At 42.8% G+C, this 121,896-nt stretch overlaps 1 protein-coding gene across 7 annotated transcripts; it reads right to left on the bottom strand.

Moving 5' to 3' along the window:
- Positions 1–5,324: 5,324 nt before the first annotated feature.
- On the bottom strand, positions 5,325–57,624 carry SCUBE3 (signal peptide, CUB domain and EGF like domain containing 3). Of its 7 annotated transcripts, none has more exons than XM_007483729.3 (23): positions 57,492–57,624; positions 34,821–34,943; positions 34,435–34,560; positions 30,298–30,432; positions 28,557–28,682; positions 28,220–28,336; positions 25,485–25,532; positions 22,795–22,911; positions 20,179–20,301; positions 19,624–19,740; positions 17,718–17,843; positions 17,256–17,372; positions 16,998–17,093; positions 16,562–16,678; positions 15,130–15,288; positions 14,575–14,787; positions 14,004–14,165; positions 13,632–13,799; positions 12,497–12,658; positions 11,763–11,960; positions 11,151–11,303; positions 10,932–11,011; positions 5,325–9,640 (listed from the first exon to the last, which is right to left on the bottom strand). In XM_007483729.3, the coding sequence occupies exons 1-23, from the start codon at positions 57,574–57,576 to the stop codon at positions 9,491–9,493; spliced, it is 3,018 nt and encodes a 1,005-aa protein (XP_007483791.1). In that variant the 5' UTR covers positions 57,577–57,624; the 3' UTR covers positions 5,325–9,490. The 7 variants fall into 7 exon arrangements, with proteins under 7 accessions (XP_007483791.1, XP_007483793.1, XP_007483795.1 ...); XM_007483731.3 differs by having other exon boundaries at positions 28,557–28,679; XM_007483733.3 differs by lacking the exon at positions 14,004–14,165.
- Positions 57,625–121,896: the final 64,272 nt, after the last annotated feature.

Here is a 121,896-nt window from a genome sequence, read left to right as displayed (position 1 = left end):
ATAGTAGAATATAGAAAAATTAGAATTTATAGAATTAGAAAAATAGAATAATAGAATTATCTTTATTTTACAGTGTAGGAAGTGGAGGCAGATAGAAGTTAAGTGACTTGTCCAGGGTCACAGAGCTAGCAATTGTCTAAGGCTGCATTTGAACTCAGTTTTTCCTGACTTCAGGCACAGTACTCTCTCTAAAGAGTCACTTAGCTGCAAATACAAAGAATCTGGGAATGGGAAGAATACTATCTATTGATTAGGAAAGATCAGGAAAACTTGATGTTTGAGGTGGCACTTGAACAAAGCCTTGAAGGGAGTTATAGGTCCCAAGAAGAAGTTAGGAGAGAGAGAGCTTTCTTGTACAAAGGCACAAGTATGGGAGATGGGATATTGTGCACAGGGGCATGTATACAAATAGGTTATCTTGATTGGAATGCAGATTGTGTACAAGAGATTAATATTAAAATGAGTCTAGAAAAATAGTCTAAAATATTAAAATAGAATAAAATATTAAAATAGTCTAGAAAGAGAAGAATCAGATTAGAAGTACTTAAAATGACAAATATAGAACCTTGTATTTTAACTTAGAACCAATGGAAATAACTGAAGCTTTTTGAAGGGAGTGACATGAGCAAATATATGCTTTAGGAAGATCAATTTGGCAGCTTTCTGAAGGATGAATTGGAGAAATAAGAGAGATAAATTATATCTATTAGATTAATTAGAAATTAGATCAATTAGAATCAAACCAGAATCAAAACCTGGATCAAAACAGAATCAATTATAAAGTAATAGGGAGGTTATTTAGGAAGCTCAGTAGATTGAGAGCCAGGCCTAGAGAAGGGAAGTATTAGGTTCAAATATTCCCACAGACACATACTAGCTGTGTGATCCCAACTGCCTGTTTTTTGTCTTGGAACCAATACATTGTATTGATTCCTAAATTAGGATTATATTAGCGGAGAGAAGTGAATGGGTACAAGAGATTCAAGGATAGAATCAGCAGGACTTTGTGTCCAGTTGAATGTGGGAATGGCAGTGATGAAGAATAAAAAATTGAGGATGATTATGAGATTGTGAACCTGAGTGACTGACAGAATGATGGTGCCCTCAATAGAATTAGGAAGTTAGGAAGAGGGATGGGTTTTGGAGGAAAGTTAATGAGTTTTATTTTAGACATGTTGAATTTCAGATGGTATGTAAAGATGGGAATAAGATCACAGGACTATAGATATAGAGTTGGAAGGGATATCAGAGGTCATCTAGTTCAATCTATTTTTTAAAATAATCTTTGATTCTTCTTCCTGAGCCATATTTTCCAAAATACCTTTTCTTTTCCTCTTCTTTTCCCACCTTTGTCTTTTAATCATATATATATACACACACACACACACACACACACACACATATATATATATAATATCAACATATTTATTTAGTTGGACAGTCTTATCAAGTTCTTTTCAAAATTGTTGTGTCTCTTCATCATCTAGAACAGATGTCTCATAAGCTGAATTATTTTAATGATAGTCTTTTAAAAATGGTAGTCTTTAGGGGGCAGGTAGTTGAGAGCTAGGCCCATATATAGGAGGACCTGGGTTCAAGTTTGACTCATACACCTCTTACCTGTGTAACCCTGGGCAAATTACTTAACCCCCATTGCCTAACTCTTACTGCCTTGGCACCATACACAGTATTGATTCTAAGACAGAAGATAAGGGTTTTTTTCAGTATGATAGTTTTTAAAAAAATAAGCCTTTTATTTTACAAAACTTTATATCACATCCATTTCCTTTTTTCCATCAATTATTTAACTTTAAAAGGCTATATGCTAAGACTAGAGTTGAAGGGCAGTTGGTGCATGACTTTCTGTTCACCGATTATTTTGCACTCAATGCAGCCTGAGTCAGAGATGCCACCAAGCTACTTGTGCTAATTTTGACCTGACCATTATCATGGGGAAAAAAACCAACCCAGAGATTGTCCAGCCTGCCAGCACAGTACCACCCATATGTGGAACCATTGGTTATAGCAAATGGAGATATTTTGAATACTGTGGATAAGTTTACTTACCTTATCAGTATACTTTCCAGGGATATCTACAGAGATAATGAGGTTGGCTCATGTATTGCCAGAGGTAACTCAGAGTTTGGGAAACCTCTGAAGGAAAGTGTGGGCGAGAAGAGGTATTAAATTGCCTACCAAACTGAAGGTCTATAGATAGAGCTGAAACCTAGACAGGATACAAGCGCCATGCCAGGAAATTGAATCACTTCCATTTAAATTATCTTAGGAAGTTTCTTTATAAGAATACAAAGCTTTCCACAGTTAACAAATTGGTCAAAGGATATGAATAAGCAATTCTCAGATGAGGAAATGAAAACTAGTCATATGTTCCATATTACTATTAATTAAAGAAATGCACATTAAAACAACTCTGACCCACCACCTTATACCTATAATACTAGATAATATGATTAAGAAAGAGATTGATAAATACTGGAGAGGGTGTGAAATAAATGGGACACTAATTACTCTATTGATGGAACTGTAAACACATATAACCATCTGGAGAGCAATTTGGAACCTTGCCCACAGAGCCATAAAACTCTGTTTACCCTTTGACCCAGCAATACCACTACTAGATCTGTGTCCCAAAGAGATTAATGATAGGGGAAAAGGACCTACTTGTACAAACATTTATAGCAGTTCTTTTAAAAAATATTTTTATTATCATGTAAAACATAATTCCAGTTTGGTTATTATTGTAAGAGTACATTCAGACATAATCAAAATCCCCAAATAAAACCATGAATGTACTGATTTGAAAGATAATATGCTTGATCTGCATCCATCTGACCCGAACAGTTCTTTCTTTGGAGGTGGATAGCATTCCCCATCATAAATCTTTCAGGATTGTCCCAGATCACTGCATTGCTGAGAGTAGCCATGCTTTCACATATTTCATCATACAGTAATGTTGTTACTGTGTACAATGTTTTCCTGGTTCTGTTTATTTTGCTGTGTATCAGTTCCTACAGATCTTTCCAGTATAGCAGTTCTTTTTTAATGGTAGTAAAGAACTGGAAATAAAGAGATGCCCATCCATTGGGAAATGGCTGAACAACTTGTGGTATATGATGATAATGGAATACTATTATGCCATAAGAAATGAAAAGACTCACAAAAAACCCTGGAAGGACTTATATGAAGTGATGCAAAGTGAAGTAAATAGAACCAGGAGGATATTGTACACAGTAGCAGCAACAATGTATGATGATCAACAGTGAAAGATTTACTTATTACCAGAAATGCAAGTATCCAGGACAATTCTAAGGGACTCATGATTAAAAAAGGCTACCCACTACCATAGAAAGAATTGGAGTCTGAATGCAAATTGAAGCACACCATTCTTCACTTTATTTCCTCCATGAATCAATAAGAGCCAAAACTCCTTTTCTGTCTTAGAATAGATACTAAGTATTTGTTCCAAGGCAGAAGAGTGGTAAGGGCTAGGAAATTGGAGTTGTCCAGGGTCACATAGCAAGGAAGTATCTGAGGTCAGATTTGAACCTGGTACTTTCTGTCTTTAGGCCTGGCTCTCTATCCACTGAGTCATTTAACTGTCCCTCTTCCATGAATTTTTCATGAAAAATAGTGTTAGTGGTATGTGTCTTCTTTTACAACATCATGAACATGGAAATGTGCATTGTATGATAACACATCTATCTATATAACAATATTTCGCCTGCTGCCTTGGGGAGGGGGGAAATTTGGGAGGAAGGTAGAGACCATGAACTATAAAATGTTAGATAACAATTATTAAAAATGGTATTGATATGTAATCCAAAAAAAAATTAAAAATAATACAAAATGAATTATTTGTCTTAGGAAATTTCTAAAGATCACCTGGCAAGACTACATAATGGACACTGAAGTCCTTTCTTGAGCTGAAAGGCCAAGCATTCAGACTGCTTCAGAGAATGCAATTCTGATGGGCTGACTATGATGTTTGAATGCCAAACATATGTTTGCCTAAAAGTCCATTTAGGTCAGAAGAAATGATACAAGGACACTCTCAAGGTCTCTCTGAAGACTCTTAATATTGATTGTGAGACATGGGAGACACTGGGACAGAACCGTCTTGCATAGCATTCCACTTCAAAGAAGGCACTGTGCTCTCTGCACAAAGCAGAATTGCAATAGTTTAAAAGAAACTCATGTGCAAATTTAGAGATGTGCCCACCCCTAATGTTCATGCAGGCCATCCACCTGTAGTAGAGCCTTCAGAGATCTTATTGTTCTGATCAGCCACAGTTGTACACATGGTACATTGAGTGGTGGTGTCATTTTGGTCCTCTTCAAGTACAAACCACTCAATACTCCAAGTAGGATCTGTTCGGGGCACAGTATAACAGGACCATTGCCTTTCTAATCCTATATGCACTATGCCTCTTTTAAGGACAGCCAAGAAAGCTGATGTTTTCATCAAGCCAAGAAAGATGATTTCATACTGTTGACTCATATTGAGCTTGCAGTCCATTCTGACCCTGGGATCTTAGGAAAACAATTTTTTTTTACTGTACTTCATTGATACAGCACATTCATTTTTTAACATCTTTTCCCCTCCCCTACATAGAAAGCCTTCCCTGTGGCAGGGATGACAGGAGGAAGCATGTGCCAGGCAAATCAGGTTGTCACCACTGCTTTGGTCACTGTTAGACACTGATGGAGAGAGCTCAGGATGATGAACTCAAGAGCCTTGGGAATGGCATTGCTTCCAACCCAGAGTCCTCAGCCATCATCCTGGGGAGCCACACTTTTAGAGATTCAGCCTAGTAACTGCTCCTGCTGGTGCTATGGCCACAGCTACTCAAGACTCGGGAAAATGCTTATCATCAAAGTCTTTGTCACTGTTGAATGACATGTGAAAATGATGGAAACATGAGAAAATGATGGAATTTTATCAGAGGATATGACATTAAAGAAGAGGAAGTACTATAAGTTTTGCCTAAATACTCTAATGACCATGGGAACTTTCCATCTGACTCACAGCTGAAATTTTCTCTATGAGTTGTCTTCCCCATTAGAATGGGAGCTCCTTGAGGTTGGGTACTATATTACCTTTTTTGTTTGTTTCCCCCATGCTTAGTCTTGTGCTTCTGCGCCAAAATTATAAGATAGACAAAAGGAAGAACTCTATTCTTTGCAATCTTTCAGACACCTTTCTATATGATTGACTGTGTGCCTGCCTGGATGCAAGAAGAATCCTTTGAAGATCTAGGATCTAGTATGGAGACATTCAAGAGTGGATACTAGCTAGACCAGTGGAAGTTTCATTTAGTAATTTAATAATAACAATAATAATAATAATTAAAAAAGACAATACAAAATCCAAATGTTTCTTTTTACAAGTTCAGATACAATTTTTCCCCAAGTGCAAAATACTTTATGAACCACATTGGTTATTTAATGTTGATTGTGTAAGAGATGCTTTGAGTGGCAGTGGCAGAAGGCAGATAAATAGCATTTCAAGATTTCTTTTGCATTTAGAAATAAAAACAAAAACCCAGAATGTCCCACATGGTCATATTTTTGTTTGGGGATATTCAAACCAACCCTCACAGAAGGATGAAGTTTTTAGTTTGTTCAAACCTCATACAAACTGTGCCATTTGGCTGGGCTTAGGATTCCATTTGATAGCACAACCAGAGGTTTCCTGACCTCCAATTAGGCATTTCCTTAAATAAGTCCTAATAAAAGTCGTAAGACTTTTTATTTTATCTTTTCATCAGGTCAAATCACAGCAACTTCTTTAATCCATTTCCATTCTTTCCCTACTATGCTGAGGAAGATACCAGGTAAACTGGTTTGGTTTTACTCTCTGAAGTCAATTAAATTTTCATATTCCCTTTCCTTAGTTGAGGATGGTCTCAAATGGCAGGCAAAAGAATCTTAAATGCCTGAAAACTTTTCAGGGACATTCAAGGAAACAATATCCTACCATATCCCAAACTTGCCTAACATGTTATTATGGGAAGCACCTTCTTCGGAAATCAAACCTCCATTTTGAACCAAAGCCTCTCTCAACTGTACACCAAATCTGCCCAAACTGACTGACATTGACCAAATCCTGGGGAAGAGATTGGGGAGAGAAGCACCGCTACCTGGGTCAGTCACAGCTCAACATCTATGCCCTTTCTGTTTCAGAATGAGGTGAAATGGAGGCCTGCCCATCAAGACCCATTGCAAGGTGCCCAAGAGTCTAGAACAAATTTCATCATCAAGGTATCAGTTGGAGTTTCACCTAATTTTGGAAATCTTGTCCAATCTAGGACGTAAGCCTTACCTGGCAATGAACAGAGAGGGAGCCAGAAAAGGGAAGAGAGATGGCATTTAATGACTCTTTTGCCTTTCTGGCATGTCCCATATGCCCATCAATAACAGTGATTTCTCATTATCAGAGTAATGCTGAGGTGGATGAAGGTGAATAAAGCCCCAGTATTCTGGTCATGGGAGAGCTTCTTCTTGTTAAATAGTCCCTTAAATCCTTGTGAAGAGTCCCTATTTTGTCTCCTTATGGCCTACACCAGGAAAACATCTAATCATCTGTGTGATCTGGGGATGGTCAATCAACACTCCCTAGATCATTGGTCCTTCATTCCCTTAACAACTCTCTAAGTGTTTAGCTATCAAAAGTGCTACCTGAGGTGGTTTCTCCTTGCAGATATGAGAAACAAGAGACACAGGTGGGTTCTTAGCCATCTAGCCAGGTATTTTTTTGGGGGAGGGAAGGTTGCTGCTCCAAACTGGATCCTTGTGGAGCTGAGCTGGGCAAACAAGTTAACATTAACCTCCAAAACCCTTTCTTTGTTCTTAATATCAGAAGGACTCAGCAAAATGTGGAAGTCACTTTCAGGTCCCAAGAACCATAAAACTGGGAAGATTTGGAGGTGGGCAGAGAGAATCTGCTCCATGTGAATTTTAAAGAAATCTAGCTAAAACCTGAGGAATGCCTTGTAAATTGTTTTCTAAGATGGGAAACTGCAAGAAGAAGAAAAGCGGGGAAGCTTCCCAGCCTCCTGCTGGGCAGCTAGTTAGGGTGGTCATTTAGATGAAAAAGTTTGCAAAGTACTTCCTCAGAAATATTAACATCCTGGCCAGTTAATTTTTCTTCTGCTTGTAAGTGACTCTCCTTTCATCTTGAAGTTTCAGAGCATCTCACTTACCCTGGGAAACAGTTAGGCACCTAATCCTTAAGAGCCACAAAATGATGGCTAGTGCATGAGAAAAAATGGATACTGGCCACAGAGCCAATTTAGGGAAGGAGGAAGGCAAATAGGCAAACACCACTTTCTCCAGTATTCCGCCTTTACTCCTTATTCTCCAGAAGTGACCCAAAAAAGCTGGATGATATCCTGGGGATCCACTGTGACAACCTTGTGGGACTTGAAGGAGAAAAGAGGCGGATATAAACAACATCTAACAATGGCAGCTGGGTTTTGGGAACATTGTGTATAGAGGATCTGAGATGCCTATTTTGGCTCCCTGCCTCCCTCTTCCCTTTGAAAAGCAGCACTTGAGGATAAAGCCCTTGAAAAAAGTTCAGAGGGAGATTCAGGGGATGGGGGAGGGATAAGGATAGGTAGACTGGTTGAAGTTTGACACACCTCTGGTGAGGTCCACAGCCTTATGCCTTGCAAGGGGTTCCTTTCACGGTCTCTCTAGGGTTATAGCCCTCTTGGCCATGGAGTCCTAAACCATGATTTTTTTTTTAACTATGCTTCCTGGTCCTCCTCCACTGAAGCCTAGGGCTGTAATATAACAAAGGGAAGGCAGAACAGCAAGATGGTCATTCCCAAAGTCCAGGGAAGAAATGTAAGCCACTCCTACTTTCAATGGACAACCAATGGCCACATCTGTCAGGTCTGTGAAATCACAAGATCCTCTACTCTGCTCCAAGGAGAAGCAGGAAGAAAATAGCACAGCATGGACTAAACAATTGCCAGGCCACTCTACTTTCTGCTCCATCAGGTCTCCAGAATTCCTACCCTGTCTTTGAGCTCTAGCCCTGGTCCAGCCTGGCTCATTCCCCTTGGAGGTCCTATAAATGGCTCCTGGGGACTATATTCCAGATCTGAAAATTTCAGTACACATGGTTCATGTGAATCAAAACCTCTCTTCTTCCATTCCAAACATACACTCTTCTTTCTCGGGCAGCTATAAATAGGGTTGTTTCTAAAAGAAAACAAAACAAAAAAAAACTCCCTCTAAACAACATAAAGAAGACTCAAAATGATTGCACTTATTTAGATGTGGACAAGGTGGGCAAAAGGCTCTCCAAGTGCACACACATTCCTCTCATTGCCCAGGGCCTGGGGCTGGGGGCAAGCAGCTCCAGTTTACAGGGCTGAGCCCTCTTTGGTGGAGCCCACTGAGACACCTGGGGCTGCCAGGCATGGCCCAGGGATGGTTTCCCATCAGTAACCATGGTTCTCTAAGGATGTGACTTAGGAAGTGGTGCAGGACTCCCCCAGGGAGCACTGGAATGGGGATTAGGGAGGATGGCTGAGCCAGGGGCTAGAGGTTGGGGCAAAAAGTTAGTGTCTGCGGTTAGTATTCAGTCATTCTGTAGTGTAGTCCTTTAGATTTTTTTTTCCTTTTTTTGGCAATGCTTAAAAACCCGGTTTCTCTTCTGCAGAGCTTTATGTTTTCTCCTGGAAGCCATGGTGATGTGATCTGCATGGCAATTGCCCATTCCTCATCTGCTCCTCATCAGTTAGTTCAGAGGTCACCATCTCAGTGCTAAGTATCATTGTGAGTGAGCCCTTGAGTGGTAGAGCATGTGGGGTAAGGAAGAGGAACACTTGGGCAGTCTAGACAAGATAGTTGATCCACACGTGGTAGTGGAGGGTAGGCTTGAGAGTCGTGCCCAAACTATGCCCCACAGAGGATCAGTGCTAGGGAAATGCCTGCAGGCCAAAGACTTCTTTGGTAAGACCCTGGGCTGCCTGAGTTGCCATGGGTTGGGGGATATGTATCCGAGAGGAGGGGAGGATTCTGGCTCTAGACACTCAGGGCACAGCCCTGAGAAGGCAGATACACCTTCCCTGCCTTGCCTCCAGGGCACATTTGCCCTCAGCCCAATCACCTTCATGGACCCCCTCACCCCTTTCAAACTGATCCTGACCACAGAGCATGGGCTAGGGAGAAGGTCAGTTTGTGGGGTTGCTACTCTATCCCTTAAGGGAAACAGAGCTAGCATGGAATGGCTTTTCCAATACTCAGGGAGCATGTAGGAAATGGAAAAATGGGTAAAAGAGAGAGAGAAAGGCAGGGAGGTAGAGGGACAGAATGGGAGAGTAAGTAGTCTGCATAGTGAATATTTGTTTTCCCCAAAAAGAGAGAGTTCCTTGGCGGTAGATGGGGGCTGTTGGGCTATGAGGGTTAGGCAACCAGGGAGCTTTGAAGCTGGGGTCTGTGGGGCTGGGGAGGGCTATTTGTAAGGTCGAAGGAAGCTGGAAACTTTGGAGCGTAGCAGCTTGATGAAAGATCGGGGTAACATCTCCTTGTGCTTCTCTGTGTACTTGAAGTAGTTCTGTGGGTGGGCTAGCACCTCAAAGAAGGCTTTGATGAGCTTCTTATCCTGTAGGAGACAAGAGGGAGCACTGAATGTTAGTCTTAAAGCTAGGAGAGGGAAAGGGTGGACAAAATGAAGGAGATAGGCAATTGAAAATCAAGACTAATACTGTGCACATAGTAGATGCTCAACAAATATTTGTTGAGTTACTTAATGACTTGCCTCCCCCTCAGGCTTCTCTTTTAACCATTCTAAGCCCCTGGTCTAGTCCTCTGGACATTGGAGAGTTCCTCTCTTAGGTCTTTCACAATTTAAAGATGGCACCCAGGGAATCCTCTTCCTCATTTCTCACCCACCTACTTTCCTGGATATCATTATCTACAGAAACTCATCATTCTATAAGATGAAAACAACTCCAACTTCTACCTCCTCAGACCATTTTCAACCTTAGCTCCATCACTTTATCATCCCCCTACTAAGGACTTTCATATACTTCTCTTTGTATCTGCAGGCCTCAGCACAGTTCCCAGCACATATCAAGCACTTAACAAATGTTTATTGAGTCTGTCCCTTTTATAGCACTGGAACCCTATTTCTAAGCTTCTATCTTCTGAATTAGAGTATCCATTTTCTTCATCCTTACAGGACATTCAAGACTCATAGAATGGTAGAACTTGATAGGTCTTAGAAATCATCTAATCTAGGAGCATCTGGGTAGCTCAGTGGATTGAGAGTCAGGCCGAGAGATGGGAGGTCCTAGGTTCAAGTCTGGCCTCAGACACTTCCAAGCTGTGTGACCCTGGGCAAGTCATGTGACCCCACTGCCTAGCCCTTACCACTCTTCTGCCTTGGAACCAATTCACAATACTGGCTCCAAGACGGAAGGTAAGGTTAAAAAAAAAAAAGAACTCATTTAATCTAGTGCCTTATCTAGATAGGAAATTGAGGGTTAGATAGAAAATGACATATTCAGAGTTTTAGGGCTAGCTAGTGACAGAGTTGAGACTAACAACCTTGATGACTTCTTTTTCAGTGTTTCCTGGTCTTATGACCCTATAATCCCATGCTGGTGAAGGTTTTCAAGTTCGAATGCCTAAACTGCAACTTCAAACTGCCTGTGAGCCCTCCCTAATTATCCCAGAGAGCAAAGGGAGGAAGTGCTTACTTTGGGCAGCTGTCCAGAGGTGCAGGACATGCAAAACATGTCCTTCGGCATTGGGAAGAGGGGGAACAGAGCAGTCCCCCAGTGCTGGCTTGGTACACATGCCAGTACTTCACCAACAATCCTTTCAATCCCTCTTTATTACCCTTCTTTTCCTTAGCCTTCCCCCCAAGTGTTTCCCCTTTTTTCTTTCACCTTCAGAATCTCTTGGTGGTTTTCTGAGGCGTAGAGCCGACCATCTCGCACAATGTCTTCTACCAATTGTTCATAGTCCTCTGCAAAGCCAACAGATAGGTTTGGGCTCAGAGTTAGGGAACTTCCCTGATCCCTAGTTCACTCCCTGGACCTTCCTTCTTGAATCTCACTGAACTAAAGAGAACATGAGCCCCCCCACCCTACCCCTGACCTCCTAACCATCATAGGTGACATAGGGTATCTGGAAGCCTCTGGCACTGTTAGCCTCACTAGTCTTGAAGTTGATCCAGAGCTTTCGAGAGCGAGCAGTGAAGGCAATGGGACGCTCATAGGTCTGGCAGGTCTCATAGGTGGTGATTGAGGATGGAGAGGCTGAGGACATAAAGTGTAAGGAGGTAACAAGGTGAGGAGGGGAGGTGAGCAGAGTTTGCCCTAAGAGGAGGGTTTAGAGAATTGGAAACAAGGCATCAGACTGACGAAACTTTGGGAAATTGCAGTTGTCATCTCCCTCTCCCCTCCATTGCCCAACACACACACACAAACATATTACCCCATTATGGTGCTGCAATATCTCTACAGCATACTGGTACCCAGAGGATATTAAAATATCATCATTTAAAATGATAAAAAAGCAAAATTTCTATGATGAAGAAGTAGGGAAGCAGCCCCTCCTCTTAGTACCTCCTTCCCTCAGTCTCTTCTCCCTGCCCCCCAGGTTCTCTCTCTTCTTTTCTTGGTCTCTCATCTCTTCCCTCTGTTTGTCTTAGTGCCTTTATTCCTAGCCCTCCCCAGCTCCCTTACCCCCCCCCACGTGACTCTGCTACTACCCACAGTTCTTGCGCATGACGAGGACGTCCCCGCATTCATCCTCAGAGGGCAAGAAAATTTCAGGCACTACAATGAGGATTTTTCGCTTGGGTGGTGGATTGATGTTCCAGGTGCACTCCACTCCTGCTGGGTAGTTGCCAGGGTAGTTGGGAGATTCAATATATCCAGTGAACTCACCTATCTCCCCACCACACTGTCGATCTGTAGCCAAGTTCAGGTAGACAGGGCAAGAATAAAAAGAGAAATAAGTGTGAGGGGTGCTAGAGGGAGGGTGAGAGAACTCAAGGATCTAAAAGGATTTCCTGGAGGAATCTGAAAAGGGCCTCCTGGGGGCAGAGGCTATGGTCAAATACATAGTTTGTGGGTTACCATGGTGCCAGTGCAGTTACCTTCTTAGGGTGACTTGGATGGTCATAGGATGACCCTGGGCCACTCTCCAAGTTTTTTATCTTCTTGCCTTTCTTTTTCCTAACCTCCTTGCCTCCCTAACACCTATCCTCCAAGGAGGAGATTTTTCTGTGACAGTATATATGAAAGTATTAAGGAGGCAGAAAGAAGGATTTCATGTCCATCATCCTTCTTGTCTTGAATCTTCTTATTCCAGTCCCTTTGGCTTTTCCTTGTGTGTTTCATCCCTAGTCCTACTCATCTTTGCCAACCCTCTGTTCCTAATAACTTCTCTTTCCCTCTACCATCATTCTCTGGCCCCTTCCCTATTGCTTGATCCTTACACTTACTTTTACACTGGGTCACACTGGTGGAGCCATCAAAGTCAGTGCTAGTATTTCCTGGGCAACGAGTACAGAAGTTTTGTCGAAATTCGGGTTGGTAGGAACCCAGGGCACAGCGTATACAACGGTGGATGCTGGTGTTATAGTAGTGACCAGGGGAACACTGAACTGTGGGAGAAGAGATAAGCAGGGAGAGTCAAACAGGACTGGGGAAGGAGCATGGACGCTAAACTATGTCAGTAGTCAAGTACACAGTGACCTACACACACTAAGCTAAGAATTAGACTTTCATGGAATGGTCTCAAGGCATGGCTTATAGGACCATCCACTCTCAGGGAGTGGGAATCCATTGGACACTAGCAGTGTCTAGAGCTCTGCCCTGCCTCCCCCAAATCCTAAGTTTATAGGTTTCATTTGTCTCATACCTCTTAAACAATAAAGATTTGTTTCCTTGAGCTGAACTGAATTGGAATGGAATGCAGACCAGAATTCCTTGTCAGGCTCCAGCCCTGCTAAAGGACCTTAGCAATTCCAGCTTGTAGTTCTGTTTCTCTATCTAGGGATGTCAGCCTTTGATAGGCCATGTACTACCAAAGTGGTGGCTTTTTTTCCTTTTGAAGATTGAACATTTGCTGATCTTTCACTAACTCAGGGAGGAATGGTGGTGTTTTAATAATTATCGCAGACAGTTCTTAGAGGTGTATGTGAATGGTGCTAATTCTGATGATGAGGATGCAGGACTACATCTAATAATGGTCTTTGAAGTGAGTGGGTGGTGATGGCCAATATCAAGGCAGTACTGGGGCCATATTTACTGGCCTGAGTGCCATCAAACACTTAGCTTGGGCCCCTGCTCCCCTCCCAAGGTCACCATGAAGTGAAGGATTATGCTTTGAAATCAGAGATGGAAATTCAACTAGTGTTGGGGCGAGGGTAAATATGCCCAGTAAAGCTGAGAGGCAACCTGATGGAGGCAGAGGACCTCTGTTCAGATGCTGATTTTGCTATATATTATCTGTGTGACCTTGGGCAGATTATTTAATCTCTCTGGGCCTTCATCTGTAAAATGAGGGAGTTGCTCTGATCTCTAAGGTCCTTTCCAACTCTAAATCTATGATTGTGCAGTTTGTAGTCCACACACCTTTGGTGTCGCAGTCTTGGAAGGAGATAGCACCTTCATGCTTGGTGGTGAGGCCCCCGCCACATGGAAAGCACAGTGTCCGTCCTGACTCAGGTTGGTAGGTGCCCCGTGGGCATTGCTGGCATGGTTTGAACCCATCTCCTGAATATTGGCCTGGTGGGCACTGACCTGCAATAAGCCAAGGGCCAGACTCTGATGGGGGTGGTCCTAAGGCCCTGCCCATAGGGTCACCCAGTCCCATGGGGCAGGGGTGTGTGGGGCACCAACTAGGGCAGCAGCCTATAGCTTTGTCCTATCCCCTGGGGAACTTCATGCCCATGGGCTTCCCTTCTCCCACCCCTCCCCAGGCTAGATTGCTCGTTCCCCTGGCACCTGCACATGTGGTGATGTTGGTGGCTCCGAGGGGCCCATGGGCATCACTCCCAGGGCACAGGTCGCAGGAGAGCTGCCCTTCCCTCTCCTGGAAGGTGCCTGGTGGGCATGGCACACACTGCTCCGTCTGGCCGTGGTAATACGTTCCCTGCGGGCAGCTGACTGAGGGAGAGTCGGCCGTGCTAGCCACCCCCCCCCAGTCCTAGGACTGCCCTCCCACTCCCCTAGAATTGGGACCCTCTCCCCATGGGGGAAAAGTAAAATCTTATTTGGAAGGTGTGTGATATAGGTTGGAAACCATGTTTAGGAGGGATGGAGTAGTAAGAGAATATAAACCCAGTCTGGTATATATAATCTTAGTACTTTGAGATCTAGGGGCATGAATGGGACACAAGGATGTAGAATAACCATAGCTTGAAAGTGTAGAGAGCCACAAATTGGAGCACATCAAATGGTTAGGTATGGGGTGCCTATTAAATGAGGGGGTTAACCTCAAGAATCCATGTCTATTTCCTATCCCAAACCAGCCCCTGCTTTGTACCCCCACTCCTCTCCCATCACGCTCCCTTACCACACTTGACCCCAGTACGATGCTGCCCAGGCACACAGGTCTCTGCCTGTTCCACCCGCTCCCCAGCTGGGCTGGGCTTGTGTGCCAGCTCATAGTCTAGGCCTGCAAGGCGCAGTAAGAAGCGATCCTGATTGATAGATTTCCTCAGCATCTTCAGTGACCCCTTCAGTCGCCGTTCCATCCTTTGTCGGAGGCAAGGCAGCCCACAGCCTGCTGTGGAAGGGAGCAGCTGTGAGCAGGAGGGCTTGTGTGTCTTTTAGGGGAACAGTAATGAATGGGGAGGGTGTCAAGAAGAATGGCCATGTGCTGAAGAACTAATGGAGAGCAGCCAGCAGCTAGGATAGGACAAGAGTAAGGCTAGCAGCTAGCCTTGTACTCGAAGTGCTTAGTGGATAGGGAGTAGCTCTCATGATCCCTACTCTTCTCTTTCCATCCCCTTATTCCTCATTCCCAATCTCCTTGTATGCCTAGCTCTTCTCAGTTGATGATAGGGAGTATTCCCATCTCATCTCCAACCTTTCATGCTCCCTTACTCCTTAGCTTCCACAGTTCTACCTGTGGTTTCTTCAGCTTTGACTTCAGCCTCCAGCTCCAGAGTGAGTCGAGTGACTTCCTTTCCAGGAGGGGTCCGGGCACGGCGTCCTTTTCCCTTACGGGATGAATCACACTTGAGGTGGATAAAGGTGACATGGCAGTCGGAGCAGGGAGTCCCTCCTGGAGAAGAGAACAATTCAGTCTCATCCCAGATCCCTAATCCCAGAATCCACCTCATCTAAGGAAAAGAAATCAGCTCAGACATGTCCTATTCCTCAATCTCATACCTATAGGATAACTGCCTGTACCTCTGAATCTACTTCTTAGATTCAAGACTGCTGGTTTTGGAAGAATTGGAAGAGTCCCTTCCAGTTCTAAATCATAAGATTCTGTGAAAAAAAGAACCCCTCTCCTGACCCTTGCCCCCTTTGTGAACAGGAATCTCTGCTAGTAAAACTCTTCTTTTATCTGAGCTGACCCAGACTCTGGAGTATGAAGGACCCACAGATTGGAGAATTTATGAGGCATCATGTTATCTGGAGTTAGGAACAGAACTCGGAAGAGCACAAGGACTGAGTGGGCAGGGGGCAGGGCAGGGTGGCTCAGTGTTCACAGGACAAAAGAACAGTAAGGCTGGAAGGAACCTTCTTAGCCTGAGTTCTGTGAACTTTATTTTTAAAATAGTTTGATACCTGTATTTCAATGTAATTGTCTCTGTAATCCTATACATACACACACACACATATATATATATATATTTTTTTTTTAAACTCTTACTTTCTGTCTTAGAATCAATACTGTGAACTGGTTGCAAGGAAGAAGAGAACTAAGAGCTGGGCAAGGTGGGGTTAAATGGCTTGCCCAGGGACACATAGGTAGGAAGTATCTGAGGTCAGGTTTGAACCCAGGACCTTCTGTCTCTAGGCCTGGATCTCAGTCTACTGAGTCTACTAGCTGTCCTCAATCTTATGTATTTTATTTTATGCATTAAAAAATATTTTTAGAAGTGGCTCATATTCCTTACCAAAATGGTAAAAGGATCTAGGACACACACACACAAAAACCCCCCTAAGACTGCCCTAATCCAACTTTCTCATTTTATTTTATTTAAGAAATTTTTAAAATTTATTTTATTTTCACCCCGATTACATGTAAAAACAGTTTTTAACATTAAAATTTTTTTTTTGAATCCCCCTGCCCCTTCATTCTTGGTTGAGACAGTAAACAATCTGATGTAGATTTTGCATGTGTAACCATGTAAAACATTTTCCTCATTTTAGAGATAAGGAAACAGACCCAGAGGTAAAGTGAATTGCCCAGGATCATAGCATAGCTAGTGGCAGGCAGAGCAAGGAATAGGACTTGGGTTTCCTGACTCCCAGTTCATTGCTCTTTCCATTTCATCTCCTGCCTCTCATTCCATGCCTTCATGGTGAGAATCCAAATTCCTGACCTGATGCTGGTAGTCTGCCTGCCTCCTCCAGCTTGCCCTTGTTTCGAAGGTGCAGACGACACTTGGCATCTTTAATCTTGAAGGAAGCTCGTTGTTTGACAGATAGCACAGCTGTTTCTAAACAGAATAGCAGTGGTTCAGATGAATCTGAGTGCTCGTTTGGGACTTGGTGGGGAGGGAAATGAGTAGCTGATGAAGGTGATGAGAGTAAACTAGGGATTTGGAGGACATGGCAAGATAAGGGTTGAGAGTAGGAAGGGAGTCTGCAGAGTCTGAGGAAGAGTTTTAGGATAGGTTAAAAAAAAAGATAGAATAATGATTAATGTGCAGTATTAAAAGTCTCAAGGGAAATTAGTTAGGGAACTTGAAAACAGGTGGAAAGGAAACAGCTTTCCAAAGAGCACTGTTAGTTCTGGGAACTCAGATAGGGGCTCACCAAGGCAGTGGTGGGTACTGGTGTTGTTACCACTCCTGGATTGAGAGGAACGGGGACTGGGAGTGCCACAGGTCACCATGAAGCCATTCTCTGATTCTAGGGGGAGTAGCATGTTACAGATCTGCCCCATTCCCCACCCCAAAGCTCATGGTGCTGCAAGAACCCCAGGGAGGACAGAGATAATGCCTGGACCTCCCTGGAATCTTTCCAGATCTCTTTCCTTACCACCCACAGTCTTCTCATCACCAACTCATTTACCTGGCAGAAATCGAGCCCGGGAGGGACAGGTCAGAGCACAAGTGTCCTTCTTGCCTGATCTGCTACAGCTGAGCATGGCCCTCGGGGCACTAAGGCTTCCATGGCACTTCACCAGCTCTGGGAGGAGACAGAGCATTAATGTATTTAATGTATCTACTTGTCGTAGTGGAAGGAGGAGTGGTAAGGTAGAATAGGCATTTCCTTTCTCTTCTGGCTCTTCCAGACTTTTCCTACTCTAGGTAGGTCTTATTCAGCAATTGAAGGCAATAGAGTCAACTATATTTATAGATTGTCTTAGGAGCTTTTTGCCCAAACCTTCTTTTCCCACCTTCAACTGATCAGAATTATTGCCTTATCCTTTAAAGTCACTGGCTTAGAATGGGGAGCACACCACTTGCCACCCCTCCTCAAAACTCACTGAAGGGGCAGTGCCTACCATGGCCGGCAGAGGGCATCACACACCTGTGCAGTCTTTGCCATTCCAGTGCAGGCGGCCCTGGCCTGAGGGGCAGGTGCACTGATAGCTCCCAGGGGTGTTGATGCAGCCAAAACGGCAGCCTCCCCGGTTGATGCTACATTCGTCCACATCTGGAGATAAAAGAAGCTTGTCAGTAGGCTAGAGTGGGGAGGTAGGTGATTCTGGGGCCTGGGGGAACTCTGGTGAGGTTCCTATAGTTCCTAAGATGACCAACAGCCCCAAAAGAGACTGTAAAGGAACAACTCTTAACAGAAGGGGCTCTTAGCCAAACCCTGCCCTAGTCACACCTGAGGTTTTCTTTATTGGCTTTCTCATAGGTTCTAAGTTGTGAAGTTGGCAGTAGAGATGAGCTGCCACTGAAAAGCTCCAATAAGCACAGCTCTATTTAAAAAGCGAATTTAAGGGATTTAGCTTATTTTAATTTAATTTAAGGGATTTAAAGGATTAATCTAGGTGGCACAGTAGATAGAGCATCCCACTCGAAGTCAAGAGGACTGGGGTTCAAATCTGGCCTCAGACACTTCCTAGCTGTGTGACCCTGGGCAAGTCATTTAACCGTGGTTGCCTAGCCCTTGCTACTCTTCTTAGAATTGATACTAAGACAGAAGGTAAGGGTTGTTTGTTTTTTTTTTTAAGTGAAATTAGAAAACATGAGTTCAGATTGGACTATGATGAGTCCTGGTCCATTTCCTGCTTAGGGTCATTTCTTTCCATAGCCACTGTCTGGTACCTATCCAAACTCTGCCATCAAGGCTCCTTCCCAGTTCTAACTCTTCCCCAGGGCATGAAAGGGATAGACCTGCCCTATTCTCAGCCAAACCAACTCCTTTATCCTGCCTGCTCTAAGATAGAACTGTTGGATTGAGCTTTAGAATCAAGGGGAAAGATTAGGAGGAAGCTCTAGAGGTCTAATAGGCAGGCTGCTATGACCTAGCTCCTTATAATGGAAACAGGAATCTTGGACCCATGGCTACAACTCATTGGTTCTTGGGAGACTTTTTCTTTTGGCATGTCATCCCCACTTTGTAGCCCTACAGGAAGGATAAGGGTTTAAGTACTGGTATGCTGAGGCATGTTCAACGGGGTCCAGACATCAGATTTCATGACTGTCCTCTCAGGTCCAACCTAGTTAAGAGCAGGGAGACTTTTCATCAGAGTTGGCCACCAGCATCTCTGAAAGTCTACTTAGTTTACTTAGATGTGGAAGGATTGCAACCTGTACCAGTAGAGGGAGCACCCATATCATAAATGCCTGGCGTATTAAAGTAGCCTGGGTCCTTGGCTGTCTCTGCATATATTTGTGGGGAGGACAATGTATTCTGGGCATGCCCAGAATAAAGATTATTTGGAAGGATGCTGAGCACCAACTCTGAGGGACTTATGGATAGCGACACCAACATGACGAGTTAGAGCCATGTTTGGATTTACATCCATGTGTTTCCAAGTATTAGCTCAATAGGGGATATTTTTGAGACACTGGCCATTCTGACTTAAAGCACTATATGCTATTTAACTTGGAGGCTTTTCCTTCTGAACCCTTAACAGTCTCCCCATCCATGCCGTTCATCAGGAGCAGACAGGTTATGATGGTGAGTTGTCATATGGAAATTCCTATAAAGGTGTGTTCATATTGGGGACCCAGGAGTCCTACCTCTCAGAACCTGTCCTACATTTTTTTCCTTTTCATCATCATACATTCAGGTACCAGGACACCTGTACATTCAGTTACTTCTTTCAAAATAGAAGGACAGATCAAGATTGGTTCATTTGTTGAGGTAAAGGCTCACACTGGGTTAGGGTAAGATAAGGGACCTGGGTGGGCTATGGAATGCACGAGGAGCTGGAAGATGTAGGTCAGGTTGGGTTAATGGTGAAAAGTCTCTGGCTCACCCCCACAGTGGGTGAGCCCGTAGAGCAGGTAGCCTCGGTGACAGAAACACTGGAAGCTTCCTGGGGTGTTGACACAGATGTGGTCACATGTCCGGTCGAAGGAGCACTCGTCAATATCTGGAGGTGAGAGTGGGGATAGTAGAACAGCAGTCCTGAGGATTGAAGCCCCTTAACCTGTGCTGTTGTGTCTTATCTCAATGCCCACCTCTACCACCTGCCAGGGCAGGACTGAGGGGTTGTAGAATGCTATAACCCAGGCCCCTCACCCTCCAGTCCACATCCTGAATAGACCCTCTGCCTAGACTGAGGAGGAAGATAACTGGCACCAGAAGGTGAGGACTAAGGAATTCAGGGAGTTCAGATCTTAAGGGACTAGGGAAGAATGAAGGGGATTTCATGTCACTGCTCGGTCACAGATGCCCACCTCTCTCTTCTACCATTTCCTTAAATGAGAACACCCTGCTTCTTTGTCCCCGACCCTCCCAAAGTCCTTAATTCCCACAGTGGCTTTCCTAACCCTGCTCCCTTGACTTGGTTGCCCAAGCCCATACTTACCCTGGCAGCTTCTCTCATTGATGAGCAGCTTGTAGCCTTTCTTGCAGCTGCACTCAAAGCTGCCAACTGTGTTTCTGCATATGTGGTCGCAGCCCCCATTGTTCAGGCGGCACTCATCTATGTCTGAGTTGGAAGGATTTTAAGGACAAAAAGAGAAAAGCAAAGAGATGAATGAGGAAAGATCCAGAAGATGGAGGGACAGGAAAAAACAAAACACCACTGAAACTAGGGAGTCAGAGGGCCTGGGACAAGCTTTGGGTTATTTAGGTTCTAATTCTGCTCTTTCATTCCTCTTTCTTCCCTCCTCCCTCTTTTTCTAAGGGACTCTGTCCCTTGAAAGTCCCTTGAAAGACTCCTCCTCCTTCTTCCTGGGTTTGAGTTCCCAGATAAAGAGTTGGGGATAGGGGAGAAGATGACCACCAAGCTCTTGGGAAGTGAACTAAGGGAGAGAAGGACCCCAGGAGGAAACAAGGGTCTGATCCAGGATGGGAGCAGAAGCCTAGTTGGAGAAGGGAACTAGGAACCATCTAGCCTCATCTTTCATTCTCCTTCCCTACCCATGAAGGCAGTTGAGAGGTGAAAGAGGGAGTTTTGTCCTTTATCCTGTGGCAGTAACAGTGTTGGGTTGGGAACCCTGAGGAGAATGAGGAGATGGGCCTGGGGAATTAAGGTAGGAATTGGGAGGTAGGTGGCATGGTGGCATGGGAAAAGCTCAAAGGGAGGGGGAACAGGGAAAAGGGCCAGGTTGGGAGGGAGAGATAGAGGGAAGCCACTGATAGGGAGCTGAGGGGGTGATCGGAGGCCAAGCAGGGGGCCTGGGCTGGGGAGGGTTCTGGAGAGAATCAGGCCTGAGGCAGCTTTCAGCACCAGCTTGGAGAAGGGGGAATAGGGGTTTCTTCCTTCCCCAGGCCAAGTTCTCTGAGTTGGTGACAGACAGGACCCAGGCTACTCACCTCTCAGTTGGGATCGTAGAAGGGAGTGTAGAGGCCAGACTTCTACTCTGCTCTTAACATACCTGTCAAAAGTACTTCTGAGCCGGAAGCTCCCTAACTCTAGCTGTGTGACCTGTGTGCCCCATCCCTCCCCCTTCCTCCATGGCAGCTGTTCCACAGCGAGACACAATGAACAAGCTTCTTGAAGGTCCCACTCCCCTTACTCGTAAAAGGGAGGATGAAGGAGAGAAGGAAGAGGACATATGCTAATGGGTCAGGGTTTTCAATTTGACTTTCTCCCCCATGCAGCTGATTATTTGAAGGGGGAAGGGGAAGGGGAAGGAGAGACAGCCATGGAACAGAAAGTGGAGGAAATACTTCCCAATTTTCCAAGGAGAGGAGGGCTGCAAAGATACCCCCATCCCAAACGGGCAGAGAGCATGCCTATGACATCAGGTATCAGGGCACAGTGAGGGCTTCAAATGTTATCAACCTTCCTCCCCTTGACCCCCATCCTTCCTTTCCAGTCTAGGAGTGAGCCAATTATTATTGGCAAAATTCCTTAATGAGGGGTGTGTGTGTGTGTGTGTGTGTGTGTGTGTGTGTGTGTGTGAAGGAGAAGAGAACTTGGTGAAGAATGGAAGGAGAGAGAAAAGAAGGGATGGGATTAGGAAGTGAGTAGAATGGAGGCTAGAACCAAAGAACTAGAGATACACTGTATTACTGAACTCCTTGGACTGAGTTGAGAAATGTGGATGGAAGAACTGGCAAAATAAAAACATGTGGAGTTAAGGGAAAAAAAAAGACAACTGGAAGTTGGAAGACCTGGGTTCTGCTTTGCCACTAATGAGCTGTGTGATCTTTGGCATGTGAATTCAGCTCTTTAGGACTTAGTCTTTAAAAAAAATTATAAATATGTATCTATATATAATTTAAATAACAGATTTCATTTAAATAAACCTAAATTATATATACATATATGTGTGTGCTTGGGGAGAAAACATATATATGTATATATTTTTTGGGGAAAAAAATATATATCTTTTTCTTTTAAACCCTTACATTCCGTCTTAGAATCAATACTTTGTATTGGTTCTAAGGTAAAAGATCGTTAAGGGCTAGGCAATAGGGCTTAAGTGTTCACTTAAGGGTCACCCAGTTAGGAAGTGTCTGAACCTGGGACTTCTCATCTCTGGGCCAAGCTCTCAATCCACTGAGCCACCCAGCTGCCCTACCTTTCAGCAAAAATGTGCCCTCAATCCCTGCATCCTAATCTCCCTGCCCCCATTGAGAACCACATCTTGATTTCTTCATTTGAAAAATGGGAAGGTTTGAGAAAATGATCTTAAGTTCTCTTCTGGCTCCCAAGTACAATAATTCTACAATGGGGTGATATAAAGCTTGGGGTAGAGTGAGCTAAGAGTTCCTGACAGGTATGTTAAGAGAGTCCATCCTTTCTTCTACTCTCCCTGCCCTCGAATGAGAGGCCAGTCTCCTGGGTCCCATCCATCGCCAGTTGTAGGACAGAGAGATATTTTCTCCTGCTTGAAGTTAGAGGGTCCTCTATGGGCAGAGGCAGGAGAGGCTTGGTCCTAGCTGCCAGGGGTGCTGGGCACCATTACTGAGAGGAAGGGACCTCCGGGTCTCTTCTCCTGCCTGCGTCCTCAGACCGTGGCTTCCTTACCTTTGCAGGTCTTTCTGTCTGGCTGTAACATGAAGCCTACAGGGCAGCTGCAGTGGACACCGGTAGCCGCATCGTGGCACTTGCTGTCACAGCCACCATTGTTGACCGCGCATGTCTCTGTTTTGGGGGGGAAGTAGGGGAGGAAGGAAAAGAATGTTACCAACCAGGAGGGGCCCCCAACCTCAAGGTCAATGGAGGCAAGCAAGGCCCGGAATGGGAGGCCTCGGCCCCCTCGGCGCCCTCACTCAGTCTTAGACAGAATCTGGAAGTCCAGGCTCCCATCCCCCTCATCTTTCCCCCTGCAAGTGCAGCCAAGCAGTCAGCTTCCCTGCCCCCAACTTGATTGAAACAAGGTGGACAGCAGCGAGGCAGGTACAAGCCAGAGCTGTCAAGCAGGAATGTGCTGAAGGGGGGTGGGGTGGGTAGGGGGAGTTTAAAGGGGGGAAAAGTCAAGTAGGGGTGGAGGGAGCTAGAATGGGTCTGTCTGTCAGGAGCAGAGATGAGTAGATAGGGCTCCCCTTTCTTCTCGACCTCCATCCCCTTCTTATAAGCCGGGTAGGGGTGGGGTAGGGTGGGAGAGACTTTACCCAAGGACATGGGGGAGGGGCAGGCCTAGGCACTGACTCTTAAAGGCCTGGACCCAGTAGCCTCAAGTCCTCAGGCTGGCAAAGAACTCCCAGAGGTCATTGGGTCCATCCCTCTCCTTGAAGTCTCCTAGGCTGAAAAGTACCTATTCATCTTTGGAGGAGACACCACGACTTCTCCTGGTTCAACTCTAGCCTAAAGCCTGCCCAGTTTAGGCCTATTTCCCTTTGTGTTGCCCAGGATGGAATCAGGCCAGATGCTCTTGAGCTCATAAAGGCATTTTCTATCCTCATTTCATCAGCAAAAACATCTGTAGGGTTTGGGGGAAGATGGATATGGGAGAGAAGTGGTGCAGAGGGGAGGGAATGTCTTGGGAATATGGGATAAAAGAGATGGAGAGTCAACAGAGCAAAGAGGCGATCATTTGAGACCTAATAAAAACCATTATGTTCAAGCTATGTTCCTTCTGTTGTCTCTGCCCTGACTCTACAGATTTTCCAGTCTCAGAAAGAATCTGTATCTGGGGAAAGGGTTTAGAGGGGCCTGAACAAGAGGAAGGAGACTTAAAACAGAAGAGATTCAGATTAGATGGAAGGAAAACTGCCCATTTACAACCCTGCAAGGCACTGGAAAGAGGGGGCCAAATGAGGCTATGGGCTTTCCTTAGGGTAAGCTTGAGACTCTCTTTTAAAGTAAAAAAATCTTTAGGTTTCTGCTTTTTGGGAGTCCCAAATAAAAAATCCTGGGATCCCCAAAGAAGCAGCAGAAACTTAGAAGCCAGCATATGGATGAGATGAGCTTTAGAACCTTCTGTCAGCTTGAGTAGGCTTTGACCCACAAGTTGAGGCTCTATTACTATAGGGAGTGGGACCAGGATTTAGAATACCCTGGGAATAACTCACTTCTGCCTCCCAACATGTCCCATCCTCTTCTTATACATGGAGCTAGGACTTTAACAAAGGGATGGCATTTTATTCAAATGGGTCACAGTGCTTTATCCAGCTCACCTCCCCTCTCATTCTCCCTCCTGACTTCTAGAGTTTTGTTTTGCTTCAACTTGACTTTCCTAAAAGGGGATGTAGGATCTTAAGTGGGTTCAGAACTGCTTAGGGGTATCCTAGACTCAGACTCTCCCAGGTTTCTCCAGACCAATGTGGAGATTTTGAGAACTTTGGGATGGAACCCTGAAGTCACCTCCTATGCCCAACTTTGATGTAGGAGCTACTAAGGTTCTGAAAGTGGGGCGAGGACTAGTAGAGCCTCAGGTGAGAGGAATAGGAACATTATCTCAGCCACCTTCTTGAGATCCTAAGGAGGAAGAGAAGCACTAGGGGCAGAAGGTAGATAACACTGCTGACGAAGAAAAAGGACCTCTCTAAAGGGGTCCTAGCAAGTAGAGCACTAGCTGCTGTAATTAGAGCAAGGTAGCCATTTCTAGGAGAGGAGGGCAGGACAATTTAAGTCTCCAGTCCTCTGCTCTCCAGTTTACCAACCCTTGACTTCTTGAAAAAGCACTAGGGAAGAAAAAAAGGACGGTAAAGGAAAAAACAAAAAGAAAAAACCCTGGTTGGGGGGGGTTCTAGAGTTTGGAGGGAATCAGGGGTCTGAGAAGCAAGCACCTTTGGGAGAGGATGCCTTTGACTCTATCAGCATCCCCATCCATGACTACATGGAGAAATATGCAGGGTGGAGCTGCTTGGACCTTTAGCTGTATAGAAAAGGATCAGAAAAGGCAGTTATGTCTGAAGCACAGTCAAGAACTCAAAGGAAAAATGGGTGAGGAAGACCTAGGGGCAGAGGGAGGAAGAAAAAACAGAAGCAGGGAAATGGAGCGCAGAGGAAATGGGAAGAATAAAGACAAGCAAGATGGACAAAGACTCTTTGGCCAGCTCTTGGGGACCCAGGATTCCTGCCACCCTCCTTTCCCCTCAGTAGGGCTCATGGTCAGGCTGCCAGAGTGAGCCTGGTTGGCAGGCTGGGGCCCAGCCAAGCCTAAGTGGGGGCAGGCCTGGTGGGGCATGCAGTTAGTGGGAGCCCCCAGCGGGTTAGCCCCTCCCTAAGCAAGCGAGCGAGCATGGGAGCATGGAGAGAGCAGATATATTTACCATTAGAAACGGCCTGGGGGGGGATGTGCTGCTCTAGCCGCCTTTCCCCTGTTTGACATTGTAAAAAAGCTGTTTAGATGCTGGGCAGGAGACACCTGGCCCTGTGGGCCCTAGCTCCTGCCCTGTGGACCGGAGCCAGCAGAGCCCCAGGTAACAAAGCCACTTTATTTCCAGAGCCCTCTTCCTTTCTGACATCTTATTTTCCTCACTACACCACACAGGGGCCAGGTTTACCTATCTTCTCTTAGAGATGGGAAACGCAGGGTCCAGAGAGTTAGGCATTTACCTAAGGTCACACAGCATACTGATGGTAAAGATAAGGACTAATCTCCAACTTTCTAACCCCTAGTTGAATGCATTTTACTTGTCTCTGAGACTAATTGTCTCGGTCTTTCTAAATAGACTAAGAGCTCTGTCTCCCCAAACATTCTTCAGAAGGCTCCTTCCACTAATAAACTTGGAATGGGGAGAATGTGAGAGCAAGAGAAAGACAGAAAATTAACTCTCTAGGGGAAGGAGAGAGGTGGTGGAAAAGGGACCCGCTGCAATTCAGGGAACAACCACATTCTCTGATGATCATGAGATAGGAGAAAAGAAAAGGATATGGAAGGGGCAGCTAGGGGGCTCAGTGGATAGAGCTAGGCCTGGAGATAGGAGGTCCTGGGTTCAAATTTGGCCTCAGATACTGCCTGGTTGTGTGACCCTGGGCAAGTCACTTAACCTCAATTACCTAGCCCTTATTGCTCTTCTGCCTTGGAATCGTGTTTCTAAGACAAAAGGTAAGGGTTAAAAAAAAGATATAGGAGCTAGAAAGGAACCCAAGCTAAACAGGCATCAATGTGGAGCATCTTTGGAAAAAGTAACAAAATAAACATTTTTTTAAAAAGCATGACCCTGGGATAGCCTAATAAAGAGAAATCAGGCATTTTTTTCTACCAGTTTTAAGCCTAGTCCAGACTATGACCAAGAATCTGTTTTGAGCTCCTTGACTTTGGAGGACTATGGGGAACAGGTGGGATGGGGGAAGAGAGCCCCAGGGAGAGTTGGGAGGTAGGAGAAAGAAAAAAGGAAAGAATCTGGAACAATCTAATCTGAAAAAGTGAAGACCCTACAAATGCCCCTCAAAAAAGCCTTCATTAATGAAGATGAATACATGGAGAGAAAATGTAGTGGGAGGGGTTTAAACTTAAAATAAGGAAGACCCATGAGGGATAGTGGTCCCTTGAGCAGGTGACTAAGGGAAGTTGTACACAAACACATGACAAACTTGGATATCTTTGAGTGCAAAAAGACCCTATGTTCTTGTGGTCTGGGGAAGGGGGAGCACAGCCAAGAGTGTCACGGCTGGATCTTTGGGGTGAGGGACTATTGTCATTGAATGTTACATGAGGTGTGCATTATTAGGACGCGTGGGGGACCAATCAAAGACATTCCACCTTCTCCATTCTAGCTGTGTGATCTTGGGCAAAAACACTTAAGCCCCTGGAGCTTTTATTTCCTTATTATCTATATGAGTAATAATGGTTGCAGGGAAAATGCTTTGTAAACTTAAAGGCACTATAGAAATGGGAGCTGTTATTAAGATTCCTGCCATTTTATTGCCTGTAGTGGCTGTTCTGAAATACCCATCAAAGAAAACGAGCTCTGTGGGAGAAATGGAGAAGTGCAAAAAGGGGGTTGGGGTTGACTGTAGTTCAGGGAACAACCACACACTCTTGTGTTTCTTTTGGCCAAGCATAATAAGAGCTCCTGCATCGCTCAGGATTCGGACCCTGGCCAGACTCAGTCCAGCAGAGCCCTGTCAAACTGAACCAAAGGGCTCTTCAGGTTAGGGCCCTTTTTGGTCCCTCACCTCTCTGAAATAACTGCCCTTTGCCACCTCCTTCCTTACCTCCCTGGGGAATTGATTTTTCTTCTTGTCTCTAAGAAGCATTAAATGCTTGGTGAACGGAATTGCATGGGACTTAATTTGACCCTGTGACTTGAGAGACAGTGTGTAGGGCTGAAAAACTAAGGAAATGGGTTCAAGATATAGATAAGCAAAGGAAATAGAAGCCTGGGATTGGGGTGGGTGAGGGCCTAGAGCTGCTGAGGGAGAGAAGGGACATAAGGGCATAAGGGGAAAGCTGAGAGGGAATACCATTCATGTTAGGAAGGAAAAGAGGAGAGAAAGTGGCCGTGGTGGGGAGGTGCTCGAAAGAGAGCAAAAGGAGACAACAAAGAGATATGGAGGAGAAGGGAAAGGTCCCTAGAGCCAGGGGAATCCCAACCTCTTCCAGGCCCTGCTTCCTATAGCTGAGAAAGGTGCCTGACTGCCTCAACCCACTTCTTCCACCATTTAGGTGTGCAAAGAGGATTATGCCAAGTCTTATTCAATTCCGTCAGTCACTGTCAGGGATTGGCTAAACTAAAGAGTCTTCTTTGGTCTGAGCTCTCATTCAGGGGCAAACAGCTTCATTTTGCCAATTTCCCCTCCATCCTTACCCCTTCCAGCCAAGATAGTGTGCTGTCCCCTTCCCTCTCTTCTTTCATCTCAAAGCAGTTGAAGTTTCTAATGTCTGTTATGCCAGGGCTAGCAGGAGACCCTCCCTGCACCCCCCCACAACAGCATCTGTCCCCAGGATTGCCCATTTGGTGTAAGTGTAATTATTTGGGCTCCTCCCTACCCCTACTTCACCTTTGCCCAGTGCCCATTTGCCAGTTTCCATGGCTCTTTCTCCCAGAGCTTTACCCACCAATGCATGTCTTTCCATCAGTGTGTAGCACAAACTTGACATGGCATCCACACTTGGGTCCTTGTTCCGTATCATCACATGTATGCTGACAGCCACCATTGCCGTAGTTACATGTCACTATAAGTTAGGGGAGAGGTGAACAATGAAGTGCTAAGTGATTAAGTTCTCCCTAGTTACTACCCCTAAATTAAGAACACTGAGCCAGCTTGTTCAGTGTCCCCTGGTCCTTTCCTTCCCCATAGTTCTTTCCCCCACCACTCTCTTTCCAACACTCCCTGCCCTCTAAGCCTCTCTCTCCATTACTTAGATTTTTCCTTTCTCCAGCACCCCAACTTACACTTGCAGTCTCGCTGGTTCTTGGTAAGTTCAAAACCTGGGCGGCATTCACAGGCAATACCACCCTTGGGTGTTTCACGGCATATATGGGCACAGCCATGGTTCTTGTTCATGCAGTTCATTCCTTCTAAAGAGGAAGAAGAATATATCAGCCGTGCAGCCTCTGGAGTCAGGGAACTGCTTGGAACATGGGGCTTGGGGAAGCAGGAAGACCTAAACTAAGGTCCTAAACCTCCCTCCAACCTTATCTTAGAGGGAAGTAGCTAACCCTGCATCTGAGAAGCCTTTCTTTGTTCTTAGCACACTTCCAAGGATACCAAAGTACCACTCTGTGCCAGGTACCAGTTGGCACAATGAACCTAGATTAGGCATCCATTCATTCAAATTATATAGTGTTGCCTCTTCCCAGAGAGTCTCAGTCTGCTGAGCCTTCCATTCTAGAAAATGCCTTCTAAGCACTCACTTATGGGTTTATGCACAGAAGGATACTATAGGAAAGCGTCCTTGTCTTCAAGGAATAGTCTAGTTGGGGAGATGACATATATATGACAAGTGAGCTAACCCCATAAGGACAAGTGTATAAGGAAGCAAACGGATGGGACAGAGTAAATGCCATCAGATAGGAGGTCACTAGAAGCTATACTACACAACTCCTTCTCTTGTCCTTCGTTACTTACATGGAAGGTAGCCACCCTGCAGACGGGAGTTAAGGAATCTGAGGAGGGTTTTAGCTCCTTCTGCCACTACCCCTTCAGGGGTAGCATCCCCTCTCCTCTGCTCTGCATCTGATTCCACAGTCACCATCCCAACCCATGCATGGAAGGTCTTTAGGTGTTTTTGGCACAAAGGACTGAATGTTGGACCCTCTGGCCGAGGCAGCAGCCATAGCAAGCCCAGGTGTTTAGAGTTTTACCCTACTTAGATGCATACGGCACAAATCCCATTTACCTCATACCTATCCCAACCCTATATTTATTCTCAAACCTATACTTGAATAGCATCTCGTACTCACCCTACCCTCACATCGACTCCAGTCCTACAATTAAAACACACTGAACCTATGCTCATCCTAACCCTACACAGCTAAGCAGCTAGGTGCCTCAGTGGACTGAGCTCTGGGCCTGGAGTCAGGAAGACCTGGGTTAAAATACAGCCTCAGACACTCACTAGATGTTTGACCCTGGGCAAGTCATTTTACCTCTGTTTGTCTCCATTTCTACATCTGTAAAATGGGGATATAATAGCAACTATCTCCCAGAATTTTTGTAAGATCTAATGCAATAGTCATTTTAAAGCCCTCAGTGCAGTGCCTGGCATATGATGTGCCCTATATAAATGTTAGCTATTATTATGATTATGATTACATCAACCTTTACCTCTACTCCATACCAATCTCTAGCCCTATGCTGACTTCGAGTCTTGAGATTACACTGAACATTCACTTATCCTCAGAGTGGGACTATTCTCATTCTCTGTCTCTCTTTCTCTGTCTCTCTGTCTTTGCATCTGTCTGTCTGTCTGTCTGTCTCTCTCCCTCTCCTTCTAGATGCAACAAGGTTCTACCTCCTCTTGTGGAACTAAGTCTTCATGGGATCCTTGGGCACAGTGAAGCAATTATAGGAGATTCCACTGAGTCATGTGGATGAGGTAGCAAAGGATAAGAAGGGTCTGGAGGTAACAGAAATAAGGGCTTACTGAAGGTCAGGAAAGGAAGTAATCATTCTCCAAATTGGGGTACTGACCTTCCGGCCGCTGGATACATGTGTGCTGGTTGTCGCTGAGGAAGAAGCCATCTCGACAGAGGCACTCATAACTGCCCATCATGTTGACACAGCTCTGCTGACAGCCTCCATTGCCCTCGGCACATTCATCCAGGTCTGCAGATCAAAAAAAGGTTAAGGGGGGGCGCAGTTGGGTAGCACAATGGATACAGTACCAGGCCTTGAGTTGGGAGGTCCTGGGTTCAAATATGACCTCAGACACTCCCTAGCTGTGTAATCCTGGGCAAGTCACTTGACCCCAATTGCTTAATCCTTACCACTCTTCTGCCTTAGAATCAAGAGGGTTAGGGCTTAAAAAATCCCCAAAATTTAAGGAAGCTTTAGGGACCATCCAGCACATGGGGAAGTGAAGCGGGGGACAGTAAGTAACCCAGACAGTAGCCCCTGAGGGTGGAAGGGTATGACAGTTTAGCAAACCCTCCCACCTCCTCTCCATCCCTCTCCTGCAACCTTGGGAGTTCTGGGAAGAAAGAATCATAGGAGAAGGGGCTGTAAGGGGCTTTGGTGGTCACTTAGTCCAGCCTTCTCATTTTACAGAGGAGGAAAATGAGGCCCAATGGAGAGTAACACAGACATGACAACAAGCAGCAAAATTTGACTCTAAATCCAGTGCCTTTCCCAATACACGATGATGATGTGTTGTCTTTAGTAACTGGAGCAAGTCTTCTCCCCCTCCCCCCACCCCAATTCAGCACACACCATTGCCTCCTGGGCTTAGCATGGAAATATAAACCAGAAGAAGGGCAAAGCTCAGGGTCAGGGAAATGGAGAGAGGGAGATGCTATGACCAGACCTGGAAGAATAAGCTGAAAAAGGAGTTAATGAAAGAGGGATCTCAGGAGATGGAGAAAGGCTTACGATGCTTATAAGAAGAAGTGAAAAAAAGGACCAAAAAATTAATTTAGTGAGGGTCCTATGGCTGTGAAATCAGAGCTGAGGGAGGGGGAAGGCAGACCAAGTTCCAGGCTCTTTGTGGGGCAGTGTCCATTTCTCTGGACAGGCCAAAGGCCCCAATATTCTCTCCTCCTCTCCTCCCTTTCCCACCATGCTCTCCCTCCCTCCACCCCCAGCCTGGGCTTACTGCCACACTCCCCAGACTCTCCTATTTTGGTTTAACAAAACAAAGTGTAGCAGTCTGGGAGGGAGGGATGGAAGATGATAGTGGAACAGCCAGGCCACACCCTGGACTCTGAAGGACTGAGAGAGGGCAGAAGGGTTCTCACCCCAAACTTATACCCCTCACACTTCTAAGTCAAGCTTACTTACTTACTTTCAAACCTCAGCCCCTTTAGCTCATCTCCTGAACGCTGCTCAGCAGAGCCGTTCCAAACAACACTGTGGGTCCCTCTTTGTTCAGTCTGACCCAAGAGGTAAAGGATGGGCCTTTTGAGAGCCTTGGATGCATCCCCTTCCCCTCTGCTGACCCTTACTATCCCAGAGCATCTCTACTACATATAGTAGGTATTAGCAGAGGAGGCTGACCTCAACCCTAACCATTCTCAGCCTTGAGATTCACTTACTAGAAAAAAAATTCAGGAGACTCTTCCTCTCTTCCTGTCCTCATCTCTGTCCACCTCAGTCCTGTTCAGGTTTTCATATTCAGCCCTTTCCCACCCTTTTTCTTTTTCCTTCCTTTTTTCTCTGTCTTTGACTCTGCTCCAGATTTAGTTCTGACTACCTCCATTCTCTCCTATTGTTCAGGGCTCGGCCTTATTTCTTCATAGGACAATTAGGCCCCCAGGGAGGTGAGATGTGGCAAAAGAACTCTGGAGCCCCAGATGGCCAGCCCTCCAGGCAGCTATTCTGTCTGACTCGTGTTGCTTTTAGAGTTTCTCACCCACTGTTGCCCATATCTGAATGCCAGAAGCTCTGTAGCATAAGGATGGGAGTTATAGTAATGAAAGAGTAGTCCAGGGTGTGAACCCTGGTCAGCCTCTGATCTAGGACTGTGTGGCTGAGGTGAAGGCATGGAGTCATGAAGTTGAAGGCATGAAGGCATGAAGATGAAGGCATGAAGGCACAGGATAAATACAGAGAGGAGTGTGGAACTAGGGCCAAGAATCAAGGCAGAAAAGTGGTAAGATCTGGGCAATAGAGGTTATGTGACTCACCCAGGGTCACACAGCTAAGAAGTGTCTGAGGCCGTATTTAAACCCTGGACCTCCCATCTCTAGGCCTGGCTCTCAATCCACTGAGCCATCTAGTTGTCCTCAAAGCCTATGAGTCTCGGCTTATACACTTAATTCCAGAGTGAGAAGATTCTCCTTAGCTAATGATCTCAAGGAAGTAGTCAATTTGAGAAAGTTAGTGATCAAGTGATCACTTAGCTCTAGCATCCTTATCTGTAAAATGGAGATAATAATAGCACCTACCTTAAATGGTTATTTTGAGGATCACCTGTGATGGCATATGTAAATTCCTATGTAAGCCTTAAGGCCCTATATCAGTGATGGTGAACCTATGACACAGGTGCCAAAGATGTCATGTAGAGCACTCTTTGTGGGCATTCAGCTGCTTTCCCCCTCTCCCCCCAAAAGTTTGTTACTAGAAAGGCAGAGGGACTCCAGTGGAGCTGCTCTCCCTCTCCCACCTGAGGACTTTTTTTTTAACATGCCCTGCCCTGCTGCCTTAGCAGCCCAATAAGAATTCATGGGGGGGTGGGGTAAGGTGAGTGGCTCACAGGTGGCAGAGCTGGAGGGGAGGGGAGCGCTCAGGCTTCCCCTCTCTATACTCGCTGAGAACATTCCTCACTTCACCCACCCCTTTGCCTAGCAGCCCAGTGGGAGAACTTTCTCCCTCTCCTGTGTGGGGTAAAGGGGGAGGCAAGGCACTCCGTCTAGGGAGTGGGGGTGGGGTCTGGCACTTCCATCTCTAAAAGGTTCGCCATCACAGCCCTATATAAATGGTAGCATTATTGGGTTCCATCACAAATCCTTTCCTTCTGGTTTTTACCCCTAAGAAGAATCTGAGCAAAGACTACTTTCTTCTTCTGCCTTTTCATTCCCATAGTAATTTCCCTATCAAATATCCTAGATCTGCTCAGACCAAAACCTGAAGTTCAGGGTCTTTAAGAACTTTTTTTCTTTTCTTTTAAAAATATTTTTCCATGTTTACATATTTTGTTTTCTCTCCCTCCCCTATTCCCTCCCTGCTCCCAGATGCAATAAGCACTTCCACTGGGTTATACAAATTTATCACATATCTATTTCCATATTATTCATTTTTGCAATAAAGCAGTCTTTTAAAACCAAAATCCCAAATCATATATCCATATAAACAAATGATAAGTCATTTGTTTTTCTTATGTGTTTCTACTCCCACAGTTTTTCCTCTCGATGTGGATAGTGTTCTTCTCACAAGTCCGTTGGGATTGTCTTGTATTAGCAAAGCCCATTACATTGTGTTGTTCCACAGTGTTTTACTTTCTGTGTATAATGTTCTCTTGGTTCTATTCATTTCACTCTGTATCAGTTCCTGGAGGTTCTTCCAGTTCATACAGAAATCCTCCACTTTAAGGACTTCTAATTTCTGAACACTAAGCACTAGAGTTCTATGAATAGCCCATAGCTAAGGGCTGCTAGTCCTCTTACTCTCTTCTCCATCTGACCTCCTTTTCTCAGAGAGAGATAAACAGAGCAGAATGGGGCAGCATCAGAAATGAGGAGACAAGAGAACCTCTGTGTATATGTATATTTTGTGTAGACTTCCTTGAAGTTGGAGGAAATGGAAGAATCTCTGTGTGTGTGTATGAATTATTTTGTGTGAACTTCTCTTGAAGGTGGTTCTTCCCTTGCTGAATGAAAATGGCACATATCCCACTTCTAGATCTATCTCAAAGCACCTAAATTCAAGATATTTTTAATCAATGGCCCTAGAATTTTTTCCATCCATGTGCAGGATGAATTTCTCTTTTGGGGATGTCCCTAGTTAAAGAATAACTCTTTCCTGCTTGTTTCAGAAGTCAAGCACTACCAGCTTTTAGGTATAGATATTAGCCATGGCAGGTAGCCCTGCAGAAAGAAATTTTATTGTCCCACCTCTCTACCTGAGAAATGTTTGTCATCTCCCTCCCTCCTTCTATTCAGTCCCCTTGCTCACCCAAACAATTATGTCCATCGTGTGCCAGGTGGAAGCCATCATAGCAGGTGCATCGGTAGTTACCAGGGATGTTAACACACTCATGTACACAACCAGCATTGTCATCCCTCTCACACTCATCCACATCTATGAGAGAATGAAAGGCTAAGACAATGATCAGTCCTCCCCTCTTCACCCACCAAGTCCACCAACAACCATCCAAATCTTCCTGGGTTCCCTCTCTCCCCACCCAAGGGTTGGAATCCAAGGATAGAAGTTCTCATAGTAGGAGACGGTAGGTCTCAGCCCCCTCATTCTCTTTCCCCTCTAAGTTGAGGGCTGGTCATGACTTGCCAGGTCTCTTTGGCTGACTGTCTCCTCTAGGCTCCTCTTCTCCCCAGCCTCACCTTTGCAGTGCTTGCCATCTCCACTGTAGCCAGACTTGCAGATGCACTTATAGGAACGAGGTGTGTTCTGGCAAATGGCATCAATGTGGCAGTTGTCAGTGCCCTCCACACATTCATCCACATCTATTAGGGGAGAAGGGATAAAGGTCAAGTGGGATCTCTGCCAGCATCCTCCCAAAGGAGTATCCTCAGTGCAGACTCTTCTGGGGTGGGCACCTCTCATGTTCAGAGCATAGGCAGTGGATGTTTCAGAGACTGTACACTCATTTATAAGTCCTTAGACCCCACCTAAGGCCAGATTTGATAGAAATCCAAAGAAGAGAGTGATTTTAGGGGCTCAGGAAGTTCTCCTGTCCTAAAAGTACCTCTTTCACCTAGTCAAAGAAGCCTAGAATTTCACAGTTAGAAATTTTTTCCTTTGAATTAAGTCTTTATCTGTGGTTAAAAAGTGAATATTCCTAGTATAGAAAACATTGAGCTATCTACATTTTAGTATGGATGAATTTACCATATCCTTTCCTGAGAGAAAGTTTTAATAGGGAGAATGAGGGAGAAAGCAAGAAGTTTGAAAATGGAATGAAAGCCATTAATAAGGTAAAGGAACACTATTAGGTTGATAGGAGCTTGTACCAGTGATTTGAAAACTGACAGTTCTCCTCAATTCCAGGTCCTCACAGTTGCCTTAAGGTAGCTAGATAGTGCAGTGGATACAATTCTGGGCCTAGAGTTAGAAAGATTCATCTTCCTGAGTTCAAATCTAGCCTCAGACACTTACTAGCTGTGTGACCCTGTTTGCCTCAGTTTCCTCATCTGGAGAAGGAAATGGCAAACCACTCCAGTATTTTTGTTAAGAAAATCCCCCAAGAGTAGAAACACAGAAGAAAAACTGCTTGATTACATGGGGTGATGAGGGGGGATGTGGTTGGGGATGTAGACGCTAAATGAACATCCTAGTGTAAACATCAACAACATGGAAATAGGTTCTGATCAAGGACACATGTGATACCCAGTGGAATTGCTCATCGGCTACGGGAAGGGGTGGGGGGAAAGGAGGGAGGGAAATAATGCGATTCTTGTAACCAAGGAATAATGTTCTAAGTTGACTAAATAAAATTTTCAAAAGAAAATCCCCCAAATTGGAATCATGCAGAGTTGAATACAACTGAAATGACTGGACAACAGAAGAATTGGTATGTAGATCCCTAGCACAGTCCAAAGAAGGTAAAACTCCCTAATGGAGGGGACAGTCCAAACTCTTCAGAGGTTTGTAAAGCTCTCAGCTAGGAGACCAGAGTGTGGGTTTAAAAAAAAGACTTCTAAAAAAGAACAGCACCTATTAGGCTATGTCTGAAATCTCCAATCATTCCCTTCTTCATTACTTTAAGAGCCTACTTAGGAGAGGAGAGAAACTTTTGGGAGTACCAAGTGGGAGCTGGAGTCTGGCAGGAAAAGGACATGGAGATGGCGTGGGGAAGGGCTGTCAAATATCCTGCCCCAAACCAGCTTTTCGTGTTTCTTCCCTTTTACTTCTACTTATCCCAACTCTCTTTAGTCCCTTACCTGGTTTATTGAATGACTGGGAGCTGAGATTTGCTCCTCTATCTACTTCTTTCCCCCACTTCTCTCTCAGCATTAGTCATGGTAGTCAGGCTTCGGTTTTAATGAACATTTATTAAGCTTGCTGCTTCAACCCAGGGAGTCCTTACCCCAGCTCAGGATGGGAAAATGATGAGAATGGGAAAGAAGGCCAAGAGGGACTGAGTACCATGCACAGTGCTTTGCATACATAGTGGACATTCATTAAATCGAATTGATTTCTCCAAAGAGCAGAAGCAGAGTGGAAAATTAGGATCAATGGTCAGGACTATCATAGAGATGGTAGAGAAAAGAGCAGTGGCTTTGGAGTCAGAAATTTGGAGTTTAACCCTGGTTCTGGGTAGCCAAGTGACTAAGTGGGCCTGGAGTCAGGAAGGCTTATCTTCTTGAGTTCAAATCCAGCCTCAGACACTTCCTAGCTGTGTGACTCTGGATAAATCCCTTCATCCCATTTGCCTCAGTTTCCACATTTATTAAATTAGCTAGAGAAGGAAATGACAAATGACTCCAGTCAAAATGGGGTCACAAAGAGTCAGACATGACTGGAATGACTGAAAAATGAGTATCTACTAGCTTTGTGATTCTGGGCAAATGACTTCACTTACTTGGAAGCTGAATGTTTTCTTCATCTGTTAGGTGGGGATAAAACTAACATTTCCTCATAGGACTGCTGTGAGGATCAATAGATAAAATATACTTATTTACCTTTGGAAACCTTATAGCACTACATAAATGTCAGTTCTTATTACTCTGTGAGTTAATAGTCTCCTCTTTCTCCTTCCTTGCATCTCAAATCTGTAGCTTCTTATTGCTCATGAAGTCAAAGCCAGCTCCCTCAATCTAGCCTTCAGTTATCCCTTGGCTCCTAACCTCAAAATTTCATGGACCCCTTTTCTAATGAATTCTCTCCTTAGATTCTGCTTTCATGGGATCAAAGATTTAAAACTGATTAAAGATGGGATTCATCAGGTTCAACTCCTTTATTTTTCTGATGAGTAAACTGGAACTCAGGATAAGTGACTTGCATAGGGAGACAGAGCTATTGTTTGAGTCAGGATTTGAGCTGAGCTTTCCTTGATTCCAAGCCTGTTTCCCTAAAATACTTGCTCTTTTGGCTAGATTTGTCATTCCCTCTGCCTTCATCTCCCCCTCTGCCCTTGGCACACCAATTGTCTGTTTATTTTTTATCCCCTACCTTCCACCCTAGAACCAATATTGGTTCTAAGGCAGAAGAGTGGTAAGGGCTAGGCAATGGGGGTCAAGTGACTTGCCCAGGGTCACCCAGCTAGGAAGTGTCTGAGGTCAGATTTGAACCCAGGACCTCCCATCTCTGGGCCTGGCTCTCAATTGACTGAGCCGCCTAGTTGCCCCCTACTTGTCTGTTTTGAGTCTTTATATTATTCCCCATCCTGAAATGTTTCTCTGCTAGTGTCCCAATTTCTGTTCTTCATAGTTTGGCTCAAAACAATGGCTATTTAGAAGCAGCTAGTGGCACAGGGGATAGTTGGGTCTGGAACTAGGAAAGATTTGAGGTCAAATCTGGTCTCAGACATTTACTTAGCCGTGTAACCCCGGGCAAACCACTAAAAAAAAAAAATCTCTGTTTGCCTCAGTTTCCACAACTGTAATAAGGGTATAATAATAGCACTTACTTTGCAGAATTGTTGTGAGGAACAAATGAGAAGCCATTTGTAAAAAGTGTTCAGCTCAGTGCCTGGAACATAGTAGGTGCTTCCAAAACTAATTTCTTTTAAGAAGTCTTTTCAGATTAACTCCAAAAACCTTGGGGCTTAATTATCCATTTCCTCCATGCTACCTCAACGTTCCTCAACATAGATTCAGTTGGCACACTCTCATTTGTACTTAATGAAATTTTGTTTTGTAAATGTTTGTAAATCTCATGATGCCTTAGTTTTGCCAAATTTACGATGCTGGTTGCCCTCCCCTCCCCATATCATCCCTCATAGGTCCTAAGCAAAACTAGAAATAAAGTGAAGTTCATCTTTGATTCCCCCTTTTTCTTTAACTCAGACCTTCTGCCCAGCAAATAGAATTAGGTGACTTGCCGAGGATCACATGGCTTTGGAAGTGTCTGAGGTCACATTTGAACCCAGGACCAACTCTGGGCTTGGCTCTCAATCAACTGAGCCACTTCAATGTCTCTCATCTTTGGCTCTTGAAGAAGAAGCTTCTCCTAGTGCTCCAACATCCCAGACCCCCACAGCCTGCCCCAAGCCCTTATGCTTCTTCCTTAAAATTCTTGCCATCCCCACCTCTAATAAATGTCTCCCTTGGACCTCTCCCTTAGATATGTACTTTGTTTTTTTACTTTTCGAATGCATTTATCATGTAATATTATGAATTACAATTAAATGTCCTTGTGTCTTATCTCCTTATTAGACTGAGGGTTCCATGGGAGCAAGAGCCATGTCTCACTTAAATTCTGTATCTCTCACAGCACCAGAACTACTCTTTGAATGCAGAAAGAACTCAAATATTTATTGAGTTGAATTTGACTTATGGTGGGTGGGTTGTGGCAATTTCATACTTTTTTAGAATTTAGAATTCAAGATGCCTTGTTGTAGTACCACCCCTGAGAGAGATACGTCCCACCTAGCACACAGTAAGTGCCTCTTTGTTTGTTTAATCCCATAGTAGGAATTTCAAATGAGGTAAGAGAAGGCACCTTTTAATGTCCCTCAGATCACATCATTAAGCAGCTGCCCTAAGTCAGCCTCTGTTGCTAGCCTTCCTGATATGGGGCTCTGCACACTTGGGCACTAAAAACACCCTGAGTAACAGTCTGGTCTCCCTCCTTTATTTAGAGGCAGCCTCAACTATACCCCAGCAGATCTCATTTCCATCTAAGTTTGGGGGAAAACAAACAGCAACAATGACAGAAGAGGAGGCCTTTTTCTGAAAAAAATACTATAGTCTTCAAATTCTTAAAGGAAATTTAGAAATCAGCTCATCTAATCATCACATTACTTTACGAACAGATAAACTGAGGTTCAGAGATGAAATGACTTGCCCAAGTTCACACAATTAGCATCCCCTGGTTCAACCATCTCTTTTTTCTTCTACACCTTCTTCCCACCTTGCTCTTCTCTAGCTTGATCTGGATGTTAAGAATGTCCAATGTACTCAACATCACTCAGAACCCTTCAGTAGTTCTGTGTTGTTGTTCTGTTATTTTTCAATCATGTCCAACTCTTTGTGACTCAATTTGGGGTTTTCCTGGCAAAGATCTTGAAGTGGTTTGCCATTTCCCCCTCCAGTTCACTTAATAGATGAGGAACTGAAGTAAACAGGGTGAAGTGACTTGTCCAGGGTCACACAGCTAATAAAGTATCTGAAGCCAGACTTGAACTCTTGAAGATAAGTCTTCCTGATTTCCAAACCAGTTTTCTATCCACAGCCCTATCTAATTCCCTAGCGATTAATAAATAAAATCCAGATTTTTTTTTTGCCTTGGATTTAAAACCTTTCATGATCTGGGTTCAATGTCCCATCATACCCTATGTACCAAACCAAACTATACGATTTACACAATCTCTGAACAGATGTGTCACTTTCTTTTCTTGATGCTTTTGTTCACACTATTTCCTATGTCTAGAATGCCCTTATTCCCTCTTTCTCCATTCCTCCCAGTTGAAATACCAGGATCATAGATTCACAAAAGAGCCTTTAGAGATCAAGTACAAACTCCCCATTTTACAATTGAAGAAACTGAGGTTTGAGAATTGAAATGACTTGCTCAGGGGTCACAAAGGCAGCAAAAAAGAAAGAACCAATATTCCAACGCAGGCTTTCTGGCTCCAAATTCTATACCATACTGCCTACCTACCCTTTGAGGCACAGCCCAAGTGTACCTCCCTCCACTGAACTGTCCCTTATCCCCTTAGTCAGAGGTATGCTTTGTGGCTCTCAAACATTTTCACACTCTATTTTGGATTGTATTTATTTGTATACATTGCCATATGTCTCTACCCCTTCCTCCCACACCATCCGCATCAGACCATATATTCATGGGATTAATCTTTGTATTCCCGGCTGTTCCCATCACCAGTGCCTGCTCAGTGTCTCTTGAAAGGAATTGTATTACTCCTGTACCTGCTTGCTGCAGAGAATTCTACTTATAGTTGCGAAACCACTGAGCTCAGAGCTTACAGGTAAACGATGGTATTACCACTCTCTTGTCCAGACGCTCTCTGTTTGGATAGTCAGAGCCAAATTTCCCTCTCTGGGAATCTCCTCTAACCTCCCCTTCTGCACCCCACCATCCCAAGTGCTAGAACATTCTGGATAATTCCATCCCTGCCAAGCTGAAATTGGGCCAGAAAGAATAGGCGAGAGAAGAGGGAGGGAAGATCCAGTCAAGCTCATTGGTTTTGGTGGGGTGAGGTAGGGGTTTATGGGGGAAAATGGGGAAGGATTGGCACCCAGATCTGTCCCCAAAGGGCCCTAGGGGCCACCAAGCAAGCTGAAAGTGACAACTTCAAAGGTTCTGTGGTTTTTCCAGTCTGATTTCCATCACTCAGCTCAGGCTCCATAATGTAAATAAATCATTTGCCTAAATAAGGGAAAGAGCTCCTGGGGTGGCATTTTGTGGGTTCCTTCTTGACATTTAGTCAACCATGCTCTCCAGGAAGAATTCCTGCCTTGTATTATAAGTTGAAGCTGAAAGTCATCCAGGTCTGGGGATCTCCTAAACACTCCACCAAGTGGGTGTTCCTATCCTTCCATCAATCAGTCAGTCAGCAACCATTTATTAAATGACTATTCTATGCCTTGGCACTGGGGTAAGTACTGGTGAAACAACTTCTAATATCAAAGACTTTATATTCTATAAGGGGAAATACATATATACATATATACAAAATATGTACAAAGAAATAAAAAAAACATTTTAAGGGGGAGGTCCTTGTAGCTGGGAAGATCAAGAAAGATACTGGGGGCAGCTAGGTATTTTAGTGGATTGAGGTCCAGACCTAGAGATGGGAGGTTCTGGGTTCAAATCTGGCCTCAGACACTTCCTAACAGTGTGACCCTGGACAAGTCACTTAACTCCCATTGCCTAACCCTTATTGCTCTTCTGCCTTGGAACCAATACACAGTATTGATTCCAGGATGGAAGGTGAACGTTTAAAAAACCAACCAAATAAACAAACAAAGGTCTATTATACAGGAGATGGTGCTTTAACTGAGCTTTGAGGAAGTTAGAATGTCTGAGAAGTAGAGATGAGGCTGCATAAGGGGGTGCAGTCAAGGCATGAGGACAGGACAGCTTGTGTTGAGGAGCAGCAGGAAGACCATTGGCTGAAATTTAGAAAGACAGAAATGTAGAATAAGTTTGAAAACTTAGGCTGGATCCATGTTGAGTGTTTTCTTCTGTTTGATTTTAGAAAAGAACTTCTTAACCTAGGATCCATGAGCTTGCTTGCCTTCCTTGCTTGCTTCTTCCCTCTCTTTCTTCCTGTATTTCAGTATAAATGGTTTCTTTTGTAGTCCATTGTATTACATTTTATGCCTTTAAAAACATTTTGAGATGGGTCATAAGCTTCATCATACATCCTATGGAATCCATGAGACAAGAGAGATTAAACCTCATTCTCACCTCCCTTCCAAAGGTAACAGAATGTCCTGATATCTCCTCCTCATTTATCCTGGCTAGTCATTCTAAGGTATTGGGCAGTCTAAGAGGAAGGACCCCAAGAAGTCTGTCAGCCCAGATTTCCTTATTATTTTGAGTATCTGTGAGTTTGGGGCTTTTACTATTGATGCCAACACAAGACACATTTAAACCCCAGCCTTCTGGTATTGGTAGACCTAATGCTAGAACAGAAGTCCACTGAATGGAGCTGTTTCTTCTCCCATCATTCTAGGGCTTTCCTAGAATGGCTTCACCATTTCTACTTGCCATATTTGGGGTCCCAGGGAAGAACTGAAACATTACTGTACATGGATCCCTGGGCCCAAGCACAGCTAGGCCAAGGGCGTAAGGAGATGGACTATGAAGTCAAGGATCTAGTGGGAACTGCTTGGCCTCTGGTCCCTGGCCACAGGGTTAGGAGAAATTCCCTTCCTACTGGTAGTTTCCCAGTTCCTCCTTCCAGATTAGGAAGCAAGGGACTCTTTAAATGTCTTGTCAGTTCCTCTCAGCCTTTCCAAGTCTGATCCATCTTTCAAGGTTCAACTTAAAAACTAACCGTTACTGTCAATCATTGTCACCAAGCAGTAGGTATTTACTATGTGCCAGGGGCTCGCGACCTGAAGACAAAAATGAACAACCCTTGATTTTGAGGAGTTTCTGTTCCACCAGCAAGACAACATGTACACATAGAAGTATATACAAAATATATACAAAGTATATGCAAATACATACATAGTATATACATGAAACATGAATAAGTGAAATATATACACTGTGTATATATATGTATATATATACACACACAAACAGATTTTCTTGTTCATTTGTTTCAGTTGTGTCTGCCACTTTGTGACCCCATTTGGGGTTTTCTTGGCAAAGATACTGGAGCAGTTTGCCAGTTCCTTTTCCACCTCATTTTATAGATGAGTAAACTGAGGCCAACAAGGTCAAGTAACTTGCCCAGGATTACACAGCCAGTAAGTGTCTGAGGTCAGATTTGAACTCAGAAGATAAGTCTTCTTGACTTCAGGCTTGGCACTCTATCTATGGCACCACTTAGCTGTGCTTGTGTCCCTTAGTACTCAAGTACTAGTGAGTCAGCCCTCTATCAGCATTTGTTAAAGGAAGGAAAGGCGTTAAGTGAGGGGAGCTCAGGGAGAATGGATGGACTCCAGCAATCATGTGCCTCCTTTAGCTGGCTGGGCTTTGATTTTATTCTTGCAGCCGATAGCTTCTTACTGATGCGTTATTGCTGACTTTAGTTATTTATCTGATTTTTTTCAGTTATGTTTTGGAGAATTGTAATGATGCCCAAAGAGCATTCCTGGATCTGGCTCTAATGGATAGAACACTGGGTAGCTAGTCTACCAGCTGGGTCTAGTGAGATCTTTCCTTCTGCACTCGTTACTGTCCAGGCTGGTAGACTCCAGCTTCAGGATGAGGATCTGGGGGCAATGAAAGATACACTGCCAAAAAATATCTCTGCCATCAGAGGCCACAGTGCCTGAACTCCCCCCATGCGACCGGTCATTTGAGTGGAGGTGCTGTCATCACCAGGAGTTCCCTTCAAGTGCAGATGCCTCTGAGAGGGTCAGCACATTTTTAAGCTTTTCTCATTTACTATCTCTATAGTGTGAATCAGTTTATCAGTCAATCAGTTATTAAGAATCTACCATGCTTTGCAATTTTTCACTTAAGTTCACTGGGGTTTTTGTTTTATATTATTCTCTTACAAAAATGAATGGTATGGAAATATGTTTTACATGATAATGTAAGTATAATTCAGATATCAAATTGCTTGCCAGCTCCAGAAGGGGGGAGGGAGGAAGACAATTTGGAACATATAACTTTGGAAAACATGTGGAAATTTGTTATTATGTGTAATTGGTAAAAATAAAAATATTTACTAAAAAAAGACTATCATACTTTAGGCACTATGCTAGGAACTAGAAGTAAAAATTCAAATGGAGATAATTTTTGAGGCATCTAGGTGGCTCAGAGGATTGAAAGCCAGGCCTAGAGATGGGGCAGGGGAGCCTGGGCTCAAACTGGGCCTCAGACACTTCTTACCTGTGTAACCCTGGACAAGTCACTTAACCCCCATTGCTTAGCTTTTACTACTTTTCGCTTTGAAACCAATAACTAGTATTGATTCTAAAGTAGAAGGTAAGGGTTTAAAAAAAAGAAAGAGAAAGAGAGCTAATTTCTGAACTCAAGGACTTCACTTCCTATTGGAGAGAATAAAATTTATTTGTAAATATGTAAACAAAGGATCTATATAAAATATAGAAAGTGATAAGAGGATGGAGGGCAATAACTTGGGGAACCAGGAAAGAAGTGACATTTGTGTTTTTTCATCACGTAGCTTTCCAAGGACATTGAGGTGCAGGGCAGGTAAGTTTTATTGACGTCAGGCAGAAGGTCCTACCTGGCAAAGACTAGCCTGAGTGAAGCCTTGGTGGGTTACCCAGGGCATCATGAGGGCACTGCATGCCTGAAGCTGGCATGGGGTGCTCAATGCAAAAGAGAAGAAGACTGAGGAAAGGAGCGAGGACCAAAATCCTTCATCCATTTCACAATTTTGCCTGCTTAACAAAGGTGCATTCTATATTAGAGGATTCATGTGGGTCCATGGCTAAAGAAAGGAATCTAAGCTGCAGGTAAGGCAGACACCCCTAGGTGGAGCCCACCCCCACATCTTCCTAGGCTGGGCCAGCCACTAGCATTAGGAAAGTTGGGGGACTCGGATATTATTGAGGGAATGATTGAGAGGGTCGGACAAAGCTTATCACCTTTTCCTATTCAGATATAAGAATCGTATACTCCAGGCAAACCATGTCAACTCATTTCAGTCTGTCACCTTCAGTTTAGTTATTAAGTAGCCGGCTGCCTATGAATCGGGCATGTCCTCTGTTACGCTCTGGCTGTTTCCCTATCCCTGGCATACGCTTTTCCCTCTCCTTCCACCATTCCACAGCCTCCTCATCCTTTAATAACAATGCATATTGACGTTGGCAAGGTCAAGTTTGCAAAGCCCTTTCTTTACAACAGTTGTGTGAAGTAGAAAATGCAATGTGATCCTCAGTTGTAAACTGAGGCTGCAAGACCTCACTGGGGTCACTTCAATGCCATGGCCAGCATTCAGATCCTTTCTTCTGCCTCTCCCACATACCATGCTGCCTCTCCAGGCTTGACTCAAATCTGACCTGCTCCATCAAGCCTTCCTCAAACACCCCAGAACTCCTACAGTCCTTACTTGGCTTCCATTTAATTAATGATGGTCATGTTGCCACCTCTCATATTGTTGCCTTAAAATGTGAACTTCATGCATGTTTGTGTTGTCTGCTTGACCAACTCTTCAAAGGCAGCCAGATGCTCATGCTTCTTTGTAATCTTTTAGGTATTTGGTCCAAGGTACGAGGCTGTTAGTGCCCTCTCCCCCTCTTCAAACATTTTTGTAAAACCCTTATCACCTTCTGTCAGTGGCAGTTATATAACAGAAGAACAGTAAAGGCTAGGCAATAGAGGTAAAGTGACTTGCTCAGGGTCATATAACTGGGAAGTGTCTGAGGTTAGATTTGAACTCAGCTCCCAGCTGCAGGCCTGATTATTAATCCTCTGTGCTACCTAGCTGTCCTTTCAAATATATATATATATTTTATATATTTTAATTATATATGTATTTTATATATATATATATTTTATATATATATATATTTTTTTTTTATATATATATATTTTAATCCTTACCTTTTCTCTTAGAATCAATACTGCGTATCAGTTCCAAGGCAGAAGAGCAGTAAGGGCTAGGCAGTGGTGGTTAAGTGACTTGCCACAGCTAGAAAGTCTCTAAGCTCAGATTTGAACCCTTGTCTCTAGGCCTGGCCCTCTCTATCCACTGAGCCACCTAGCTGTACCTGTCCTCCCCACCCCTCCCCTAAACATTCTTAAAGCATTTTGGCTAGTCCCTCTCTCTTTTTTCCCCTTAATGGCTGCCAACAGTAGAATATAAGTTTCTTGAGAGCAGATAACTTTTCTCTGTTTTGGTCTTTTCACAGTGCTTTTCACATACTAAACACTTTTTAAAGGATTGTTGAATGGACTAGAAGGTGCTCCATAAATACTACTAAATGAAGAAGATACAAGATGCCTGTGGCACTCAGCTGCTCAAAAACTAGCTCTTTGCCATACTTTTTTCAAACTGAGAACAATAATTCATTTGACACCACCATGGCCTCTAAGGACCTGTCAAGCAATTAATTGCCCTGTGACTCCAACCACTAGTCTTTCATATATTTAAAACCCTTACCTTCTGTCTTAGAATTGATACTAAATATTGGTTCCAAGGCAGAAGAGTGGTAAGGGCTGGGCAATGGGGGTTAAGTGACTTGCCCAGGGTCACACAGCTAAGAAGTGTCTGAGGCTACATTTGAACCCAGGATTTTCTGTCTCCAGGCCTACCTCTCTATCCACTTAGCCACCTAGCTTCCCCACTATTCTTTCTGACTTCCCTCTTCTAAACATTCTTCTCTGCCCACTGCTCCCCTATATGTGAGATCTTCCCCTAGAATGTCAGCTCCTTAAGAATAAGGTTTATCTTGCTTGCTTGGATCTGTATCTGTAGAAGAATAAGAATTGTGTGTGTGTATCTCAATCATATGTATATATATTTAATCCATTCGTTATTTGTGTCTTTATATCATCTTTATGGGAAGGGAACATATGAGAAAATTATTCCCATTTAGTTGTTGAGTTGTTTCAGTTGTGTCTGACTCTTCATTATCTCATCTGGGGTTTGCCTGGCAAAGACACTGGAGTGGTTTGCCATTACCTTCTCTAGCTCATTTTACAGATGAGGAAACTGAGGTAAGCAGGGTGAATGAAGTGCCTAGCCCAGAGTTACACATCTGGCAGATGTGTGAAGCCAGATTTGGATTCATGAAGGTGAATCTTCCTGATTCCAAGCCCAGTGCTCTATCCACTGCCCTACTAGCTCCCTGTTACAGCTTCTCTGGAGGGAGGAAAGATTAAAGAAAATCATTCCCATTTAAGGTTACAGAACTCTGAGGCCCAAAAGAGGTAGAGAGAAAATTGTCTTCTATGTGAGTGATAGAACTAAAGAGAAACTCTAGATTCAAAGAGTTATAAGGGACTTAGAGGTCTAGTCTAACCTCCATCCCAGTGTAAATCTCCCTCACAGTATCTGACAAGAGAGCATCCAGTCCCTGCCTGAACCCCTCTCGTGAGCCTGGGATCTCACAAAGGAGCCAATTCCTTTTTCCTCAGTCAGAATTAGGCCTGATTCCCATGCTGCTTCCCCATATGAAAATAGCATCAAAGTAGAAAACACAAAGTATTATATTCAGTTCTGGGTGTTATATTTTAGGATAAATATTCATAACTGAGCAGTTTCTAAGGGAAGGAAATTGGGATTGTGAAGGGTCTTGGATGAGGAGTAGTTGGAGGAACTAGAGATGTTTAGCCTGAATAAGTATAAGAAGACCTGGGTTCAAATCCCACCCCTGTGTGACTTTGGGTAAATCAAGGAACTTCCCTGTGCCTCAGTTTCCTCACCTGTAAAATGAGGGGTTGGCCTAGATGACCTCCAAGGTCCTTTCTAGCTCTAGATGATAATAAGTACCTGAAGGGGTAGCCTGTGAAAGACACTGGACTTGCTCTACTTGGACTCAGAGGCAGTTGGTGAGTTGTCAAACAACAAAATGAGTTTAGATCTAAGGAAAAATCCTCCTAACAACTGGGGAGAACCCAGAGTGGAAAACAGGCTATCTTGGGTGACAGTGGATTTCCCCTCACTGGAGGTCTAAAAGCAAAGATTAGATAACTACTTGTTGAGTGTTTTGCAGAAGGGATCAGTCTAGAGGGCCTCTGGTTTCCTTCCATATCTAAGATTCTACAGTTCTAGAATTCATTCAAACTCAGTATTAGCTGAGACCCATCGACCCAAGCCCTTTTCATAATATTAAATACCCTCAAACATGCAGACGCTCTTTTATTCACATATATCTGTCCTGACTCGATACCCAGAAAACCTCCAGAAAAATAATGGGAGCAACCTAATGTAGTACATGGGTGAAAGGACCTCAGACCATTATCCTTGGACCATATTCAATACCATTTCACTGTCTTCAGTGTCACATCCCCCCCCCCCCCCCCCCGCAAGACTCAAGTAACTATTGTTGCTGGGGATGTTGCCTGGTGGTTTGTTATATTAGTAAATCTCTATTGCCTTTACATTTTTTTCCCTGGCTTTAGTGAACTATTAGCTTCATGAGGTTTTAGGCTACTACTTGAGGGATGCCTTTGTCGTGGCAGGCCTCAGGCAGAGGACAGGTGCATAAGTGGCTAGTAAGAAAAAGCTAGGATAGAGGGAGAGGAGAATTTCAGAGATGGCCTCATCTTTACCCCCATCATTAGGACTTCTTTCCCTCTACGCAGGGAAGATAGATCACTTCTCTTCCAAGAAAACAAAAGGTCCCTCCACATTTTATATGTAAATATAGATATTTCTATCTATTATTTTCCTATTATTATTATACCTAACCTATATATTAAATATAGAATATTTTATATATTTATAATCATAATTAAAATTATTATACATTTATAATATAAAATATATTAAAATAAACATAGATGGCATCATGTAATAAGTGTCTCTATAGTTATAGCATCTGATAGGTTTCAACCATAGGGTAGTGGGAAAAGCACCAGGTGAAAACAAAAACTGAGTTTCTACTTCTTCTTGGCTGTCTGACTTTAGGAAGTCACTCTTCCTCCCTGGACCTCACTTTTCTCATCAGGAAAATGGTGATAATAACTGCTGTATTACTTAACTCAACAGGGTTGTGAAGAAATTGCTTTGTAAACCTTGAAACTCTATAGAAATATATTATTATTATGACTCCGGGTCTGTGTGGTCGGCAGGGGAAGCATTCTGAACTATTTTACCAATGATTATATTCCTCATCTGTGGAGGTTTACATTATCCTAGTAATTAATTTGCATTGCACCAAATTAAAATGAGCTGGATTCCAGTATCCTGCCAAGAACAGTTCTCAGAGGAAACTGAGCAATGGGCATCAGAAGTGAATATCAGAGTATGGGCAGCAGAGAGCAAGAGAGATGGACGGCACAGAGGGGTGGACTGGAGTAAAAGGGGAGCGTGGAGTTAGGGTGGACTGGGGTGAACAGAAGGCTGGGCATTGTGGCTATGGGCAGGTGCCTTCTTCCCTTGGCTTCCCTCTGCTGGGGCCAGGCAGCTGGTTAGAAACAAAAACAAACACCAGAGATGCAGGTTCCTGCTGTTAACAGCTTCAAACCACGGGAGGAAAACTCCAAATAAATATAATTAGAAACTTGTAAAAACGTCCTCTTTGTAAACCTGTTCCCGAGGGACCCTTGGACTCCCCCTCATCCCAACCCCAATTCACATAAACTGCCACTCCACCCCCATCCCGAGATCTTGCTGTCCAGTTTCCCAAGTCAGCTTCTTCCTTCATGTGGCTTCCCTCTTCCTCTCCAGTTCTTTCCTCCGCTTGCCTCCATAGGTCACTAGAGACCAAAGAGTTGTCAGGTTTGGGTATCCTGAAGGCCAACCCTTATGGCCAAAGCCCCCAAACTTATGTCTCTATGGTCTTGGCTCTAGCCACAGAGAAGACTCCAGGTTAAAAGTGAAGGCACCAGGGGCTGTGCTTGTTTGTGGAACAAGTCAGTTCAATTCCGTACAGATGGATGAAATATATATTGAGTACAGAACAATATGTTAGGGTGAGGTTGGGGGGAGATAGTCTGTTTCCTCCTGTCATGAAGTTTGTAGTCTAGTGGGAGATAATATGCCTACAGTGACAACTATGATACATAACAAGTACATTAAAAATGTGCAGAACAGGGACATTTAGGTGGCTCAGGGGATAGAGTCAAGCCTGGAGACAGGAGGTTCTGGGTCTGAATATGCCTCAGACACTCACACAGCTAGCTGTGTGGCCCTGGGCAAGTCATTTTGCCTAGCCCTTATTGCTCTTCTGCCTTAGAACCAATACACAGTATTGATTCCAAGATGGGTTTTAAGGGTTTTAAAAAAAATGTGTAGAACAAAGTGCTCCTGGACAGATCCTGGACAGTAAGTAGATGTTGAGGGGTGGGGCAGAGGCTCAGTGAGAATCTTTACTGACAGGAAGCATCAAGGAAAGCTTCCTGAAAGAGGTGACATTTGAATTGTAGGAACTCAGCAGGAGAAGAAGGGAAGGAAAATATTTTAGGTAAGGGGAATAGGATGAAGGAAGGCACAAAGGCAGGAATATATGAGAGGACAGGAAGTCATCTAGTTTAGCTAGAGTAGTCTTTGGGAGAGAGTGGGTAATCCAAGAGCAGGGAGGTAGCTCAGTGGATAGAGTACCAGGCTTGGAGACAGGAGGTCCTGATTTCAAATCTGGCCTCAGAAATTCTCTAGCTATGTGACTCTGGATAAGTCACTTTACCTGATTTACCTAGCCTTCCCTTTAAGAATTATTACTAATCCAGAAAATAGAGGTTTTAAGAAGAAAAAAAGACAGTAATCTGAAATACCACTAGAAAGGCAGAATAGTGCCAGGTCATGGGGGGCTTTGAATGCCAGGCAAAAAAGTCAGTAGCCACACATAAAGAAAAACAGCAGGGAATTAGGAGAATGAAAAGGTAATACTGGCATAAAATGTTAAGGTTTGGCCTAGGGTTCAGTATGGACACTGGGCTTGGGAACCCAGGTGTCAGAGCCAAAACTCACCGTTCAATCATCCATGCTGAGGAGCCCAATCCCGAATTCTGTTCAACTTTCAAAATCTAAATATTTCATTTCTAGTTTCCAACCCCACAAGAAAGAAAAGAAGGAAGAAAAAGGAAGGAAGGAAGAGAAAATTTTAAAGTTTTATAGCGACTGTTTTCAATAGGAAACTATGGGTAATGAGAAATGAGTGTTAGTAGAAAGTCAGAAGTAGGGAGGAACCAGGGTGAGGAGGAGGTATATTCAAGTGTCAGATGCAAGTAACAAATTTAATCAAATCTAAAGAAGAGTCAGGTAGAATTTCTGTTTCCTGGAGAGAAGAAAGGAAGGAGGGAGTAGTGGAAGAAAGAAAAGAGAGAGAGAGAGGAAGAGATGGAGAAAGAGGTTGGAGAAAGGGAGGAAAGGAGGGAGAAAGAGATGGAGAAAGATGGGAGAAAGGAAGGAAAGGAGGGAGAGAGAGAGGAAGAAAGGGAGAGAGAGAAAGGGAATGAGAGATAGAGAAAGAGGTAGGAGAGAAGAAGGGAGAGAGGGAAGGAGGAAAGGAGAGGTGTAGAGAGAGATTATGTGTGTATGTGTCTGTAAGTGCACATGCATGAGTTGGGTTACTTTAGGAAAAGACACTCAGAGAGCTTTGACAATTAATCCAAGGATTTCCACTAAATATTTCTATTGTCCTTTCCTGCAGCAGCAAGAAAGATTTAAACTAGCTATGAAAAGAACCTCCAGTTTTCCATGGAAGGCTCCATCATCATACTCTGGATTTACTCCAACCAGACTTACTTTTACACCAGTCTTGAATGCCATCTGGATAGCCAGTAGGAGAGAGAGGGAGGTCAGTTGGGGAAAAGGTTAATCTGGTGAGGGAAAGGGTCACATGGATGATGGGAAAGTTTGGCTTTGAAGGCTCTGCCTTGCCTGTACCCACTATTTCATAGATGAATCCTTCTCTATATGTTGTTGCCTCCCATTAGAACCTGAGCTTCATGAGAGCAGGAATTGTCTCCTCAGTGCTTAGCATAGTGCTTGGCACATAGTAAACACTTTGCCATCTATTCATGATATCCCTTCATCCTCTTCTCCTTCCTCCCCACACTCCTACAGGACTGGACTGAGGTTTCTGATGCCCCATTTCCTCTCTAGGTTATGATATTGGGTTTAAGAGATTGTCAGATTTTCTTTTCCTTCTCTCTGACTTCAAAGCTTTTGACTTATTGATGTTTGGAGAGGAATTATGATAGAATAGGAAGAAGGACAGACCAAGAGAACTGGGCATAGGGTCCTAGCTCCACCACTAACTGGCTGAGTGACCTTGGGCAACCTCTCTAGACCTCAGATTCCACATCTGTAAAATGGACCCAGCAATTGTTTAATTACTTACCTTGAGAGTTGTGGGGAAAGTGCTTTTGAGGTACTGAAGGATGGGAGAAAAGAGGGACATAGGAAATGAGAAACACCTCAACACTGCATCATGCCTGGGGGTGAGGAGGCTATCCCACATCTTTCTCAATGGGGCTTCTAGCCATATGTTCCTTTCTTTTAGTTTTCAGCCCATGGCACTGAAGCTAACCATTCTACTTCCTTGCTTCCCCAAGATAAAGCAAAACACAAGCTGTGTACTTCCTTCTTCTCACCCCCAACACTTTGAACACACATGCACACGCACGTTCACACACACGCCCTGACGAGCACACACCTCACATTCCCAAACTCACAGACACAGCTCTCTCTTTTTACAACAGGTCCTAGCTGCGCTTGCAACCAAAACCGGTTCTCGTGCACTCGGATCCCGAAATGCTGCGAGAACAAGGGCTGCCTGATCACTTTCCTTCTCTACCTTCAGAGTTTTCTGACTTTGAGGCCTCTGCTGAGTGCCATGAAAACTCAGACCTCCAGATGCTCTCTTCTTTTACCCAACTACGCAGGTGGGGAGAGAGGCAGGAAGAAAGCCAGAAAACCTTCTTGGGCCAGCTTGGCTTTACCTCACCTCCCCCAACCCCTCCTGACTCCCCAGGGATTATCACGGGAAAGCAGAGACTCAAGGGAACATCTCAAGAATGGAGAGGTGTCTTTTAAAAAAATATTCTCTTCCTGCCTCTGATTCATTCCCATCCCTTAAATCCACGAGAACTTACAAGAAAGCATCCCTGTGAGTGCTGGGAGCTCCAGAGCAGCCATAAGCCTGGCAATGTCCCTCAGAGGCCCAGCCTTGGGAGCTGCTTGTGTGAGGAGCAAGAAATCATAGGGTCTGGAGTCAGAAAAGGAAATGGCTCCCCTGGCCCAAGTGGATGAGGAGTGGGGGAAGGGGAGGGGAAAAATGGACCGTGGGCAAACTCCAAGCCACAATTGCCGATGGATGGGGAAGAGGGGTCCTTGGGAGAACAGCGGGACCAAATCAGAAGGGCCGAACATTTTGATGCTTCCTGCTGGTTGGACTGAATTGAATCTGGATCTTGAAGACCCAGCCTTTCTTTCCCTGACCAGACTGACCTGCAGATGGCACTCGGGGAAAAAAATGAGATCTGGGTAAGTTGTGAGTCTAGAGCCGGGGACCCCACAAACCTTCCTGCCCAGAGACAGGCATATTTCCGAGTGGGTGCTTCCCTCCTTCCCTCCTGGACCCACTGGGGCCTAAACAGTTAGAAACCAGCTGTCCATGGGGCCACCCTTCCTCGCTGACATAGTTATGGTTCTCATTTCATATTTGGGAGGGAGGGGCGGGAGGAACAGTCCCCTCACTGTAAGGCCCAGCCACAGGAGCTGAGGGAAGCAGGGAGGAGAGGAAACAGCCACATTAAAGGGAGAGAAAGAGACACACACACACATACACCCAGACAGAGACGGAGAGACATACATAGAGACACCCAGAGACAGGGAGACACTGTTTGAAGGCTTCTCCCCAAAGCAGCGGCCCCTTTCGAGGTCCCAAAGACTCCTGTCTTTTAAAGCGTGAAATACCTTATCAAAAGCCTATCGATAATAAGGAGAAAAAACAACAAGGTAGAGTCTAATCCTGTGGAGCCAGAGCCAGCAGCGTCAGGGGAGGAGCTTTCTCAGGAGGCCAGGAGACCTTTTCATTCAGCTGTAACCTGAGCCCTGCAGAAGGATTATGTCTTTTTAACTGCCCCCCCCCCCCCAGCAAATTAATGCTTTTAAGTTAACAATTATCTCAGTTATCCAGTCAGCCTACTTAAAATACATACACATACACTTGAAAACACTCAAAACCACACACTCAACACGCACTCACTTCATATGGCCATTCACTTGTTCTCCACTCATTCCCGTGCCTTGCATAGATTTGCACTCACACTCCATAGACCCATATTCCCTCGGATGCACCCAAACCTAGCCACTGAGGAGGAACAGCAGTCCCAGAATGGTGAGGCTGGAAGGAAGGGACCTCAGAGGGCATTCAGTCCATCAGCCCTTCTCCCACCCCATCACAGCCCCCATTTTAGAGATGGGAAAACTAAGGTTCAAAGAATGGAAGGGACTAGTTAGGAGCACGAGATTCCAAGGCTTTTTGACTGTGGTCTGATTCTTTCATTAAAAAAATAATAATAAAGCTTATTCACACAAACTCATACCAAATAGTCTTGGCAAAATTGTGAAACGAATGGGCAGCATTTCTCTTGAGCTCTACCAGCCTTGTCTTTCAGCTCTATCAAGCTTCTGATCTCCTTCTTTCATTTTCAACTCAGCACTCCCCCCCCCCCCTTCTTTAGCCCTAGGCTTCCCAGTGTTCTCCAAAGGAGAGCTGAAAGGAGGAAAGGGAATGACAAATTAATTTAGACTAAAGTGTTAGTGATTTAATATGCTACTCCTCCCAGGGGGCATTTGCATCAAGAATAGGACAATGCTTAACCCAAAGGGATAAGCCACTGAAAATAGAATTTCAGGCACTGGTGGCACCTCAGTGGGGGAGATATTTTTGAGCAAGGGGATCTTCTCAGTCCCCTCCACCCGAATCATAGGACAAATTGGTTCTGCTTACATTTCCCCATCCTCTTGGTTTTATCAGCTCTGTTATCCTGCAAGCATCTGCCCTACAGAGATAAAGCCTAGCACCCCCATCCCCAGCAGCCCCCTCCCCAAGCTCAGAAAACTTACTATTAAACAAATCTGCACATGTTAAACCGAGTTCTGAGAGCTTCCTGTCCAAGGTAGTTGAAACTGAGGGGCTGTCAAAGGCTCACTAATGCCAACCCCATTTCTACTCCCACTTCACTGGAACTCTGGGCTCCTGGGTCCTAGACTCAAAGATCAGAGCCAGAGTAGAATCCCAAACTACCTCAGAATAAGTGTTGGCTCCTGAGTGATCTGAGAGATGTCACCCAGAGTTCTGGAAATGGAACACTGTAGCTCTTTGAGGCCAAATAATAATAGCATATCCATTTTTGGATCCTCTCAAGTGCCCAGTGGAGTACCCAGAACATCCCTGGTGCCGAGTTAAGATTTACTGAATGAATGAACAAAATCTTTAAAGTGGTATGGGGGTGGGGTGGGATGAAGGATTGAATCCTTCCAAGCCTGGAGATCTGGGGAAACTCCCAGGGCCCTTGGTGACACCTGCCCCATCCAGTGGTTTCCATCTGGACCATCTGTCAATGTATACCTCGAGGATGTGCTGCACCCCACTCATTCTCCCCCCAGCCCGACCCCCCAGGCATTGGTCCACATCAGACACTGGCTCCAACTTGAAAGAGGCCCTTATCTTGTCTGTAGATTATTGCATGAAATCTGTTCCTTCCTTCAGACTAAACTCCCCAGCTAATTCCATGTTATGAGTAAGTCAGCACGCACTACAAAAGCCAGCTTTGTTTATGAAAACGCAAGCAAATCCATAGTGGGGAGAGGGGTTGCTCCCAAGCTGGGAGACGGCCATGGTGGTGGCTGTGGCTGCTGCCAAGGAGCAAGAATTGGGGAGCAAGGATTCGAGAAAAGGTGGCAGGGAGTTAGGATGGGGTGTGAGAGGTGGTGGTGGGAGGGGAGGGCTGGTAATTTGACAGCTGCAGGTCTTCAGGGAGGGGGTTGCTCTTTCATGAATGGGCAGTATTTTGTGAAGCCAGTTGGGGGAGGGGGGAGAGTGAGCTGAATGTTCCAACCTTTTCTGTTCAGTTTGATGGGAGTTTATCCTTTCCAAAAGAAGTGCACTCTCCTCATACTTGGAGACTCTTTCCCCTCACCTTAATTCCTTCCCCCACAACACGCATCAGATTCAGGTTAAGATCCGAGTTCCTCAGGGCTCCGGGACACACAGCAGACACTCTCAGACACTCAGGCTTCCCTAACTTTCAAGTTCAACTTTCCCCTTTCACCTTCCCTGGGCTGCTCCAGCCAGGCCCCAGAGTAGCTAGGTAGAGTTACCACTCCAGTTCAAACCCTTGCCTGGAGGTGTTTTCTTTTTCTCCAACTTCAACCCCCTACCCCACCCCCCTCACACCCAGGAGGACAGGGAGATGGGGGAGGGGAGGGATGTCTCAGGAAGAGCTGTCCTCAGGCCAGAGTGACTGCTCCTCGGATGGAGCTGCTCAGCCTTGAGAGTTGAGAAAGGATAAGCAAGGGGGCTCCGGGTTTGGGGGCTGGAGGCCCTTCTTGCCCCTCTGTCTCTAATTCCTAGAGGGATCTGTCAGAGCTCCCAAGACTGGAATTTTACTTTGTTATTTTAATGAAATTCTGACCTGGATTTAAATGGAATTGGAAACCCGAGGCCTTAATAAATAAATATTATGATAAGAAATGAAAGCCATACAGGACGAAAGAGATTTCCCCTCAAAAGAGACAGAAACTCAACATTCTTCTTGGAGCCGGCATCACAAAGATTTTTCTTCTCTCTTTCAGCCCCCTGTCCGGGGTTAAGGAACTGGCTGCTTTTTCCATAAAGTCTCCTATTGTTCTTTAAACACTTTTCAGCTGATAAGACAGCAGCCTTGAAATGCTAACTGCCCATGGATGGGGGGAAATATGGTATGGCTGAAAAGTTTGATTTCTCTTAGACTCTTCAGACCACATTTAAAGTTTCTGAAGATGTTTAGGAAAAGAAGCAACAACTCTAACTCTAACTCTCTCTCTCTCTCTCTCTCTCTCTCTCTCTCTCTCTCTCTCTCTCTCTCTCTCTCTCTCTCTCTCTCTCTCTCTCTCTCTCTCTCTCTCTCTCTCGTTTTTCTTCTCTCTCAAATTCTGAGGTCATTCCTGCCCATAAAGCAGGGGAAGAATGGACCTAAGTGAAAACCCTCAAGGGTCTTCTTCCAGTTTCCCACATCCAAGATTCGATATTGCCCCCTCTCCCTTACACACTCTGCCGTTCCTATTTCCTGCATAAGTTTTGTCCCCTCGGGAATAGTACCACATTAGTGCACGTGTAAACTCTCCCCCACCCAGACTAGCTATTAGAGTAAACTGAGGTTTCTATTCTGACAGCAGCAGCACATACACAACACACCTGCCCAGCACATCCGACAGTGCTCTTGACTGGTGTCGTACTACAAACCCCATCTTCCAGCCCCCGAGAAAGTTCCCGTCTACCGACCAGCGACTCTCAGAGACCGAGGGGAGAGCAACCAGCCCCGCCACCCTGGCCCAGGTTCTAGGCGCCTTGGCCCAGGGGGTGGGGGAAGTGGGGCCAGACAGAGCGTCCTCTTACCTTGGCTGGCTTTACTTTGCTGAGAGGCGCGGGCGTGGACCAGGACGAGGAGCAGGCAGAGTCCCGAGGCGCTCCCCAACCCCATGGCCCGAGCCTGTCGGAGGGGAGGGAAGGGGAGAGCAGGCAGGGTCTCCGAGACCTCTGGGAGGACGGAAACCAGCCTGGCTCCCGCACACTGCTAGGGGCCGGCAGGGGAGGGGGAGGGGGAGGGGAAAGGAGGGGAGGGGAGGGGTAGGAAGGGGAGAGGAGAGAAAGGAGGGTGGGGGGCAAAGCTCCGGCCCCGAGCCGGGCGCGAGTGTGTGCGTGTTTGTGTGTGCGCGAGCGAGTGTGTGTGTGTGTGTGTGTGTGTGTGTGTGTGTGTGTGTGTGTGTGTGTGTGTGTGTGTGTGATTGTATCCGTGTGTGTTGTAGGTCTGGCTGTCTGTGGATATGGGCTCTCGAGGATGCGGGCAGCAGCAGCTGCTCCGCTGGAAGCTCCTGATGCTGCTGGGATTCCCGGGAAGGAGGCTGGAGAAAGAGAGACAGAGAGGAGGCGAGGGGGCACCCGGAGCTGCAGACGGAAAGGGGAACTGCAGCCCGCCCTCGCTGGGGCTGGAGCTGGGGCTGGGACTGGGGCTCGCAGCGGCGGCGGCGGCGGCTCCTTTTTATAATCCCACCCAATTCCCGGTTTCGCCCAGAGAGCAGCAGCCCCGAGTGCAGAGGCTGAGTGAGGGACCTGAGAAAGGGGAGGGGAAACGCGAAGACAAGAAACACGCCCTTCTGCCTCTCTTTCTTCCTCGCTCGCTCCTTCTCTGCGTTTCTGGGAGCCTTTCCCGGTGCCTTTGCCTCTGCCTTTCTTTGCTTCGTCTACTTCTCCTTGGTCCCTCGCTTCCCCGTCTGCTCCTACTCTTTCCTTTTCTTCTCTTCTTCCTCCTTTCTTCTCTTTCGGCCTCCTCGTCCCCCCTCCCCTTCTCTTCTTCTTCCTCCTCCTCCTCCCCCTCCTTTTTCTTCTTTTTCTTTCAAATGGGGCCTTGGCTCGGTAGTTGTTCCCTCTGCCTGGGCTCCCTCGGCCCCCTCCCCAGTCTGCTCTGCTGCTGCCTGCAGGAATTTACAATCCACCGCTGGGGGAGCGGGCCCAGTCTCCATGGAGACGGCTTCCCCGGGAGCAGGGAGGTCAGGCAAGAGACCATGTACAATCAATGGATCAATGCAAACTCCGCTCAGCTCCAGACCAAACAGTGCTGGGCTCCAGCTCTCCTCCTCTCCTGGCCCTCCAAAGAGGGGGATCACACAGTTCAGGCAACCAAACCAGAGGCTTATGTACTTAGGGATGTTTTCAGGGAGAGGCGTTTGCACCCACATGTACAGGTTGCTGTATCCATGTATACACAAAGACTCAACAAGCTAGGCGGGTACAGGTACATCCAGATGCAGATGCACAAAGGTGCCGGTGAGTGCCCATGCACATATATTCCTGAATACACACATACCTGAAGAATAGCAACAGCAGTGGCAAGAATAACTGGCATTCATCTAGTGCATTAAGGTTTACAAACATACCAAGGCAGTACCCAGGCATTCTGGACGCCTGAAACTTTGTTCTCAAACAATGCCCCCTGTGACTCTCAGGGCTTGGTTCCATGTCTCCTGTACCTAGTTTTCACTCCTAGGGCTGGGTCCACCTATAAACTGAGTCATCAATGCAGGGGAGGAGAAAACCTTCCATACTTTGAAAAGTCACCAGCCCTCCCCAATTGGATTTAAAGCCCACCACTGTGGCCAACCTTGCCAAACTCTCAGCATAGACTAACCCATAAACACTGCAAATAGCTATATAAATGTTTTGTTGTTATTATTAGTATTATTATGCACAGACCCAAGAACTCATACTCATGCAAATGCACTACCCGGGTGCACCCAACTATTTGCACATAACCACCTGCAGGCTTCTCTCTAAAACTGACTCCATTGGCCAGTTCTAGACAGAAAGAACTTCATACACTCCACCATCTCCTCTTTCGGTTGTTGGGGAGCTAGGAATGATGGTGATGGTTTTTTTAAAAAGGGATAAAGTTTATAATAAACAACTGCTTCCTTGATCCATCCATCCCTCTGACTCAACCAATCTCTGCTGTCTTCTCTCCTTCAAACTTCAAGAGCCAAAAGAAGAAAAGACTTTTTTTTTTTTAATGTAGGGAGAAAGATTTGAAAACAAAACAAAACAAAACAAAACTCCCAACCCAGGATCTGAGGAGCCAGTTTTCCTCTGTGGCAAGTACTAAGCAGAAAAGAGACCCATTTAGATAGAGACTCTTTGTATGTGGTAATTTAAAACAGTCCCTAGGGTACCTGATCCCCAGTGTCCAAGGAAGGGGGAGAGAGAAAGTGACTCTTTCTTCTTGGCAATGTCTAGGCCCTTTACCCCCCCCCCCCCAATACTGCTTTACTATATCAGTAGGTGTGGATCTTTGATATGAGCTAGGAACTGAATGTGATGGGTTTTCCTAGTCAGCCTGCTTCTGTTCTTCAGGCCAAGTGTGGGAAGGAGAGAGAAGATTGGTCCAATTTTAGGACTTGAGAGACAACAATGATATGATGGAAAGAGTACTGGACCAGGAGCCAGAAGACTTAGGTTCTAGATACAGCTCTGCCACTAAGACCACATGTGACCTTGGGCAAAGCACTAACCCACTGTGAGCCTCAGTTTCTTCCTTTGTAAAACAAAGGGGTTACACTTCTGATCTCCAAAGTCCCTTCCAGCTTCAAGATTCTATAATTTCCTTCCTCTTCCATTCCAGCCACAAACCCCTCCCCCCTCCACAGCTTCGCCTGCCGCCACCAATTATGTTTGTAGGGCTGTGGGACATGAGCAAACTTGCCATCCCTTTCTGCCCCAAATGAGAGAGAGTTGTAAAAAGAAAAAAACAAAAAACAAAATGCAAAGGTTGCCAAACTGCACGCTATCCATGTGGGGGGCACAGAAAGCCAGACACAGACCTGGCCTGGGCCTCTAGATTTAGGGAGTGGGGGTGTGAGGGGGATGAGATTGAGGGATGAGTTTCCCCTGAACAGATTTGAGCTGGTTCAGGTGATGCTCCAACAGAAAGATGCTGGGGACTCTGGGACATTTCTGAAGCAGACATTCTGCAGTGCTGGTGGCTGGAGTTGAGATGGGAAAAGGGGTGGGGTTGGCTTGGCTGTGTTAGGCAGGGATAGGACATGGCCAGGTTCACAATAGCCCACATGTAATTTACTAGCTCCCCATATGGATGGCACTTTCAAGTTTAAAAAGGAGCACTTTTGGGGGCAGCTGAGTAGCTCAGTGGATTGAGAGCCAGGCTTAGAGATAGGAGGTCCTGGGTTCAAATTTGGCCTCAGATACTTCCTAGCTGTGTGACCCTGGGCAAGTCACTTAACCCCCATTGCCTAGCCCTAACCACTCTTCTGCCTTGGAACCAGTACAGGCTATTGATTCCAAGATGGAAGGTAAGGGTTAAAAAAAAAAAATAAATAAACAAACAAATAAAAGGAGCACTTTCCCTCACAACAGTCTTGTGAAGCTGGCAATGTATATGTTGTGATCCCCATTTCATAGATAAGAAAATAGGCCCACAGTAACACAGTTAATTTTGGAGCTGGGGCTCAAATTTGGGTTTTTGTTTTGTTTTGTTTTAGCTCTTCAGGTCAAAACTACAGAATCACAGGATTTCAGAGTTGGGAGGAATATTCAGTTCAGACCCTACCTGAAAAGAATTCCTTCTACACTGTATTAGATGAGTGATCATATAGTCCTTTCCCCTTTATTTTTTTTTAAACCCTTACCTTCTGTCTTGGAGTCAATACTGTGTATTGGCTCCAAGGCAGAAGAGTGGTAAGGACTAGGCAATGGGGGTCAAGTGACTTGCCCAGGGTCACACAGCTGGGAAGTGTCTGAGGCCAGATTTGAACCCAGGACCTCCCATCTCTAGGCCTGACTCTCAATCCACTGAGCTAAGTGTTGATACTAAAGTGCAAGAGTAGTGAGGGCCAGGCAATTGGGGTTAAGTTCCACTCCCTTCTGAGGACAAACAGAACAAGTCTAATCCTTCTGGCAGATTATAGACCTGTTTCATGTCCATAAAAAAGAAAATCTCTTATGGATATGGTATAGATCCACATTGATGAGTAGAAAAGCATCCAGAAAAAAACTAAGCAGAAGAAGGGTCTTGAAGTCATGTCATATGAGGGAGAGCCTCTTGAAGGACCTCAGGTTGAACTGAACATCATCTTCTAGATGTGGTCTGACATGGGCATCACATCACCTTCCTCTTTGGTTGAATGAGAGCGTTGGGTGTTGGGACATGTAAGGGAATGGTGGGGAAGAAGGTAGTAAACTTTAGCTGTGTCCAATTCTTCCATGACCCCATTTGGGGTTCTCTTGGCAAAGACACTAAAGTAGTTTGCCATTTTCTTCTTCAGCTCATTTTATATATAAGGAAACTGAGGCAAGCAGGGCTATACTTTGAAATTTTGACATAGGTTATTGAGAAGAGGGCCCAGGAAGAGTTCCTAGACTATGCTCTTTCATGTATATAAATGCCTTGAAGGGAGGATTGCTTTGTTTTTCTCTGTATATTCCTAGTATCTTGCACACACGGGGTGCTTAATAAATATGTGTACGGTTAAATTTATTTTCTGGAATCTGAAATTTCTTTCCCCTAAATTACAATTTTTTCTTTATTGGTAAATTTTTTGTTTTTAATATTTAGCTACACATACAAATATATGGATATTTAAACACATAAATATATATAAAAGTTCAAATATATGAATAAAAACTAAAGAAAGTTAGTATAAGTAAAATCATAGAGAGGCAGCAGCATAGTGTAGCAGGAAGAATGCAGGACTGGGAATCAAGGGAATATTAGTTTGGGGGCAGTTAAGTGGCTCAGTGAATAGAGTGCTAGGCCTGGAGTTGGGAGGACCTGGGTTCAAATATGACCTCATATACTTCCTAACTGGATCATCCTGGGCAATTCACTTAACCCTAACTGCCCAGCCCTTACCACTCTTCTGCCTTGGAACCAATATTTGTATCAGTTCTAAGACAAAAGGTAAGCGTTTAAAAAGAGAAAGAGAGAATAATAGGTCAAAATCCCAGTCCTATCACTTGCTACCTGTCACTTGGGTGACTCACTTAAACTTTGCAGGGCCTCAGTTTTCTCATCTATAAAAGAAGGAAGTTGGAAGTAGTGGCCCACTAAGGTCCCTTCTGACTCCATATCTGTGTTTCTATGATCATCGAATATAACAAAATAGTCAGTGACTGAGTAACCACATGAAGAGAGACCTCCTATCTAAATCTATCCTCCATGTTTCATCTAAAGTGAAGGGATTTCCTCTCTCTTCCATCTTTCTCTTTTCCCTCCAGCTGCTGGGGGTTTGGAAACAGTGGTGGCAAATTTTAAATAATTGAATTTTAATTAAAAAAAGCAACCAGAGAAAAGAAAAGAAAACAAACCCAAATTCTGAAAGCAATTAAGCAAAACAATATGTAAAACTAGTTGTACATGCAACAGTACCTTTCAATACAAGTGAACTTTCTGTTCCTCTTTTTGGATGGTCTCCTCTTTTATATAGTGACTGTCTGTGTACTTGTCTTTTGGGTCTGCTTTTCTCTGCATCACTTCACATAAATTTCCCCATATTTCTTTGTATTCTTAATGTTAATAATACCCTATAATACAGTCATAGCTCATTATACTCACTTACCACAATTTATTTAACCATCCCAATTCTTGGACACATTGTTGGTTTAGTTTTTTATTACATTAGTACTGCTCTGGAAGTTTTTGTGTAGCTACCTTCTATCGATTTTTAAAAATATCTCTTATCTTCCACCTCAGAATCAATACCATGTTTTGGTTCCAAGGCAGAAGAGTAATAAGGGGGTAAAATGACTGGTCCAGGTTCACATAGGAAGTGTCTGAGACCAAATTTGAATCCAGGACCCTCCTGTCCCTAGGCCTGGCTCAATCCACTGAGCCACCTACCTAGCTGCCTTCTTCTCGTTGATTTTTACTGGATTGTTGTTATGCTCTCTCTTTTCTCATCTTGCCTTTTTCTTCTCTTTCTTCTCTCTCCTTATCTCTGGATCACTGTGATACACTTCTGTTTGGGAATAAGATGAGGAATACTGCATACCTGAAGATGGGCTTAGAGAGTATCTCATTTTCAGGGCCAATGCCAGATTTGTCCCAGCTGACATCCTCAGGTAGTTGAAGCAGGGTGATTATTCCAGGGTCCACCCTTTTCTCTCCCTCCTTCCCCTCCACCCCCAACTATTTTAGTAGCAGGCTGTTGCCAGAGTTCAGCAATGATTTCTAGAGGCAGCCAAATGGGGAGGAAGTAGGACCATTATTTGGTTCCAAAAGACCGTCTACGTCTCATATACAGACATAGGATCATAGGATTAGAGGTTTTCAAATTGGAAGGCACCCTAGGGACCATTTAGTTCAACCACTGTTATTGGTGGTTTTTTCCTAACTCTTACTTTTTGTCTTAGTAACAATTCTAAGACAGAAGACCAAAGGCCAGGCAAATGGTATTAAGTGACTTTCCCAGAGTCACTTAGCTAGGAAGTTTCTGAAGCCAGATTAGAACCCAAGTTCTCCTGATTCTGGGTCTGGTGCTCCATCCATGAGCCTTCCAGCTGCCCTGACCTCTGTTCAAGAGAGAAGAAAAGTGAAACTCAGAAAATGGAACTAACTTACCCAAGGCGTATTTAAACCCAGTTCCTATGACTCTAGCTCAAATTAATTTCAATTAGAATGAATCCAAATTCAATCACATTCAATAAAGAAAAACCAAATGGTGCTGTCCTATCTCTTCCTATCTCATCTCTTGGGTTGTTTCATTTTGCCTTTAAAAATATTTATAATGTCTTTTTCATTTTATGACTATCTTTATTATGCATTTTATCCTAGCTTAACTGTATAAAAATATGTGGTGTGCCAAGAATGATCTGGCCCAGAGCATATACCTCACTGCAGATAACTATTCATTTTTAGAGAGGGCTCAGCTAGATGGGCACAGATCTGCAACCCTACTAGGGATCCACCCACAAGATCAAGATCATTCTCCTTTCTCAACCCTGCCTCTGCCACCTTTGGCCTAGTCAAATAGTTTTTCCTAACCTTGTCTTAAATCTTTTGTAATAAAAAAATCCAACTCTTACCTTCTCTCTTAGAATCAATACTCTGTATTGGTTCCAAGGCAGAAGAGTGATAATGGGGGTTAAGGGACTTGCCTAGGGTCACACAGCTAGAAAGCATCTGAGGGCAGATTTGAACCGAGGACTTCCCATCTCTGAGCCTTTCAATCCATTGAGCCACCCAGCTTCCCTGTTATTCCCTCTTTGGATGAAGAGTATTGTTCAACCATTGCCCTTTTGCACTCCATCCATCTTTCCTTCCATTGTAAAAGCTCTTCCTTTCTCTCCTCTTTTATGTGAGAAAAGTTATCCCATTCTACCTCTCCTTCCCCCTTCTCCCAGTGCATCCCTGTTTCTCACACTTATTTGTTTTTTTAAATCATGACTTGGCCTCTCCAAACTAAAGTTTCCTCATCTCTAAAGTGGGGGTTATAAAGCACCTACTTCTCAGACTTGTGAGGATCAAATGAGTTAATATATTATTAATCTGTTAATCAATAGAAATAAAATTAGAGGAATAATAGATTATATTGTTAATTATATTATAGATGAATAAAAATAGATTAACAATAGATTACAAATAGTTTTTCCAACCCTAAAGAACTATATAAATGTTGGTTATTATTATTTAGGAGCAAACAGATCCCAAGCTCTTTGGAAAGAGCTACCTTGCTAGAGGTTCCACATTTGACACTACTGAGCTTGGGCATGGTAGGGTTTGGCTCCTCCCACCCTCAACAGGTTCTTGTCTGTTACACATTCCAACTGAGTATGGTCCCCAGATTCCACACATTCCAGCACACTGTTCCCGTCGTGTGTGTGTGTGTGTGTGTGTGTGTGTGTGTGTGTGTGTGTGTGTGTGCTTGAGGAAGAGGCCCCAGAGGCCAAGCAGCCTGGCCTGGCAGGTAGAACAGTTCCTGGCTCTCCTCTTCCTAATAGCTCACATTTTCTGTCACTCAAAGGTTTATGAAGTGCCTTCCTCACGCCAGCCTTGGGAGGAAGATAATGCAAGCACAGTATTCCTGGGTTGCAATGGGTGGAAGAGATGAAGCAGTTTATTCAGAGCAAACTAGTAAGTTGCCCAACTGGGACTTGAACTCAGATCTTCTGACTCTAAAGGCCTTTGCTGTTCCTCTTGAAAGAAGTCAATGCTCCTCTTTCCCAGTGATTAACCTTCTCCCTGGCCCCTTCTCTTGCAGACACATTGACAAGTTCTCAGGTACATATACCCCCTCCCTGGATTCATAGATGCAAATGTGTAGCTATGCACATACAGATTCAATCAATTACCAAACAAGCTATTAAGTACATAGTCCCTGCCAGACACTGTCCTAGGTGCTAAAGACACGAAGAAAAAGAGAGACAGTCCTTGCCTTCAAGGAACTTTTATTTTCTTAGGGGATACAAGAGTTCCACTGGCAAATAAATTCAAGATTTTTTAGGACCATATCTGTGATTTCACTGATATAGGGAACTCCTTCTTTCAACGAGGAAACATTCTACCAAAACGGATCATCGGTCCATTCCTAAGCTCATAATCAGGAAGACCTGAGTTCAAATTCAACCTCAGACACTTAATAGCTGCAATTGGGATGAGTCATTTAACCCCTATCTCAGTTTCCCTAGCTAAAATGGGAATAATAATAGCACCTATCTCCTCGGGTTATTGTGAAGATCAAATGAGATATTTGTAAGCACACAATAGGCTTAAACATATAGAAAATGAGTATAAATATACATAAAATATATATTAAATGCTTTCTTCCTTCTCCCTTCCCTTCCTCCTATAATGCCCATCACCTTACAGTTTGGGGGAAGTGCCTGGGGCAAGAACTTCAGGGACTTCCACAGCCATTATGTGTCAGAAGCAGATTGTTCAGCCCTGTCTAGCTCTTCATGATCCCATTTGGGATTTTCTTGGCAGAGATACTCAAGTGGTTTGCCATTTCCTTCACCAGATCATTTTAAAGATGAGGAAACTGAGGCAGACAGGAAGAAGTGACTAGCCCAGGATCATATAGCTAGGAAGTGTCTCTGGCTATGTTGGGTCTTCCTAACTCCATGCTCAGAGCTCTATCCACTGTGCCACCTAGCTGCTGTCAGAAGCAAACTGTCAGAAATAGGACTTGAGTCCAATTCTTCCTGACTCCAAAGTTAACTCCCAATCCACTATGCTACACTGAAGACATGTACAAAGTCACACCTAGTGATTGGGGGTTGGGGGGAGACTAATAATTAGGAGAATAATGAAAGGCAGCTTGAAGGAAGGGATCTTTCAATTAAATTTCAATTTCAATTTAAAAGAGTTAGGAGACCCAAGATCCAAGAGCCAGGGTGAGGAGGGAAAGCACTGCATGAATACAAGGACAGCTTGAGCATAGTTCTGGAGCTGGGAAATGGGATGTCACGTGTAGATGAACAGGTCAGATCTCAGAGGGTTTGTGAAGGAGAGTATGTATAATCAGGTGGGTGGGGGCAGCTAGGTAGCCCAGTAGAAAATCCCAGGCCTGGTATGGCAAGGACCAGGGTTCAAATCTGGCCTCAGATACTTCCTAAATCTATGCAAGTCACTTAAGCCCAATTGCTTAGCCTTTACCACTCTTCTGCCATAGAACTGATACTAGAAGGTAAGGGTTTAAAAAATAGGTCAGAATGTTTTTTAGAAGGACTTTAAATGTCGAAGAACTTTGTATACTATTCCTGAACATTTGTTCTCGTTCTCATTTAAAAATATTTTTAATTTCATTAAATATTTCCCAATTACATGTAAACATTTTTATTAACGAAAAAAAAATTACATTCCAGGGAGCAGCTGGGTAGCTCAGTGGATTGAGAGTCAGGCCTAAGGACGGGAGGTCCTAGATTCAAATCTGGTCTCAGACATTTCCTATCTGTGTGACCCTGGACAAGTCACAACCCCCACTACTTAGCCCTTACCACTCTTCTGCCTTGGAACCAACACATAATATTGATTCTAAGATGGAAGGTAAGGGTTCAAAATTTTTTTTATTCAAAATTCTTTCTCTCTCTCTCTCCTTCCCCCCTCCTTGAGAAGGCAAACAATTTGATCTTGATTATGCATATGAAATATACAAAACAACTTTGTATATTAGCCATGTTGCAAAAGAAACACAAACAAAAAAATGAACAAGAAAAAGAAAGTAAGAAAAGCACAGAATAAGAGTTCTTAACTATTTTTGTGCATGTCACGGATCCCTTATTACATATTTTATTAATGATCCCTCATAAGAATAATGTTTTTTTAAAATTTCACTATTGAAGGAAATGCTTAATTTCAGTTAGAGGTTAGTGAAAATACAGATGTCATTCCCCCTCCCCCCCCCCCCTAAGCTCATGGACCTCCTGAAATTTCTTCTGAAACTCAGATTAGAATGCCATGTTGTAGGGGCAATAGGGAGCCACTGTAGTTTTTGAGCAGGGGTGTGACTTGATCACATCTGTGCCTTAGGGATATCAGGTTGGCAGCTCTTTGGAGAATGGTTTAGAGAAGGGAGAAGCTAGAGTTGTAGAGATGAGACGTAGCAACATCTGTCACTTTTGGAACCCAATAGGGAAGACCAGGAAAAGAAAGTTCTCACTTCCCACTCCCCACCCCTAGTCTTTGGTCCTGCCAGATGGTTCAGGGTCAGAAAAAGAAATGGTTTTTATAAGTGGAAAGTACATGCCAGTGTACCTTATTGCCCAAACCCTAAGGATCTTTCCAAATGATTTTCATCAGAAACCTCCTATCTCTAATAATCTTCCCCTATTCGAGTGTAAGCTCCTTGAGAGAAGGGACTGTTTCTCTATTTGTAACTCTAGCATTAATATGGTGCTTTGGACAGAATAAACACTTAAGGGAGCTAAGTAGTAGTGGAAGAGTGTTGGACCTAGAGTCATCTTCCCTTTTTTTTTTAACTCTTATCTTTGGTCTTGGAATGGAAACTAAACATCAGTGGTAAGGGCTAGGTAAGTAGGGTTAAGTGACTCACCCAGGGTCACACAGCTAGGCAGTGTCTGAGGACAGATTTGAGCACAGGAGCTCCTGTGCTTTGGTATTCTATTCACGGAGCTACCTAGCTGCCGCAGGAAGACTCCATTCGGAGTTCAAATCTGGCCTCAGATACTTCCTAGTTGTGTATCCCTGGGCAAGCTTCTTAACACCATTCACCTTAGTTTCTTCATCTGTAAAATGAGTTGGAGAAGAAAATAGCAGACCACTCCAGGATCTTTGCCAAGAAAACCCCAAATGAGGTCACAAAGAGCTGGACACAACTGAAAAGGACTGGATAACAACAACAAAATTCCCCAAATGGGATACCAAAGAGTCAGATGCTACTGAACAACAATAAAAACACTTCATAAATGTCTCTTCATTTATTCAGGGCTTCCAATTAGGAGGCTATTGTGAAAGTCCAGGCAAAAAAGGGATGAAGACCTATGGTTGAAATGTGACTAGAGAGAAGGAAATGGCTGCAGAAATGATTCAGGGGATGGAATTGTTAAGACTTGGCAATCCTTTGGATGTGGACATTGGTCCAGAGGGTCCAGAAGTTGAAGATGACTACTAACTAGGTTGAGAGCCTCATGCCTGAAAGAATGGTAGTAACCTTAACAGAAACAGGGATGCTAGGAAGAAGGGTGGGTTTAGAGAAAGATAACGAGTGCTGTTTTACAGGCTATAAAGAGTTTTAGCTACCTCTGAGATATCCAGGTGGATGTGAGACATCCCGCAGGCAGATGGAGCTCAGGAGAGAGATGAAGGTGGGACGTGGAGATTTGGGAACTGTCTAGAGATGATATGAAATTGTTTGGAGATGGTGGTACAATGAAAAGAGTGCTGGGCCTGGAGTCAGAAAGATTTCTCTTCATGGATTCAAACCTGGCCTCAGACACTTACTGTGTGACCCTGGGCAAGTCATTTAACCCTGTTGGCCTCAGTTTTCTCATATGTAAAATGAGCTGGAGAAGGAAATGGCAAACCACTCCAGTATCTTTGCCAAGAAAAGCCCAAATAGGGTCACAAAGAGTCATGTGTGGCTAAAATGACCGAACAGCAACAAGGAGATGGTATAGAGGTGATAGTTGAACCCAGAGAAGCTGATGAGCTCATCAAAAGAAAGAATGCAGAGACAGGCAGAGAGCCCCAGAGAGGTCCTTGGTATACATCCACAAATAGGGAGCAAGACATACATGATTCTTCTACAAAGGAGACTGAGTCAGATCCACAACACAACAACATCATGAAAACTCAAGGAGGAGAGAATATCCAGAAGGAAAGGGAAAATGCTCCATAGAGGTCAAGAAAAAGTTATTGGATGTTGCAAATTCTAGCAGCTTTCCCCATCTCCAAGCTGTAGAATAGGCAGAGGTAAGTAGGCTAGTCCATCTAGGGACATTTATTTATTTAAACCCTTACCTTCTACCTTAGAATCAATACTGTGTATTGGTTCCAAGGCAGAAGAGCAGTAAGGACAGGCAATGGGGGTCAAGTGACTTGCCCAGGGTCACACAGCTAAGAAGTGTCTGAGGCCAGATTTGAACCCAGGACCTTCCATCTCTAGGCCTGGCTCTCAATCCACTGAGCTACCTAGATCCCCCCTCTAGGAACATTTATTGAGCCCCCAGCAGGTGATAGGGAATAGGCAGGTTCTCAGAAGTTGCTTTAGGTACTCATTTTTTTTCTTTGCCCACTCTTAACCAGTTCCCATTGTTCTGTGATTCCTTGGGGTCTAGGGTACTCCACAGTCCCTTGGGACACCACTCTACTGATTCACAGGTCAAATGGTTTGAGCAGACGTGTGTTAAAAATGCTACTCTGTACTCTCAGCCAGACTAGTGAGGGGTGTTGAAACCATGCCATTTGAGGATCAGTTGAAGAATCCAGGCATGTTTAGCCTTGATAAGAGAAGACTTAGTGGGGACGTGATAGCTGTCTCCAAGTAGTTGAAACACTGTCATGTGAAAGAGGGATTAGACTTGTTTGATTTAGCCCCAGAGGGCAGAACTAGGAGCATGGGTAGAAGCGGCGGAAAGGCAGATATCTATTCAACGTAAGTGTGGCTTGGTTCAAGTCAACTTTGGATTCAAATGAACTATGTGGATGTCCACTGTGGAGTTTACTGGATGACAGGTGTGCCCCATTTGGCTTGAGTGCCCATTCCCAAACCTTTAAAGTCATCTAAAGTGTTTGTGCAAGACCAGCAGACCAGACAAGGAGCATGAATTTAAAATTAAAACATTGACTCAAGACTTAAAGTTAGTGAAGGAAAAGAGGAAACAATCTACCTTGTGACTTATGAGAAGGGGGAAGTTTTCTCTCTCTTTCTGTCTGTTTCTAAGCCTCCCTGTCTCTGTCTCTCTCCCATGTCCCCTCCTCCCTTTTTGCTCTCCCCCTCTCTCTGTCTCAGTCTCTTTTTCCTATAAAAAACCCAAACTTGTGTTTTATAGAAGTCATATTTGGGGGAGAATTTTATTCAGACCATCATTACTATGATTATATACATAGCCACTAGAGTTATTTATATTTATGTCTAACTATCCTAACTAAACTTCATGAATGAAGGATCCAACTAGAAATTGTAACACTTATTTCTATCACAGTGAAAGATCTGTGCATACAGATAGATGCTTAATAAATTTGGGGGAGGTCATTTAACCCTGTTTGCTTCTCTTTGTATGTTTTTCTGTCTCTGCCTCTGTCTCTCCTCACACTCACTCACACACACACACTCACACACACACACACACACACACACACACACACACACACACACACACACACTCTGGGATCTGATAGAAAGAAAAGATTAAAATGCCGTCAGTGAAGATGTCCTTTCTTGAAGACTGTCTGCTAATATCATGCGCTTATCCCTTTTCTCTGCTCTCAGCAGTTATCCTTTCTTGTTCCTTGTTCTTGTTCTTGGAGTTTCAGGTACATGCCAGGACTACTGCAGTTTTAGTCACTGACATTGCAGTCGTACCAGGGGACTCCCTCTTTCCCCTTGTCTAAGGAGTATCTATTGTCTTCCTAACATGATCACCCTGTATTGCAGGTACACAGTCTCATAGGAATTGAAGTCTTGGGAAGTTCAATCAGTCATTGAAGCCCAGAACATCATGAGAAATGTAGTCTTTCCCCTCAGATATGTCCCTATTAAGTAAAGAAAATCTTTTTTTAACAATGTGAGCTGTCCTAGGTGCAGTTGGCTGCTCTCAGTGCTTGTGGTTCCTCTGGAGGTTTTTAATCAGAGATTGTAGAGTCACTTGTAGGACATACAGTATTGAAAAGTCTGGTTCAGGATGTACAATATCAACAAATTGGATAGCATGACTTGTGAAGTACATTCCAATTCTGAGATTCTAATTTTAAAAAAATCATTTTCCTATTCTCTCTGAGGTCTTTACTGCCAACTTGAGAGCAAGAGTTACAATACATATTCAAGGTATAAGAAAATTAAAATGCTGAAAAAGAATCTACTTAGTAGAGAACTGAAAACTCCCTCAATCTAAACTAGTTCTTGATTCCCTTTCTTGGGGTGTTCTGAGGGCTTGCTGAGTCCCATTCAGGGCCACTTATCCACCTTTGGTATTCACCTGGTACTCAACTCTCACCTGTGGCTTTAAGAAATTATAGCATGTCCAGAGGCAACACCCCATAAATCCCATAGACTAGTGATGGTGAACCTTTGAGAGACCATGTGCCATGCCCCACCTCATCCCTGAGACTGAGTGCTGCCCTTGCTGTGCTCAGGGGAGAGAGTAAGCACTTCCATTGGGCACAGCAGAGAGAGGGAGGGAAGCAACTCCTCCTGAGTCCTACTGCCTTTTTAGTAACTAACTCTGGTGGATGATGGCACAGGTGCACACAGAGAGGAGTCTGCCTGTCCTCTTTGGCATATGTGCCCTAAGTTCCCTATCATGGTCATAGACTATCTCAGCAAAGGGCAGATTAAAGGTATTTGAAGGGTAACAAATCTCTCGGTGAGAAGAGAAATGCAATGTGGTTTGGAGTTTAGGCTTTAAAAGATCACTGTACCAAAAATGAATAATATAGAAATAGGTATCAAGTGATAAGATTTGTACAAGCCAGTTGGAATTGTTTGTTGGCTCTGGGAGGGGGAGAGGGAAACATGGAAACATGGAAAAAATGAAAAAAAAAATTTAAATAAATAAATAATTTAGAAACAAAAACAAAAAACAAATCCCTCAGTGAATTAGCAAAGTGTCTACTCTGAACATGGGAAGACTTCCTCTGGCAGTTTGGGCGGATGAGAACAATTTGTTTCCATGGCCATGAAGGTGACTGAAGCAGCACTGTGAAATGCTTAGAGTTTGGTCAGACATTAAAGAAGTCAAGGTTTTCCACTGCATCCTGGGCCATCACCAGGCTTTTGTCTTGCCACTGGACTTGGATGTCTGTGGAAGAGAGAGTGAGACTGATGATTTTGTGCAACTCTGCCTCACCTGAATTAGATCTGAGAATTATGGCAGAATTCAGTCACTTAACTCCTCTCAGGTCCAAAATGGGTTCTTTTCTAGATATTGTAGGAGTAGAAAAAAGATGGAATTGAGGAAACAGAGTTCAGGAAGACCTTAGTTCAAATGTGACCCCAGATACTTACTAGATGTATGATCCTGGACAATTCACTTAACCTTATTTGCTGCAATGGCAAACCACTCCAGTATCTTTACCAAATCAGGCAGGTCTGAAATGACTGAACAACTACATACCTTCCCCTTTTACTTGCCTGCTAATCTTCAAGATACCCTAAACTATAGAGTTGGGAACAAATAACTTGAGCACATGACAACTTTTTTTTAAACTGCATCTATGGTGGCAGCTAGGTGGCTCAGTGGATTGAGAGTCAGGCATAGAGGCAGAAGGTCCTGGGTACAAACTTGACCTCAGATGCTTCCTAGCTGGGTAACCCTGGGCAAGCCATTTAACCTCCATTGTCTAGACTTTACTTTTCTTCTTCCTTGGAACCAATATACAGTCTTGATTCTTAAGACAAAGGTAAGGGTTTTTTTTTTAAGTACATTTATTTCTTTTTAAAATTAATTAATTAAGAATACTTTTCCATGGTTACATGATTCATGTTCTTTCCCTCCTGGAACTGACAAGCAATTCCACTGTGTTATACGTGTATCATTGTTCAAAGGGGTTTTGTTTTTTTAACTGTATCTAGGTTTAACTCATTGGGAGGATCATAATCAGCACGACAGCCTCAACCAATCAGGAAGCCACAGTGATCATTGACTAATTCTACTTTCTATGTTACCAATCATAACCAAACTTAGGCTTTATATAAGCCAGACTTGGGGGGAAAGTATATATTCTATTCAGAGCATTATTGCTACAATTATATGGATAGCTAATAGACTTATCTGTATTGGTACCTAACCAGCCTAACTCCATGAAATGAAGGACCCATCTAGAACTTGTAACTTTTTAATTTTTCCATCACAATATTGTGCCTGAAGATGCTTAATAAATTCTTGGGAGGTTTAAAAATATTTTCATTCATGCTTATTACAAATTATTGTAATTTTCTAATTTCTCTCATTGTCCACTAAAACCATCCTTTGTAAAGACATAGAATTAAGCAAAACAAATGAACGCATTGACCATGCCTGATTCCACATTTGTAGTCTACCACTTCTCAACTAAGATCAATATGTGTTATCAGCAGTCCTTTGGAATCAAACTTGGTCATTGCATTGATCTGAGTTCTGATGCATTTTAGTGCTTTTCCCTTTCCCCATTTAAGTAATTGCGATCATTTTATATATTGGTCTTTATGTTTTATTTACTGCATTCTAGATAAGCTTATCAAAACCTTCCCTCATTTCCCCATTTTAAAATATTCATTCTTTCCTTTTTCACACTTATCATTTTCGTAGCCTTATCCTAGTCATATGTCATCTATGGATACCATGTTTTTCTGCTAACATAAAGAGTAATATAGAAGGTGCATTACAAGAGTGCAGCTGGGTGACTCAGTGGATAGAGAGCCATGGCTAGGAACAGGAGGTCAAATCTGGCCTCAGATACTTCTTAGCTGCATGACCCTGGGCAAGTCACTTAACCGTAATTGCCCAGCCCTTACCACTCTTCTGTCTTAGAATTGATATGTAGTAATAATTCAAGACAGAAGGTAAGGGTTTGACATTTTTTAATAAAAAAAAGAGTAATGCTAAGGATATTTTGTTTTACGTGGTAACATTCTGTCATTAACTCCTTTAAAGCTCATGGCAAGAGGGAGATGAGGTATAGAGTTATGAATATTTTAATGACTTTCTCCACATAGTTACAAATTGTTTTGTAGAATCGTTAGACCAGTTGACAACCACTTGCAACAGTATATTAGTGTACTTGTCTTCCTACAATTCCTCCTACATTGTCTGTTTCTACTTTTTTGTCATCTTTGTCAATTTTATGGGTGAGGTAAAATTATTAGTTATTTGAATTTTAATTTCTTTCATCATTACTGATCTAAAGCATTTAAAAATATAGTCTTTAATTTTTGTGTCATTTTGACAAATATCTATTGGGAAATTGTCAGTGGTCTGATATTATTTTTATCAATTTTCTATATCTTTTGGATTGGATTTTTATCATAGATATTCCATGCAAGTATTTTTCCTTTTTATCCTAGCTGCATTTATTTTTTCCATGCAAAACTTTTTAATATTATATAATCAAAATTGACTATTTTATCCTTTATGAGCACCTCTTTTTCTTGTTCAGCTAATAATTCTCTCTGAGCCACAAATATGAATGACACCTTCTTCCATGATCCTCTCATTTTCTTATGATTTGACCTTTCTTTTTGGATCAAATCTACATTTGGAGCTTATTGTGATATAAAATATAAAATTCTTTTTTATTTTTTTGTTTGTTTTCTGCCAAATTGTTTTCTAGTTTTTCCAGCAACTCTTGTTGAATAGGCAGTCTTTTCTTTAGTGTCTGTCTTTAGGAGCTTATTAAACCCTTGGCCACTGAATTTGATTGCTTCTGGTTCTTGCTTATCTCTGTCCTCCTGTTCTGCTTTTCTCCCCCCCCCCCCCCCCACAGTTCTGAATAGTTTTGATGATTATTGCTTTGTAATATAATTTGGGATCTAATCCAGGTGGGAAGTTCTCTCACCTCAAACCCCTCTATACCGGATGTTAGGGTTCAGGGAACAATGTTCTTAATTCCCTTCTCAGGCTGTCTGCAAAAAATATATATCTTATAACCAAGAGCTTCTGCTGAACAAATGCTATTGTTGTAAATCCCCTCCCTTGTTGCACAGTGCTAGAAGAGCTGACTGTCTCAATTTAAATGCTTCAGAGTAGGGCAAGCTTGGCCACAAGGGATGTATGGAGTCAAGAAGACCTGAGTTCAAATCTGAACTGAGATACTTACTAGCTGTGTGATTCTGGGCAAGTCACTTCACCGCCATTTGCCTTAATCCACCAGAAAAAGAAATGATAAACCAACGTATGTCCATTGGGTTATGAAGAGTCAGACATGTCTAAACAATACGAGGGATATGTGCTCGATCCTCTCAGCCAATCAGAAGTTCCCTGTGTTCTCTGAGCTGTCTTTAGCTGATGGCTAACACACCATAATTCCATCAGGTTAACTGAGGAACTTCGTCAATTTTTCTCAGTGATTAACAATATTATATGTTCTCTTATATCATTAGGTTGTTTAGGAAAACTTCTCAATTTGACTAAGGACTTCTAATCAATCTTCCTTACAATTGGCATAATAATTGAATTTAGGCTATATCATTTTTATGATGTTGATATGGCCCAACTATGAACAATGGATCTCTCCAACTGTCTTTCTTAGAGAAAGATTTAAACCTGTAAAGAGTTTTCTATTGATATATTTGTGTACACGTATATATATACATATATATGATATATATGTATGTATTTGTTTTCTCAAAGCCCTATTTGTAGCTTCATAGACTGACATCCAGAGACTTTAGGCATCTTGTAGTTATTGTGAATGGAATTTTTCTTTCTAGTTATTCCTGCTTGGTTTTTTTTTTTTGTTGTTGTTGTTGAAAATTCAGTAAATTTTTGTTTAATTAATTCTTTTTTTTTCCAGAATAAATCAATGGTTGGAGAGCTTAAATACCTGACAGAAGGTTACATTGCTGGCATATGGCAGATTTGGGACTTTAGCTCAGGACTCCTGACCCTGTGCTCTTTCTGTATGTTCATCATGCTGTCTCTCCATATCTCTGTTTATATAGAACTTTGCCTTACCATGCATATTTTCATTCAGTTATGGCAGAGTGTGACAAAAGGGCAGAGAAAGATAGATGATGAGAAGAATGAGATGAAGAGATTGAGGAAGGAGTGAAAGTGAGAGGACAGGGGGAAGCCAATGAACAAAACTGAAAAGAAGATCAAAGCAGAAGAAGGTAGGTCCTGGTCCCCCTGCCTGGGATGGTTCATCCTGGGTTCCTTCTAGAGAAAATGTAATAAATAAAATGATTTCTCCAAACAATCCCTTCTGGCTCTGGTTTTCTGTGGGGCTGGATTCCTCTCAAGGCAGACATCAGTGAGAAGACAACTTGCTTGTCTTCATCCAGGTATTTGCAAAATATTCTCCTCTCTGAATCTGAGCATGTGAATGCTGCCCATGTGCACATAGGACCCCAGGGCAAGCAGGAGGCACTTGTTCTAATTTTTTCTCCTGCTCACCATGTGGGAGTCTCAAGGAAGAGTTGAATTTTCTTTCTCTTTCCCATAGCTGGATAACATGAGAGCTTCCCCAGTACCCACAGGACCATTTCTTCCCTTTTCCTAGAGTCAAATGAAGAGGACAATTTGAAAACGGGCACTCTCATTTAATAGAGAGGTGAAATGTAAAACAGGGAAATTCCAATCAAGAGGAAGCTACTGAAATGAGAAAACATAAAAGGAGGGGAGAATGTCAAGGTGAATAAGAGACAATGGATAAAAGGGAAACGGAAGCAGAGAAAAGGAAACTTCTTTGAGCTCTAGGAGGTAAACCAGTTTTTATTTGGTCATTTCAGTCATGTTTGGCTCTAATGTTATTCCATTTAGGGTTTTTGTTTGTTTTTTGGCAAAGATACTGATGTGGTTTGCCATTTTCTTCTCATTTTACAGACGAGGAAACTGAGGCAAACAGGGTTAAGTGACTTGCCCAAGGTTGCACAGCTAGCACCTGTCTGAAGGTAGATTTGAATTCAGGTCTTAACTACAGGCATGATGATCTATCCACTGTACTGCCTAGCAGATGAAATAGGGATCATGAAACTAAAATGCCAAGATGTGTATCAGTAGAGATAAATTCAAGTTATCTCAAAATGAGATGGTCATAGCCAAGATAGAGCAGTCCCGCTCCTTTCCTTCTCCCTGGCAACAGTCTCTGGACTGGATCTCACCAAATCTACTCTGGAGGCAGAAGACTGAGAGAAGCCCAGCTGCCCATGGGCATCAGCAAATATGAGTAAGACCAGAGATGGCCTTCACTCTAACCATGGGTAGTTAGAGTACAAAGAACAGTAGATTTGAAGTCAGGAAGACCTGGGTTTGAATCTCATCTCAGATCCTATTAGCGATGTATCTCTGGGCAAATCTCTTAACCTTCGTAAGTAAGCCTCGGTTTTCTCATCTATAAAACTCCTTTTACCTTTTATGAGCTTCAAATGAAATCATGCGTATAAAGAGCTCTACAACTTTTAAGACCTAAGTAAATGTGCTATTATTTAGGTGTGCAAGCAGAAGAGGAGTTATCTTTGTGGCAGGATCTGAGAGGTATTGTATCTTCCCCAACAGACTGGAATTTTCCCATCAGAGACTGCCCTGTCTAGGTTAGCTGCCAGGCTCTTGAGATCTTTGGATATTCAGATACTCTTGGGAGGGATCATATATTAACTACTTTTATCTGATAATGATCAGTTAGCTAAGCAGAGAGTAACTGGAGTGGGACACAGAAGGTATGGGGGAGAGGGACTTTTGAAGAATAAAAAGAGCTTGCATGACTCTCCCCTCTATTTAGAAGACCCCAAATCTACATCTTCCCTTCTCATAATCCCCTTCTCATAACTCCAGTCCGATACTTCCAAATGCCTGCTATACATCTCCATCTGAATGCCCTTCCAACCTCAAACATAACTGGACCCCAACTGAATATGTATAGCTTCCCTCATATCCCTTTTCCTAACTTCTTTGTTGATGGCACCGCCATCTTCTCAGATTTCTTCTTTTTCATATCAATTCTAAGACAGAAGAGCGACAAGGGTTAAGAAATCAGGGTTAAGTGACTTGCCCAACGTCATACAACTAGGAAGTATCTGAGATCAAATTTGAACTCAGGTCTTCTTGACTCTAGTCCTCTTGCTCTACCAATCTGCTGCCTAGCTGCCCTTCTTCCCAGTCTTTTTCTTCTTTTTTAACCCTTATTTTCCATTTTTGAATCAATACTGTATATTGATTCCAAGGTAGAAGAGTAGTAAAGACTAGATAATGGGGGCCAAGTGACTTGCCCAGGGTCACACAGCTAGGAAGTGTCTGAGGCCATATTTGAACCCAGGACCTCCCATCTGTTGGCCTGCCTCTTAATTCTAGGTGTTAAAAAAGAAGAAATCTGGGAGAATGGCAGTCTATTCCCCGTGCTGCCTAGCTACCCCTCTTCCTAGGCTTTTTGTTATATTATTTAATTGTGTCTGACTCTTTGTGACAGGGTTCCTCCCAAATTCCCTGTCCTCCTTTCTCATTCGGCCCTCTCTTGACTTTGGACTTTAGTACCCAAATCTCATTACACTTCACTAGTTTTTAAAATATCATTTCCCTTTCCAGGTTCAACTCAGGCAATATTCTCTCCTTTTAGCTTCTTCCCTTATTCTACCCTTTGAAAGCGATTTTGTAGTTGGCTCAGCAGATAGAATGCCAGGCCTGGAATAAGGAAGACTCATCTTCCTGAGTTCAAATCTGGCCTCAGATACTTACTAGCTATGTGATCTTGGGCAAGTCGTATCACCCTATTGGGTTCAGTTTCCTCATCTGTAAAATGGGCTGGAGAAAGACATGGAAAAACCACTATAGTACCCTTGCTAAAAAACCCTAAATGGGGACACAAAGAGTCAGCTGCAACTAAGAATTATTGAACATCATATATTGGTGTTATTTTTGCACACATTTTATTCTCTATTAGAACATAATCTCCTAAGAATTAGGCTCTATTCTTGTGCTATCATACCTTGCATAATACCACGCACCCAGAAATAGTTATTGAATGAATGAATGAATGAATGAATGAATGAAAATAGACTAGGATAGTTAGGACTGTGCCAAAGTGATATGGAAAAGATATGGGGGTATAAGACTTGAGTCCAAGTCCAATCTTACTAGTACAACTTCCTAGTTGTGTGACCCTGGGCAAGTCACATCACCTCCATTTGCTTCAGCTTCCTCATCTGTAAGATGGGAATAACAATAGCACCTACCTCCCAGGGTTGTTTTGAGATCCAAATGAAATAATAATTGTAAAGTGCTTGGCATACTATCTGACACATAGTGCTAAATAAATGTCAGTTATTATCCTCATGATTAATTATTGTTATTACTGTGGGAACTGAAATCTTATAAGTTTTACTCCTAAAGGATAATTTCCATTATAGACTGGGAAGAAGAAGAGACTAAAAGGTCAAGTATTCTTAACTTTATAGAATGATTTAGATAGAATCTAGCTACATTGGTAGTAAGAGGATGTCTTTTTTTTTTTAACCCTTACCTTCCATCTTGGAATCAATACTAGGTATTGGTTCCAAGGCAGAAGAGTGGTAAAGGCTAGGCAGTGGGGGGTAAGTGACTTGCCTAGGGTCACCCAGCTAGGAAGTGTCTGAGGTCAGATTTGAACCCAGGACTTCCTGTCTCTAGGCCCTGCTCTCAATCCAGTGGGTCACCTAGCTGCCTCCAGTAAAGTAGATTTCTGAAAAATATAAATCCATTTTCCTAGGTATTTCCATTTGGGACGAAGTAGTGAAGGGAAAGAGTTATGATTTCATTGGTCTAGGGAACTCCTTGTGAGGAAACTCCCTTTATCAAGGCAGATCTGCACCTGCTCTGCAGCTATTTTTAAACCCTTACTTTCTGTCTTAATAACCACTCTTCATACAGAAGGGTAAAGGCTAGGCAAATGAAATTAAATGACTCGCCTAGGTTCACAATCCTAGGAAGTATCTGAGTTTGGATTTGAACCCAGGTCCTCCTAACCCCATTGTGTTAACTAGCTGTCCCCCCCGCAACAATTTGCAATCTTAGAGAATTCCTAAGGCATTGAGGGGTTAGGTGACCTGCTAAGAGTCACACAACTAGTTTGTATTAGAAGCAAAAATATTCTTCAAAAGCTCTGTTGGAAAGAAGGAAAAGGAGAGGAGCATGGGGACTCTCACAGAGAAACTCCTTCCAGAATGATGAACCAAAAACTAGAGGCAAGGAAAGAAAGGCATTAAGAGATTGGATACTCCCAGAATTCTCAGTGGATACTGAGGTACTTGTTTTAGGACTTTCTTTCTGAGCATCCTCCCTCCCCACTCCTTCTTCTGTCATGTTGGGGGTGGGGAGGTCCCTTGGAAAAAGTCCCAGACAGATTTTGTGAGCCCAAAGGGATCCCCTTTCCCAGGTCACCACAACCATGGAACTTGGGCAGTTGAGAGGTTAGGAGAGAGAGAAGAGCAGACGGTTCAGGGTGGCACAAATCCCCTGGCACAGAGCCCCTCCCAGGGCTCTGCCCGAGGTCCTTGAAGCCCAAGACCAATTGTCTCCTGGTTGCCTCCTGCCACCCCCCTGCCCATCTGCCCCCTGGCCCTGTCCTCCTGCTGGGATTCATTAGTCAGAAATAACAGTCCCTTTAGTGTACTAGGACCAAACTGTATTCTTTGTCTTCACCAGTAGGTGCCACCGTCTAACACATGATCTAGTCTATTAGGAAAATTCCTTTAGTTGGAGGTTCCGGACATGGTAAAAAGAATTTGTGCCCCATTTGACTCATTAGACCTTAGAAATTCTGTAAAATGCATTTACTGTAGAATGAGAGACAGTCCAGTCTCCCGACAGCATTAATTTTCTAACTAGAATACATATAGGTTGCAGGACTCTTGGCATAGTTTGATTTTTAAAAAATCAAGTTCTGTTCTCATGGAAGGAAAGGACTCTCTTTCCTTTCATCCTTTAACCAGGGCTATCCAATATTAGGAGTGAGTTTCACCGTTTCACAGAAAACTGTGAGTTTCACTGAAGTTTCCTCTAACTCTCCTATGCTCTATGACTGTTGATCAATTTGTTTATTCAACCAATGGAGTAGAGTGGAAAGAACGCTAGCATCGGGACTGGAAGACCTAGGTTGGAATTCTTCTCTGATGCATATTATCTCGGGCAATCCCTCAATTCCTCCAAACCTCAGTTTTCTTCTCTATAAAATGAGGAGATTGAACTGGATGCTCTCTAAAGTCCCTTATAGCTCAAAGTCCCATGAATTTATAAGACTTTATGAGAAACTTGGACCCAGTCTTGGGCAACATTGTTTCCTGCTCCCATCTTCTATCTGCATCTTTGCCTGCTTATGCTACTGTTTCCAACACTGTCAATTCTCACCCAGGTATGCCAAATTGGCCCTGGACTGGACTGGAAGAAGAGAGAAAGGGAAATCCTCATAGAAGCCTCTCCACTTCTGGGATTCTATACCTTCCAGGAGCAAGAGGGAAGCAGGAAAAGGAGGCATAGAAGAAAGGGAAGGAAGAAAAAGGAAATGAGATGAGAGAGGAAGGCATCAGGAAGACTCATCTTCCTGAGTTTAAATCCGGTCTCAGGTGCTTACTAGATGTGTGACTTTGGGAAAGTCACTTAAGCCTGCTTGCCTTAGTTTCCTCATCCAGAAAAATGAGCCGGAGAAGGAAATGGCCAACCACTCTTGTGTCGTTGCTAAGAAAACCTCAAATGGGGTCGCCAAGAGTCAGACACGTCTGAATGAGAGGAAGGAATAATGATTTACATTTGTCATTAGTATTAGTCTATAGGCCACAGCCCCTAAAATGAGATTTCTTTGAAAGGAAAGTAATGTATAGGTATACACTGAAAACATCTGGTATGGGTCACATTCAGGTTTTATACAAACCAGATTTAGAAGGAAACTTACAGCCTGCTTTCAGATTAGCGCAGTACATAGTGCTTAAACAGTCCCAGTGGCTTTCCTCTCAATAACCCTGTGAGAAAAGATCAAGTCAACAAGCCTTTATGAATCACCTACTGTATGCCAGGAACTCTATACTAAATGCAGAAGACTTAAAGAAAGGGAGAAGTAGTCTCTGCCTTTAAGGAGTTTGTTGTCGAGTGGGAGACGCAAAGAACAAAAAAACAAGCTACATACAGAGTCCTTTGGACGTCATCTCAGAGGGGAGGCACTAGTACCAAGGGAAAGCTTCTTTGGGGGATTTCTGCAGGAAAAGGACCTTCCAGATCACCTAGCCTAAAACTTAAGAGCCACTGAGAGGAAATAATCTGTCCATGATCTTATATAGCTACCCAGTGGCAAGGCCAGTCCTCCAACCCAGGTCTCCATAGTCCCTCTTTCCATCTCCATCTTTCTACTTCTACCTTCGGTCGCTGAGAAGAAGGAAAGAATGAAAGAGGAGGACAGACGGAGGTCTACGAGAAGGAGAGAGGGAAGGAGGAGAAACGCTCAGCTGCAGAGAGGCTCTGTTTGTGGGGCCTGAGCTCGGGGAGTTGGTCTGGCTTCTCTGTGGAAGGCCTTGGCCCACTGTGGCAGCAGCAACCTTTGGCTTCTGGCCCTGGCAGCCTGCAGAGGACAATGTGAGGCGGGTTTGTTTGGTTATGTGTTTTCGGTTCATTTTGTTTGTATTCTCTTTTCCTGGCATTGGGCATGTCTGGCTTGGAGGTGGGGCTGGAAGGTCTGGCAAGCCTGGGACCAGGGTCTCAGGGCTTGTGAGCTACTTTGGGCATGATGGGGGGTGATGGATCCCCTGGCTCCAGACTCTGTGATGTTCAGGGACCCGAAGCCTATAAGTCAGTTCCCAAATCCAGAAGGCGTTTGTTCAAGCAGAGAGCCGATTTGCCCCAAGTCCTTTGTCCCCTGCCCACAAGGAAGACTGAGTCTGCCTGCCTCGGCTTCGTGCCCATGTATTTCGAGGCCTGAGCTGCCTTGCAGTAAACCAAAGTAGAAGAGAACAGATGGGAAGCCCTGCAGGCTTGAGGCTGGGGGTGGAGGAGAAGTGGGACTCAGAAGCTGGGGAGGCTTGGTGCCACTGATGCAGCACCTCACCCCACCCACTCCCCCAGCCCCTAATGATTATTATGACTTTCTCTCTCATGTCCCACAGCCCTTGGAAGCCTACCTAACAAGCACTATTAAAGTTAATGAAATCCAATATTCCTCAGTTTGCTCAGTTACAAGTCTTTACGAGTTTGCTCCCTTCTCAGACTTCAGGGCTTGGCTTTTGTTCCCCTAATTTTTATTGGCCCATTAATGAGATCAGATGCTTTCCCTCAACCTGGCCCAATATCTGGTACCCAGTTTCCACCACCAAACATCAGGGGGCCAATTCCCACATAACCTTCTGACTCAAGGTTAGCACCTCCCTTTCCCCAATCCTTCAAGGGGAACCACAGAATATAGGCTAGAAGGGAACAGTGTACTCATTTCTGGCTTACGCAGAGGATGTGATTTCAGGTATAATAATAACTTGCATTTCTAGAGTGAATTATGGTTTACAAAAAACCATTTTCCTTTTAACAGCCCTATGAAGTAGGTCATGCCAAGTAAGAATCACCTTCATTTGATGGATAAGGAACTCCTCTATCTTGGTATGAGCTCAGACAAGAGAAGAGACCAGCCCATCATCACAAAGCTAGCAAAAATCAGCTAGAACGTGGACCTGGGCCTCCAAATCTCATGCTCTTTACACAATTCCACTCCGGTGGAGCCTGAAACCCTACTATTAGATTTCCCTTTAGTTTAATGCATTGGCTCCAGTTAAAATGCAATACCTCTTGCACCCATCATTTAAGGTTCAACTAGAATGGACTTCTCAGGCCTTTTCCAGAGAGCAAAAAGGAGAAAAAAATATCATGGTAAATAGGTAGAAGTTGCTAAAAGAGACTGATTTTTAGCTTGTAAAATTTCAGACAATTAGGGCTATCAAGATGGTGGAATGGGCTGCTTTGGAAGATGATGGGCCAACCATTGCCTGGAAGTTTTCCAACAAAATGGCCCCTTGTCAGCAAGGCTGTAGAAGGGATTCTTGTTTAGGAAGGTGTTCCCTCTCCCCCAGTGATTTCTAAAATCCCTTCCAGCTCTGAGAAACTCTTCTGTTCAACCTTTGGGTACCTGAGAAGAAAGAGAGGAAGTAATATCATGACAGGGCTTCCTGGATGTTGGAGGGTAGTATAACCAGGAGAGAGAAAGCTCTGCCGGCTCCGGCGTTTTGCCCAGGCCAGCTCATTCTCCTGGGAAACACACTTGCCTCATCCACTCAGACAACTCTTCAGCAGACCTCCCAGTGTTGAAAGCTCAACTTCCCTTCCTTAGACTGATTTTCATGTTTCTCCTAAACCTTGAGACCAAATTCAAGATGGAAAAGTGTACGTGTGGGATGGGGGAGGAGAGGAGTTAGGAGAAGATCCCTTTAACCATGTGGTGATTTGCACACTGAGGTTATAAATGATAGGTTTAGGTACTCATGTAAATACTCATAAACCTGATTGTAAGCACACAACATCACATGCCTTCAAAAGGCCAAGATCCTTAGCAGCCACATAGATGTCTGGGCTGGGGAGGGGCCAAGGGAGAAAAGCAGGCTGGAAAGGTCTGAATGCTTGATTCTTGACTATTGCCAGAGAAAGGGGGACCAGGTTTGAATCGGGGAGTACGAAGAGCTCCACATAGTTTAATATAGTGGAAAGGACGCTGGACTGAGAATCACCAGAGCTGGATTCTAGGGAGGGTGGGAATAAATGGTTTCTCCAGCCCCACCTTGAGCCAGCACCCTTTGTCTGTGTTAGATCATAGGAAATATTCTATGATTGCCAATTTAATTTGGTCTCTTACTCCACCTTTTTTGGGGGCTCTGTCAGGGTGGTCCCTATTGACAGAAAAGTAGATGGTCTCCTAGGGGGTTGGAATTGAGATTTTTCTCACTATTTCAGAACATCTTCCCCAACGGCTTGCTGCTATGCTCAAAGGTTCTAGAATTTGAGTCATTCCACTGAATTAAGATATTCTCTCTCCCTTTTTTAACCTTCCATCTTAGAATCCATACAAAGTATTGGTTCTAAGGCAGAAGAGTGGCAAGGTCTAGGCAATAGAGGTTAAGTGACTTGTCCAGGGTCACACAGCTAGGAGGTATCTGCGGTCAGATTTGAACCCAGGACCTCCCATCTGTAGGCTTCGCTCTCAATCCATTAAGCCATCTAGAGTCACCTAATTTTGTTTCTTAACATTCACATTTGCATTAAGACGATTCACTGGAAGGTCAGATACTGAAGCTGAACCTTAAATTCTTTGGTCACATAATGAGAAAACAGGACTCGTTGGAAAAGACCCTGATGATGGGACAGACTGAAGACAAAAGGGGAAAGGGATGGCTGAGGATGAGATGCATAAAGTCACTGATAACAATGAACATTGGCTTGGACAGACTTTGGGAGATAGTGGAGGAAGGACCTGACACACTGTGGACCTTGGGATCTTGAAGAGTTGGATATGACAGAAGGACTGAACAACAACAAAACTCCATTAAAATGTGATCTATTTTTGCCTTCCTTTGTACCCCAAGCACTTAGCACCATGCCTGGGCACATAGAAAGCACTTAATAAGTGCTCATTGATTGACCAGCTGGGATTCTTAGAAGGGGATCTTATTAACACCTTGACACAGACTAATTCCTCAGATTAGCTAGCAGTTCTCTCTAGCAAAGAGAGGGCACTGGAAGGATGTGATTCAGATAAGTTTTTATGGGCCAGGAAAAGTGAGGAGAGGATAAAGCTCAGGGAATTTTGAAATATCATCTCATGGACTAGGCACAGAGGAGATAATGTATAAAATAAGTCGGTGGCAGGAAAAGAGGCCAATGCAGCCAGATTGGAGGGTTTCAGGGGGGAAATTCAGGATAAGTTTGGAGGAAACCAGTTTGTGGAGGATCTTGAATATTAGGCCAAAGAATTTGGGCTCTGTCCTGGAGGGGATGGGAGCCATTGAAGGCTTTTGATTACTCAATACAATTCTTTCCAAATGATCTCTGACTCTGACTCATGTGTCTGGAGAGGGGGAGACTTACTGGTGGCCCTGGCCAAATTAAAGCCCTCACATACCTCTTCACCCTCGTGGCATTGATGGAGGCGAAAATGTGCCCTAGACACTTCCATGGCAGGAGCCAGATTTGAAGAGGGATAAGTTACCCACTGGATAAGAAGGTCCAGGGCAGAGAACCCTGGAAGAGAGAGGTAAGAGATCTGAATCTGAGACCAGCCGCCTGTCCTCCCTCTCTGTGTGGCCTTGCAAATGGGACCAGGCACCTTTGGACCTCTAATTCCTCCTTTTGGAAAACAGGGATAACAATACCTGCTCCTCCAAGAGGAGAAATGAGGTCATTCTTTGGAGCATAGGGAGCTGTGAGAAAACAATGACTGTATTCTTCTTAACAGTAACAATAATAATCATTACTGAAGATCTAACCAGAAAATAAATCCCTTCCAAGCTGGAGTTAGCCCCTTGGTGGATTTGTGATTGAAGTAGAAAAATCTCTTCATGGGGGGAATGTACCCCTTTGAGTTACAGAAGAATTCAGGGTTGATATTTCTGCATGAGGGAGAGATGCCTGAAGCAGGCATCAATTCAATTCATTTGGATTAATGGGCTCATTCTTTCTTTTGAGTCTCCAGAATAGAGTTAGCAACATCCCTCCTAGGCTTGAAGGGGAACAGTCTACAGGACTCAACGCTGGGCACCAGGCCAATAGCCCAGTGTGGCCTGAACTGGTGATGTGCCTATTGGAAGACTCAGGGGTTCAGGAATTGGCCCCACTTAAAAAGGGATGCAGGAATCCATCTCGGGTACCTTCCTCTCCTCTTGGACAAAGAACGTCTTCTCAAACAATGGATGTCTTCGTTGCTGACTCCTGGCTCCTGAGCCACTCAGCCACTGAGGGAGTCGGTCCACATTTTGGATCAATAAATTGACTAAATGGATACCCCCTCAGCCCCTCTGCCCACTAGGACTTTTGTGTCCTGAACTTCACTCCCTCAGAGTCCAATCTCCTATTAGGAACTGCTAAATAAAACTGTATTCATGTGTTACTGGTTACTAATGGGATACTCTTTCCACATAACATCTGTACTCATGTGATTATAATTATATGTGTTAGATACCTTTTTACTTTTTATTGATTCTTTTCTAAATTAAAAAAAAACTTAAACCTTTGCCCTCTCTTTAGAATTGGTACTGAGTTTTGGTTCCAAGGCAGAAGAGCAATAAAGGCTAGATAATTGCAGTTAGGTGACTTGCCCAGGGTCACACAGCTAGGAAGTATCTGAGGTCCAATTTGAACCCCCTGGAACTCCTCTCTTTAGGCCTGGTTCTCTATCCACTGAGTCACCTGGCTGGCCATCAGGGAACTTCGAAAACAATGTATTAATCAAAACAGTGATCTTGATGGTGGAATTTTTAGACACTCTGACACAGTGGGGAAGAAATATTTGAGGGGAGGGACTCAGGAGCGGTTCCCTAAAATTGTGCCGTATAGTTAGCTGCTGACCCTATCTAGGTAGTCCTGGCTCTTTGGGGATGCAACAACAAACATTAAGTACCTTGAACACTGTGTGTGTGTGACAGCATTCAGATAAGACATAATTCCTTGCCCTCATGGAGTTTGTAGTCTAAAGTGGGATAATACACCAACATAGATAGCCATAATATAAAATGTTACATGGTAAGAGTTATGTGAGGTCCTAGCAAGTCCATTAATAGAAGAATTAAAGGAAGCTCATGACCAAAATGGAATATGCATTGGACTTTATTCATTTTTCTTTTTTTTAATTAAAAATTTATTTAATTGCTACACCAAAATTTCCATACACATAGTAGGATGCAAAAGAAGATTCTATATGAAGCTGTGAGTTTCCAGATCATATTATTTGTTTTTTAAAATAGTACACCATAAATTTTACATGTTACTTTGAAAACTGTTCTGCTAGAGGACAGCTAAGTAGCACAGTGGATAGAGCACCAGGCCTGAATCAGGAGGACCTGGATTCAAGTCTGACTTCAGACACATTTTAGCTATGTGACCCTGGGTAAGTCATTTAACCCCAATTGCCTAAGTATTGCTACTCCTCTGTCTTAGAATTTATACTAAGACAGAAAATAAGAGGTTTTTAAAAAAAGGAAAGGAAACTGTTTTAGACTGTGCTTCCTTCTGAAATTCCTTTCTTTCTTTTCTGTGTCTTTTAAAATTGTTTCTATGTCCCACCTCTCATTTGGACATTAATATTGCCAATTCTAAACTCTTCACTGCCTCCCAAATAAATAAACTGAAACAACTTGTAACAAACAAATAAACATAGCCAAGCAAAAGAAATCCACACTGTGGCCATGTCCAAAAATATATGTTTCTTCCATTATCTGTGTCAAGAGATGGAGTCCTTTATTTCTAACAGTTCTTTTTGTGGTGACAGAGAATTGGAAATTGAGAAGATGTCCATCCATTGGGGAATGGCTGAACAAACTGTGATATATGTTGGTGATGGAATACTATTGTGCTGTAAGAAATGATAAGCAAAATGATTTCAGAAAAAGCTGGAAAGATCTGCATGAACTGATGCAGAGTGAAATAAGCAGAACCAGGAGAGCATTGTACACTGTAACAGCAATATTGTATGATGATCCACTGAGAATATTTGACTACTCTCAGCAATATAATGATCGGGGACAGTTCTGAAGGTCTTATGATGGGGGGATACTATTATGTGTTTTAAAATTTTGTTCCCTGGGGACTTCATTTCCCAGCATTCTTTACTCTTCCCCAGGGATTCCTTTTCTTGTGTCCCTGTGTTCTGTCCTGGAGTAGATTTGTTTATAAATTTACTAAAACCCACACTCTGGGGGCTTTTGTTCTTTGGCTTCTGGGGCTCTGGCTCTTTGCTCTGCTCACTCATCTGAAGGAACCCTTTTCTCTTTCACTTTGTTATTAAATCCTATAAATTTAAAAACTTGGAGTATTTTGGGTACTCACTTTTAGTCTTACACTATCCATCTCCAGAAAAAGAACTGTTGGAATCAGATGGATGTGGATCAAAATCTTTCACATCAGTGTATTTATGCTTTTATTTGGGGGCTTTGGGTTTGTATGAGTGTGCTCCTATGACAATGACAAATAATGAAAGTGCGTTTTGCATGGTAATACATGTATGGCCCACCATCTTTGAGTAGGGGGAAGGGAAAGAGACAGTTTGGATCTTATAATTTCAGAAAACATATATTGAAGATTATTAGTACAAGTAATTACAAAAATAAAATATCTTTCAATCAAAAAATAAATAGATGGGGTCCTCTGGAGATATGATTGGCCATTGTGTTGATTAGAGTTCTTCAGTCTTTCAAAGTTACTTGTTTTTACAATGTTGTTCTTGGATTAACTGTTCTGGTTCTATTCACGCCTCCCTACATCAGTTCAAAATTCTTTGTGGTAGTTTCTTTTGACATTTATGGCACAATAATATTCCATCATCTGCCATAACTTGTTCAGTCATTTCACACTGGTATAAGAGGCGATCTAAGTCACCCCCTTAATTTCTTTCTCTATTTCTTTTTTTGAAGCCCTTATGTTCTGTCCTAGAACATATACTGAGTATCAATTCCAAGGCAGAAGAGTAATAAGGGCTAGGCAAACAGGGTTAAGGGATTTACTCAGGGTCACATAGCTAGGATGTATCTGCGGCTAGGTATGAAGACAGACCCTCCTGTCTCCAAGTCTGGCTCTCGATCCACTGAACCACCTAGCTGACTCCCCTCCCTTTATTTCTAGCTCTTTGCTTCCCCCCCCCCCCCGACTGCAAAATCCATCCTGTTACATTATTTTCAAGTCAGTCTTCCTAGGTTCCCTCCACAAGCCACCTTGATTGACCAGATAATAGGTGTTCAGTAACTACCTGTTGCCTGGAGGAACAGAAAAGTAAAAGAATGTTTATCCAGTTGAGTAAGTCAGTAGGAGAGGGACAAGAAGGAGGGTTTGGCCCTACCCTCACTTCTAAGCCCCTTCTCTGCTTTGAGGCTGTCTAAGAGTTGGACTAGAGGTCTGTCCATGGTCAGTCGTAATCAGGGATGTGCTGATAAATGTTTAACAACCAGGTCTTTCTAGGGTTAAAAAATATATGCTTTTAAATTTAATATATATTATTAGTAGTACTTTCTTAGTTTAGACAATCAACAAAAACAACAAAATCAAGTCCTGATTTATGGTGATTGGAGATTTCAGAGGTGTAAATGCTAATATTCAACAAGGGTTCTTTTTATTTTATTTTTTCATTTTCTCCTTTGTTACCATGGACTTGACAAGCATTAACAAACATGGACATTTCCATTTTCAAAGAACAGAAAAAAAGAGGACCACATATAAATCTGTGAATATCCATTACACACAGCTTTTAAAACATATGTATTTCAAATTTAACATGGTAGTTAAAGCACTACTTCACTTGTCTGGGTCCCATTCTGCATTTTCTTTTGCTCTCTTATTTTTATTTTTAAGTGATTCATCAATATTCTTTTCTTAATTTCTTTTTTATATCAAGCCAAAACAACTTTAGCATCTTACACCTATCAAATTGGTTGAAATGTGAGAAATTAAGTGAGAAATTGCCTGTGAAAATTATTTGTACTTTGTGGTGGCAAAGAATTGGAAACTGAGGGGATGTCATCAGTTGGGGGATGGCTGAACAAATTATGATACATATTGGTGATAGAGTACTATTGTGCGATAAGATGATAAGCAAGATGATTTCAGAAAAACATTGGAAAGATCTACATGAACTGATGCAGAGCAAAATAAGCAGAACTGAGAGACCATTTTATAAAGTAACAATGATATTATACAATGATTAACTGTGGAAACTTGGTTATTCTCAGCAATGCAATGATCTGGGACAATCCTGAAAGACATGCCAGGGAATGTTATCCACCTCCAGAGAAAGAACTGTTGGGAGTTGGATGATTGTGGATCAAAGCATACTTTCAATTTTTTTTTAAATTTTTATTATCATGCAAAACACACTTTATATTGGTCATTGTTATAAGAGGACATTCATACATAATCAAAACCCCCAAATAAAGCTGTAAATACACTGATGGGAAAGATAGTATGCTTTGATACCCACCCATCTGATTCCAAATAATAATAAAAAATTAGATTAATAAGTCATTACACACACACAAAAAGAAAAAGAAAATTGCTTGTACTTTTCTGGAGGGAGGATGTCAAGGGGATAGCAATCGTTGTCCATAAAGAATCTGCCTAGGAACCTGGTCTGGTAGGGATTTCCCTGACCAGAGCTCTCCCAACTGCCTGATAGATCTTAATTCAGAAGGGATCGAGAGAGCAAAATAGCTTAGTGCCAAATGTTTATATCTTCACTCCAGGTTGGATGCGCTCTGAAAAGCCATGTGAATTTTCTTTCCCCCTCATCTTGGATTGTCCTCTTTGCCCTCTCCTCCTCTATCCATATTCTCCTCTTTCCTTCAATTCATTTCCAGTTCTTTCATATGGTCTACTTTGGACTACATTCATCTGAGCTTTTCCAGCACTTGGACTCTGCTCCACATGCTTCAGGACTTAATTAAAGTCAACCTTTGTTGTAACATCTAGTGTTTTACAGGCAGATACTCTTCCCTCTCTCTCCATGAAGACGATAAGCTGCTTAAAGACTTCTCCTTATGTCTTCCCCACCCTGGTATGGTGCCGAGCACACAGAATACATTCGGTAAATGCTTAAAGTGACTTGACAGGGTTATGAATTGGTTGTGGGATAGAGTAAGCCTCTCCAAGGGGACAAACTGATATTTGCCATTGGTGTCTGAGAATTGTCTGCCCTTTGGATAGCTGGAGGGGCAGGAGTAGGTAGAATCAGTAGGTAACCTTACAGAATCTACCTAGTGTCCTGGCCTCACCTATTTTGGAGAGCTTGCTGGATTGGGTGGGATAGATTCAGGTTCTTAGCCCATCTTTCCTGGATCCAGATCCTTAGTCATAGGCTACAGCTGGCACTGGGTAGATGTAGGACAGAAGGGATTATGGAAGGGCTACTCTCCTCCATCTTTGCTTTTCCTTCTTATCTCCCGAGGGACTGGTAGGAGAATATCAGACAACTCTGTAGAACAAGCTTGAGGATTTTTACTATGCCAGGCTGGTCAGATAAGATGAAAGTGTGGAAGGGGAAGATGTGCTTTCAGTCCATTGACAAAGGCCTGTGTCTGTGCCAACAAATGCCTCAGAGCAGCACTCAGATAATATTGGCATCCTCTAGGTAAGGTTTGAAAACTGTACCTTCCCTTTTTGACCTTTTGAAAGCAGGAATACAATTTCACCTCTCAAAAAAAGTTTCAGATTAGATGTGGAGTGGTTTCAATATAGCATATTTGTAATATACCTTCCTCATTTGACTGTGAGCATCTTAAGAACAGGTGTTCAGGGGGCAGCTAGGTGGCTTAGTGAATAAAGAACCAAGCCTGGAGACAGGAGGTCCTGGTTTCAAATGTGACCTCAGGCACTTCCTAGCTATGTGACCTTGGGCAAGTCACTTAACCCCCATTGCCTAGCTCTTACCACTCTTCTTCCTTAGAACCCATACATAGTATTGATTCTATCAGAAGGTAAGAGTTTGAAAAAAGAAAAGAACAGGTGCTCATTCTGATGAACTTGAGTTGAGATCTCGAGCCCTTGGTTGCCTCTTCTACAATGCCTGAGCATAGATGACCAAACAACAATCCTGAAATATTTCCAGCCTCAGTGGCAACCTGCATTGTTTTTTGGAGGAGAAGATGACTACCAGCTCTGACTTGTTAAATAACATGGACTTTGAGGGAGTTGTTGGACAATCCATAGCCAAGGTGAAGGTGAAATGCCCATTAAACAATTGTACTAAGTGCTTCATGTATAAAAATCAGGAGAATAAATTAATAGCATATCATAGTGGGTAATACTCCATATTATAGTCTATTATGAATTGCTGCTTCATATTTAAATCTTTGCCAAAAGCATGATTTTTATTCTTTTGTGTTTTAAGCATTTTTTGGTATATATGAAATAAATAGCTGTCCTATACCTCACCTATATATATACAGTGAGTGCCTTTCTATTCTTCTTTTTGGAAAGATCCTAGATTTGAGTCAAACCTAAGCTTTAAGTGATTTGCTATAGGGTAGGTGCATAAAGAACCAGGAAGTTTAAGAAAAAAGCCTGAAACTTTTCTTTAGGGACCAGATTCCTTTAGGTCCAAACCTAGACTTTGTCCATGGATCCAGAGATAGGGCACCGAAAGGTGAAAGGAGAAAGAAGGTATTCACTGCAGCTATTCCAGATAATTTTGTAGCTAACCATGTAATATCATCATTCTCATTTTATAGACAATGAAACTGAGACTTTAAAAAGGTGACTTGCCCATGGTTACATGATGGGTAATTGTCAAAGCTGGGGAATGGAATCAGATCTCCTGACTCTACCTCCAGTGTTCTTTCCATTCACTATAACTAAGTACTGATTGATCCCATTAGAACTGCAGGGTTCACATTTTATCTAGAGACTCTCCATTTTTAAACAAAATCATTGCTTTGTGGCCCCTGCTTTTCATGAGGCCATTTTTATTCATGCAATTAGGTGGCTCATTGGATAAAGTGCCAGGCCTGGAGTCAGGAGGACCCGGGGTACAAAATGTGGAATCAGACCCTTCCCTGCTCTGTCCTTGGGCAAGTCACTTAACCTTACTTGTCTAGTCTTTGTCACTCTGACATAGAGTTGCTACTAAGGCAAAAAAAAAAAAGGATTAAAAAAAAAGACTGTGCATACACACAAATAATTTGTAATGTAGAGACAGTGAGAAATTCAAGACTTATAAAGTAGTTGAAATTTTCAAATAAAGATTCATAACTATTCTCAAGTTATTTTAATTTACAGGTTTTTGGAAGTTACAGTTTTTTGGAAACCCAGTTAATTCCATTAGACAATTACAAAAGAATAATATTATAACTTATTCTTATTACTGACCAAAATGAATGGCATTAAGAAATAAAACAGATAGGATGAAACTTTTAACTTCCCACACAAAGATGGTTTAATTTCGAGTTTACATACTTCATGCTCAAATGCAGCCAAATAGCATGACAGCATAACTTGTCTGTGTCGGGAGCCTATGCCAAATGATGGTTGGTAGATCGCGCCCAAGTAGAGACAGAGTGCGAGCCAACTTAAATTTGACCTCCTTTCCATGAACCATATTGTCAGTTGCTAAAATTCATTCATTCTCATTTGGAGTGAGTTTGCTGTTAGTTTTGTAATGAGTGAAAGATGAAATGACTGAGGAATTAAAGGTTCCATCTTCTGAACATATCAATTTATTAAGCAATGCATGCCAGTTGCCTAACAAATTTGTTCCAGGTCCCTTCCTCAGTTTAGGACTAGCCCCTGAATACAGGGGGAGACAGATTTATATAAAGTAAAAACAATTCATCAAACGCAACCAATTAATTAAAAGGAGATAACAAAACATTAGGCAATCTGATTTCTCGATCTCTTGTTTGGTCAAAAATTCATCCCTTCTCCATAGATCTGACAGGCAAACTATTCTACATTTCCCTAATTTACTTATAATATCATTCATTCTTTATGTTTAAATCGTATACCCATTTTCACCTTATCTTGGTAGAGGGTATGAGATATTGATCTAAACCTAATTTTTGCCATAGTGTTTTCCAATTTTCCCAGTGGTCTGATTTCTAATTGGAAAAAAGATGAAGGACTTTCCAAGTTGGAAAGGGGGAAGAGGGAACAAGTACAGTTCTCTGAATTCAGAAAAAGAGGTGTCCCATTCCTCCCAAGTGTGTAAACAATCAAAAGAAGAGGAAATGATAACTGATTGATCAATACAGGACCAATTTTTAGGTAAGACAGATAGGTTGTTAAGATGCACAATTATGAAAAAACTCCTTGTATCTATCTTGGGATCTGATTGTTTCTGGTCAGTGATGGTGGACCTATGGCATGGGTGCCAAAGGTGACTCACAGAGCACTCTCTGTGGCCATGTGACCACCCTCCCTCCCCACCTCTCCACTCCCAGAGTTCATTACTAGAAAGGCAGAGGGACTTAAGGGGAGCTGGTCCCCTTCCCCCTCTCCATCATTCCTGATAACATTTTTTCATATCCCCTGCCCCTCTGCCCAGCAGGCCAATGGGAGTGCACAGGGGGTAAGGTGAGTGGCTCACAGATGGCAGAGCTGGAGGGGAGCAGAGAGCTCAGGTTACTCCCCTCACCCTCTCTACACTCACTGAGGATATTCCTCACTTCACCCGCCCTTCCATCCAGCAGCCCAATGGGAGCTCCTTCTCCTTCCCCTGTGTGGGGTAAGGGAGGGAGGGCAGGGCACACCCAGCAGTTGGTGAGGAGGAGGGGCATTGCACTCAGTTTCGGGGGTGGGGCAAGGCACAGAACTCAGTCTGGTGGGTAGAATAGGGGTAAGGTCTGACACTCTGTCTCTAAAAGGTTCACCATCACTGACCTAGATCCTTGGTTAAGGGGCTCTAAATGGCAGGTGTAGAGGGTCCAGTTTCTCCACCATGCAGGACTAGATTCAAATAAAACAATAAGGTTTTCTCCCAATTCCCACAAGTAAATAAACATTTCTCAGAGGACAGAATTGAAAAGAATAGAATAAGTGAATAGAAAGGGAACTGAGCTAGCATCAGAGTTGAGCCACAAGATGGAGTCTGTGTGGTTCCCTCAGTTTCCACAGTTAGCCACTTACAGTCCTAATCCCCTCAATTCCTTCATCCTCACTTTTGTTGATTTTGATTTGAACTTCAATTGAAATAATTGAAATGAAAGTATGTATGTTTATAGGGGAGCTGAATTCCAAAATGCCCAACAGTTCTGGCCATTGCCTGGAGGAGGCCTCATCTATCTCCTTTTCTGCCTTAAGAATATGCCCTATATTTCAGAAAACTGTTTTAGTGTCACCTTCCTAGAGGAGTTTTAATGTAAATGTCTAGGAGACGCCATGGAAGATGAGTGGAATCTTCACTTCCCTTTCTCATAGTTGCTATTTCCCTTTTTGCTTTTAAAAGGATAGGGTTGAACTAGATGGACTCGAAGTATCTTCTTACCCCTAAATTCTATTATTCTAATTCACAAGGTCAAATTTTATGAATGAAAAAGAAGGTGTAAGTGGTCTGTTGATTGAATGTGTGAATGACACAAAAATGGAAGAGATAACTAATGTGTCAGTGGACTGAACTGGGGTCCAGGAAGGAATGGTCAGGCAGCTGCTAACAGAATAAAATTTGATAGGGGTTTTATGGGAGGAATGGATAGAAAGACCAGCTGTACTCCTGAAAGCATGTGGACAGCTGTGATGAAGACAGCCCCTGAAGTCAAAGGCTTTGGGGGGTGATTGAGTTCATAAACTGCATTATAAAATACAGTAGTGAGTGGCTAGGTGGCTCAGTGAATTAAGAGGGCCAGGCTTAGAGACAGAAGGTCCTGGGTTCAAGTGTGATCTTGAACATTTCCTAGCCATTGACCCTGAGCAAGTCCCTTAACCCACACTGCCTAGCCCTTACTGCTCTTCTGCTTTGGAACCAATACTCAATACTGACTCTAAGATGGAAAGTATGGGTTTTTAAAAAGATACAGTAGCTAGAAGGAACTATAAAGATAAGCTAGTTATAAAATCATTTAGGAGCAGCTAGGTGGTACCATAGTGCATAGAGGGCATGGTCTAGAATTAGGAAGACTCATCTTCCCAAGTTCAAAACTGGTCTCAGATACTTACCAGCTGTGTGATCCTAGGTAAGTCACAACCCTTTTTGCCTTAATTTCCTTATCTGTAAAATGATCTGGAGAAGAAAATGGCAAACCACTCTGCTATCTTTGCCAAGAAAACCCTAAATGGGATCAGGACGAGTCATACATGAGTGAAAAACAACTAAATAACAGCAATAGGATCATTCATCTAGTTCAATCCCTTCATTTTGTAGATGAAAAATGAAAGCCCAGAGAAGATAAGTGACTTTCCCCAATGTTATACAGCCCAATCCTTTTATTTGGAAAAAAGGTAAAGAGCTAGGTGGAACAATGAATAGAGAGCAGGATGTGGAGCAAGGAAGATTCATCTTAAACTTCCCAAGGTCAAAATCTGGCCTTAGACACTTACTAGCTGTGTGACCCTGGTCAAGTCACTGAACACCATTTGCCTCAGTTTTCATGAGCTAGAAAAGGAAATGGCAAACCACTCTAGAAATCCCAAATGGGATCATGAAGAGTTGGACACAACTGAAACAACTGAAGGACAACAACCACAACATCATAGGCTAGATACAGGAACTGAGTCCAGATTGAAAGACTCCAAATCCAGTGCTCTTTTGCTTGTATCACACTAATTTCTGGAAACGTCGAATGTCAGAATTGGGAAGGATCTTAAACCCAGAGAGGCCTCCATTGAGGGGGAGGAAACTGTCCATATGTGGGTAGAAGATGTATTGATGGTGTGGGAGGATAAAGGGATTGACTAATTGACCAGGGGTTCAAGGAAGGCCAGGATCAGTGAATAGACTGAAACATGGCAAAGAGGAACCGTACTCTTTGCCATGATCCCATGCAATGTTCCAGAACCATTCTTTTCCTTTCCTTCTCAAATCAAACTGTCCATCAGCTATGACTCCTCTTTGCAACTTCCAGCCTCAAACAGATGGACCTGCTCAGCTCTGACTTCCTGGGCTGGTTCTTTCTGTCCAGCTTTGACTCTATGAATCCCTGTCTCATCTCTGCCTCCAAATGTGGAGCCAGGCCTAGGTCCCTGTAGGTCCTGTTCTGTCAGAGAGAGGTCCTCTGCCTAAAGAGAGAAAGTCAGGGAACAATGCATCTCAAAATGAAAGCTCCTTTGTCTTATCCCAACAAACAATGATCAGAAAATTGCCATGGAAGTAGAGCAGAAAGAAAACAAGACTCTAGGGACCAGGCTAGGGAGATCACTTGCCCTGGGGGAGGGAGTCCTAGTGGAAAATGGGAAGCAGACGATGGACCTGAATCTGTAAAGGAGAAGAAGAAAGGTGCCTGAGATCAACTCCCCCTCTTACCACTCTGGAACTTCCAAACTTCCCTTCCCCACTTCCCAACTCATATTATTTTCTCCCTGCCTTTTCCTGATCTGACCATCTCATCCTGGTCTCTCTCTCTCTCTTTAAACCCTGACCTTCCATCTTAGAGTCAATTCTGTGTATTGTTTCCAAGGCAGAAGAGTGGTAAGGGCTAAGCAATGGGGGTGAAGTGACTTGTCCAGGGTCACACAGCTAGGAAGTATCTGAGGTCAAATTTGAACCCAGGTCCTCCCGTCTCTAGGCCTGGCTCTCAATCCACTTGGCTACCTAGCCACTCCTCATCCTGGGAGCCTGTGGACTCTTGTTCTAGAGCTTCCTTGGAAGCTCTGTGGATGCTTCAGAAGACCTTTAGCCCTTGGGATGTACCCATGCATCCCTCTTTCTCCTCTACCAGCAGCCCTCCATACATACTCCTGCAGACATGCCTTCCACACAGCAGGGTCCTGCCCAGAAGATCCCACCCTCTGCATGCTCTCTCCTGCCTAAACTGAGCCATCCTCCTCCTCCTGCCCCCAAACCCCTGCTGGAATTTCACAAATCACAATAAGGAGAGAAGTTTTAAAAATAAGAAAAGGCTGGAGGCGGGTGGCTCGCCTGCCCTTGTAGTCGCTCAGCAACTATTGTGCAGCGCAGCCAGGGACTGAAGGACTCTGCGGGTGACATCAAGGGCAGTGACTAACCCCACAATGACTAACCCCCTAATCCCATCATGGCTGGGATCACCACAGCCTTGTTTATTCTTTAGGGGAGCACTAGGGGGAGGGGGGAACAATGCCTAGACAATGGGCCCCACCACGTGGGGGAGCCGGACCCTGCCATGAGCTTGGAGATGACGCATTATCTGCGGCCACAAGCTACTTTGGCGGGGTCCTCCCCATTGGGGAACAGCCGAAACCTCATCCCACCCAGCTCGGCCTTTGTCTGCACCACATGTTTGTCTTATTTGGTGGATTTTTGTGGGTTTTCCCGTCTTTCTCCAGAGCTCTGACTGCCCTAGGGAAAGATGGGAGAAGGGGAGGGGAAGGTAGTGAGGCCATTGTGGGGGCCTAGGGGAGGGAGAGTGGCAGCTATTGGCCATGATGTCTCAGGGGACTCTGGTGTGCCTGATTTCAGGGAAGGAAGCTGGTCCTGGAGAGCACTCTCTCTTGGCCCTGAATGGGTGTCTTTGGGTTCCCAAGAGGTCCTGGCTCCTGGCTCTGGTTCCCCAATCTCTTTTTCTCGATGAGAGAGCTCTCTGCTCTTGACTCTGTTCTTCCTTTCCTTAGCTCTTTCTTTCATTCCTTCTCTTTTCTTCTTCTAGACCTTCACACAAGTCATTCCATTCACCTGGGATATTCTCTCTCTTCTCTCTACCTTAGTTCAATCTATTGGCCCTTCAAGGGTTTGAGCAGATCTTCCCTCCATCTTGAAACCTTCCCTGACTGCTCCAGCTCCAATGAACTCTAAATGTTTTTGGTCTCCATGATCAATTAGCCTGCTAGAGCCGAAAGAGGACTGAATTTGGAGGCAGATGACTCGGATTTGAATCTCTGCCCTTCTTCCTATTGGATTGATCCACCTGTCTCAATTTCCCTCATTAGGTGTCAATTTACCCATCTGTAAAATGCTAGAGTTTGGACTTAAAAGTCCCTTCCAGATACAATATTATGATCCTAAGATCCCCTAAATTCCCTGCCAGTTCTAAGACCAATGATGTATGGCACTTAAATGGGACTGATGAAATATACTGCCTTATATCCTTGCTTATATTTTTATGAGCATTAGTCACATCCTCTAAAATAGTGTGAGTTCCTTAAAGGCAGGACTTCGCCCCACCCCACCCCTACCCCCACTTTCTAGAGTACAGTGGAATGTATTGGACTTAGAGATGGGAAAACCCCAAGTTTGAATCTTGTTTCTGATTTTAATAAATGTTTGTTGAGTTGAATTGAACTGACAAATTCCTCCTTGAGTTACTCTCCATAGCACTCTCCTCTCTTTCAAATCATAACCATTCTAAGCCTTAGTTTACTCATTTGTGTAAAATGGGGATAATGCTTACTTGTAATCTCTATCATAGCATTATTGGAGGAATTGTGGAAACCTTAAAACACTGCCAATTTTTGTTCTTTCCTACGATAAAAATGATGGCTGTTATTTACATCCTACCCATATCCAAATCTAGGTTATGAGAGGCACTACCCTTTTCCCTTCCCTCTCCAGCCAGGAGTTGCCATTTTTTGTTCTAAGTCATTTTCCTGGAAGTAGAAGTCCCTGGGGAGGGGGGCTCCTTCCAGGGTCCTGCCCTCTGTGATGGAAACTCATTGATGAGTTGGCTGGGAGAGTTAATGACTTCAGCTCTTACAGTGGGAGATGGCAGAATTTCTTAATTGATTGATTGGTCAGAGCTAAGTGGATACCCCAAAGGAATGACCAGTTCCTCGCCTTTCTTTTGTCTTGTCTCTAAGCTTGAGGACTACTCTGAGCTGCAGCAGAAGTGTAGACCCTCTCCACTCCTTTTCCACCCCATCACCTTCACCTCCCCAAGCTTCCATATAGAGAGACTTAGAAGCAGGAACTGGCAGTACTCTGTGGGATGGGGGAAGGGCCCATTGCGCAGGTCATACTTTGGGGGTTCTCACAGCACCCCCACGCAAGGTAAAGCTTATTGTAGATAGTTTAGCAAATATATGAATGAATGAATGAATGAATGAGGGAAGTGGACAAGAAAGTCACCCAAAAAGCCAGCTGCTCTGCTGAAATGGGAATCTTGGACACCCTGGAGAATGAAAGGCCTTGGGAAGAAAGATCGCTTCATTTATGGCATTGCCAGTGTTCTAGTGCATTGCCTGGAACATAGGAAACATTTACGAAATACTTGTTGGTTGATTGATTGATCCAGAGCACCAGAGAAGGAGGGTGTGGGGATACCAAGAAGACTAAAGAGAAGGCTGTTTGCTGTCTAGGTTGCTCTGTTCAATGCGCTTACAATTCTTCTTTTATTACCATTCCTATTACTTTCACCCTGGTTCAGGATCTTATTACCTATTCTTTCTTTAAAAACAACAACAACGACAAACAAACCCACAAACAACCCTTACCTTCAGTCTAAGTTCTCTCTCTTTTCTTAACTTTTACCTTCTGCCCAAGAGTTCCCAATAAGTGTCAGTTCCAAGGCAGAAGAGCTATAAGGGCTAGGTAATTGTTGCTTATGTGACTTGTTCAGGATCAAACAACTAAGAAGTATCTGAGGCTACATTTGAACTCAGGTCCTCCAGACTCTAGGCTTAGTGCTCCATACATTGTACTACCTAGCTTCCCCTCTCCAACCTATTATTTCTTTTTTACCCTTACCTTCCACCTTTGGTTCTAAGGCAGAAGAGTGGTAAGGGCTAGGCAGTGAGGGTTAAGTGACTTACCCAGGTTCATACAGCTAGGAAGTATCTGAAGTCAAATTTGAACCCAGGACCTCCCATGTCTAGGTCTGGCTCTCAAATCATGGAGCTATCAAGCTATTCAGCTGCCCCCTCCAATCTATTATTTCAGCAAATTCAATTCAACAAATATTTGCCAAGCACCTACTGTGACCAAGGCATTAATGTTAAGCACTGGATATTCAATGAGAAAATAAAAAATAGTCCCTGTCTTCAAGAAGCTTACATTCTACTAATGCAATATAACATGGAAAGAGTACCAGCTCTGGAGTCAGAGGACCTAGATTCAAATCCCAAATCCCATGCATGTGGTTTTGGGCAAGTCACTGAAACCTCCCAGTGCCTCAGTTTCCCCAGCTTTAAATGAAGGCATTGGACTAGATAGCTTCTGATGACCTTTCTAGCTCTAGATTCATGATCTTATGTATACAGATATTCAAGCAAAGAAATGACAACAATAAAAAATACACACTTGTACACAAAATAATACTAACTTCAAGAGAAAGCAAACACTAACGCATGGAGAAGATGGAGGTCCTCAGGTGGAGGTACCTGAGCTAAACTGAAAAAAGCTATCAAGGGGCAGCTAGTTGGCACAGTGGAAAAGAGGGCTGACCTGAAGCGGAGAAGATCTGGGTTCCTGGCCTCAGGCACTTCCTAGCTGTGTGACCCTGGGCAAGTCACTTAACCCCAATTGCCTAGCCCTTACCACTCTTCTGTCTTAGAACTGATACTGACAGAAGGGAAGGGTTTAAAGGAAGAAACAAAGAAAGAAGATAAGGATTCTAAGAAGCAGAAAATAGAATTGAGAACATACCCAATATGGAGAACCACCTTTCAGAGGCAGGAAATAGAATATTGTGTATAGGGAGTAGCCAGTGGGCCAGTTTGATTAGATGGGGATTAAAGAGAGAAGAGAAAGATGAATCTAGATGGTATAGTAGATAGAGTGCCGGGCCTGGAGTCAGGAAGACTCATCTTTCTGAATTCAAACCTGACCTTAGACACTTACTGGTGGTATGACTATAGACGAGTCACTTCACTCTGCTGACCTCAGTTTCTCATCTGTAAAATGAGCTGGAAAAGGAAATGGTAAACCACTCTAGGATCTTTACCAAGAACCGAAATGAGGTCACAAAGAGTCAGAAACAACTGAAACAACCAAATGAAAAGACTAGGAAAAGATGGGGAGAGGAGAATGCTAGATGTGGGAGACTAAATGCCAGGCCTAGATAGGCTGTTGTTTTTTAAGCTTAGAGACAATAGGAAGCCACTGAACATTTTTTTCAAGTAGACTAATAACATGGTCATGTCTGTGTTTTAAAATATCAATCTGGGGGAAGCTGGGTAGCTCAGTGTGTTGAAAGCCAAGCCTAGAGACAGGAGGTCCTAGGTTCAAATCTGACCTCAGACACTTCCCAGCTGTGTGACTGGGCAAGTCACTTGACCCCCATTGCCTAGCCCTTACCACTCTTCTGCCTATGAGCCAATACACTGTATTGGCTCTAAGATGGAAGGTGAGGGTTTAAATAAAAAATATATATATATCAATCTGACATCTGTTATTTGGATTATTGTAATAGATTTCTAAGCCTTCTATATGCCTACAGTTTCTCCACCCTATATCCTGTTATTGGATTGATCTTTCTCTATTGCTCTGATCGTGGTACTTCCTTCCACTATCCAGTGGCTCATTTCCTACTGAATAAAGTACAAACCTCTCCTTAGCTTGACACTCAAGACTCTCAAAAACCTGTCTTCCAACGTATTTTTAAACTGTAGGCAGCATGGAGAGTTGTAGCCTGGATTCCAGTTAGTTTGGCATAGAAATAGTTCTATAGAATAGAACAAACCCAAAGCTTCATATATTCTCTGCTTTTGGCAGAGAAAGAGCATATATGCTGCTGATTGAAGTTGTCTACAATCTATATTGCTTAGAGGGAGATCCTTAGTGGCATGCCACAAAGCTCTGTTCCTGTCCCTATTATGGTTTACATGTGCATTAATCACTTGAATGAAGGTATAAATGGCCTGCTTATTAGTTGTGTGGGTGACACACAAAACTGGAAAAGGTTAACGAATATATTGGAAAACAGAACTAAGATCCAGGACAAAATGGTGGAGCAGATGCTAAAGTAAAATTTAATAGGCAGAAATGTAAATTTCTGCTTAGGCTAAACATCAATAATACAACCAATTGCACAAGTATAAAATGTGGTTAGAAAGTTATTGTTGTTCATTGTTTCAGGCATTTCTGACTCTTCCGGACCCCATTTGGGGTTTTCTTGGCAATAATACTGGAGTAGTTTGTCATTTCCTTCCCCAGATTATTTTATAGATGAGGAAACTGAAGCCAACAGTGAAGTGACTTGCCCAGCATCATGCAGCTAGGAAGTGTCTGAGGCCAGATTTGAATTCATGAAGATGAATCTTCCTGACTCCAGGCTGGGCACTCTAGCCACTGTGCCACCTAGCCACCTAGCTGCCCTGATTGGAAAGAGCTGGAGTACTTATGTAAATGACCTGGGGATTATAGTGGACTTTAAGGTCAATACAAATCAGCTGTATAATATAGCCAAGAAAAGGGTAAATTGAACTTGGGCCACACTAAAAGAGGGTCTTAGTGTACCATACTGAGGGTCAAATCCTATTTGAAATCTTGGGTCTGATTCTTTGAACTACATTTTATTTTTATTTTTACTCATTATCTATCTGTCTTTCTATCTATCTATCTATCTATCTATCTATCTATCTATCTATCTATCTATCTATCTATCTATCTATCTATCTATCTATCCATCCATCTACCTATCCATCCATTTATCTATCTATGTATTTTATCAATTGCATGTAATGACAAATTTCCACATGCATTTTCCCAAGTAATATGATCAAATTTATCTCCCTCCCTCCTTTCTTTTCCCCCTCCTGGTGTGAGCAGGCCATTCAGTTTGGGCTACACATGTATTATCATGCAAAGCATGTCCATATTGTTCATTTGTGTAAGTGAATAATCTTACAAAACCCAAACTCTAAAACAAACCCAACTAAGCAAGTGAAGAATCGCCTGCTTTCATTTGCATTCCTTCTCCAACAGTTCTTTCTTGGGAGATGGATAGCATCCTTCTTTATACGTCCCTCAGAAGTTGTCTTAGATCGTTGTGTTGCTGGAGTAGCTGAGTCTATCACAGTTGATCCACAATACTGCTGTTACTGTATACAGTGTTCTCTTGCTTCTGCTTATTTCATTCTGCATCATGAACTACATTTTAGAAGGCTTTTGTGTCCCTGGAGTACATCTGGAAGAGAACCACCAAGACAGTGAAAAGACTATGGAATTGAGGTAGTTGGTGGCTAATTGAATAAAGGGCCAGGCCTAGAGGTCCTGTGTTCAAATCTGACCTCAGACACTTCCCAGCTGTGTGACCCTGGGCAAGTCATTTAACCCCATTTGGCCAGCCCTTGCTGGTCTTCTACCTTGGAACCAATACACAGAATTGGAATGGAAGGGTTTTTTTAAGAGTCTATGGAGTTTTGTAATTCAATTAAGTATTTATTAAATACCTAAAACATGCAAGGCAGTATATAAGGTGCTAGGGATAGAAAGATTTTTAAAAAGACATGCCCTTGCCCTTGAGGGACTCTGAATAATCAAACTTTCCTACAGATAAGTCTAATATAAAAGGTACAATAGATCCAAAAGATCCAGAAAAAGTGCTCTAGGAAAAATACTGGTCAAGAAAGCTTTAAACTTTAAATTCTTCCATTTTGAGCCAAGTTCATAATTGTCTTTCTTATCCAGGACAATGGATACCAATGGATCAGCTCTATGGGCTTCCCAGGCAATTGCATTCTTTCTAAACAATAGGCATTTTTCTTCTACTTGGTCTACTGGGAGAATAATTAGGTCAAATTAGATATTGTAGAGATAAGAATCAACAATAAAGCAAGAGACTCCCAGATAAAGCACAGCTGTTACAAGAGGGACAACCCATCAAAGTTGATTTTCTTCTTCACTTAGTAATCAAGGATAGCATGTGTTTAGTTAGTTAGTTAGTTACTTTTAAACTCTTACCTTCTGTCTTAGTACTACTTCTAAGAAAGAAGAGCAGTAGGACCTAGGCAGTTGGGGTTAAGTGACTTGCCCAGGGTCATACAGCTGAGAAGTATATGACAACAGATTTGAATCCAGGTTCTCCTGACTGGTATGCCATCCACTATGCTACTTATCTGCCCCAGCTAGCATATACCAGTTCACAAAGTATGATAACAAACTCCGTAAACTAGGAATCCTAAGGCAAAGAGGGAAATCTGAACTTACAGGTTGGGTTAATTTGATTTGGAGGGATGAGTCACATGGTTGAAATACCGATCTGAGAGACTGTTATTGTTGTTGTTTAGTCGTTTCTGTCTTGTCCAACTCTTCATGACCCCATGTGGACTCTTCTTGGCAAAGAGAGAGATAGAAAAGAATTAACAAAGGGAGAGGAGGTAATATTTTATGCTTTAGAAGTCGTACTTATTTGTGCAATCCAAGGACCAAAAAGGGGAAACTTGGTAGAAAGCATTTGGGTGAAGATCATCACAGTCAATCAGTCAATAAACATTATTAACCCCCTAGTAGAAAGCTAGGTAACCCAATGCCAGGTCTGAAGTAGGGAGGATCTGGGTTCAAATAAGGTGTCAAACAGTTCTTAGCTATGTGATCTTGGGCAAGTCACTAAATCCCATTTGAAAGAAACAACAAAAGGAACTTTGTTCAATGCCATCTGATTACTAATGCCCAGTGAGGCACAGAACAGAGAGATGGATGGCCATCAAAGTGAAACAGATGTTCAGAAGAAGGTATGTAGATGACAAAGTACTCCAGACGTTTCTGTTTGTGGACAACATTGTGCTATTGCATCAAGCCTCTTGAATCCACAATCTCTCAGAAGAATTTGGCCCTTTTGGCTCTTCTGTCTTAGAACTGATACTAAGACAGAATATAAGGGTTTTTAAAAACCACCCACCATGTGCCAGGTACTATGCTAAGTGCCAGAGATACAAAAGAGAGGCAAAAGACAACCCATACTCTCAAGGAGAGAGCCTCCCAATGAGGAATACAGCAAGCAAATAAATATGTCCAATCAAGCTCTACTGAGAGAATGGAAATGAAAGAGAAAGAAAAATGCAAGGAGGTGCAAGGTGAAAATATAGGATCTTGGCTGGAATGCAAGGGAAAGAATCTTCCGACTCTCTCAGAATTCTGAGAGGGAGAGACTTCTGGGGGCAAAGACTGCCAGCTCTGGAAGACCTTTGGGGAGCAGTGAGAGAGTTCACAGCTTCTGGACTTTGTTCTCCTCAGATCCTGCTTGTGTTTTTTTCCCTGTGTGCTTCTGTGTGTGGTTCCTGTGATCCTGCCAGCCATTTCCTGATCTGATTGAACTCTGTCTGTGATACTTTGAAGAGAGAAACCCAGCTTGACTTACCTGAGTTGTTGCTCCACAGGTGTGAGGCTGCATCTTTGGTGATCAGGCCATTTTGGTCACCAATCCTGATCTAGCCAATGTGATCTACTACCTTTACCAAAAACTGTTTGGAGAGGCTAAAGACCAGGGAAGCTAGAATAGGATATTTTTTGGGATCTGAGCTCAGTCAGGGAGGATTGTGAGATAGCATCAAGCAAAAGAAGTGAGTCTTGAGAGAGTCTTAGGGGTGGGTTGAGCATAGTTTTATTAGTCTAGGGATTTCCTTGGCCCTCTGCCCTCACCCAAGCCCTTGTTGTTTACTTCATTAAACCTGTTTTCAACCTTTTACATCAGGCAGATTGTGTTTTTGAGAGCACCAGGCCTGAGGGTAGCCATCTGGCCTTCAGTGCCTGAGAGTAATAGAGACAGCAGACTTTTTGATTTTACCAACCTTTTGAGTGACAAAACCTACTTCCTTCACTATGTAGGATAAACAAGAAATAAATAAGAGAAGGCCCTAGAATGAAGAAGAGTTGGAATAGGCTTCCTGTAGAACATAGGATTTTTAGTTGTGACTTAAATAAAGGAATCCAGCAGGTAAGTAGAGAAGAAGAGGGAAAGTATTCCACACATGGGGAATAGTCAAAGAAAATGTCCAGAGTTGAGAAATGGAGTGTCTTCATCATGGAACAACCAGAAGGTCAATGTTATTGGATCAAAGAGGACATGACAAGGACTAGGATATAAGAAAATAATTTAAGTATAAGGGCTTTGAGTGCCCAAAAGAGAATTTTTGTTTTTGATTCTGGAGACCATAGGGAGCCACTGGAGTTTACTAGTTAAGAGAGTTGACATGGTCAGACCTGGTAGATGAATGGACTATGGACTGGAACAAGAAGAAATGAGGCAAACAACCCACTAACAGGCTATAGCAGGAGTGATGTTGTTATTGGAGTAGACTATGGATCACCGATCACCTGGGACTCCGCACTTACCAGATTTATGATCTCATTAATGTGGGAACTCCTTCCAATGAAAACTTACCTAGATCTCATTCTGTGAGACTTTTGTCCATGTCCTCTCATAAATCTTCCATGGAGTCGACCCAAAGTACTAGGGGGCATTCTTCTAATTTTCTTGATTTTTTATGTGCATCCATGCTTTACATCAATTATCCCTAGCTCTCACAACATGTCTGACCCACTTCCTTTCTGATCATATATTTCTCAATTGGACTATGTGGCAGCCTATTCATACTAGGTACAACATTGTCTCTCTATTGTCTTTTAAGTGGCTTGAAACTTTAATTCTTCAAAGACATGGTCATAGAACATTACTGTAAGAATATTGATGGCTTTGTTTCGAAAAGAAGCTTGTGGTTATGTAGTTTCCCAAAGGCAATCCATCTAGCCCCCTCTACTTTTCATATTAGATTTGAGGCCCAGTTCATTGTCCATCAGCAGTGTCTATCCAAGACATATGTTCAATGGACCAGTTCTATAGACTATCCAGCCAATTGCATTCTGTCTGAACAGTTGGCATTCTTCATTTGCAATTTTTCCTGGGTGGATGGTTAGGCCAAATTCTTTTGAGAGATTGTGGGTCTTATTCAAGAGGCTTGATGCAATAGCACGATGTTGTTCACAAACAGAAACATCTGGCGTACTTTGTCATCTATAGTCTCATTTTGATATGTGCCTTCTTCTGAACATCTCCTATATCAGCAGCAAATAAGTCTGATGACCATCCATCTCTCTGTCTTGCACCTCACTGGATATTAGTAATCAGATGGTCACTGAACAAAGTTGCTTTTGTTGTTTCTTTCAAGGGATCTTGTATGATCTCAATGTACTACTCATGAAAGACATTTTGTTGGAAGAAAGCCTTTAAAGTGACATCTTGCTCTACTTTAAGTCAAGTATTTTTTTTTAATATCAAGAAATAATAATCACGGGAGGATCTTATGTTTACCATACCTTTCAGTCACTTGTGTGATCTTAAAACATGTGGTCTGCTGTAGTAGCAAATAATTTACAGAGGGCTGTTTCTTTCTCACATCTATCTATCCATGTGTAAGATGGTCATTAAAGCCATTTCAACATATAAGCTAATGTGGAAATAGGTTTCAAACAATGATACACGTATAACCCAGTGGAATTGCTTGTCTGCTCTTGGGAAGGGTGAGGAGGGAAGAGGGGATGGAAAGAACATGAATCATGGAACCATGGAAAAATATTCTAAATAAATAAATAAATTTAAATTCAACTTATAAACTAGTTTATGATTTCTCTCTCTATCTACATCAATTTCTGTAGATAGCTTCTTCCTCTTTTCTTCCCATTGGAAAATGTGGGAACTTAAAGATTTTTGAAGAGATAAGAAAATAGGCCTATTGGTCAGTAGTTACCGATGTTTCGCTCTGCTATCATTTTGGAGCAGTAATATTCTTGGTTTTGTTTGTTGGTTTCTGAAGTGATCAGTGTCCCTCCCTTCTTTCAGATATCTAGATCATCAGTTCATTTGGTCATGAGTTCGTTGGCCATGGCAACCAGTTGGATGGAAAAAGAAAGTAGAGAAGGAATTCTAGGAACAAGGAAAGCTTGGCAGCAAGCCTGAAATAATGTTGGGTGTCTTTAGTTATCTGTCCATATGTTGGTGTGTTCTCTCTGCCAAATGCAAAGCTGCTAGTCTAAATGGTAAAATTCATGAGGTTTTGGCTTTGGCATTGCTAATGAGTCCCTTAAGAAGATATGACTAGCCCTATGTATGGACTATTCCTTGATAAAATGTGAAATTGTTTACTTGTTCTGAGTACTTGTTGCTTTATTATTTATTATGCCTGATATCTAGAAAGTGCTTAATGAAGGTTCTGTCTATCTATCCATCCATCCATCCACCCTCACATGCATTCATCCATCATCGATCCATCCATCCGATATCCATCCATCTCATTGACATCACATTGCTATTAATTAACTTTAAAAAAAAAAACTGTTATTTGACCCTACCATCCCTTATCTCTTATGTCACACCTCCCCTCGACAGCCAGACTCCTAGAAAAACCTGTCTATTCTCCATACCAGTTAGCCAATGACATTTTTTGAGTTCTCGCTATATGGCAGACATTGTACTAGGCACTGAGAATATAAAGATAAAAATGCTTACCAATCATATGTGTGTGTCTAGATAGACATAGATATATCTAGGTAGATAGATGAATAGAAGATAGAATAAGAAAGTAGAAGAGGAATTTTGGAAATGCTGGAAATATCTGTCTATATACATACACATGCATGTGTGTGTGTGTGTGTGTGTGTGTGTGTGTGTGTGTGTGTGTTCTGGAGGACTTTATTGCCTTTACTTCCTCTCCTCACACTTCTCAAACCCCTCCCTTGCAATTTGGCTTCTGATCTCATCATTCAACTGAAACCATTCCTTTCCAAAGTTACCAAGTATCTCTTAATCACAAATCTGATGGTTGTTCTCCATTTTCACTCCATCTTCACCTCCTTGCAGGTGTTAACATTTGATAGCCTTCTCTGTCTGGATTCTTATTCCTCTGCATCGTTGTGACACTCTTCTTTCTTAGTTCTTATCCTACCTGCCTTCTCAGTTTCCTTTGCTGATTTATTATCTATATCACATCTCCCTAATTGTGGTTATAATTCCAAGACTTGATCCTGGGCCCTCTTCTCTTCTCTCTCCGACCTCAATTACATCTCATGAGTTTAATTATCATCCCAGTGCAGATGATTCCCAGGTTTTTATACACAGTGTTAGTCTCCTTCTGAGCCGTATTCTCTCATCACCAACTACTCATTGGATATTTCAAACCACATGTCCCATAGACATCTCAGACTCACTACATCTAATATAAAACTCATTGTCTTGCTCATTCTCTTTCAACCAAAATATTCAATCAATTGCCAAATCTAGTCAATTCTACTTCTTCCATCACTGTCTTTTCTTTATTCCTGGGGCCATTATCCTACATCAAGTCCTCATTACCTCTATTCTGGAATACTTCAATAGCCTTAAAAAAAACCCAACTGCTTACCTCCCATCTTAGAATCAATACTGTGTATTGGTTCCAAGGCAGAGGAGTGGTAAGAGCTAGGCAGTTGGGGTTGGCACTTGCTCAGTTACACAGTTTGGAAGTGTCTGAGACCACATTTATACCCAGTACCTCCTGGCCCTCAATTCATTGAGCCACCTACATGCCCCTTGCAATAGCCCTTTTAAAAAATAATTAATTTGTTACATTAAAATACTCAGTTAACCAGTGGAACTCTTTAATGGTTATGGGAGGGAGGTGGGAGAGACGGAAAGAACATGAATCATGTAACCATGGAAAAATATCCTAAATCAATTAATTAAATAAAAAAATTCAAATTAAAAAATACCCAGTTAACTCCCTCCTCCCCCTCCCCCATTTGTGAGATATCCCAGAGTTGTTTTGATCTGCATTTCTCTAATCAATGATTTAGAGCATATAGCTTTGGTTTCTTCATCCAAAAATTATCCCTATCTTTTGACCAATTGGGGAATAGGTCATATTCTTATGTATTTGATCAAATTCTTTCTATATTTTAGATATGAAACCTTTATCAGAGAAACTATAATCCCCCCCAATTTATTAATTGATCTTCCTCCTTCAAGTATCTCTCTGTAATTCATCCTCCAAAAAAGCTGATAGTGATTTTCCCAAAGCTTAGTTCTGACCATGTTGTCCCTCTGCTCCATAAACTTCAGGGGCTCCCTACTACTTTGAAGACCAAATAAATGGCTTGACATTTAAAGCCTTTTACTACTTGGCTCCAACCTTCCTTTCCAGGACTAACATACATTATTTTTCCCCTTCATACTCTCTCTGTTCCAGCAAAACTGACCTTCTTACAATTTCTTCCATTTAATACTCCATCTCTGTGACTCTCCACTCTCTCCCTTTCCTAGGATGTATCCTTTCATCATTTCTACTTCTAGAATTCCTAGTTGTTTTTAAAGTACAGTTTATGTACCTCCTTCTACATTGGACCTTTCCCAACATTCCTTCTTCCCTACCTCACTCCCAGTTGCCACTGCCTCCACACAAAATTGCTTTGTAGTTATGGGCATATACTTTGTATATTTATTTACATGTCACCCCCCCCCCATAGAGTGCCCTTTGGGGCAGACATACAATGTTTCATTTTCATCTTTGTATCTATAAAGCCTAATATAATCTTTTATACATTATAGATATTCTGTAACCACTTGCTAATTGCTTCATGAGTTGAATTCACCAGTGAGATTAGTTTTTCTTTTCTTTTTTTTTAAAGTAAGGTCATGAGAGATGGGTAGGTGGAAATGAAAGTGGTAAGGGTGGCACTGACACACAATGGTGCCTTTCTGGCACTTGAAGAGAAGTCTGAAAGCATTTATAGGCACCTACTATGAGCCAGGCTCTGTACTAGGCCCTGGGGACACTAAGACCAAAAAAAAAAAAAAAAAAGAAATTATCTCAACCTTCAAGGAGTTTACATTCTATTGAGTGTCAGAGTTCAAGGTCCTCGAGAATAGCGATTGTTCCATTCCTTGTCTATGTATCCCCAGGACCCAGCATAGTGTCCGAAGCATAGCAGGTGCTTAATTAAAAAAAAAAACTAAAAGGAATTTATTGAATAGTGTGAATCTTAAAAACTACTCAGACTATACATTACAAGATTTGGTTAAGCAAATTCCCTTATTGTAACAATGGAGGTACTTGATCAGGAATGTATTGAGAACTTTACTCAATAAGTTACTCCACCCTACTCAGACAGTGCCTTAGGGGAAGATAAAGTTGCAAACTCCTAACTGAACAATGAAAAGTCCCTAACTTATACTCATAGTGAAGCTAAAACCTTAACCTGGGCCAATTTTTAGATCTGATACAAAAAGGTGCTCAGTACCTATAAAGGTTAAATTAATCACTAAAAGGTCAAGTAATTCACAAAGACAAGCTTAACAAAAGAGGCGTGAAGTACTCAGTAGATTCAATCTAACCAGACAAGGTGAGAACAAAAGAAGATGAGAACTAAGAATGGGCAGTCCTGAGGAAAATCGTCTACTGTGATTGGTAGACATGAAAATTTAAAGGAGGTGACATAAGAGAAAATTTCTTTAAAAGGAAGGGACTTATTGAGCTGGAGTTTAGTTTTTGGATTGAAAGTTAGTTGGAGTTAGAGTTCAGAGGTTTGGAGCTTGCTTGAAGACAATCTTGTGGTGAGTGATAAAGACTGACTCACTCTCCCTTAGGCTCAGGCCTAGACCATTTCTACTATTCTCTCTCTCTCTCTCTCCCCTTCCCTTAATTCCTTCATTTGTATTAATTAAAATCTCCATAAAATCCAGCTGACTTGGGTATTTTCATATTTGGGAATTTTCCCATGGTGACCACTTAATTTTAGATTTTAAATCAAGACACTAAAAATTATCTTTACAATTTGGCCCAAACCTTTACAGTTTTTGCAATTCACAGTCTTGGCAAACCACATTTTCACGGTTACAATAGAAATCCCTAGAAGTTGGAAAACAGGGAAGGGGGTTGTAGTTGTGAGACAGACAAATAAGAATAATTTCAGCAAGATTACCTTTCTTTAACCTTTAACTTGTCTTAGAATTAATGCTGTGTTTTGGTTCCAAGGCAAAAGAGCTGTAAGGGCTAGGCAATGGGAGTTAGGTGACTTGCCCAGGGTCACACAGCTAAGGAGTGTCTGAAGTTGAATTTGAACCTAAAACTTCCTGTCTCTTTGCCTGGCCCCCTATTCATTGAGCCATCTAGATACCTCCCAGGGGATAGTTTTTAAAAGAAGGTTGGTGGTATAGGAAAAATTAGATTTAGATCAACATCTCACACCCTATGCTAAGATAAATTAAAAATGGACAAATGACTTAAATATAAAAAAGAAATCATAAATAAATTATGAGAACATAGAATAGTTTACTTGTCTGATCTATGGGAAAGGAAGAAATTTAAGACCAAGATAGAGATAGAGAAAATTATAAGATATAAAATGAATAACTTTGATTGTATTAAATTAAAAAGGTTTTGTACAAACAAAACCAATACAACCAAAATTAGAATGGAAGCAACAAACTGGGGGAAATTTTCTTATAACAAAACTCTCTGACAAAGGTCTAATTTCCCAAATATATAAGGAACTGAGTCAAATTTCCAAAAAAAATCAAGCCATTCCCCAATCAACAAATGATTAAGCGATATGAATAGGCAATTTTCAGATGAAAAAATCAAAACTATCAATAATCACATGAAATGTGTTCTAAATCCTTCCTGATTAGAAAAATGCAAATTAACACAACTGAAGTACCACCTCACACATAGCAGACTGATCAATATGGCAGCAAAGGAAAATAATAAATATTGGAGGGGATGTGGCAAAATTGAGACACTATTGCATTGCTTGAGGAGTTGTGAACTGATCCAACCATTCTGGAAGGCAATTTGGAATTATGGCCAAAGGACTTTAAAAGATTACATGCCCTTTGATCCAGCAATAACACTATTGGGCTTGTACCCCAAAGAGATAATGAAAATGTTTGTTCAAAAATATTTATAGCTGCATTTTTTGTGGTGGCCAAAAAATGGAAAACAAGGGGGTGTCCCTCAATTGAAGAACAGCTGAACAAATTGTAGCATATGGTGGCAATGGAATACTATTGTGCTATAAGGAATGATGAGCTACTTGATTTCTATATGAACTGGAAAGACCTTCATGAACTGATGCAAAGTGAAAGGGGCAGAATAAGGAGAACATTGTACACTGGGAACTGAGACATTGTAGAACATCAAATGTGATAGACTTTGCTACTACAGCAATGCAATGATTCAGAACAACCCTGGGGGACTTACAAGAAAGAATGCTATCCACATCAAGACAAAGCTGTGGGAGTGAAAACAGAAGAAAAACATCATTTATCACTTGGTTCGATGGGTATATGGATGGGGGTTTTGGTTTTAAAAGTTCACAAATACGAATAGTACGGAAATAGGTTTTGAGCAATAATACATGTATAATCCAGTGGGATTGTTTGTCAGCTCTAAGGGAGTTAGAAAAAAATGAATCATTTAATCATGGAAAATATTCTAAATAAATAAATATTTTTTAAACAAGGTGAATTTGTACAGAAATGATCCATCTCTCCAGCTGGATTCGTCATGATTTATTCTATTTTTGTTTTCTGGAATCTCATAGGTTTCAATTATGTATTCATGACAGCAATATCATTAAGGGGAAAATTGTTAGTGTGATCGGTGTGAAGCATGAAATTGTTAGTGGATTGAAATTCTACTTCATAAAAATATAGTTGTATATTTCATGGGCAAAAAAGGAATAAATAAAAAGAGATTGGTGAGTTGGAAGGTGCCTTGTATATTTGTTTTTATTCAGTCATGTCCAATTCTTCATAACCTTGTGGACCATAGCCCACCATTACCGACCATGGGGCTTTCTTGGCAGCAATACTAGAGTGGTTTGCCATTTTCCTCTCCAGTGTGATTAAAGCAAACAGAACTTAAGTGACTTGCCCAGGGTCACATAACTAGTGAGTATCTAAATCCAGATTTGAACTCAGGTCTTCCTGACTCCAGTCCCAGTACTCTATCCACCCACCTACTGCCTAATACATAATAGATGCTTAAAAGCTTCTTGACAGGACTTGACTTAGGACAAAGAGAAATCTTTTGATTCAGTTCCTTACAAGGAAATCTATTAAATTGCACGATCCTTCTAAGGAACCATGTGCCCCAGGGAATCCTGTGGCTTCAGAGATGTACCTGTGAGGTAGCAGATATAGGTAGCTGAGTGGGAAGGAGTTTCTGAGATATGCCAGGAGCATCAGCAAAGTAAGCTTGCAGCATGAGCAGACAGACAAAGGAGTTCCTGGACCTAGTGGAAGCATTGCTGAACCCTAGGGAAGATTCCTGAACTAAGGTGCCTGGAACCATTTGGGGCTTTCCCCATGTCTGAAATCTTCAAAGAGAGGCTGGTTGATGACTTCTTAGTCATGTGATGGGAGATTCGTGCCTTGGGCAGGGGTTGGATTAGATGATCTCTGATGTCACATTCCATCTTGGCTCTAAATCTTAAACTATAATTCCATACCAATCACGGGGCCAGAAACTTAATTTCAAAAATAAATTTAAATAAAATGTCTTATCCTTCTTTGTATCTCCCACAGTGTCTTGAACAAAATAGGCATTCAACAAATATTCGTGGCTTAATTAATTGTAGATATATGTCTTCTGGAGGCATCTAGGTGGCTCAGTGGATAGCACACTTGGCCTAGAGTCAGGAAGAGCAGAGTTCAAATGTGTTCTAACACCTGCCAGGGGTGTGACCCTGGGCAAGTCCCTTAACCTCTGTTTGCCTTAATCCACTAGAGAAGGAAATGGCAAATCACTCCAGTATCTTTGCCAAGAAAACTCCATGGATAGTATCAGCTGTGGTCCATGGGATCACAAAGAGCTAGATATCACTGAACAATGATATGTTTTCTAGCAATGCAGACCAGCTTGTTTATAGCACATATATTCATGAATATTTGCTAATTTGAGATGGGTCAGAAATGGACAAATAGAGATCAAATAAAAGTAAGGCGGAAACATTGAAGTCAATATAGCAGCAGAGAAAAAGTATGTCAAGAGAGTAAAAGTTGACTAAATAAAGTGTTCACTGGAAAGAAAAAAATTGGTTCAGGTTAATAGAGACAGAAATCAGAATCCAGACATTTAATGAACTGAATTAGGCTAGGCCAGATATCTTCAAAAGATACTATTGCAGGGATAGCTGGATGGTTTCATGGATGGAGAATCAGGTCCAGAGATGGAAGGAACTGGGTTCAAATCTGGCCTAAGACACTTCCCAGCTGTGTGACCCTGGGCAAGTCACTTAACCCCCATTGCCTAATCCTTACCACTCTTCTGCCTTGGAACCAATACACAGTATTGATTCTAAGATGGAAGATAAGGATTTTTAAAAAACCATTCAAGATTCTTTGGAAGAATTAGCAATAGTTATGACCCTAGTTAGTGACCCTCTGATCATAAACGCCTGGCAAGGTATAAAAGAGGGAGATGTGGAGAGCAACTAGTTGGCTCAGTAGATAGAGAATGGAAATGAGAAATCCTGGGTTCAGACTTGGCCTCAGACACTTCCTAGCTGTGTGACCCTGGGAAAATCACTTGGCTTCCAAAGCAAAGCCTTGATTGTTCTGCCTTGAAAAAGACATTTAGCAAGATAGAAGATTTGATCTTTATATTCCATGTTCTGTATTCAAATTCTGACTCCTCTGCAAGAAAGGGAGTAGATATATTCTCATATCTCTTTGTCAGGGCTGCACTTGGTTAGAGCAAGACCTTAGTACCCACCAAAGGTGTTTGCCACTGTGATGGAGGAGATACAATGAGAAGTCCCCAAATAAAGAGGGATTCCATGTGAATAGCAAAGTCCTTTGCACAGAAGCTTCTGATTTTTGATGACATTGTGTTGTATTAACTCTAGAATATTGCATTATACTCCAGAACACTGCAGAACTTCCTGAGAGAGTTCAATAACCCCTTAGGAGAGATTGGCTAACCATCTACACAGGAAAGACCAAGAGGATGAAGAATGCTTATTACTCAGGTTATTAATTTTCCATGAGCATGTACATTTGGAACAGATGTAGAAATAGACAACAAGTTGGGTCCAGAGATGAACAGGAGGAAGAGAGGAATTTGGATTATGTTTAAGAAACTAAAGGCAACTCCCTTAATGAACCTAAGTTTCTCCCAGAAACAAATGCCCTCCTTTTACTATCACAATTCTACTGATAGTACTGCATGGCAGCAAGTTATAGTATATAACGGTTACACTGAAAAGGAATATTATTTCAATGAATAGATGCTCAAAGAATGTGTTCATACAACTAGTGTTCAAAAGAAATACAAATTGTTAACATCCATATGAAAGATCATTCCTGATCACTAATAATAGAAGTGCAAATCAAAATCACTGGGAAATTTCACCAACACATTGACAAGGATGATGAAAGACAGGAATAGTTGAAGTAGAAGAGATTCTAGAAAAAGACACACTGATACACCGTTGGTGGAACTGTGGGTTGGTCTAATCATTTTGGAAAGCATTTAAAATTATGTTAGGTAAGTGTCTAAAATGTTCAAAATTTTAAAATCAGAGACTTTCCTGTCAGGCATATGCTCCAAGGAGGTAAATGACAAAAAAAAAAGACCCCCAACTACACCAAAAATACTCATAGCAGCAGTTTTTTTTATAGTAGCAAAGAACTGAAAATAAAGTAGACACTCATAATTGGTGAATGCCTAAACAAACTGAAGCACATGGATAAAATTAAATGTGCAGTAAAAATAAGATGAAATGAAGATTAAGAGAAGCATGGGAAGATTTGTATGAGCTAATAAAAAGTGAAGTAAGCAGTTTGAGGAAGATAATATATACAATGACTACCAATAATGTAAGTAGAAAAAAAAACACAAAAAAATTGAAACTAAACTATAAATATAAAGACTAAGTGCAGCCCCGAAGAAGAGATATGAGAATATATCTACTCCCTTTCTTGCAGAGGAGGCAGAATTTGGATATAGAACATTACATATAACTATCAAACTCAGTTTATATGTTGATTAGTCTTATTAAGCTGATTTTTCTTTCTCTTCTCATTTTATTCTTTGTTACAGAAAATGGCTCTCTGGGTAGGAGTGGATGAAGGATATGAGAGGAAAAGAAGGGAATATAACAACAAAAAATCTCAATAGAAATATTTTTTAAAGCATCTCACAGAAGTCAATGGAAGGAGTCATGGTAGATGTAAATTGGTTGAAACATATGTAACCAATGAAGAACTTTGAAGAACAGTTTTCTACACTTCTACATTTTCTAGAGGATAGAAGAAGAAAGGAACCAAAAAGGGTTGGATAAAAGACTTCATGGCTTATCCTTCTAAGTCTTAGAGAAGGCCACTCCTTTCCCTTAAGAGTCTTCCCTCTTGAGCTTCAGTCCCCAAGAGGCAGCCCCAATCATCAGGGACCAATCAGAAGAGTTCTTTTGTCTTGTCAGTGATAAGTTAGGGTATATAACTAATTCTATGAGAGGTGCCCCCTTTCCACAAAGATCCATGTTCTGGAATCTCATCTTTTTTACTGGGGAATTCATCAAATAGGTCAGAATTTCCCTTGACCACCCCCATTATATCTATAAAATGGTAGGGATAATAAGTAATCCTCATAATCTCTGATAAATAATGGTGAGGACAATACTTTTTAATCACCTAAGGTGCTATAGAAATATTAATTTTTAGCATCTACTGGCTCTGATTATAAAAATTTTAAGTATGACTAATTACTCTTCAGAAATTAGCAATCACTACAAATCAGACCTTGATTTATTGTTTTGTTAAGAAAATTATGGAGAAAACATTAATAATGCAGATTTAGTTTAAAATGTGTCAACCACTTAAAAATGTTAAACATTTTACAGTATGTTTCTGATTATTAATATTAAAAATTCATGTAATGAAGAGGAAGGAGTGTATTAATTGTACATCAGGATGAGCTCTCCCTCTGCAAGGATGGACTTGCAAGCATCAGTCCAGGGAGCAAGCAAGGTGATAAACTGAGGCCCCATGTCTATCAGGGTGACTTAGCCAATGTCTTAATCTCACCTCCTTCCCTCAGTCCCAGTCAGGGCCAGGAATGGAAGCCGGCAGGATCAGCAGATTGAGGCCAGTCTCTCCGTTTTCCTTCCCTCCCTTCCCTCCCTTTCTGTCCTTCCCCCTCCTTAGAAACCAATGTTGGCAGGTAACTCCTTGGGACCAGCTGCTGATTCCACAGGAGGGAATTTGGTCTCAGATGGTAGCCAGAAAGCTGGGTATAAAAAGGATCCAAATACATCATCATTTCTGGCCCAACAATCCACATTGAAAAAGTGGCATTTGGGGCTTTAATTAGCTCCCAATTCTGGAGCCTCAGAGCGTAAGCAGAGCTATTAATTGCCCAGCACTGGAGAAACCCTTGTCATTCTATTTGCACAGGTTGTATAAGATCTCAGGCATTTTCTCACCAGCCCCCTCCTTGCTTTGGTTTTGCTATACCATTTAACAAGGGATGAGTTTATTTCTAGCAGTGGGCTGTGGCCCAAAAGCCAACTGCATAAATATTTTGTCCCTCTCACAGATGACACCATTAGAGTCAATAGCAAGGCCCTTAGGTGTTTTCTTTTTAACCTAACAGTCTCCATAATGATGTGTAACTTGTTCTAAAATATACGACTCTCTGAGGGTGGGGGGAAGCCCCAAAGAAACTGCCTTTCAATTCCGCTTACCCAGAAGCAGGGAACTAGAGTTCCAGTAGGAACAGATCCTGGCTAGGAAGTAAATGAGAAAAAAACACTTGATTATACACTGTCTTTGTGTGTACTGTATTAGGAGGATAGAGCTGGTCCTAGAAGGGGCCTCAGAGGACAGCTAGTCCAACCTCTTCATTTCACAGATGAGGAAACTGAGGCATAAGATTGCACAGGTAGTTAAATGGGTAGAAACTGACCCCAGGTTCTCTGAGCCTAGATCACGTCCTGTCTCACCTTTCTATTATTCTCCTTTGTAGATATCCTAGCTCCTGTAATAGATGATATTGCTTTTGTCCTTTGCATGCATGCCTCTTCCACACTCCTCAACTAAACTAAGGGTCCTTCAAAGGTAGAGCCTGTCTTTTACTTCCTTTGCTCTCTGTCAAAGCATCTAACACTGGACTGGGCACATAAGAGATGCTTCAGAAATGTTTGTTAATTCGAATCCATTTTCTTTTGTTTGTTTTCTTTCTTTCTTTCTTTCTTTCTTTCTTTCTTTCTTTCTTTCTTTCTTTCTTTCTTTCTTTCTTTCTTTCTTTCTTTCTTTCTTTCTTTCTTTCT

Source organism: Monodelphis domestica, chromosome 2, assembly GCF_027887165.1.
Source record: "Monodelphis domestica isolate mMonDom1 chromosome 2, mMonDom1.pri, whole genome shotgun sequence".
NCBI classification, from domain to species: domain Eukaryota; kingdom Metazoa; phylum Chordata; class Mammalia; order Didelphimorphia; family Didelphidae; genus Monodelphis; species Monodelphis domestica.
The sequence above is the reverse complement of the archived record's forward strand: the minus strand, read 5'-3'. Positions and strand labels throughout refer to the sequence as shown.

Bases quoted from the DNA above. Each gene is read 5' to 3' on its own strand.
- SCUBE3 (XM_007483729.3), bottom strand. From the start codon at position 57,576: ATGGGGTTGGGGAGCGCCTCGGGACTCTGCCTGCTCCTCGTCCTGGTC. The intron at 14,166-14,574 runs GTAAGGGAGCGT...ACTCTCCCTCAG, and splicing joins TCGTACTGGGGTCAAGTGTG to TCAGCTGCCCGCAGGGAACG. The intron at 11,304-11,762 runs GTGGGTAGTAGC...TTATGTCCTCAG, and splicing joins CCTCGTCATGCGCAAGAACT to CCTCTCCATCCTCAATCACC.